Here is a 135,135-nt window from a genome sequence, read left to right as displayed (position 1 = left end):
TATCAGCAAGTACAGTAGATGAATGAAAAGATAACAAAATAACATTCACTGGCTATAAGTTACATATACAGCTCCGCTAAGATCATTATGGTTTTCAGGAAAAAAAAAATGCTCCGAATGGATTATTGCTTTAGGAACCTGTACTTTTAAAACATTATATTCCCATTTAAACCAGATATAACTGACACACAGTTAAAGAGCTAGCTATTGTTTCACTAAATATACAGTACTTGACTCTTTACTGCTAAGCTCACAGCTGTAAATTGAGGCCTGTATGTGTGATTCTTATTATCGTATGTCAGTTTCTGGTTTTCACACTTTGCAAGTAATTGCAGACTAGAAAAGTTGTGAAATGCATTTAATTAAAGGATTTTTAGTAGCCAACTATTTTAAACCAGCAGGTGTCTTTTCATATAAAAACCCTTGTAGTTTCCGAGCTTGATTGTGCTGGATGTGGTAGTTACAAAGAAGAGTTTGTTCCCTTGCCTCAAGTTACTTCAAGTTCAGTTTATCACAACTTGGATCTTATTTTTTATAACATTATTATACCAATAATTTATTTAAGATCTGAGAACATTGCTAAAAAAGACAATCATCCCATTCATAAACAAGCTTATTTTTAACTGTAGAATTGTTATTCAGCCGTTCTAAACAACAAAACTGCACTAAGGTTTACAGACTGCCTTCCTGGTTAAACTTTGACTCACAGTGGTTACCGTAATTTTTTAAATGATCACTTTTGGTTTTCCCTCCAAATGCAGCAGCTTAACTGTTTGTATACAACCTGTCTGTTCATCTTAATGCTTGACTTTTTTTTAACGATGTTGCCATGTTCCAAGATCTCAGCAATTAACGCTGTGATTACAATGTTTTCATAACAGATAGCAATGATGGCCAAACATGTTAAAAAAAATAAGATCTGAAAAGACATATTGTTAGTGGTAACAAAGTCAAACTAACTGCAGGATTGTGGTATGATGGCGGCTGCCAAAAAGCAAGATGACTGACACTGATTGCAGCATTAACAACAAACCAGCAGATAGAAATGTATGTATATGTATTTATATCTGACCAATCCATGGCATTTGGCTTGAGGCAGTTTTCAAATCAGCAGGCCATGAATATCAAATCATTCAAAATTACACAGAACAGAGCGACTGGTGGACATCTGGTCGACCAGTATCCGCTGCCTGCTGGTTAGCATATCAAAGACAGAAAGAGAACGAGGACAGTTGTGAGGGAGAGACTGAGAAACAGAAGCAATAATTTAGACTGCAATATTATTGTCTTGTCTGCTCTTTGGTCCGTCTAAAATCACATTCACCTTACATAATATCCAGGATAAGACATTACACAAGCGGTGGGCTAATGAATGTAAGCTGCCAGGATTTTCAAACAGAGTTGCTCTTTGTTTGTTTGCTGAGGTTGAAACCCCCCCTCTCTCCCACCACCACCACTATTATCCAACCTTGTTTATGAGTTCCCTGCGCTGTCAGGATACATAACACACACTGCAAAAGAAAGGGAAAGTTTGATGCAGAGGTAATTCGGCAGCAAAGATCGCCCCGGACCATTCCCCATTCTTTGAATTTATTTCAAATGGTCAGTTTCTACGTAATCTCTTCTCCCTGCGCTGTTAAGCAGGGACAAGCTCGCTCATTGTTGACATGCTGGCTCGCTTGCCTCTGGCTGGTTGTCCGTTTTCAGAAGGCTGTATTTTGTTCCAGAGGCCTGTCTCTCCAAGAGTCACTGCTCATTTACCATCCTTTGTATCATCAGAAAAGTACACAACTTGAATTCAAACTCATGATGGATCAGTGTTAAAGGTCTGTATACATAAGTAAAGAAGTTTGACCCCGACTATCTGTAACATTATAGTTCTGTACAATGCCTCTTTCAGGCGGATTAATACCCTCATTACATAAATCCAAAAATAACTCAGCTCAAACTTTCCATATGCAGGAAAAACACCGTCATTCATTTGAGAAAACAATCTCAACACAAGGTCCTTTTAGGAGCTTTCAATCATATCACATGATCTTAATCAGGAATTTGCCCCGTTGTCATGAACTTATAGATGTTGAAATTCCCGTCCATGTTAGATTAAAAAGCTGAGGTCCAGTCTTCATTCTTGACCTCGGAAACAGCATCTGCTGGTGAAAACCATGTGATATGATCGAAATCTCCAGGACAGCTACTAAACGGACCTTGTGTTGAGATTGTTTTTTGTTTCCAAGATCAAGAATCAGATTTGAAGCTCAACCATAATGTGATGCATGTTCAAACATACAGCTAGTGACAGCTAAGAAAAGCACAATTTCTGTCCAACACGCGAAATTACAAGCGAGCCTGTCCTCGTCCTGGCGGAGAGCTGCTGACTTAGAAGCAGTGATGTGGAAACCATTTTTCATTTTGAGTCTCAGGGCCTCCTCTTTCTGATTGTTCAGGCGAGTCTCTCTTCATCTCCTCGTGATGAGCAGAACGGACCAACACTGATCGCATTCAGATTATTTACCAACCAGCCAGTCAGAGAGTTCAGGTCTGATTATTAATGGGTCAAATGAATAAAACATGATTACAGTAGATAAAAAACAATAGTTTAGTGTGACAAATAAAGATAGAGCCTTTGCTTTTTTCCATCTACTGCAGTGTGAAGTGTTCAGACCTTATTCTAGCAAGTACCAGGAGAGCTGCAGCACACAAAGCACAGTTCACCGAGCAGGCGGGCTTATGATTTGGACTGAATGATTGTGGATAAAGTCGCCCTAATTCCACATTATTGCTTCTCTGACCAGGGAATTGTGGAGAGCTGCAATTTTAGATTTGACCCACTATAGAAAGGATTTAGGGTTTGTTTGCACGGAGACATTTGTACCTTTTTGTCAGTTTGTCAGTATTATGGTGATGTAATTTATATGCATGTATCTTCATCTCTTTTGAAAAAGCTGGACATAGTCTATCATGCTGTCCTGCGGTTTGTGTGCGTACATATCATTGTAACTTATATGAAACTTACACAATGGTTCAATGGTTTTTACTGTGTTTAAGGGGAAAACCCCATATGTTCATTTTTATTGCAAAAGCTTCACTGGGTAAAGCACCGCAGAATGTACAGTTTACTGAAATATTACTCCAGTAGTTATAACACTAGATCATCAGAAAAAATTCTCCTTATGGTCCAAGCTTGGAATGAGCTGCAAGGCATACTTAACTTGGAATCTTTACCATCTCTTGATATGTTTAAAAATATGTTTAAATCAGTTTTTACAGAACTGTGTTATTGCTTTCAACAAGTGCCATTATTTGCCATGGATCTATTTAGCTCCTGATTCCTGTATGTGTGATGTTTGTTTTGTTTTGGTATGTTTTTTGTGATTTTATTTGTCCTCGTATGTACTCTCATATGAAACCTTTTTCTGCAGCCATCTTGACCAGGAGTCCCTGCAGAAGACATAAATCATAAATAAACACGTAATAAAAGGGTGAAAATATCACCACATGTCTGAACCGATCAATACCTGTCACGGCTTACATATACCAGACCTACATGTTTACAGACAGCCAGTTCATAGTTTGTAAGGATAACAGAATCACACGTTAACAGGAACTTGGGATAATATAAATATTATAACATCTGAAGATATTTTGTTCCATTTTCTGACTGTTACGAATCAAATTAGTCATCAGTATACACACTACGCACCTACAGGAACTGATCATACCACAGATCTGCCACCAGCTCACTCCTCTGGGCCTCCAGTACTGAGCTCCACACCATGAGGGGATTGAGGCTTCTGCACTCGTAGAACAGTGTTCCTAACATCTGAGGGCAGCAGAGACCCTAGACTCTTAAAAAAGGCATAAAAACCTTTCTATTCAGGAAGGCTTTTTCACTGGTGCTGGTACAAATTAAATGTATTATTATTATTGTTATTATTAATTCCTGTTTCAGAAAAAATAAAATGAAACAGTTACTATTACCATCAATGTAGCCATATATCCACTATCTACTAGTGGCTGGTGTTTAACAGTTTTTAAAGGATCAGTTCACCCAAATTATATTAAAAAAAAAAAAAACACCTATTGTTTTATGTTTAGATGTATAGCGGCTCAACCTCTAATCTCACACTTACCCAATTGCTCCTGATGGGTAAGTCAAGCCGACAAGCTGTCATGCGCTTTGCTTAGTTACTTCTGGTGATTTCTAGCTGTGCAGATAGCTTTGGTTTTATTTGTCCAGGTTTTGAAATACCTGTCTTTGAGATTTCTGCTCACAGATCAATACAAAGGAAGTGTAAATATTTCTTTTGTGAAAAATTCAAGGAAAAAAGGTTTTTAAAAAATCTAACAGCAGTGTCTTTTTCCTGGTCACTTTGGATAATTGACATAATATACTGTTAACAGTTTTTCATTTTTTGTTTTAAAGCAATTTCAATGAAAAATGTTACTTCAAACTACTAGATTTTTTTTTCTAAATTGTTACTTACATAGACTGAGTTTAATGAGTCACTTAGGATGAGCTCAATACATGAAATTCCCCTCACCTCTGCTGTATTGATTTGGTGGCAGAAACTGAGATATTTATCTCAAAACTCAGAAAAATAAAATCAGACCCATCTGTACTGTCAGGTACTACTAGAGATAATCGGGGAAATACGTTTAAAAGTGGAGAATAAACATGGATTTTAAGCATCAAAAAATAATCTAACATTGATGTAAGGTGACTTCAAAGCAGTTAGGAAATTCCTGAAAGCCTGTCTTAAAGCACAAACAGTAATTAGCCGTCACTTAATTTAATGGGGGGAATGTTAAAACAGTGATTAGCTTGTCTTTGTTGTCTTGATTAATTCATTCGCTGGCGTGAAAGCAAGCAGCTGCAAGTCTGCTAATCAGTGGCAACAATCATCACAACACAATCTTCACGACTGTCTGGTGTGAGAAATAAGATATCATAGTGCACAAAACCATCGATCATGATTTCAGGGCTTTTCAAGATTTATTTCTATACGTACATATGCCAGTAAATTGTTATCATCTCTTTGTTGTATGCACATTTTAATCTTGGTGCCAAGAATCGTATTGTGCTTTATATACATTACATCTCCCACAGAGATGGACACTGGATCACACGTTCAGAATTCACATCCTATTCAACACTAAATTTATGTGAAAAAAAGGAAATGAAAATAGAAGATGTGAAAGTAGAATCAAATCCACGTATTCCCTGAAATCACTTGAAACACTTCAAAGCTTTAGATGGGAGATTTCCTCATACTATGACATCTCTCTTTGGTGTCTACTGAAAACAAAGAACCTGCTCATTTCACAGGCTATGAGAACTGTCTGAGGGTCCACACAACTGTTTTTAAGCATCACTGAAATAATGCACAAAATGTGGCTTCTTGAAGGTTATTTTGCACGTGGAATGTTTTCTGCAAACAGGTGTAATTGGTGGCGTCTGTAGACTCTTTATAGTGGCTGATTCAATTAACAATGCTGAGACAATAGGCACAGTCGCTCCCATCAGAATGAAAATATTGTGACAGAGAATCAATAAATGTAATCTCCATAAAATGATGTCATATAAATCACCCAAGACCATAAATATTTATTGAAAAATTCATAAAAAATCAGTCAAAAAACAGAGTATACCGGCTATTCTGTGGTTCATAATTTCATCATTTTATACAATTTGCATTTTCTGTGAATGTAGACATTTTACATGCCACTGCAGGGAGAGCACATGTGTGATTAATAACACTGATAATGACTACTTTCCCTTGAGGTTTATCAGTTCTAAGGTCCTGGTATTGTGCATTGAGACTCACTGTCATGGATTACTGAGGCACTAATATGGAACAGAGCTGTCGTTAATGTTATTAGCTACACCTGTGCTGGTGATGACAAATAAAAATGTCTGCTGTAAGTCAGATAACCACCAACCTTTAGAGGAATTATCTAAATTAATTTCTCATTAAAACTCATCATGTAACAAACCTCTATGATGGAACAAAACGTCTCCAGTCCCCCCATACAATATAATTCTTCTAGTCTTTGCTGTTGTTCTGTAAAATGTTGTGACTTGTTGTGAGGGTCTGTGCAGTTTCTACTGCAGTATGTTCAACACAGGTTTTTACAGGAAGTCAGTAGGAAATGTAAGTAGTGATTCTATTCATATTTAAAGGTTCAATTCAACAAAATAGCCCCCCGAAAAAGCAAAAACATTTACCAGTTTTAATTTGTGCTCAGTAAAGCATTGATAAATTACACTTAGAAAGCTTTAAAGCAAGTTGTTTTTCCATAATCAGTGTCCCACCTGCTCACAATAACCCACAGACCTCATAGTCAATAACTTTCTCTATTTTGTTCTTTTTGTTCTCAGTTGAAATGAAAAATAAAGTTTGACGTGAGCCCTCTATGGCTAAGTGGGAAAATACTTTATTTATTTATGTACTATTCACATCCCCCATGTGTTTCAAGTGTTTTAGGTGCATTTGTGATCGCTCTAATCATCAAAGATATAAATACTGTAAGTGTGATAAAGTGGAAAAATATATTTCATTGTGTTTTAGGTGACATGACACACCATGGTACATGGCATGTGAAGTCACACCATTGGTAGGTTGCTTATTATAGCAACAAATGATCAAATCATATCTGCAAAAACTGATTTTCTGAAAAGTACAGAACCCCCTATGGACACACAATGTTTCCATATCCACCACTGACAATACATTACTTATAAATAAATACATTTGATTATAGAAAAGGCCGGTGTTATTCTGTATTCTTCTTCTTGTCAACAAAAAGGCCAACGTAACAATGTGTTAGTCCTCTAAATTCTTTTTGATCCTGATCTCATTCCCAAGCCCATTATTTCTTTGAAAACTGGACACAAAAATTTAGTTTTATTTTTTAAAAAGGACGAATGATGTCCTAAAACAGTTGGGCACTATAAACAGTGGACGTTTATCATATGAAAACGCTGAAATCAAGACTATTCCTTGCACAGCTCAGTGCTGAGCTTCATAGCTTTGTCAACAGCTGGCACAGCAGCGCAGAGGAGTTTATACTGTCTCTGTAGGCCTGTCAGACACACAAGAACCTCGTTTCACCTCGATAATACAGTTTATGAGCATGAAGTAAGGCAGACTCTAATACAGGCAATAAAAGCAGTGACCTCACAGTCCCTGGTGTCATCTGATAAACCACAGTAATCACGCTCTCCTTCATGTGTGATGAGAAGTGCCCTCATTAGCTTGGCGCTGCTCTTAAACATTTGATAGTTAAATCCCGGGTTAGCAGCCTCTTCTGTAATCCCATTAACTTCATCAAGCTCAGCTCAGACTTAACTGTTGGAGAAATGGGAGTGAGGCCATGCAGGGGCTCACAGACACAGAACTAATTCTGTCAAATTGTGTGCATCTTGAACACATTTTCAAAGTACGCATAAGGATTTTTGAAATCCACACCAGGGCGACGCTGTTTTTAAACCCATTTAGTAGATTTATGGAAATCCCATTAAAGGGTGACTGACTTGAGATAGTGCTGAGAAACTGGAAGATACAGCTGTTGTGACGAAAATGGGCTTTTCAAAATGGTCATTTTTCATGTCTCACAGAGGCACAATCATAGACTTTGAGGGGAGAACGTATAGATAGATGTCTGTTCATCTGACTTATTATGGTTATTGATGAAAAGAAAAAGATTTATTAGCCTCAAAAATACAGTTCATTGAAAAATAAAAAAACAGAGGATGTCTTGATTGATATAACTCAGTGACAGAAGAAAATGGGCACTTTGCATACTGTATTTATTGAATGACGTGATATTCTCAATCCTACAAGGTCATTTCAGCGGAGGATTCTGAACAGCATTATGTTGAATCAAACCTGAGACGACTGCTTCATACATTTATGGAGCTTATAGCATCATTTAGAGCTCAATGGCTTTCTTTTTGCAGTAAATCACTATTTTTATTTTTGAAACATGCAAAGCAGAGAGGAAAACAGTTTGTCTTTCATTTAACCTTGAATTTCGAGTGCAGTGTGCTTTGATAATGAAAGATCGAATGAATAGAGCTGCAGCAGGCACAAGGTTATTTGCAGATGATTTTAAAGCTGCTTACTTTGCTCATCACATTAAAATTAGAAACTAAAACCATACCCCGCTCTATATGATGCCCAAACAATTAGTTAAATGAATATTGAGCAGGATTTATTAAACACCTCCTGAATAAAACCTTGATTTTTTATCCAAAATCCAACATATGCGAGAGCAATAGATACTCTATAATGTAATAAGGATAAAAATCTTCTTGCTTGAACTGATTTCACTTATTTTTGACAACAAAGCAAATAAAAACCAAAGATTACATGTGAGAAAAATAAGGAATCTATCATGATTACTGCAAGAATGTTCTTAGAGCTGGCTCAATAAAACTCATTGTACAATATGGCCCACCATGAAATGATCGACGGGGTAATGAAGAAGCTAATGAGGGGGATCAAGATGGCTGCAGAGCCAATAAATCAACACAACTGTGCCTACAATGATACAGGAGCAATCAGTAACACTGGTCAGTGCACGGGGGAGCAGAGGGAAGGAGGGGTGGGCTGAGGGACTGAAGTGGGGGGAGGGGGATAGACGAGGGGGTCAACACTGTATTGCAAGTCAATGTCAAGAGCATGTTGATGATGTTTTATGGCTTCTGAAAGAGCACATCTTCATTTTATATGCAGAATATGAAAAGAAGACTTTTCTTAAATACCATTATGGAATACTTTAATGAAAAACTTCATGAATGCACATAAATATGATAATTATTGCAATTAATAAGAATCCCTGTTGACAGCGCTCTAGATAAAATCAATCCTCAGATCCCTGCTGAAGTGTCTGACAATCAATAAGGCTTTGCACTGATCAGCAGTTAGTGAAGAGGATTCTCGCGTGTAAGCATGTTGAAGCGAAAGGTCAATCAACACTTCAGTTCAGAGACGCCTTAAGAGGCACTGTGACAGCACGTTCTGAAATAATTTCAAAAGAAATCGTCTTCACGCAGCGATCACAAGACAATTCCACTGCTGTTGTCGTCAGTGAATCAATGTTCATGCATTATGAAACAGAGACAAACATCAAGACAGTTTTACCTTCAAATACTCAACTGTCATGATCAAGAAAGTGAAAAGACAGCAGCTTTGGTATCTCATCTTGAGCAAAAGAATAAAAGCAAGAGTACTGTAGGGAAAAGCTAGTGATATTCTATATTGTTGTTATTGTCAATAAATCCTATGAAAAGCCCAAAATCAACAATATGTCAGTCTGTCTTTCAGAACTTTCTGAATTCATGACCCTGTCTGTGTCCCTCAGCCCAAACCCCCTTACTAAAACAAGATTAAACAGTGAAATTGTTTGGGACAATTTTCAGCCACAGATCAATACATATTTGGTGCTTTGATGCAGTGGTTCCCAACCTGATGGTCAATATACAAGGGATCACAAGGTGAATCGAAGGGGTTGCAAAATGATTTTCAGGGTAGAAAATACGAGATTACAAAATTCTGTGACACAAAATTATCTTTATTTTTCAGACTGTCTCTAATCTTTGCTTTCCTCTGGTGAAATATTTTATAGTGCGAGTTTGTTCATAAAGTGAGTCTATCGGCTCTCCAGTTTGGGACAAACTTGTAACGAACTTGTAAGTATGAAAGAGTCATTGCATGCATGTACAAAGTTAGACAAGGAAAGCTACAAAAACAACTATTTTTTAGTTTTTCCTCATTTACTAGCAAATCAGGTTCACAGGAGTCAGTCTTCTTAGAGAGATACATGCAGACAGTGCAAGGAGGAAGCAGTCCATCATTCAGAGATTTATGACATAGTGTCCATTAATTTCTCAGCCACTTCCAGTTTCATGATTAGGAGGGACAGGACGGGTAGGCCCATACTAGTTCTCCCTGCTGAACTCCTCACACTGCCTCTCACAGACTGGACTGTCATATGGTGTGGGTGCGGCTCTGTGACCCTCTCTTCACCTGGCTAGACAGAACTCTGAGGAAGGGCTACACACTCCAACTCTGTCACCATCCTCCTCCTTTCAGCAGCATACTTCAGACCTCTCTCTCCATCCCGCTGAGAGGGCGGCCTTGGAAGAGGAAATAGCTGCACTCCTCCAAAAAGACAATGCCCTTGTCGGAGGCAGGAGGGGCTTCTTTTCCCCGTATTTTCTGGTTCCCAAAAAATCAGGGGGCATGAGACCGATACTGGACCTGTGTGTCCTGAAAGGCCACATTGTACGGAGCCCATTCCACATGTTGATGATCAGACAGCTTTTGGAATACATCCAGCCAGGCAATTGGATGACATCCATAGTTCTGACCAATGCATATTTCCACGTTCCCACACTGCTGTGCCACAGGAGGTATGTGCATTTTGCGGTGGGAGGACAGATCTACCAGTATTGCCAACTCCCAGTATTCTCTGGCCCCATGCATATTCTCCGAGTGTGTGTAGACAGCGCTGGCGCCACTCAGGGAGATGGGGGTGAGAATCCCAACCCACATAGATGACTGGCTGACTCTCACTGCACTGCAGCCCACACAGCTCTGGTCATCCAGCATGTCACGCAGCTGGGCTTAACCATCAACCCCACCAAAAGCGCCCTACAGCCAAGCCAGCAAATGCCCTTCCTTGGTCTGCACTTAGACTCCTAAGCCATGACTGCATGCCTGTCAGTGGTGTGTGGAGGTGTTACTGTGGCTGATGCATGAGATCTGCAGCCTTGATGCTGGCTGGGAGCGTCATGTCACTCCTCAGGATGATGTCAGCAGCCCACATGGTGGTGTGCCTTGGGCTGCTGCAAATGAGAAACCTCCAACACTGGTTTGTGCAGCTTTGACTGCACCTGAGCTGGGACAAACAGCACAAGCTCCACATCCCCATAGTGGCGTGGGGGGATGTGACGTTTTGGGACTCAACCAGCCATCTCCATGAGGGGGTTTGACTGGGGTACATCCCTCATTATGTCCAGGTCTTCACAGATGCCTCCCTGGCCGTTTGGGACAGGACCTACGGCTAGGCCAATGTGTCAGGTATGTGGTCGAGTTCCCTCCGCCACATCAACCTGCTGGAGCTCACAGCGGTTCAGAAGATGCTTCACCACTTTGCCTAACTGAGTGAGAGGCACGTCATGGTGAGGTCAGACAACACCACAGTGTTGGCCTACCTGACAGGGGGGTGTCAGATGTCTCTTCATAGGGTAGCAGCATCCATCCTGACCTGGGCAGATTGCCACCTCCACTCCCTGAAAGCATGTTGCCACCTCCACTCCCTGAAAGCCTATCATGTTCCAGGGTCCCTCATTGTGGGGGGAGACAGGATATAATGAAGGGGTCAGCTCAAGCAAGAGTGGAGCATCTCCCCAGACATAGCCACACAGGTCTGGTGACCGGTGGCTAACCTGTTTGCAAGCAAGGAGAATACCTATTGTCTCTGCTGGTTCTCCCTGAGGTCAACTGACGACCTCCTGTTGGGGATGGACACATTGGCCCACCTGGTTGGCCCCCCAGCCTGCTGTATGCGTTTCCGCCCCCATGCACTCCTCGTAGCCCTGTTGTCAGCCGAGAGGGTGGGGAACCTATGCATCCCTCTTGTACGCCTATCAGTGACAACAAGGGGTTGGTGGAATTGCATCGGAATCCGTCCTTCTGGCCTAAGGTTATCACTTCCTCCTTCAGGTTGAGGGTCATTCACCTGAGGGCTTTCTTCCCCCCTCCTCATTCTGACAGGGAAGAGGAGTGCCTTCGCACTCTTTGCCTTGTGCATGCACTCTGCTGTTACATGGAGTGCACTGTAGTTTTCAGGAAGTCCGACTGGTTATTCGTCTGCCATGGTGGTCGGGCTAAGGGGGCTCCTCTGTCTGTGCAGTGGCTCGCTCATTGGATTTGTGATACAATCCACAGAAGTGATGAGGCAGTGTATCCCCCCTGGTCCTCCACTTCGACTTTTGTGGTTTGGTGTCCCTTTCAGTGCCTGGTTAACTGTCTGGGGGGCCTCGTCTGAAGCAGACTGAGGTGTTGGTAAGTGTCCAGCTTGTTCGCTGTTTTTCTGCAGTGCGGTGAAAGACCCTCAGGCAGGCGGTGCTCAACCAATGGACTACTGCTGGTTTTTGGTTGGCTGGTTTTGGACTAGTATTGGTTCTGGCCCAGCTGGGAGTACATCTCATCCCTAACGGCCTTCACCTTTAGTGATAACCAATAGCAAAGCCTGTTAGAGGAAATATAGAAATAGTAGTTACCTGGATGTAACTCCAGCTCTATGATTATGTGCGGAGCCCTCTAACTACAAGCCCAGCTGGGCCCAGTCATTTGTTGCTGAGTTTCAAGGGGAGACGAGCGTAGACACTGGGGTCTTATAGTGGGAGGATGCTGTGCAGTTGCTACTTCCTGATTGGCTGGTGAGTGCAAAGCTCTTTTTTCAGGTGCCAAGGTGGAGCCTCGCAGGGGTAAACCAATAGCGAAGCCCATTAGAGGGCTCTGCACGTACTCATAGAACTGGAGTTACATCTAGATAACAACATAGTTACAAATTTAAGCACTTTTAACGAAAGTTAATACATTTACCCAAGTACTGTACTTTCATCTTTCATCATTTTCATTATCATTTTAATTTTTTTGCTACTTATTACTTGTACTACGCTGCATTTCAGAGGGAAATATTTAATCTTTTACGCCACTTTATTAACTTGACAATTGCAGTTACTTGTTACTTTGCAGATTTTATACACAAAAAGATCAACTTAATAAGTATGATCCAGTAATATAGATGAGACTGTCCAGTACTATATAAAATTGTGTAAACTGTCTTCAGAATGCTGAAAAAAATTTAAATGCTGCTTACACCTTGATGCATTTGCAATGATAATCAAATAATATATGATACAATTCTGCAAACTGAGATCTTTTACTTTTGACAGTTTTATGAACATTGTAATGATATTCCTGCTTTAATTTTGACAGCAGGGCTTTCACTTGTAGGAGAGTATTTTTATGATGTGATATTGCTACTTTTACTTGATATTTTTTAATTAATAATAATCTTACCATTTTTGCCACCACCAGCAAACAGTAAATGCCTACTAGAGACTATTTTCAGCTTTTACCATCAAGTGTATCATCAGCAAAGAGAGAGGACCATGATATTAATATCAATAAAAGAAAATTCACATGGAAAACAGAATTGATCTGCACATACAGTAATAGGCGTACTACTCTGAATAGACCTTCATGAATACTAATGTCAGCAGGCACTAATGGAGGAGACGTCCTGCAGCCTCCAGACACAGCGGGGAGCGCTCAGGGGAGGGATTGGCAGAGTTGAGCTTGCTCGATGCACGTGCACATGCCCACTGGGGATTTGCCTCCACCAGTGCACTTGGTGATAGCTGAGCTGATACACCCCTATAATGCTATTAAATAGATGCACATCCCTGGTGGCTGGGCCAGATGCCATGCCCAGTCGCCCTCCAATCAAGAGCAAAAGCAAACAGACACAGTATGATAGTATGTGGAGGTTGCCAACTGAAAATAATTACTGCTTATCAGTATTTATAGGAAGAACATGTTATATCTCATCAAGAGTTCAACGAATGCCCAGACCATGTATGAAAGACATATTCTTTTCCCTTAAATTTGAATAACAATAGAGGCCATCTTTGCTGGGTGCTGCAGGCAGCTTGCATTGTGTCCTGTGTTTGGTTTGGGACACAACCAGTATATTTACATAATCTGAATTAAATGTAAATCAAGCTGTTTCATCTCCGTCTCCCTGGATTTGAGGGGTTAAAGCGTGTGCTCAAAAACAGCACCCCTCAGCAGGGGGAAAGAGTCTTCATTGTTGAAAAATCTGGAGTTAAAGGCCTGGAGCATCTTCTTTTCAGCAACCTCTGCGTTTTTCAAATTTACCCCTGATGCCCCCTGAAGGAAAAAGGGGGTAGCCAGTTTGTATTTATAATACAATTCACGTAAATGAGGCTGTTTGGCATTAATCCTTGCCTAATTAAATGCCAGTCTGCTGAGGCAGACTGCTAAGGGCCAAAGCGTAATACCTGTCGAATTATGGTAACAGCTGGAGCAGCCTGCCTGTCAGCAGATCAGCCGCACATTATTATCCTGCTCATTTATGGAGAGGCTAAAAGGAGACTCCCAACTATTACATTAACCATCTTTATTTCTGTTGCTATTCTTCCCCAATTAGACTCTGCCGTATGTGATGACTCCACATCCGTGTGTGGCTCATAATTTTGTGACATTTAAAGTCTGTTGCTGTGTGTTGTAATTGGAAACAGCAAGTTCACTGATGATGCTTGTCATTTCTTAAACAGAGTGTGTGGATCATGTTCACCATACAGGACACTGCAGCCTGTCTGAAAGCGTCTCTTCCTGCTGCAGCAGCCAGAAAATGGTGATACTTCTAAACGCCATGCATTCATTAAAGAAAACCTCATCAAATTAACATTAAAATCATTACGGAATGAATAATGAATAACGCAGAGCTGTATGCCAGGGGGAATTTAATTAATCAAACAATCAAAATTAAAAGCCTATATGTGGAGGTGAAAAAGAATGGAAAAATATCACTGTGATGCTTCGCTTTTTTTCTCCCCTTTGATTTAACTTCAAAGATGCAGAGCCATACTGTAGTATCATTTGGTTCCAGCTTTGTAAATACGCATCATCAAGCCAAAAGTGTTGTTATTGGTGAATGCTGTGACCTACATAGGAAACATTTACAATTCTCCCCTCTGTGATCAGCAGCTAATCAAGTCTGCCCTAGTTAGGCCCTGTTGGGGAGCGCCGGCGTGTTGGCAGGCAAAAATTCAGCCTCTGTAAGATAAAAAACACATCACTGAATGTTGGAGGGAGAAAATCATTGACGACGAGGGTAACTTCATATAGAAAACATCTCATCTCCAATTGAAACTACACAAGTTGAGGCTTGTGTTTCTTTGGGTAAATCTGAAAAGCTTATCTGTTTTCATCAATAAACCTTAAGCGCTTTCTTTTTGATTACTCTTAATTCAATTGATTTAAGTCAGTCACCTCCATTTTAGACTTAGGTTTGAATGTAACGCCACCTGCTGGATATTCAGAGCTGGTGCTGGTGGATTAATCGTTCAGCTGTGAGTCATATTTGCATTAAATGACTTTTGTACAAATACCAGGCTGATGTAATGATGCATCTTCTGTCAATCAGATATTTAAGCTGTGTTTATTTTGTTGTAAACTGAAGTCTTGGAGCAACTGATCCGCCTGGCTAAAAGAATTCTTGTTATAGTAAATGTCCTCTCAGATAACTTGTGTTTTTATATAACTTACTTGACAATAATCCACATAAACACAATTTCTACACTGTTATAACATGATATACAGTAAAAGCCACTGAGTGATAAACACTACTGGAACTAAAATGACAGAATAGAGGATCTTTCAGTCTGTTGCTACACTCTCATTACTGTCAGAAGGAGATCTTGAAGCATTTGCAGGCTTCATATTCAAATCAGTTAATTTGAATGAATGTACATGGGACTGAAACTTGAGACTAATGCACCAGGACACCTGCAGACTCAACAAGTTATGTCAACAAGTCAACGCAAGAGGCTTTCAGTCAGTGACTATAAAACACAGCAATTGTGACAATAACTGATAAACTAACATCTGACATAAACATCATGCAGACTGTGTGACGTTTTAGGGTCTTTTTATCTAACTACACGTCATCACGTGGTGAATTCAGTTACCAATGCAAACAATGACAGCTAAGAGACTTACAGACTGATATTTCACCAGCAGCATCAGAGCTGCTCCATTTCAGCTGTGCTTTTTGTGGATACTAAAAGACAAATGGCAGCTCAGAGAGTCATTCTAGAAATGATATGAAAGAAACACATGGTGTTACAGAAAGACACATAAAGATGTTTGACAGAAGAATAAAAATACATTACAGTTACAGTGCAAGATATGAATGCAGAGACCCAAATTTGATTTAATAAACAAAGTGGTCTTGGGTTTCATCCTTTTGAGCCTGCAGTGTGTTTGCCCTAATTTGTTCATACAGGCTTCTTCCAAGTGTTCTAGTTTGCTTTCACAATCAACAAACATGTAGCAGAGGAGGGCTGGAACTATTTCATCAGAAAAATGGATCAACTCTTCCACAAGGTGGCAGAATACACCGCAAGAAATGTTTTTGTTCACCAGCAGCAGCAAAGTGTCTTCAGTTGACACACATCATGGCTTCAGCACTTCACTTCATATATCAATATACAATGTTTTTAGGTGAAATCTTTCACATGGAAGCTACAATAAAGCACTGTCCTTTCTAACAGTTGGTAAAACGTGATGAAGACTGAGCTTGTTCACTCTTGAGCTCATTTAGGTAATTGTAATATAATGTAATTTTTGCATTTTTGTTTTCACTTACACTTTTCACAGATTTGTTTTCATATTCAGGTGAAGTCAGACTGGAGAATCAAATGGAAGCAAAGATGGATTTTAAAGAGATATTAAAAGGTTTATTACAACAACTTATCAATTCAAATTTTATACAGAACTTTCACAAGTTACAAGTACACATTCAACACAGTATCACACCCCTTTTTTTTTTTAGCAATTAAGCCAAGGTAAAACAAATAACCAAAGCTTTCATAAACTTAGAGCCACAAACCAAGTTGTAACAACTTGTTTAATGATATTTATCTGACTGAGACATTTTCGAATTAACAGTTAAATTCTCGCAGAGAATTATTATCTCATGCAGATAGCACATAACAGTAAATTTAAAAAAAAATCATATTTTAAGAAAACAATGTTAGCATCTTGTAAAACTACACAGTAGTAAGCCAGTACGGACTAAGAGAGAAAAGGCAAAATTGACTTCATGGAGTGATTTGCTTCCTACGATTATTTCAATGATGAAATGCTCACAATTCTTACAAGTAGTAGTGTTTACTCTAATATACAACCTCTTTAGGTTACTTGTCGAACAGCGGAGCAGCATGTGATTCCAGTTCACATCTGAATGCTTTAATTTTACATGACATGTCACTGAAAGGCCTATCCTAATGATTGAAAGATTCAGGTTTTAACTGCTAACAGAGTTCATGTGATCAACAGGGCTCAGCTACAGGATCCAGACTATCCTATAAAAAAAACAAAGTACATAACACCTAGAAAGATCACATACAATGTATCATTGATGTTATTTACAATGTTTTCTAAAAATGTCATCTAGAATTGCAATTGATGAAAACAGCATTATGTCCCTAAGTGTTCTGCATAAAGCCATAAACAGTCACTTATAAAAGCAAAGACAGTACACAAAGCAAGATATTTCCTCTACTGAGCAATTATGTTCATGAGACCCCTTAATCTGAGAGAACAGCCATCAAATCAAGCTAATCGGCATTAAAACTGTACGGAAATAATTCATAGAAAAACATTAATGGCACTGAATTAAGTCAACATCACCATGATTGAGTAATGGAAAAGGTACTGCAATCACCGCTTCAGGAACAATCAGACTACAGATGGAATGTTAATGAAATAACACGCATTTCTAAACAGCCAACCTCCTTAAGACTATTTTACAGGCAGAGGTAAGCTCAAACATTCAAACTGCACGATGCAACTACAGCTGATCTCACTCACAGAAAAGTTGTCAAATTTAAAATCAGATTCAGCCATTTACATTTGTGTAATGTGACAGTATTCAAATCTACGTCTAAAAAGCTGCCAGTACTTAACGTGTGGACTGTCGAACTCTAAAAAGGTAAACCTGTCATCTCTCAAAAAATGTGCAAAATGGAAAATGCAAATTATTTAAAAAAAAAAAAAAAAAAGTAACAGCTCTTTATGTGACATCATCATAAAGATAGTGCTTCTTAAAAATCATAAAAACAAACAAGCAAAACAAATTACAAATGAGCAACAACACACTTTGGTAAATTCTCTAACAATTCACGGATCAACCTGCAGGCTGATCGCTGTCAAATAAAAAAATATATAAGATTAATAAATAAGTCACACATAAATACAAAAAACATTTTGTGTTTTACATCTTCACGTTACACTTAAAGTGCCTATTCTTTTGTCTTCATCAATTCCAGAGAAAACATTTGCATTTTTAAAAAGCATTGCCTATGGAGGACAAAAATGGACCAAACAAATAAAGCAATAAAGAATAAATTAAAAACAGTACGGTCCAAAGTGAAGCTGCGAGAGAATCCCTTTCCTCTGTCTGTGAGAGAGATTGAAGAGGCAACAGCGCTCCAGTGATGAAACTCGGGCACGGTTTGGGATGAATCAACTCCCTGAAGGCTGGGTGGCGCCCCTCCGCGGCAGGCCCTCCTCTGTGCTCTCGTTTGACGTGGTGGTGGTGGCGGCGGCGGCGGGTGCGACGCTGGACGGGGCGGAGACGGCCGGGGTCGTGGAGGAGGAGCTGACCCCGTTGGAGGTGCTGACGGAGCTGTGCTGGATGGCCTCGTTCTGGGGGCTGCCGGGGACGGACATCTCCTCGCAGCTCTCCTCTTTGTCAGAAACTGTGTGAGGGGAAAAAAAGAGAAAATAGCCGCTATAATGTTTGGATTTGCTGCTTCCTGCTGTTGCTTTAATTAACAGCATTTACCTGCTATAATCCGGAAAGGCTCAGGAAAGGTTTGTCACGTAATCGAATGTAAAACAGCTATTTGCACATGGCGTGCGCAAACCATTTCATTAATCCCCATAATGCTACTTTTGCACCCCTTCCTTTAATTAAAGCTCCAATGTCAATTTAAACCCACATCATAAGGGTACATTACATTCTGGGGCATGTGGCAGTGTTTCCCATCCCTAACTGCATTCTCATTTGTTTTTTGTTACCTTGCCAACTACTGCAGCGACAGATGATTACAGCACCTGATTTTAATGATGCTCACACTGGAGAGTAGGGAAGACTTGGAGTCGAAATGCCACCAGCTGTTAGGCAGTTGCATTGAATTAATTGGATCCTGATGGAAAAAAAAAAGGCTCTACTCTCATGCTCTGTTTCATAAAGGAATAAGGAGCACAATGATAATTAATATTGCTAATGATATGAAGTCACTTGTTATGGCACTTTGTAATTAATGGCTGGGTTTTTGAGAATGTAAAATATGGATTCCATAGCAATAAGCTGCGACTGAAGTGTAATACAAATGTCTTCTTGACGAGACTTTGACCGTGTGATTTAATGTAAGTGAATGTCAAAGCGCTAAACTCTCTTGCTGTTTTACTATGCAGAAGGTCAACCTCTGAATAAATCAGCTTGGTGGTTTTGTTCCATGTTCAAGTAAGCATTATTACTCCTAACGACATTAGGGGCTGGCTGGCTAATACATCACAATACTCAAAAATTCTGCTTCCCCCCGAGCGGCCAGAGCTTCTTTCTGCTCTCTGCTCTCTTGGATTCTGAATTCGGGGGCTTGCTGTAAAGCAGATGGACAGCTCGGTGTGCCAAGTGAAAGCATGTCCTGGCTTGTTTGCGGGGCAGTCTGGATAATGTCCTCCCACCTGCCATGGGTACGCCCGGGCAGGACGATGAAGGGTATTACCAGGTCTGGAGGGCAGTGTAGCCTTGTGGGACGTGTAACAGTGAGAAGCTTGATGAGGCCGTTACAACAGAGAGGGTCGTGGATCAGTCAGAGTTAAATATTGTGCTTTACTAATTAGTGAAATAGATGATTTCATTCTCTGTTCACGCCCACATTATCCATACGTTTGCTTTTTCCTTCTTGGCTCGTCTAAAAATCCACCCCACCTGTCATCATGAGCTGAACTGATATACCTGCGTATTTGGATGAGGTTATATTTTTTTTCAAACAGGGTAAAAAAGTGCTCCAAATGTCATCTTTCACAAAAAAAAGGTCTCGAAACACCAGAACAGACATGAGAAAGATGACCCAATTCATCCGTGGATCCTGCTAAAAAAAAACAACAATCCAGACGACACCAAATGAGATTCGGCTCTGACAGCCCACTCTAGCCTGGAAACCATCAGTCCCATAGTGCACATGACGTGTGTCAGTGGGCTGGTTAGCTATAAGGGATGCATAATGAACAGCCAAGCTTGGTGGACACCCCACAATGAGAACGCTCTGCAGTCTTGTCAAGCTTGCTGCTTTAATGGACTCATTTCAGAGGCAATCATTGTCAATACAAGTCAGCGGAGGCGTTTAGGAATACAGTAGAGAAGCGGCTTGGAGCGAGTTCGTTCTCATTGCATACCGGCTCATCTGTGAGGGAAGGTGAGTTATGACCATAAAATCAAAATGACAGAACCCCTGGTCTTCGGAAACAAAGAAATATGGGTGGTATAATTCTAAATGAGATCATGTGAAGAACAAGCGCCGGCAGGGAGACGATACTGAACAGACAAGAGAAAATTTAAATGAAGTGGGTACAAATGGTTTCCTCTAACAGACTAAAATATTCATAAAGATGATTATTGTGTGTCGAGTAAAGACATTAGAAGTTATATTTTAATTAGCATATGTAGATGTTACAAATAACCCAAATATTTGGTTTCTGAGAATCCTTCCTGCAGCAAACAGATGACATTTAGCTTCATCTAACAAATGTTGATTTCGGTGTCAAATGAGGAGAAAACAATCGCTTGCTCGTAGATACCACCTGTGGCCTCTTGAAAGGATTCGGACATGACATCACACTGCCAGTGAGAATTTGTCTCAAACAAACACCTGCCCATAAATATCTGAACTTTTGCGAAGTTTTTCCAAAAACAAACCAAAAAAAAAAAAAGAAAGAAAGAAAGAGATCTAATATGTCAATAGCTCTTTTCTGTTTGGCCGTAAGTAAGACATGTGCTTCTAGTGGTTGGCTGGAGCTCATTTCCGACGCGTTTCACTGGAAGCCTCGGGCTGAGAATAATGGAGCATTACTCACTGTGATAGCCAGATTTCTTCTGCATGGCGGTTACAGGGCAATCTTTATGAGCCAGAAGAAGCTGCTTCAGCTGAGCCACTTCGTTTCTCAGCAGGGTGACTTCACTCTTTGGGAGAAAGGAGACATACAGCAGCACTTAATAAAATGGTCACTCTGGAGCATTACAGTGTGTCAGATATGAGGACAAAGAAGATAGCATGTGCATATGGTTCAAACCTTACAGAAGTCAAATTCCAGTTCATTACAATAGGATTTAGATTATATTAAAATTTTATTAAATGAGTTTGTGTTTAACCTAGAGCCTGACCGATACTTTTTAAAGGGGATATCGATATCAATATTTAAGAGTTAAAAGAATCCAATAATGATATAATTGCCGATATAATTTTTTAAAAATCAACATATACATATGCAAACATTTTTGTTAAGAATCCTTTAGTTTTTTTCTAAGAATTGTGACCAAGATATTACCTAAGTGAGACACTTTACAGTTAAAATGAAACACATCAGTGCTCTCTGGTGGACAAACTGTGTAAAGGCGATATCTCAAACATATCTTAAACATTTAAGCTAATATCTGCAAGTGTGTCAGCTTCCTGATTTATCGGTCTAGCTCTAGTTTGAAGCCACGATTCCAAACCACATGTTGACACAACTAAAAATCCACCAAAAACAATACAGTACATACACCAAAACGTGGTTGAATGTGGGTTTGTTCCCTCTCTAAATATACAGGTGTATCTTTTATCCAACATGGGATTTCAATGCCAATTATTAATGGTAAATTCTCAAGACCTCCTCTGTACAGTAATCCCACATGACCACAACATGACTGCAGAAATACTCATATTTTCTTGTGGAAAAGTAACAACATAATGGATGAATTCAGAATAGTATGATGCACTTCTTCATTTATGTTTTTCCTGCGCAATAATTATAAGCCTTCACCAGCTACTGACCAGCACATTTGTCATAGGTGAGCTGTTCGAATTGTCACTGCAACTTTGTAGATGCTGCTGAGATTTACACTCTCGTGCCGTTACAGCTCCCAGGGGAGCTGAAGATTTCTGCATGTCGTAAAAGAGAGCCACATTACGCTGAAGGTGACTTTAACTGGATTTAGAGCGGCCAGGGGCCCGCGGAACACCCAATGGCAGATTTAAGCTCCTTCTCTTCTCCTTTAAAGGACTATGGGCGGCTTAATCTATTAGTCTAAAAGCAGCCAATTTATTTGATTCCATCTGTTTAGTCTTGCTGCTGTTGGCAGGGTTGAGCTATTGTGAGACAGATTTAAACACAGCTGGAAGGAGCGTATGTATCATATGTAGCCAGTGCCATTTTCGCTGCGCTTCCACCATGGCTGCTGCCATTTAATGCCAATATAAACACAGGCGTTGTTTAAAACTGTCCTTCCAATTCGTTCCAAAGACAAAAGTCAGAGATGCCAAACATCCTTTACAAAATGCAATTTCACTAGTTGGATGTGAAAAACTGGTAACTATTACAGCTTAAAAGAGATAATACAAAGTGTTTGCTTGACTTCTAACCCTAAGGCACAGAGGGAGAAATACATGTCAGAGCTGTTAGTGACACAAAAAACATTTACTCACCGTTCAAGGAACAGTATCATTATACTGCATCATACCTGGAATTTTATACAGGACTAAAACTGGACTTTTCAGAGTTAAACTTGTTTCTAACTTTGCGAATTAATCGAAACTGAGCAAATGGGCCTAGGGTGATGCTGGGAGCCCTGTGAGCTGCTTGGTCTGACACCTCATTAAAAAGCCAGTTAAGGATATGATGTTAAAATAATTGTGCATCATTAGAAGCAGTTTCACTGATCAGCTGGCCCATGTCAGCATGGGGTTTTTTTAATTTTTTTTTTTTTTTTACAAAAACTGCACTGCTGATTAATGCCTTCATATAAAGCGCCTTTTTATTCTCTGCCACATGTTGTTCCCTTCTTTGTAGTTAACAGCAATGCTCTTCTTGTTTATAACCCAATTCACTCACCTATCCTTCCCCTTTCATCTACCTACATTTAAATAAAATCTCAGCTAGCGCACCCATGACAAGTGGTGATAACTTGTTTTTGAACCAGATATTAACGACATGAACCCATTTCCTTCCACCGCTGTCTATCCCCTCCTCCAGCCTCCACGTCTTACTCTGCTTTCATAGAAAAATAAGACAGTGAGCAAATAAACACCACATCTCATTTAATTGTCTGGAACACCGATGTGCCGCACCCCCGGCTCACACTTATCAACAGAGACAGCAGATACATGAACTGTTTCGAACTTGTCAGCATCAGATCCTAATTGCTTCCAGCTAAATGAAGGTTCAAAAAGACACCTTTCCCTAGGAGATTTTTGAGGCCATTCAGTAAACTGCTGAGACAGAAGCGAAGACACGCTTGTGTGCGGCTGACATCTGGAGGATACATCTTTATTGACAGGGACATATCGATGTAAGGGGCTCACACACCGCGGCTGTCACACGGCATCTCTTCTTAATGGGCTTTAATGACTTCATCACCACAGAAGGGAAAAGTCTGCGTACACACGCTTACACCCACAGCACACGATGATAAACAGACATAGTCATGCATACGTACACAGACTGACACATGTGAGCACAAACCCAGAGACAGATGAAGTTATGGTTTTCACATGCACTAGCTGAGGGGAAAGAAGTAAAAAAGTACCTGAAGCTGTCCATTCATGGAGTTGAGGTCCTCAGCCTTCTTCTCCAGGGACTGGACCCACACTTTCCTTTTTTGCCTGCAGCGAGAAGCAGCAGCCCTGTTACGCTCCAGGAACTTGCGCCGCTTCTCATCGGGGTCTTCACTTGTGGTTCTGCGCCGCCGACCCCCTGTGCTTGGAGGGTTTTGGGCAGGGGGCACAGGGGAAGCCTGTATGATAATAATAATACAGGAAAATAACTAGCAGAACGAAACCACCGCCGCATCTGTAATCTACTGCTGACATCACTGTGCAGCACTGCACACTGCACACAGAGAACTGAGCTGCTGTGGTTACAGGCTCACAATACTGCAGTTACAGTTACTAATCCTATTATTTTCTTATTTTAGTTGCATTTACATGCTGAGCAGGAAAATACTTTCACCTACTGACCCATTTTTAAGTGTTTGCTTACACATTACACTTAGTGTGAGGTCAACTTGATGTGTTAAAAACAACCCCCGCATTATGCTGCTGTGCTTACAAAATACTATAATACAGGCAGGAATTATTCTCAGAGCTAAAAGAGAGCTAACAAGCACATTGATGTATCTATTCTGATAGTGCTGATATGATACCTACTTTTTCATGATACCTTACTTTGAAACATGAAAACATGTTTTTCTACAAAATCCTTTTTTCATTTAAGAAAAAATAAATTTTGTCTAAACACAAGGAGCCAAACTATACTTTGTGTAAAATTGACAACATTTAAATTCAAATAAGGAACTATCTGATCAAAGAATTAGTAAACAATATCATATCACCATTTGATGAAAGCTTTTCATTAGTATGGCTACTAAAAGATTACCAACATTCAATAGTACTCATTTAACAGGACCCCTATCTGCACTTTCTGACACACTGAATGAACATGCCTAGTAAATGTGGTGCTTTGACCTTGATAACATGTTCTGATAAACAAAAAAAATTATTATTCTTCATGCACACATAGCCACAGATTACAGACTGACAAAGAAAAACATTTCTTCCAAAGAACACTGGTGAAATACTTGTCCGAACACTGCATGTCTGAATACTTACAGGTGTCTCTGTGGTGGAGGTGGCTGGCTGCTGGAGGGAATGGGGAGAAGGTTCCTCAGTTGTGGGCAGATGAGGAACTGGAGCTGGAGTCAGGGCCACGGCTGCGGCCGGGGCTGGAGTTGGGGTGGGGGTCGGGGCTGGAGAAGCAGGAGCAGCAGTGTGAGTTACAGCACTGCTCTGGACTTCACCACCATCTCCATTGGTTACCTGAGGAAGCTGCTGGCTTAGCGTGGCTTTCAGTTTCTGGGGAGAAAATCACCACAAGGGAAAAAAGTCAGGAAAATGTTCATGCAAACAAGTACTAATTAATACACAATGAAAAGTTGTTTATTCAGTAATGTAAATACTGTAAAAAGGAAGTCATAACCCTCATCATTCAACAAATTTAAAGTGTGAATTTAACAGCTAACATTTTTGAAGGAGGGTATCAAAATTAATTTTCACTGGCTGTCATAGCACATGTTTTACACTATATGACTGAATTTCAAATGTGATTATGATCTTGCAAGCAGTGGTTGTCATTAATTGACACTAAAATCATAAAAAGGAACCAGAATTGTAGGGCTGTAGTCTCCTGGTCGATTAGTTGGTCGATATGCTCTCGTCCGACCAAATTCTCATTGTATTCAAAACACCCCACCTTGTTTTCACAACTTTGAACTCACCCAACCTAATGGAGACTGCTAGGTCTAACTGTACTCAACGTTTACCGAATCAGTGTTTCTCCTATAATTATAACAACAAGAACTCCCGCCAGGCCAAAAATATAATTTTTAATGTCAAAAATAACGCCATCCATTAATTCGGAAATCAATAGCGTTTAGGAGTCTCTGTGCAGCGCCGTTCAGGTACGTGAGTCTACCTCTGTGCATGGATGTATAAAGAGAACTGGATACAGGAAGAGCGCCAGGCTTTGAAGCCAATTTGACATAGCGGCCAAACCGTGTAATTACAACGTCACGTGATGCACACTGGCCCAAAAAGACTTTCCCATAGACTTACATTGTGAAAGAGACATCTGTAAATCAGCGGATAAATTTTTCTGAGCGTCACAACCCCCACGAAATGACTTGTCTCACTATCGGAATTAAATCTATTCGGTCTGATCACATTTCAAAAGCCTAGAAGAGCCACATGATTGAATTGTTTTAACCCCATTCAAGTTAGCCGGAGGGCTAAACCGGAAGTAGTCGACTCGGCCAGTGAAAGTCACAAGTGCGCATGCTCTATGTTGATTTTTTTTTTTCTAAGTTGATTTTTTTTTTTCTTAATGCCATGGATGTATAAAGAGAACTGGATACAGCGTCGGAGGCGGGGCCCTGCTTATTCTTATGAAAGTTGCTCAGTGGCGCGTGAAGCCAAAAAAAAAAAAAAAAAAATCGACTTCCCATATAACTCCATTAAGGAATACGGCATTGCGTAGCATGTTGGCGTAGCGAGTGGGTAAAGAGTGAGCGGCAGGAAAGTGACGGAGGATGCGAGCGGAGCAGAGGTAAAGGTTAGTAGTAAGTTGTCAGTCTGGCAGTAAAAGTACAGTACAGACTCCAGTGTAACAGTTAATAAATGCTAAAAAAAAAGTCACGTCTGTTGTTTCCCCACGTGCTGGAAAAGTGAAGGGGTTAGCTCCAAAGTTAGCAACAATAGGTTAGCCTAACCTGAAGACACAAAACAGAGAAATAAAGAACGGAGAAATGTGTGACAGCTGAGTTCACTGTGCACTCTGTCCCATTACACCCCCCCGTAATTAATCGATTAGTTGAAGATTATGTATGATTTCAGTCGACCAAGATTTTCTTTGGTTGACTACAGCCATACAAAATTGTTTATTTACATCACTGAAAACTCTAACCTTTTTCTAAGAATACAAATAATCGAAAACTGAAATCAGGTCATCCAAAACTAACTTAAACAACACTTAAATTAGACACAGGCCTACTCAGCCTACCTCTAGCACATGCAACACATGTATCACAGGTTGTAAATGAGCAAGCAGTGTGTGGCATCATTTTAAAAACAAACCATCAAGTAACAGAAGTGCTTAGCATCTTTAAACAGCTGTGGGAACATTAAATGAAATGAGAAGCCCAACAGATTTCAAGACACAACTCTACTGTCTACAAGAATACAAAAGAAGTGGAGGAAAGACGTACCAAAAGATGGCTGACCACACCAGAACTACCATGAGTATTAAGCAGTTAGTGAGCAGACTGTAACATTTTGCTTCAATGAAACTACAGCACTGTGTACTAGAAGCAGTTCTACTAATGTTTACTAAGGAGATATCCACCCTCTACATGCACTGTAATGTTCCTTTTGTCCCCAATTTGAGATAAAACTCAAATAAAATAGGGTTCTAAAATAAAAAAAAAATGAACTAAACTGGAAAAAATAGTAAAAGGAAGTTAAACATTTTTTTACAAATAGGATTAAAATAATCTTGCAAAGTAACAAGGCAAAAAAGGAACCGTCAACACACTCCTCAGATTTATTTTGCATAAGTTCAGGCTGAAATCTTATCCGATACCAAAGCCGAAGGACATCCACAGCACATAATGTAACCTAAACCATCCAAAAATTACTGTTTTGAACACTATGGATGAATATGATACACAAACCCATTCACAGAAACTACTTCTTTACAGATTGGTGTCCATGATTCACAGGCCAATTCCTCTAGCATCAAACACTGAGCAAACAAGGTTAAAGTGAATGAGCCTTTCGAAGCAATAACAAAGTGACAGGGAATACATTTACATGAGAAAACTGAGGACCGTGTTATTCTAACAACTACCTTTGCCAGACCAATCTATCTACCAAATTAGTTTATCGTGTAATACCCTTCCAGAAGCTCTTCTGGCAGAAACAAGATATTATTCTCTTGGAATGGCCCATAGAAAGAGGGAAAAGCCAGTCAGATTCATATTTCATCTCTGCCATGGAAACCTCATCAGTGTAATAACCCTCCATCTCATGGGTGTTATTCAACCATCTGCTACTATATTACTTATCTTTATTTTGCAACTAATTAACAGCATAATCTTCTAAATTCAGCAAGTTAATTATCATTATTGTGGTCTTTGCAGCATCATCAGTCCTTGTAAAGTGCCGTCTCTGTGCCCCCTGAGATCTAAGTGGGGGCTGGGAGGAGGCAGGTTGAGCGGGGGTCTGTTTTCTTGACGCGGGCTCATTAGGTGTTTGCTGATGAGCTGAGTGTGGTGGGAGGCACCGGGAGTAAGGGGGGGGGGGGGGTGCAGGTCAGGCAGGATTCTGCTGAACAAAAGGTTCCATGCAGGGTGAGGCCGACTTAATGTGCCTCGCTGAGTGTGTGCCAGGATGCCCCCAGCTGGTTTTCACTGGTAGCCCCCCTCTGGTTGGCCCCGGTGACGGTGTGCTGAGCATGGCGCTGTCTCCGTGTTTGTCATCTCCATACCCCATGATCCCCGACAACCAACCCCCTCTCCCTCCTCCTCCTACTCCTCCTCCTCCTCCTCCTCCTCCTCCTCCTCCTCCTCGCCAGTCAGGATCAATCCTTCCCTCCCAACACACTCACACCTCCTGTCCGCAGTTTATCTGTTAATTTCCTCAGGCATAGCATGCTGCGAACACTTACAGGTTTTGTGGTTCGTGCTTCATCACGTTGCCACTGATCTTCCTCACAACACTTCATATCCCTGCCCTTTAACCATCGCTTTTTATACTGTAGGAATCGGTTACAAGACTGCTGTGATTGTGTTGTCGCCAAAGAGAATGTTTCGGTTTGTTTTGACCACACAGATGCAAAATACTGCCTTAAGAGTAGCAGGATTATTCTAAATCTGCAAGAATTAAAAGCTTTTTAATCTTTTATATGGCAAAATCCAGATGTAAAGTCCATTAATGAAAGGGTGATTAGTAATTAAAATCTAACAACATACTATATGTAACCCTACACATCCAGTCTTTCTGTAGCACCCTCATCTGGTCAAAGAAAGCAAATACTGTCAAACTCTCTCATCACTTTGGTTATTATCTCTCTCAGATGGGGAATAACACACTCAACATGGCAATAAAAGTTTATGAAAAAGAAGAGATAATAAATACCAGCTTTGCCTCTGATTGGGCGGGCTGTGGCTGTGGCGAGGGAGGTCCTGGGATCCCGGGGACATTAGGCACTACGGTGACAGGTCTGACAAGCTGACGGCAGAGACACAGGGACGGATTAGCACAGAGAAAATTAGTCGTCACCAGTAAAAAGGCAGGCAATACTCCCCACAACACAAACCCGCGGCAGGCTCTCAGAGTTTCCTCATATCTCAGTCTCATTAGGTTGGATGGCCTGTTATTTTGTGGAAGTTACGCCACATGGAGATGCAGTGTGCACACTAATGAACCTCTGCCTGCCTGCGTGAGAGCATATGGGAAGCTGAAGAGAGGATGGAGAGACACGAGTCTGAAGGCCGAAGCCAGGCCTCCTCTCACAGCCGCTGACAATGAGACAGAGGGAGGGTGAGGGAGGATGAGGGAGGGTGGGGGCTAGAGAGGGAGAAAAAGAAAGAAGGGGGGAGGAGATGATTGAGTGAAAGGGAGGCCCACTGGTGGCTTATGTTCTCATCTACTTTTGCCCTCCTTAACTTGTCAACAGCTTTCCCAGTCCCCACAGACCGGGAAGATAGGTTTTTTCCCTGCTGTGCCACTATCAGGAGATGATCATTGGCCGCTCAGTGTTCCATACAGACAATCAGGACTACAGTGAACAACAAGACAAGCTTCCACATGGGGGAGTTCAAAAGATATCAAAAAAACCTTTGCATATGTATTTCCAATATGAGACACTGTCATGGGTTGCAGTTATAATTGGACTGCAAAACACATCAGCAGTATCATCTGTCTGCTCTGCCAGAAATCAAGAGTGTTCATTCTGACTGTCCAAGGACAGAATTCTTTTTTCTTTTTTAAGATTTCTTTATTGTCATGTCTCAGCACACATACACTGAAACATAATTTATCCCCTGCGTTTGACTCATCCTATACACCTAGAACAGTAGGCAGCCGTGGTTCAGCATACAGGGACCAACTCTTTCAAAACTTTTTTTGCCAGTGGTCAGTGGCACTGACAGGAGTATTAACCCTAACACATATATGCCTTTGATAGTGGAAAGAACCCGGAGCAACTGATGGAAACCCACGCAAACATGGGGAGAACATGCAAACTCCATACAGATAGGACCTGGGACGGCTGAGGTTCGAACGCAGACAACAGTGCTAACTACTAAGCCTCCGTGATGCCCATGATAGCAGTGAAGTATCCTGGATCAGTGCCTGCTGTGCTTAAGCCAAGTCCTGTGTCTTTCCCACAGAGACGCACAGTTGTGCTCTAAAGTCTATTATTTCACTCAAGCGCTCCAGATTTGAACTGACTGCCAAATCTGCAGTGCCAACGTTGTAAATACTCCCTCTGTCCAAGTAGAGCAAAGAGAACATGTGGCATTAATGTATCACTATTGTCTGAATGTCATTTGAAAAGGACTTACTGATGTAAACCAATATCCGTGCACAATCTCAAATTTAAAACTTGGATAATGCAAGCAAAGAGTGAACTAAAGTCGCGTTCTTCCCATGGAAATGATGTGCTGTATGTTAAATCTGCATGATGCATCATCTGGATGCAAAGGGCCAATATTTCACACATAAATCACGTTGTTTTCTATACACTGGATTAAAATAGTCATCTAAAATTACTCGCCTTGAGAAAACAAATGCTTTCGTTCATTCTCGTCCTTGAAAATAGCAGCTGACAAAACAATTCCACCTCAAGGTCCATTTAGCAGTTGTTCTGGAGCTTTGTGACATGATTGAAAGCTCCAGAACAGCTACTAAATGGACCTTGAGATTATTTTGTCAAATGTTGTTTTCAAGGTTAAGAACAAACTCTGAAGCCAACATGAACAATAAATCCTTAAAATATTGAAATAAAAAGGAAATTTAAACATTCACATGAAGATCATGTGATATGATCAAAAGTTACAGAACAGCTACTAAATGGACCTTGGGGTGAGAAATAATTTGTTATTAATTTACTTGTTAATGACATCCCATATTTGTTAAGAGACTAAAATTGCATGTATCCATAATTCTCTGACTGTATCAATCAATTAGTCTCCAAAATAAAAAAGGCTGATTTCAAATTTCAAACAATGTATTAAAACTCAGCTTTAACACACTGAGATACACATTGGTAACAACATAAAACCAGCAGAACACTCACAGGGATTGTAGTTGGAATATGTACACTTGAGCTTGTAATAGACGCAGGTATAGCGACTGGCATGGTCTGACCGTTAGGCAGCTGTAAGAGCACAGGGAAGGTGCCAGACACTGGGCTGAAGGAGGACAGAAAGAAAACAAAGTAAGTAAAATACAAATCAATTTTATGATAAATACACAAAACAGAATCTGTAACAAACTGATGACAAAGGTGGCAACTAATAAACAATATTCTGTCATATTCAAGCAACAACTGATGGGCGGATAACATTGAAACAAAACAGAATGCAACTCAAACAGGACTTAAAGTAAATAATACAGCAACAGGTTCAAGCAACATTATTAAAAGAACATGTTTTATTGTCACATTAGACCCCATAAGTGACATCAGTCTTGTCAAGATATGGACATTTGCTTCTTAAGCGATTCCTTTATTGGTTAAACACACCAAATCATCTCTGTCAGGCTTCCTCAAACATTTATTTTACGTACAGTGTGTGAACCTCTTTTTCAAGTTGTTTTGGGTTCATAATTTCTTCTAATTGTATTATTACTACTACAAATTCGTTTTTTATAATACTTTTGGCTATAATTATCATTTAACCAGCTTAACTGCTGAGGTATGGGGCCACAAGGACTCCACAAAACACAGATTTATAATTATAATATTATACTGCATGTCCATGTGTCCCTGCATAGATGATTGTTCAGACAGATCTTAAACAAATCCAATTTAACTCACCTTTGACCTTACTTGAAACTTACTGTAGCTGTGACAAGCACTGAGGTGATCCTGATGTTTTTTTGTCAATGTTCTGAGCCTAAAATTATATCTACTAATCTACATGGCAGGTAAATCTGAGCATGTGATCATTTCACAATAATACAATTATTTAATTAGAGTTCAATAACTACAGTTTCCATGATGTTTGAATTTTGTGCCTCAATGGAAAATGTAGATGTTGAACCTTAAAATAATAATTGTTGTATCTTTGTTAAAATGACAAGGGCCTCAAAACAAAATACAATACAGTGTAAAGGCTCAATAAAACCTTTATACACACTGAACATACATTGTGACAGGGATGATTATGTGTAAAATTTCCACTCTTTATTTCACCACTCAGAAACTTATTAGGAGCTGTTTGAGCAATGCTGATGTCATTTTTGAAGACGGGACTTATGAGATCTACAGCCAGAAAATAAAAAATCCTGCAAATAAATCAAAAAACAAAACAAGCACATGCCTCACACAGACGAAACTCCACACAAATAATAATAAAAAGAAACTATGACTTGATAAAACTATGATTCTTAAAAATGGACATTTTGAGTTACTTACACTATAGGCCTATTAGTGGATGGGACTTGGGTAATAACAGAGCTAGATGTTGGCGATGGGAGAGCTTGCTGTATTACAACATTAGCCTCTGAGGTTGCTAGAAGTACATTGGGAACTTGGAGGGATGCAGGATGGACTATAGTGGATGCTGGCAGTGAGGCTGGCTGCAAAGATAAGTCCTGAAAACATCATACAAGATCTTAGCTGCACGAAGTGTTTAATGAACACCAGACTAGTAAATTGTAAATTAAGTAAATTACTTTAAATGACAAAATGTACCCAGATTTCACTATCTTTTTTTCCTAAATAGTAGAAACTCAAGAGCTACAGAAATGAATAAAATCATATTAGTTCAAATCTAATATCTCGCACAAATTTCTCTGGATAATCATTCTGTGCAGTACTATTAGTATTTTTCACAGAATAGGACACAAGTACCATCTTTGGAAGTTGAGACAAAGTCAAATTGAAACAACCAAAGTAATCCAATCGTTTATTAAATTAATATTAAAAGTAGAGGATCTGCATATTCAAGAGTAAATTACCAATCACAGAAGCAGAAGAAGACCATTTAATCACTTTTGATGACTACCTTGTGACCTCTTTGATAAGCACAAATACCAGAAACCAGCTTATTTCATAGAGTTTACCTTGTCGTCATTTGTAGTAGATTCGGGGTGAGGCAGAGGGCTATCTCGATGCGCCTCCAAAGCTGTGGGTGCCTCCGTTTTGTTGCGTATGATAGGTGTTGCGAGAGGTGACAAATCCAGTGGTAACTACAGAAAAATAAGAATCAATCACCTTGTTAGAACAATTCAGAGATGATGATCTGCTGAAGGTGAGTTTAACAACAGGAACAACCTTCTTAATGTCGTCTTCAGTTGCTTTTTTGAAGTCATGGTCGAACGGGCTTGCGAGTTCATTGAACAGTCCGACCTCTTCGCAGTTCTTCAAAAAGCGGGTGGGTGTAGGGGTTTGGTCTGCAATGGAGGAAAACCTCTAGTACACACACTGGTTGACAAGTATCAATTACATCAATATCTCTCAACTTCAAGAGCTCTTACCAGCAATAATGACACTGTCATTTCTCGCTGGGCCAAACTTCAGGGTCATCTCATGTTTGTGTTTGTGGACAGCCAAGTGGTCTTCATTTGTAAATCTCTATGTGAGGTCAAAAAAGAAGACAGGCAGGACAATGAGACAGGATCCAGAAGAATAAGGTCTGGAGCACACATTGCACATGTCCTCCATTACCTGGAGGCAGTCAGTTTAAACATCTATTATGCTTTTGTCCACCTCATTTATATCAATGAGAGTAAATATTAGAAATGATATAACACAATATACCAGCCCTCAAAATGACCTTTAACATTAATAAACACCTCTTTAAAACAGCTGTTATAAACAGAACATTATAATCTCATTGAAGATATGATGACCACCTTTAAATTCAACACTTTTTAGGGCCAGAAAAATGATGAACAACATAAATTAATAAATACAATTTGTCCCCACTAAAGTGCAATTCCTGGAAGAGTGGAGATAAAACTTTTAGACCACAATGTTGGGAAACTCTGGTCCATGCAACTGTTTTAAAATGAATTTATAGACAGGTGACAAATTAAAAGGAAAAACTGGTACAGGTCTGAATGCTTGAGCCCTACAGCGAGGGGATCTGGTGACTCCGTTATGCTGTGGGAGGCATTTTGCTGGCATGGTTTGGGTCCCCTTGAGGGAAGGGTCAATGCAAATCAATACAAAGTTGTTCTGAGTGATCACCTTTATCCTATGATGAAATATTTCTATCCTGATGGAAGTGGTCTCTTCCAGGATGACAATGCCCCCATCTATAGGGCACAAGGGGTCACTGAATGGTTTGATGAGTACGAGAATCATATGCTATGATCTTCGCAGTCACCAGATCTCGACCCAGTCGAACACATATTATAAATATATATGACATATATACATATAGTTGAATTAGTTAAAATGGTAAAATATGAAAATTTACACATTTCAGATTTCTTTAATGTCTCTTCAAAATTGTTGATGGGTTGAGGGGTGGCTGCTTAGACTTATGAATTCAGCATTTTGAAAATCTTGGTTTTAGGCCTGTCCAAGCCTGGGCGAGTGAAGCAAGCAACTCCTCAAAGTTCACTGTGTGTCACCTGCTTTATGGTAATTTGATAACTTGGGTATTTGTTTGGGAATCTGCACCACCAAAGTGCAACATCAACTGGGTATGACATTGTTACATAATCTCATGGCCTTATTTGTGTCCAAAATCTAGTTATAACATCCTTACAGTTTTAGTTTATATTGTGCTCACATGGTGCATTTTCCTAAATAAAGTTGTGTTTCATCACGTCATCAATTACAAACTATGACACACTGAAAACCTGGAGCCAGATAGTATTCTGGTAAAGGGGTACTGGCTGGTAAAATACAATGAAGTTGCCACCTATAGTGTGCACTGAACTTGATGGAGGACTTGGATGCAACAGGGGCCCCAAAACATGTTCATCCAGCCGTTGGCCTGTGTGTGCAGCTTTACATAATAATTTGAAGTAATGGCACAAAAAGTGACATTTTTGAGAGCAGAGTGGACTTACCTGTCCACACCCAGGAGCAGTGCATTGGAAAGGTTTATCATCACTCATATTAAGGAATTCCTGTAATGTCGCCCTGAAATGAAACAGGAAAAAAGCACAAGCGGGTTAACTGTTTACAAATAATGTCTTGGATCCTTTGAGATGTACAGTCAACATTGTGGCTGAAGCTAAAATACATTTAAGGAAATGGACAGAGGTGTTGTCGAGAAATGTGTGACTATCAATGACCGTTAAAATATTTCTGTGAAGGTGAAAGTCCTCAAAAATGACAACAAGAAACGTGGACAAAGCTGGTCGATGATGGGCGGTTGCTTTGGTTGTTTACACCTCAGTCTCCTAATAAAAGACGCTAAATTCTCTACTTATCTTTGTCCAAATACGCGACTGAGGCGGACATATCCTGAGCTGATAACTTCTACTGGCTCTCTATGTTGTCAAGATAACCTCTCATGAAGAAAAAAAGGCATCACACAAAACCTAATAACGTTATAATTGCAGGGGGAGCGATCATCTGTTCCAGTCGTTTCCATGAAATAGCCTTAGCCCTGCGCTAACATACAACCGTCGCCATGTTTGTACCTAAATATCACTGTCAACAGAGGACATGTCAACGTTTATTTCGAGTCCGTTAATAGTAAAGGAGGACAAGTCCCTCACAGTGTCACAAATTATGTATTTTGCAGAAGCTTTGTACCCGTTCGCACTCAGTTTAAGTGGACACTTACCCCTCAGCCACAACCCTTGATGTCCAAAATCCCACGTTCGTAGCGATGTATCGCGAGAGTAGCGTGGACTCTTCCGTAAACGTCTCATTCTGACGCGCTCTGATTTATCTTTTTTTTATTATTGAGAGTGATTCATTTCGAAACATCAAGGTATAAACCATAACAACAATAAACACCTCTGAACATCCAAGGCACAGATGAGAAAAGATAGAGAAGATAAAATAAGACTAAGATTTGATAAGAAAGATAACTTAAATTATATGAAATAATAGTATAACATAAATAATATTGGAAATACATTTACAAACAAATTAATGAAATACTACTACTACTACTACCACTAATAATAATAATAATAATAATAATAGTCTGCACTCATAGTTGCTCTAGACGTCATTAAATATTTTCAGTTCTTCATAAGCTCGGAGGAGAGACTTTCCTTTTTTCCCCATTAAATGTTATTTTCTGTTTTGCTAAATTTTACATACATAAATGTAAATTCAATAAGTCAAGGCCCGAGCTAAAGAGGTACTTTGACTTTGAAATGCATTAAAAGAGCTTAGAATTTGATTTACACTGACCAGGAGCCAGAATCTGTTATGTATTTATTCATCATGATTGTCCATAATCCAGTAGTACTACATAATAGTGATATGTTTGTGTTTAATTATCTTTGTTCGGCTTTGTTGTCCTTGTTTTGGCTGCATCTTCATGTGTACAGTATCTTCCTGAAGAGTGTTGTGTGTAAAAAATATTGAGAGCCACTAGAAACTAGAGCCAAACGCCTTGTATGTGTAAACATACTTGTCCAATAAAGCTGATTCTGATTCTAGTTCTTGAACAGATAGACAGGAATGTATTTTAAATAAATAAAAAATAAGCATTCTGTTGCAACTGTGTTTTAAATAACATTTACTCTTTGTGTTTTGTGGTAAATCTCATAACCTGAATGGTATTTCACATACACAAAGAAAATGTTTTCTAGTTCTTCCCCTAATATAAATGACTTTTTGAGTTTATTTAACTTTTAGACTCCTTAAAGGATAGGTTCACAATTTTTCCAGGTGTGTCTTAAAACAATGGTCAGGTGTCCATATGAACATGGGAAGAGGTTTTCCTCCTGTTCATACTGGCTGTTAAAAGATCCCCTTCCAATGTGCTTTGAGTGTAAGTGATGGAGGCCAAAGTCAACAGTGTGTCCACACAGTCATTTTGTGCAAAAGTGTATTACAAGTTTATCTGAAGCTTATATGAGGCTTCAGCAGTCTGAGTTAGTCATTTAAAGTGGATATCTGCCACATTTACAGTCTTTTTAGCATCAATTCCCTCTTTGTGTTTCCCTGTTGAGCTGCAGTGGAAGTATAGCAACAAAAAGAGGAATTTGTCACTAAAAACAGAATAGAGGGGTTTTCCTTTTATAATTCCACTAAACTACTAAACACGGCTCTTATAAATCTCACCAGTACATTAAGTGTTTGCTTTCAATTTTATGTGACATCCTCAACTGTGAGCGACAGGTTTTTGTTTGACAGTTACTAGTTCTGTAATTTCTTTTAAATCAGCAAGTTTAGGGCTGAAGCTAAGGATTCTCTTACATTTTTATGGAATAATCTGTAAATTATTTCATGAATCATTTTGTTTATAAAAAAAAACAGCAAAAAGCCAATCACAAGTTCCAAGGTGATTTGTACAAAATGGCTGGTTTTGTCTGAAAAAATAAAAACCTAAAGATAGTCGAATTGCTCAAAAGTGAGAAATACATTTAAAAAAAACAAAACACATCCAATCTATTTACTAATCATTGAATAGCTTAATTGATTATACCAAGTTCATTCCGATCCAAATAGCCAATGTTTTGATTCATGCAGGGACTTCGATTCATGACATTCAAAAAAGTCAAAACTCATTTCTTTTTAGCTCAATTAAATTGTCTAGATTTATTCAACGCCATTTACAAAAGCAAGAACTCACTTGCTGCCTAATTACAGTACTATTTAACTGCAACTGAACCAGAAATTCCTGAAGGTGGACCCCAAAAAGCTTGCATGTGATGCTCTGAGAAAACAAGGCTGATTCATGGCAAGTCTAAGCAGCTGCTTCACAGAAAAGATGACATTCATGAAAGCCGACTGCTTCCTGTTGAGCTAGCTATGATATTCCAGACATAAAAGTTGCTGCCATTGTTAAATAGTCAAATACATGTATTTTAATCACGTAATTTCTTACATTTGTACAATACATGCTTTGCTATTGACAAGTGTCTGAAAGACTTGAAAATGTACATTTCCATGACACCAAGACGGAACAATTTTGGTAGCCACAATAAAATATGTAGTCACATCTGTAATGAAAGTGGTGTATGACAGCAGAGTTTTACATAGCAAACAGGATAAGGAAAGCAACCATCAAACAGAACAGTCCCATGGCTTCAGACAGGGCAAATCCCAGGATGGCATAAGAGAACAGCTGCTGCTTCAGAGATGGGTTCCTGCAAACAAAAACAAACTGTCAGCATGTCTATTCAAGAAGCACACACCAGAAATATATTAATCCAAGTTTTATATTTTCAATATATATGTAGGTATCGTGGCAAAACTAAAGCGAACCTAGCATAGCCAATGATGAGACTGCCGAACACTGTCCCAATACCAGCACCGGATCCGGCCACTCCGACTGTAGCGGCTCCAGCGCCGATAAACTTGGCAGCAGTGTCAATGTCCCTGCTGACAGCACTGGTCTGGAAGCCCCTCAGTGCGACCTGGGTGAGGGGGCTCTGTGGCATCAGAGCAACAGTGCTCTGGAACAAGAAAAAAAAAAATTTCCCTTAAAATCACTCAACGTGACGATGCAATTAGCTCGCACACAAATAATTCATTCATTCATTTTCTTTACCGCTCATCCTCTAGATCTCAGCTGACAAATAGTGCTGAAATTAATTGTTTTAGTAACAGCCATCCTTAATTAGACGACATAATGACTAGACTCTAATTTTCATGATTATAATTACTATTATTGATAATTTTGTCAAGTATAAAAAAAAAAAATCATCAATTTCTCCATCATTTCAACCTTTAACAGCTACTGAGCTGAATTGGTTTGTCTTTCTTCTGTATTTAGACTGTCAGACTACGTAATTTGAAAATGTCAAACTGGACATTTGCCATTATATTTGACAGTTTATAGAGTAAATGGCTGGAGCCAATAATCCAATTTAGTTCTAAATAACCTGGAAACTAAACAGGACAATAACGTGCAGTCCCAGTAGAGAGCCAGCGCTGCTTCTTACCTCTGTTTTGACATCAGGCCTGGACAGCACAGAGGCAGACAAGGGTCTGTAAAGAGCCCGGGAACCAGCACGGACCTGCAGCAACAGAATAGACACATAAACGGTACAGATTTAGCTCCCTATGAGACACAAGCTCACTAAAAACATCAAACATATTGTTGGTAATTATTCCCAGCAAGAGGCGGCAGGCACAAGAGCAGGTGAAAGACACCTTTAATGTCACTTTGTCACAGTGTCATTCACTACAGTGTACACAGTGTATGACCTGTGGCGTGTACTATGAGTACTGTCAAAACACACTTGTGGTTAATTTAAAGATTTTATTTATTAATAAAGAGTGACAGCAAGCTATAGAAAACCTTAGCAACAAGATTACTACCAAGCAGACCTATAATACTTAAGAAATATGACCTTGGAGAATGACAGCTCAGACTGCATGTATTTAGGTACAACCAATGCCCTTAATTATAATTTCTAATTTAATTGTGCAGGTCTGTATGAGTGTAAGAACTGAACTGAGCGTTAACATCGGCTAGCAGCCACTTCAAATGACCTTAACTAATGGTTCTCATTGGAAATGTCCGCTATGAGCTTACAGCAATGACACACTGGCGGCTTTTTTGACACACCTTTAAATGCATCGTGTAAATTTTCAGTAGAGCTGCAACACTTGCGTATAAAAGCCTGTATGTTGATATGTGCTTTAGCATTAGCTAGCTTGGGTAGCCTGCAGGCCTAGGCTGCAGATACCCTTGCCTTGACTGTAGTCAAGTTCAACCAGAGGCCCACTCGGATTTAACGGTGATATTAAGGAAGCAGGACTAAAATTCACAGCACAGAAGCAGCAGTAAGAAAATTAACTCACCAGAGCCGGCGTGGAGACGAACTTTGCACAGGCGTACATTTTCTACTTTAGGTAGTTTTAACCGGTTCGGTCAATTCTGGTCGAAGCCCGGGTCTCTCTGCGGAGGGAAGACCGCACAGATTTAAGGTCAAACGGGTGTTAAAACGCTCCACAGAGAAAATAAAGCCACTCATATGTTCATTCACATCCACTCTGCATGCTGTCCTCACTTGTGCGATGCCAATGTGAAGTTTAACAGAGGATGAAAAAGGATTTGTAAAGAAAGACGCCTCATCGCATACTTACCGACTGCAGAGGTCGAACCACAGTGAACGAGTGCGCATGCGCGATGTGATGTATGTAGACAGGCCCGGATGATGACAACGGAAGGTCATTTCACAGAAACTTTATTTAAAAGGACAAAAAGAAATCAGGATTATTGCTAAGTAGGTTTGCACATACAAGAAATTTTCCTTGGGGTTGTTGTGGTGCATAGAACTAAAAAATATACATACAATTAAGTAACCTAAAGACTATAAAAAAGAAAGAATTTACAAAAAAAAATATGTTCAATACATTCTAAGTGAGAAGAGCAGCTACAGGTTTAAATTTTAAATATTAAATAGAAGAGAATGAGATGAAATATGCAAAATATTGACCAGGAGTAAACAGTATATGTAGTGTGCAATTAATAATAATAATAACAATAATGATAATAATAATACTATAAGACAAGTTGTATTCATGTAATGCGCCATGTTAGATAAAAAATCACAGATACTTCTGAAAATATGAGATCATGGGAGGTTATGTTTAGGGGTGGGCATCATTAGGATTTTATCGATACCAGTATCGATACTGCTTATTGATACTGATACATATCAATACATTTATTGATATTACTCTCCATAATTTGGTGCAAAACAGAGATGACATGAGAAGATGTGAAAAGATTCAACAGTTATTTGAATGTACTACAGTCTTGTTTTTATAACAATTAGAGCTGTAGTCAACAAAAGAAAATCCTGCTTCTGCCTCCGTCTCAGACTCACCCTGGTCAGCGGCTGTCTCCTCGGCCTATTGCTGGCTGTGCAGTGCTATCATCTTCTTTTTTCTGTTTTATGGCAAGTGGCAACCAGCATTAAGGTGCATTACCGCCACCCATGCCAGCTATGTTAGAATGAATTAATGTTACATAAATGTTGTCCAGGAGCTTATCAATATTTTAGTACAGACCAGTCAGGAACCGGTAACAATTTAGTACAGGTTCTCGATATCTCTAGTTACGTTAATATAAGGTGTAATGTCCATGGGAGGGATAGAGTCCATGTCAGTGGGGGTCCCGGGCCTTATTGATGAGGCCAGCTGCAGGTGGGAAATTATTATTGCGGCATGAGGTTTTGGTCTTGACAAACCTCAGTGTCTTGCCGGAGGGGAGTGTTTCAAAAAGTTAATGTCCAGGGCGGGAGGGGTTGGCTATGATCTTACCTGCTTGCCTCAGTGTCCTGGAGGCAGGGAGGTCCTGAAGGGACAGCAGATTGCAGCCGATCATCTTTTCAGCACAGCGGATGATACGCTGCAGTCTGCCCTTGTATTTGGTAGTTGCAGCAGTGTTCCGGATGGTGATGGAGGAGGTGAGGATCGACTCAATGATGGCGGTGTAGAACTGCACCATCATTGACTTTGAGGTTGAACTCCTTTAGCTGCTGCAGGAAGTACATCCTCTGTTCAGAAGGTCCATTGGGTGGCAGTGTCCCCGTGGTGCCACCCCATCCTAGTTTCCTGGCTGTGCAGTGCTGGAACAGCAGGTTGAAGGTACAGGGCATTGCTAGTTATGTGTCCCCACAGTGGTAGCACAGCTAACTGGAGTGACGCACCCAGTGTCTGGAGTGTTGTCGCTTCCAGTCTGGCTGAGCTGGTGATCACCATGTCTGACAGACAGTCCCTCCTGTGTCATCTGGCTCCTCATCACTAATTTCAGCTTGGTGTAACTGGTGTCTTAGTGGGCAACGCGGCGTCAGCACTGCCTCCACTCCCCCTGCCTCTTCCAAGGCCCTGTTGAAGGTCGTTGGGGCTATGGTGTGGAGATGCTCCTTCAGCCATTCTGGTGTGAGTTCCTGGATGTAAGCGTCCAGGGCTACTTCTGTACAGCTGGGTTGAGGGTGGGGTACCCACGTTGTGCGTAGCAGTGCCATCTACAGCGTAGGCTCCCAGGGCTTTTCCCTCTCTGCAGCGGCGGTGAATCACCTAGTCACACATGCTGCCTGTCAAGGTCCGCTGCCCAAAGTGTTGCTCCAGTGCTCCGGCCAGGGTCACGCAGTTTCACTGATGGGCTGGCATCAGGTCCAGTAAGACCTGGAGTGCCTTGCCTCCCAGGGCCAAGGCCATGTGGGCAGCCATCTTTGCAGTGCTCCAATCATTCTGCAGGGCTAACAACTGGACCTGGATGAGGAAGGGCCACAGTACACCATGCTGATGGGTTGGGGGGTAAAATCACCACAGTGGCAGGGGGTAGTGGCAATGCAGTGGCATGCTGGTGGTGTCGTCACCTTCTCGTTGCCTCCAAGCTCCGAGCTGGACCTCCATGCTGACAGTAGGTTGGGTGGCATGGGTGGCAAAAAGCCGCGGAGTGCTGCAGCCATCTGGGGGTGCTGTTCAGATCCCTGGAGTTGCTGCCTCCCTGTGGACTTGCATTTTAGATGCAGGGATGGTGCAGTGGTCACTGCAAGGTAAGTCTTCACAGACCTTTCTGATTAAGTCTTCCATCCACCCAAGCTTCTTCAATTTCTCTCTTTGTCACCATCTTGTTGTGTAGATTCTTTCTTTCTGGAACAGTCCCACTTCTGACACCAATGCTGCAAACAGTATAGAATGACACACAGGACACACCTCTTTATAGCATCAATACTTATTGACATTCACAACAGGGAACAAAAATGACAATGACCAACATAAACCACCATGTTCTGAACAAACACATTACAAACACTAACATAACGTAACATATGCATTTCGGAATGGTTATAAAACAGCAAACTTATCAAACTACTCAGTCGAGCACTAGGCATGATGGGAAATGAGGGCCATCATGACTATACTAATATTCTAATTTAAAAAGAAATGCAGAATGTACATTTCCTGAAGAAAATGCATGTGATTGTTGCTAGCTGATTAGACTGCCAGCAGCTGCCGCTGCTACATTTCTTTTAATATTGTAGCATCACCTACAGGTGAAGTTGTACAGAAGTCTCATGTGTAACAGTATGCAGCAAGTGAATAACTTGTATCTATTTTCATCGTGGTTTTAATTGTTTCAATGTTGATCAGAATGAAAACTCTGACATGTTTAAGAAGACACACAATGGCATCCATCTTGTCTCAGTCTCAATCAGGAGATTGGGAGCACCTGTATGCATCTGCATTTATGTCATCTTCAACTCTACTGAGTGCTGCCCTTAACTGGGATTGAACTCACAACTGTGGGATCTAAAAGTGGCACTAAAGTAGCAACATCTTTGAACACTGGACTATGTGGATACACTATTACCTGAAGACAAAATATGACTCTTTTTAATGTGCATATCTCTCTTCATCATTCAAATAAGTTAACAATGTTTCTAAACAATTTGAAGAGTGGAGGAGACAAAGGGTTAAGGAGGGGTGGTTGTGTATTTCTGCATGCTAGTATGTTGTGCTGTTTTTATATGTATTGTTTGTGTTTGTGAGACAGTGGCAGTTTTGAATTGTAAATGAAACCTGAAGGTTTGAGGTGACTAACAGTTAAAAACAGAGAGAGGGAGGGGGATCTTAAGAGAGGGATAGTGATCAATCAGGAGATGAGGAGCACCTGTATGTGTCTGTGTTTGTGTCATCTTCAACTCTACTGAGTGCTGCTCTTAACAGGGATCAAACTCACAACCTTGGGATCTAAAAGGGACACTGATAAGGCATCATCTTAAACCACTGGACTATGTGGGTAAACTACTACCTGAAGGCAAAAGATGATGATACTGTTTCTTTCAGGAGGACTCTGGCTCACTTCTATGATGGCTCCTATATGTCTAACATCTGACACAAACAGTAAGCAAGATCAGATTTTCATATTTAGACTTTTAATTGCATAAAAAATGAGGGTTGCAGCTCTGACATTCTTTTAAGATAAAAGGGTGCTGGAATTACCTTGCATGATGGTACATAATAATCATGTTAAGGAACTTTATAAGAGCACAGTTATGAGGAGCAGTAATCACACAATAATAAAGAATAAGAAGAACAAAGTGTGCTGCACCTGCAGTAATCACACAATAACTGGAAGAGCTAATGATAAAATAGATGGGTTTGTGACCAGAGTCACCCACTAGGGGCCCCGGGGAAAAATATGATGTTAGTGCCTATTGATCCCCGTTGGTAATTGTCTGCACTTTAATACAAACCTATTTTGACATTGATAAATGGAATGGAAATTAATTCACTGATATTGATGAACTAGAAACAGAAAGCAGGTGGGTGATCAAGAGAAAGGGAGCATTCATATGGAGAGAAAAGGTAAAACTGAAAGGAAATGTTTATCTGGTAATCATTAAATGTATTTCTGTGTAATTACAGACTAACAGTGACAGTGACAGCTAACAGTGAGACACAGCTGTAACCCTGCGTCCAACACAGGTTGAACACACATTGAGTACATCCGCATCATACACGCATTTGCTTTCTGAAAGGGGTTTTACAGTAATAAACAAAAGGACAGGTGCTCTGGGGGGCATATTTCACAACAAACCATGATGCACAATGAATCAGGGGCTTTTGGGGCCCTTAAGGTTCTGGGGCTCCGAGGGCAGTTGCTAACTTTGCCCAGTCTCTGTTCAAACCTGCAGAAATTCTAGTGGGGATCCCAAAGTTTGCAAAGATTTGAAATATGTCAAGTCTTGGGTTTAAATACTTCACTCAGTGTTAACATCACAGCTTCAATGAAGAGCTGGAACAACCCAATGCAGAATATATGATATTGTAGCAATATCAAGATTTTTCCAATCTTAAAATCACAAAAATGCATAATTTGATTTCCTAAAAGCTGCATTCTAAACAAAAACTGAGTTATGGCTTGGTCATGCTAAATATCTAAAATCTATTTAGCATGACCATGACATGGGAGTAATCTATTGTTTCGTGTCTCTTAAGCATTAGGGCACCTTTAGAGAAGTTTAAGATTTCAAATTATAATCAATTATTAGACATCTTTTTTTGTAAGAATTTTGAAAAGAAAGAAAGAATTGGTGAAATTTGATGGTAAAGTTGTCATCTCACCATTTATATTATGATATAGTGCTACTCAGCAACATCAGACCTTGGCCAACAGTAACTATGGAAAGAGGGGTCCCTTCCCATTTTATCTTCAAGGCTGGAAATTCTTGGCTGTTTCATTCCTGTGGATCATGGTAAACCAAGAAATAATGGCTTTTTAGATGAGAATTTTCCAAGTCTGTCTTAAAACAACAGTCAGGTGCCCAAATGAACAATGAAATAGGTTTTTCTTTTTGTAATCATTCCTCCTGTTCATACTTGCCATTAAAAGGTCCCTTCATAATGCACTTGTAAGTGATGGGGGCCAAAATCCACAGTCTTCCTTCTGTGCAAAATTTTTTTAAAGGTTTATCTGAGGCTAATATGAAGCTTCAGCCATCCAAATTAGTCAAATCAAGTAGAACTCATTCAACGTTACAGGCTGTTTAGTGCCAAAGTCCCTCTTTTTGTTACTGTACTTCCACCACAGCTCAACAGGGAAACACAAAGAGGGAATTTGATGCTTAAAAGACTGTAAATGTGACAGACTTCCACTTGATTTGACTAACTCAGACCGCTGAAGCCTCATATAAGCCTCAGATACATTTTTTAAATGCATTTTTGCAGAAAATGACTGTGTGGACACACTGTGGAGTTTGGCCCCCATCACTTACATTAAAAGCACATTTGAAAGGGATCTTTCTGTACCATTCATGTGGATCAGGAAATAATGGAAATTTAGATGAGATTTAACAAAAACAAGTTTATGAAAGACCAAATGCTTCCCTTCCCTTTATTTCCTATATTTGTGTACAGTGATACCATTTTCAGAAAATAGAAAACTTTTTTCTATACATCAGAAACATATGCCAAGTGGAAACAGATCTCATAGGAGAAATCCCTGTTTCAAAGGTTTTACATGACACTGCTATTAACATGTATGTACAAGTGCTTTCTTATTGGGTGAATTGTTCAACAGACAAATGATGATAACATTGCTTCAAAACATGAAATGCTAATAAGGACAGTACAGAAAGTGCACAGCATTTAAAAACGCCTATTTTTTATCCACTAGTTTAGATTTTATGGTTGCAGATAGAAGCAGAATTTCTATTTCAGCATTAGTTTTCTCCCTCATACAGTAACAAAGCTTCCTGCTGCTGTCCACTACTATCACCTGTTGTGGTGTGAATTTAACACTCTGCCCAGAGGGACTGATGGCTCAGGGCCCTGTCTGTGCATCTCACAGGCTGATGGTGGAGCTGTAGGCTACCGACACCGGGCGGATTTGTAATCGTGATGAATGACTCCACAGCAGCTGGTCTGTGATGGAAAGGTAATGAGCACGGGGAGTCTGTCTTTGCTGCATGCTGGCTTTAAGGGAGGAATTTCCCAGTGGCTCCTCAGGTATGATCTTTTCAGTTTTACAGCGAACACGAAGCCAGAGATGACCTGACCTCGTGAGCATTGAGTAGAATCAGCTGGTAGATCAGAAATGTCCCACAAATGCTGAAGGAGAGCTGCTCAGTTTTATTCTATTCTATCATGTTCCGTTCTATTCAATTATTTGCTGGTCTGTTCTATTTAATCATGTTCTGTTTTGTTCCATTCTATTCTGTTCTAATTCTATTCAAATTTGTTTGGACATGTTCTATCCTCTTCTGTTCTATTCTATTCTCTTATGTTTTATTGTATTCTGTTCTATTCTATCACATTATGTTCTATTCTTCTATTTTCTGTTCTGTTCTATTCTATTGTCATATTCTATCCTGTTCTGTTCTATTCTATTTATTCTATTCTGTTGTGTTATTCTATTCAATTCTATTCTATTCACATGCTCACATTTACTATCATGTGTTAACAATAACCTATGAAATGATTAAACCAAACATTTGCATCATAAAAAACTTAACATAATCTGGTTAAACTGTGTCCTGTGTCATGTAATTATTGTCTGATTGGGTCACAGATGTGTTATTGCAAAATTACAGAATGAGTCTTACAGTACCAGCCAAAAGTTTGGACACACCTTCCCATTCACTTGAATGAGAAAGTGTGTCCAAACTTTTGATTGGTACTGTAAATAGCTGGAACATCACTTGCAAACCCGTAGCAACCAATGAGGTAATTCCTGTAAAGCTCCAGTAGAGGGTGCAATAGGGTCTAATGTGATTGTTGCCTTTTGTTGAAGGGGTCACAGTAACTCCACAAAAGAGATGAGAAGCAGATATTGCATTACAACATTGTTTTAAAATTCACTGACATGGAACAAAATATATTCAAATATATTCAACAAAATACATTCTTCTTTATAAACACATAAATAATTATCCTATAGATGAAATACTTTTATCCCATTACTGCACCTCATTTGGTCTAAACCTCTTAATCCTCTTGTTAATTACGTACATGCAGAAGCATAAGCAAAGCAAAACTATCCTGTGACAGATAATTATCTTGAAATGCATGTGCTGATATTATGCTTCTGTTAATTCAAATCTACATTGTAGAAATGTAGTTTAGGCCAAGTGTAATGCAGCCACTTATAGGTCAGAGCTAACCATATGATAAAACATGAAGATTTACAATGAATTAATTGCAAGACAGCACATATCAAAGTGGCCGTTAACTACCTGGGGTCAATGTCATACTGTGCAATTAACCGGGCAGCGGCTGTGTGGTCCTACATGGCTGTGGAAGGTGGAGAGAGCAGCCGATCTCACGCACCCCCCATCCCTCCCCACCCTTTACCCACCTTTTACTTCCTCCCATTCAGAGGCACGCACGCACTCGCTGTCTGAGTTCTTGCATAGAACACTCTGAGACATTCCATTTGCATGCCCGCCCCATCAAGCTGGATGCACTCAGACTGGTAATAAAAGGCATTGACCCCCTTAACCTTTATGAATTACAATTTGTGCCTGCAGCACGTCCTGTCAGAGGCCTCAGAAAAGCAGGCACCTCAGCCGGGGTGTGTGCGTGTTGTTTTGCAGTTGTTAAGGAGAGGGGAAAAGGTTTTTACAGCTCCTCGTCGGAGCTCCTGACAAGCAGGGAGGAGGCGGTCTGACAGCAGAAGCAGGGTAGGGAGGGACTGCAGCGCTGCTGATGGCTCCATGCTAATCTCCATCCCTGGATGCTGCACGAAACTACTGAGGCTCTTTTCTTTGTCAAGACCAAGGATACACAGCCTGTAGGGCTGCAGTTCATCTGTGTTCTACCTCTGATTTCTTCCCCTCTCTCATCATTTAGAGGAGTCCCTTCTTTTTAAAGCATTAACTGAAGCCAATAATAGATTAAACTAGATAACCTCTAATGGAAACATCTGGCTGGGTTTACACTGAAAGTTGTCTGTATAACAGAAACCTGTCTGAATCTGTTAGCAGGGACACAAAGAAATCAAGAAAATAACTCTAACTACAAAGTTAAAACACTAGTTGATTGCTTTTGGTAGTATAAATGACTAGGACTGAACAACAGGACATTATTGTCACCCACATTAATTTTTCACTCAAACATTTTGTAGTTGCAGCGTCAATTTCAGCTAGGTATAGAAGTATTCTCTCTTTACATGCATGCCAGTAAAGACTGGCGATCTAGTGATCTTTCCACTTACTTATTAGTTAGTTCAGATTTATTTATTCAGGAAGTCTCAAATTAAATATATGCATCACCACAAGACAGTTCAGTGACACAAAGCAGTCACAGACACACCAATTAAACATTCACATATATTATTAAAATTATCAGCAAGTAGAATTTAAAATCCATCAAAGGAATGAGTATCACTAACTCCAGCTTGCTTTGCAGTTCGTTCCAGTGGTTTGATGCATAGTGCTGGAAACCAGTCTTTCCTACTTAAAAGACATATAGAAATTAGTCTGATATTAAACAATATTTTCTATAGCTCCAGTGGGTCCAGCTACATTTTCAGCTTCATGAATGAACAAATCACATAACCTTCCCATTACGAAAACCGGACTGTTGAAGCAGTGATAGTTGTGGTTCTGGTGGGAGTCAAAAGGTTTGAGCCCACACATGAATAAATATAATGGTTTACTTTAAGCTCCTTGTTGTTGTTATAAAGTTCCTAAATATATACAGTGGACTAAATACTTAGAAACTTGTGGGTATAATTTGCATCCTTTTCTAATATGGTAAAACCAAAGAAAATGGTCTTATGATGATGGTAGTGAGTTATGAAAGGAATGTTTTCTTTCTTTGCTAAAGTAAAATAAGTCATAATATTAACTAAAATTGAAACTGAATCCAGGTCATTTGTTTTACAGAGCCGTACACAAAGTAAAGCTCTGCAAAGATTCAGCTTTTACAATTCTTAAGAAAAATATGATTCTATAGTGCTCATGGGTCACACAGAGAACCTGAGAACCTTTTTCATTTAGAGCGTCGACAGCCTTCATGCAGCTGGTCCAATAATCCACACTAGGAGTAGACAGGCACTTCTCTCTTCCTTCATACTGCTGGAACTCATCCCACAGAAATGCACTGCGTGTTCTTCATCTCTGAAAGATTTAAAGGACATTAGCATTCACAAAATTGATTTTTCAACAAATCCATAATAACACTGATCTTTGTACTGCTGCTGAGCAGAGCAGCTGGAAGTGGAATAAGAAATGCTGAGAGTTGCAGTATCATTAGTCTTTATCCTGACTTTTTATCTAAATCTGTAACACCTCTATATCCACTGGATGCCCTATATACTTTCGAGTACTCAAGTGAACAGATTTTATTAAATAATTCCTTATCACGAGCACTATAATGTCAATGTTGTCTGTTTTTAAAAAAAAAACAAAACTGACATTGTGTTCTCACAAACACTGGCGTTAACTGAGCTTTATTCCTCTTTCCTTCCTCTGTTTAACATCAGGAAATTCAGGCAGTGACTGTGTGAACAGGAGCGTGGCTGACAGGGGCAGCCGTGCGATGATTGGTTTACGGATCTGTGCTTTCTCTAGTGACTTCAAGGTCACTAAGATTTACAATCAAATGGCTTATGACACTTTAGTAAAAGCCAGCGAAAAGCTGATGACAGAATAAGAAAACAAGCCGGGCCACTTTGGAGGAATCTGCTTGACCTCATACTGTGCTCCATTACTAGGATGTACTGTTGTCAATTTTTTTTTACAATACCTTACAAAGATATGCACGTTAGTTTTACCAGACAGAAGGTTGTTAAGGACGGCATATGGAGAATGGATTTGATAGACAGACAGTATATGGTGCACACAGTATAGTAGATTAGAAGAACAGTGCGTTTCAAGCTCCAGTCAAACTGCAGTTACAGTCTACTACACAAAAGAGCAATTAAATATGATTTAAAGGCCAATCTGTAATGGCAGTGTGCTGCCCCCTATTGAAATATTATTGCCCTATTACTTACTGTTTTAGATGGTGTTTAGTGTGGTGTTCTGTCTAGTTTAGCTTATTTCAGTCATAGGTATGAAATGTACTGCCTGAACTTTTTATTTAAAGAGTATTTAACAGCTAAATGAGTGTATACTTGAATTTGGAAGCTGTCAAAGCTTTGTTCTCTTGTACAAGTCAAATCTGTATTTTAAAATAATGATGATAACATTTCTGAGATTATTTTCCATCTACACTGTATGTCACTCTTCAATTAATGTAAATATCCCCAAAAAAATCAGTGTACGAGCAAAAAATACATGCAAGCTTTGTTTTCAATCATTAACAAAATTACACAACCAACACTGGATGTGAAATTTGTTACACATAAGCTGATATTCAAGCACCCATACGGAACGCTGTTGATTTTTTATGGGACGCATATGGCTGCATTTTATTGTGCTCAATTAAATCGCTTTAAACTAGAATTAACTTTTTTTGGAGAGGCAATCCATTATACAGCATCCCCTTACTTAGAGCTGTTCACTGCACGGCTGCTGCAATCCGCCTCCTGAGCACGGCTCACAGATCGGGGTGTCAAATATGAGGCTGTCACAACAATATTTAGTGAAAGAGCCCTTCCTGCTTTTAATGGCCTGACCTACATCCCAGTTCAGAGAGCTAATACAGGCAGTCTGGTGGAGGTCCTGGAGCTGCACAATGTCACTCACAGATGCCCAACTCAGCAAGATCCGGAATGCTCAATTAGTTGCTTTTATAGGCTCCATTAATATGCATTAACTCTCTTTCCAATACACGAGCACAGACAAACAGTTGCTGCTGGTGACTTATCAGACAGGTAACAGAGATTTTTTAAAAGAGAACATAATGAATTTTGACATCATAAAAACCTATTGAGGAAATAAACAAAGAGCAGAGCCAAAAAAAGAATGAAGTTTGAGCGAAAATGCAGTTACTTAAGTATCGTGACTGGTACTCTGCCACGTTTTAGAGGGAAATTTTGTACTTTTGACTCCTTTACATGTATCTGACAGGTTTAGTTAATAGTTTACTTTGCTGATTAAGGTTTTGCACACAAAACATGTAAAGATCATGTAACATTTTTACAGATTAAAGGACCTAACTGTGTATAAAAAATTAGCTCCACCTCAACCAACTACAACAGTAAACACACTAATGCATCAGCAGTAAAAATCCAATAATCTCATATTTAATACTTTAAAACTCACAGGGGCCATTTTTCTCCATTAAGTACTTTACTTTTGATAGCTTAAGTACATTTTGTTAGTAATACTGACCATTTTCAGTGGACTTTTTACAGTGTGGTATTGTATTGTTGCATTTACTTAAGTAACAGTATTGAATATTTCCTCCACCACTGTAAAAGTATAGCTTATAAAATATAAAATATAAATATATGAGTATGTAGACCTATAGAGCTAGTGAAAAAACAATACAAAAGCATCACACACAACAGTCACAAAGATCATAACATTTACATATAATAACTCAGCCAGTCTCAGCTCTGCTCTCTAACCAAGACAACAGATATCTCACCACAGAAACCTACACAATCTGGTACCACTCCTCCCACACAATAAACCAATCTGGCACACAGCAAGCTGAATCAATCATGGCACTTTATTATCCTGTCACTAGTCTGCTTCCTGCAAGTGTGTTTACCCTGTCCATGGCCCTGCGATTGTGGCTGTTCAGTGTACATTAAGACGGACATAATTGAGATTGTGGGCGGCCGAAAGTGCAGGGCTCAACCTGTTGTCGTTAATCTGTCATATTGTCAGGAGTCACGGCAGCGGTGACCTATAGGAGGCTCCACCTTGAAGGCATGGCTGATGGAGCTTTGTTGTTCGTGGCATAGGCCCTCACCTATTTTAAGTTTATTGGTTTGCCACCAACAGAGAACCCAAAGAAAGTGTGATCTGTTGCCCAACCTCTGACTTCAATTTCTCTGCTCTGGTTCTAATCCATGTTAGGTACTTTATGATTAGGAGTGACTCCCCTAAAACTCATCACCTCTATATTATTTGCTGGTATGCATGATGTGAGTGATTAAAGATCAGATTTCTTATGTGAAAGCGTTATCATGAAAAATAAGTTGGAAAAACTCAAAGGAGCTAACCGTCATGCCCAGCTTAATGAAAGCTTAATACTTCTCTTTGTAATATGCTAAATTATACAGGCAATCAATTTGAATTAATTGGTAACCCTTCAGATTGCAGCAGTCTCTCTTTAAATTAGATTACTGATGGTTGTGCTGAAAATTCGCCATCACTTTGTATAAATTAAAGCTCTGGAAAAGCATTTACAAAATAACAAGATATAAATGAATGCAATCGTACTGTTGGAAAAGGTGCTTTTTACAATCACACAACATATTAGAAATAATAGCTAAATCTTGCCTCAGCGGTCTGTTATTAATTACCTGGCAAATAGGACCTGTCTGTTTTCAAACTGAGTTATAGTGGTGGCGAGAGATCACCAAAGAAAATTAAATAGCAATCAAAGTACATTTCTATCATCATAATTCTGATTGTCAGGATCACCTTTCCCAGGATGGCTCACAGCAGAATAACAAATCCTAGTTTTTATTAAGTGGCTCAATTTGCTGCCGTTCATGTTTCATATTTATGTTCTATTACAATTGTGTCATACATGCATGCTACATTCTAGTTATTTCTGGTCTGCAAACGTGATTTATTACACGTGGAAATACGAGAATGCTGCCATGAAACTGAATTTAATTGATAGTTGGGGAACACATAGCTTCTAAAGAGTAATCTGTGGCATCCTCTGTGCAGAGCAGCATGCTATGTTTACGCCACACTAACACAGAAACAGCAGCAATAACACAGAGCCCCTGGAAGGTTTTTATCACATCATACACGCCTTTTTATCCAGCCTTGATGTTGCACTGCAAAAATTTCACAAAGCGATGACTTAAATCTAAAAGAGGATGTAAGTATCTGGCTCTGTGTCTTCAGAATGTGGCTTCTTTTATAGCAGAGGGGGGGTTATATCAGCCTGGAGACCCATAAGTTATGAAATGTCAGGATCCTATGCATTCTAATTGAGTGTGGAACAGTTAATGGCTGTGGAAATTCAGCCGCTTGACGTCTTATTCCCCCGTGTGCTGTTCCACAGCCAAGCCCATGAGCCTCAATTAAATGACAAAATGGGCCCATTCTTGAAAATAACAACAATAAAAACACAAGCCTGCATGGCAGTAATATCAGGTCTCACCTTGAATCAACAATGGTCACAGCTTGCAAATGGCTAAACAGAGAAATGATAAGGGGGAGAGGGGGGGGGGGGGCTATGTGAAATGCTTCTTAGTTGAGGTTGAATACTGAATATAGTAATATAATGTACATATATTATGTAAACAATGTCTTAAAATATGTTTTAGAATTTGTGAGAAATTGTTTAATTACTCAAACGTCAAACTGACAACAGCAGGTAAAACTTGGTTGGGTCCACTGTACCCACAGGACTTTCACGAGTTTTTTCTCAGACTCAGGCCTAGTTTTTCTACCAAACTAGATCATGTCCCAAAATATAGTATATCCAAAACTTAAAGTCACCTAGGTGTTACTGAGTAAAACTTTTAAAATCCAGAATCAATAACACCTAAACCTTTTTCCCATTTTCAGCAGATGTCTGCAATCTATAAATACACATGGAGCATGTCCTATTAAATCCTGTGATATGGTGAGGGGCTAAATATTGACCCAATCCTGATTGGAGTAGATTTTTTTCACATCCTTGCTTATTGTTTTTATGACTCTTTGACTTTAACCCCTTTACTGCTTCACTGATTTCATGCAACAAACAATAGCTTTTCAATAATTCAATTTATAGCACGCCATAAATGGAATTCAAAGGACAATGCTGTTGAAAATGAACACGGACGGTGCTTTTGGCTCCAGCAACACCCTGGTTGCCAGAGGAAAGAGAGAATATTTATTTTACGGTTGCCTCACATTCCCATTAAAACGAGGAAGCTACATTTCCAAGCGTGTGGTGTAAATGTAATATACAGAGTTGAAAGAGACAGATGGTGGAGTGAAACTCTCAGGTGGCAACACTGTGCAATGGTACCACTGCAGCCAGTGCCAATGAAGAAATCCTACCAACACCATCCAAGGCCAGATTACATCTATTAATACATGTTCATGTGCATCTATCAGGCGCCTGTTCACATACATGTTCATGAAGGCAGTCTGATTCTGATGCACACGTGGCTACATCTCGTTCATCATTTGTTGTTTACGCCAAAACACTGAGAGGTGATGTGTGGAATAGATCTAAGACACAAGCACAGGGATGAATTACCATCCTATTTATTTATCCAGGCCTTTCTGTCAATCACTGCAATAATCAGTATAACTCATTCAGATTTTGAGAAAATGAAGGACGCTTTCCCTCCAATTTTCAATTTGGAAGTGGCAACTATGGCCATGATGAATGTCTGAATAGTCCATCTTCTTCCTCTCATTTCTCCTAACCTTTCCTGACAGCTTAGATATTGCCTACCTGGTAATTTGCTCTACAATAATTGTTACTGTGAGATTTCCCCCAGCTTTTAACAAGGATTCTTAACACCCTCTGTAGGTGACAAAATGCAATTACAAACACAAGCGACCTATCGTGACTGGTCATCAGCAGCTGCCACCTCAATTCCCCGGCCCAAACGGGTTCCATTAATGAAAGAAAAACAAAAGACATGCAGACAGATTCAGCAAACATTCGTGGCAAATAAAACTTTAATTAGAATATATGAAGTTGTTTTATTGATTAACAACATCTGTGATTAAAGTGTACGGCTGACACTTTTTTCCAGGCTTGCCGTTTTGTTCCCTCTCAGAGATCGTTTATTGTTGCGCGGCCCTGTTTATTGATAAGTGTGTTTGATGAATGCAGATGCGGCTGTTTGGAGAGCAGGTTTGCTGATGGAGCGATCATATTGTGCGAAACACCAGGCTCAAGCAAGAACAGCTGTTGCGGCTCCATCCACTGGGACACCATGTTTCACCACCACCCAGAGTGCACATGCAGGCGTGCTGCTGTAAAGCTGCAACCAAACACATTCACACCTCCCTAACAACTCTATGAATTTTATGACACATCACGAGAGCTCTCTCATCTCTGTCCAGCCCTAAAACCTTAATTATTGGACTAATTGCTATGGCTATGTTCATCTCTCTAGTAATCCTTTGGTGATTACATTTTGTGTTCAATACCAGGCTTATCCTTTAATTAAAAGGATTATTAACCTTTAAAATGGAGCCATGAGGGATTAAACCCTCCAATTTTGGCGTCAAAAGCTATTTCTTTACAAAACAAGCTTAGAACAAGGTAAAACATGCATCATTTCAATCATAATCAGGAGACTCTTGGCTGGTCAGATGGCTCATACAGTAGCTGCGCTACATGTTAGCCTTTTCAAGGAGCCGACTTACAACAGCAATAAGCCATCATCCATATCTCCTCCCAATTAAAGTCTACAGAATGCTGACACATCACGCCTGGTGGGCTAACAATCAGTGCAAATAGATGGATAATGATACAGTTCGGACCAGAGAGAAACTAAACATGCTGAGAACAAGGTGAAAGGGCCAAAGAGTCAATGGTAAGAAACTAATTATAACACAGACAGTGAAATATTTGCCATGGCAAGCCTTCAAGGCCTTTCAACTCAGGAGCAGGTGAGTCCAAAGTTCAAAGTCAGCCTAAGTGAAGCGTGATTGAAAATCATTGGGAATCTTAGCCAAACAGGAGTGCGTTTCGGATGATGAAGGGGTAGGAGGTATGATGACACCTCATTGATCTATTATGAGGCCTCATCATGGACACCTGTGTGAGAACCAGTAAGGAGGAACACAGGCTCCGATTAGTACATGAATACATGAATATAAAAGATGGATACCATCAGTGTCGCGGGTGCTGCCGTTGTCATCCAATGCGGCCTCCTTTTGTCTGATCAATACCTGCCCTCATCAATAATGTAACTAAACTATTTGGCACCAACGAGGCAAACATAAAGCACAAGCAAGACACTGTGATGCTGAACCCCCTCAGCAGAGTCAAGCATTTAGAATCAAGAGCTGTTTGCCCATGCCAAAGCCACGCTGCATTATCCAGAGCAAGTCTTCATTTGAATGTCCTAATTAGTTAATTAGTTGGTGGTTAAGGATGATATGAGCATCTCATCAATCTCTCTATCTCTAAAAATAAACACCCTGGGATGGCGGCGGTGAGTCATTAGAATACTGATGACTGTGGGAAGTGTCTGTGAGGATGAGGGGTCTGGTTGTGACACTCCATATTTCCACAAACCACCCGGCTCCATAAAGAAGACCAAGAGCTACTGCTGTGAGTATTGTATGGATGGCAAACCAAGCATGACATAATGAGTTTACAGAAACTCTGAGGAGCTCAATTAATGTTTTTTCATGCGTAGCTTTTGGGATCCATTTACTTGTTTATCATTGATGAAGGGAAAATGAGAATTAGACATGAGAATGAAAGTTGTTTTCATAATGCACAGCTCTCATATTAATAAAACAAGTTTGTTTAAAGATGGTGTTTTGTTATGACTTTTACATTCTTAGCTATTGTTGAAATGGCTGTTTCAGCCTCCTTAGCTGTCATGTGAACTTTCAACAATTACTTTGGGCAAAGTAGCAACAGCAGCGAGGGCAGAGAGTTTGTTCTTCATTTCTGCAGTGGAGTATATGAAGGAAAGCGCAGAAGAGAGGGGAGAAGAAGAGGAAAGAATAGGTTAAAAATAGTTAGCATATGGCAGCATATGATTGAGTTTCCAGGGCTCTGAAAATTCACTCTAATTATTCAACGGTATCTCTCTGTCATCCTTCCCTATATGCATTCCTTTGCATGGAAGTACAAGTGACTCCAACTAATATACATAATTCTGCTACTTAATTGGCACGGATCGGGTGAAAGTGGGCTAGGAAAACTCCTTAGAGACTAATAGGGGCACATATCATTGGCTCCATCAGAACAGTAGTCCCATAGGTGATAGAAGTCAGCAAATATTTCATGAGCTGTACTATCAGAGTACCTCACCTCTGGAGTCCTGTGCACTATCCTACGAAGAACACTTCCGAAACAGTTCTGCTGTCAGGTGTATTTATAGCAGGCGGGCCGATGACTGATGCTAATGCTGTGGAAATTATGCAGTGCACTATTGCTGTCATAACAATATGTTAGACTTAAACAGGAAGGTTAACTAAACTAGTCATTTAAGTTATAAGTGGGCCACTGGTGTACGTCTGCACCCTCAAATATGGATTGAACCTGGTGCTGCGGTATCTCCAATTGGTTTTCATAGACATGGTCCTGGATTTAGCCTAGTGTTGATTTAAATAAGAGGGAGGGATCTAGTTCAGGGCTAAATGGGTGATTAAATTAAATCACCATTGAGAAGGAGTCATAGGTTACCCCTGTACAGAAGGTTGATAAAATAATTAAAAATGCCCCAAGCAAAGTAAATAGTCACAGAAATCATGATAAAATGTGTTAAAACAGCTTCAGCCAGGAGGAAAAATACACATTAAAGCTCACTGACAGGGATGTATATGCAATTATAAGAATGCTTAAACCTACAACCTTAAAAAAACAAATTAAATCAAGATCTCTGTGACACCTGGCTGCATCGGGTTTACTGAGATATTCAAAAGATGTTCGCACTGGCAAACACTTAAAAACATGGTGGTAGATATGTGATGGTGAGAGCAGCCTTTTTGTGGGAGTCATTAGCACTGATAATTAGCTCTGTATGGTCGGGGAATAGGAAGATATTTTTGTAGGACGAGGTGCACCCTGGGGTGTCAGCACTGTTCACTAAAGATGCTTCCGTATGTAATTACAGGAAGAAAATGCCACCATACATACTAAGAAAAATTTAAGAATGCTTTCAGAATCGGCAAGATGAGCTGTTCAGTAGCTCGCTACATAGTGCAGGTTGTATAACCACACCGTAAGACCAACTGTTCATAAAGAGCTTCATATTCTTATTTGATTAAGTGGTTCCATTATTTGTCTGCCTTACTGTGGTAACCCAGTATTTAAGATTGCGTTGGTGTTGTTGGTATAAGAAGGATCATTTTGCAGAATTGAATGAAGGTTGAGTGTAATTTGAGAATATGCTCATCTTTGTGCTGCCTTACTGTTTCACATCACTTATTTAGTTCTAAATTATTTAACAATTATCTTTGTTTTTGAAGTAATGTGTTTCAAATAAACACTCTAAACACTGCAGCATTAGTAGCTCTTTCAGAAGAGGGCAGTTTTTAGCTGTTTATCTGTGGGCTTGAATGAATTGAGGGGCAAAATTGAATGTATTGATTATTGAGATACCTCGAATGAAGTGCTTTTACTATCCACACGTTATGTTCACTGCAAGTGTGCACCTTAACTGTTATGACGAGAACATACTACAGACATCTGAATTGCTTCCAGTTTTGCTCTATGCTAATGCTTTAACACATATGTCTATGTTAAATGCTTCTATGTGCTGAACATGGCTGCCTCTTGCTGAATAAATGGTTCAGTATTTTAAAAGTTGTTTGTGTTTTTAATCTTATGGGGAAGACATTTCTATATTTTAAAAACTAAAAAAGCAAAGTCAGTAATGCTAATGAAACTATTTTAGGTGAGTTCATTCTGAATGTTTTTAGCTGTGTACAATTTCCTGTATGGGTAGCTAACCATATTCACTGTGAAAATAAACATGTTGCTCAAAAGATTATGTTATTTTGTGCGTTATTTGTTGTCCAATTTACGCAAAAGCTCTAAAAGTTGTGAAAAAAATTCATAAAACGAATTGATTATATTGCAAAGAAATAAAATAATCTCACTTTACTGGCAGATTTTTTCACTTATAAGGAAATTAAGATTGGTTATGACAATAATAGATCATAGAAAAATGACTTTTTAAGACTTTAACTGACAGACTTGTCTCATACGGTAAAAAATGTGATTATTTACAGTACTTTAGCTTTGTATCTGCACTTTGAGGTACAGTTTTGCTAGTCACTATCACTTAAGTGTTTGCTGCAGTGCTATCATGGAGCACAAGCATGCACGGATTGTTCTATCAACAACAACTTGGTGTATTCCTTTAGGAAACGGCCCTTTAACCTTTATAAAAATGACTTTAGACTGCCAAAAAATCTAAATGATTGGTCACCTCCTCTTCTCTGCTTGAACAATCTCATCAGTGAGGTCAGCAACGTTTTGAAACCAAAACCTTCAGAACACTAAATAGTAAAACAGCACCACAATAAAGCGTTCGTACTATATCAAAACAAATTGTGGCCACTAAAGGAATCAATTTTTGACATTTCACCTCTATCTATAGAGAGTTCAGTGACCCTGGCTTTTAAATTTACAGCTACGCACAGCCTCAATCAAAGTGTTTGTCAGCAACACATTTTGTTGAAAGTTTTAGTGTAACACATTGCAGATCATGACATATATGGATTTAATGGGCCCTTGAGCCACCCTTATATATCTCATGTCACTCACACAGGATAAACATCTTAGCTCTGAGTGTAATAACATGGGAGGAGATTTGTGGATCAGACCCCCCATTTCTAATCTTAGATCTATTAAAGTGCTTCTGAATGAATCATCAAAGCTATTGATGTCACTGTGGGCTTGTTAGCTGGATCCTGGAGTCAATAACAATTTCTGATGGGGTTTGTAGGAATGGTCACAAACACTAACTTTTTATGAACTGTTGTAATATTGTCTATTGAAAAATATATATTCAGTGAACACATGCTTTTTGTATTTACATTTTGCTTCTAAAAGATTGTGAAATGTTAGACTCAAGATGCTGACAATTTTAAATGGAGACTGATAGTCAAATTATATTTTAAGCTTTAATTCAGTGTTTTTTTTGTAGAGGCGAGCTTTTCGATGGCACGTCAGCAGTGAGGAAACATATAAGACCTCGACAAAGCTACAAAAGACAGCAAATATAATCCCAAGCTCGCTGTTTTTCTCTTTCCAGGAACAAACACAACCCTCTGGCCAGGTTTCATCTGAGAATCTGAAAGAAGAGAACTACTCAAGCTGAGGATTCCCTCTAAGCAGCAGAGATGACTTTCTCCATCGCAGTGAGAGGCTGTTCGGTTAGCCCGGGGAGAGGGATCATGAGTACAATATTGACTTTAAATTACAGCAATAGCTGCTGCTCATGCTGTCTCAGGACCATGCTGCGGATCAAACACAAAGATCAGGCCAGGATTAGGAGAAAGCCACTGACAAGCACTGAGCCGCCTCTCTGCTGCTGCAGCACGCACACTAAAACAGCACCTCCCAAATCTCATACTAAGCTCTCCACCGCCTCCCGACATGTAACACACAGACCTTACAGTCATCTCATTTGGATTTCAAAGCCAAAATTGATTACAAACAAAATTATCTTAACACGAGGGTTAAGGCAGCTGGTCGTGTGTGCAGACTTTGTCGGGACAGATCTATTCTGAGGAGTATGGCAGCATTTCCTCCCTGATGGTGAAGACGTTTGCTCACAGGATACAGCCGTGTTCTTGCAACGCCTTGTAACTGGGCTTTTATTTTCCTTTTCCTGGCAGTTAAACACAAATAACAGCATGGATGATGTGCTGGGATTCATTGTCTGTGCTCAGGGAGGAGTGCAGGATATGACTGGTGTGATAAATGATCATGCCTTGTGCCTGGCGTGACAAAGGAACTGCGGCACAATCTGCATGTGCTCCATCCTTTCGCCATCATTAGGTGTAATTGGGACTCATGGTGAGGCGTGTTCTTTTTCCGCTGTGGAAGTATCAGCGAATGAAGCTGCTACTCCTAATAGGACAAGCTACAGAAGGGAGACATGTCCAGGCCACTGCTACAGCGCTCATATGGTGTCCTAATATCACACCGCTGGCCTAAATGGAAGCTCAACAGATATGTGCATGTGTCAAACCTCAGCTACGCTAAACATTAATGTCAGACCAGCTCTATTGTCATGTCAAACCACCCTTTCTAATGCTGACCTTCAAGTGAGAGTTCACAGGGGTTCGTTATTGGCATCTGTCTGAGGAATGCCGGAGCATGTTCCATCACTGTAACGCAGCACAGAGGCAAAAGAACAAAACAAAAGATAAAAACATAACACCCAGTCAAGCGCTGATTACGGCGCTGCTCATTAGGTGTAATGGGGATGCATGTGGAATTCACAGCGTTGTGTAACGAGGTTAAAAACAGACTCATGAATCCTAGTATTCATGCAACCTTTTTTTTTCCTGCAGCACTATTATTCATCTTTAAGACAAGAATATCCAAACACAGCTGAGTATATACAGTAAGTTGGAACTAAACTGGTGGAGTAATAATGAATAGGGAGGGGTAAACGAGCCTGCAAGTTGCCTCTGTTTGTCAACCAAATACTCAAAAAATATCCTCCAGTATATGTACTCTTTAAACTCAGCAGAGTAAGTTCTAGCAGCAGTAGAAACACAAAGTCTTTGTTCATGACCTCAGTCTGTGTATCCTTTCCCCTCCTTTGAATCAAAGCCCCCGCACCATCTTTAGCATTTAGAATTAATTGCACAGTTATCCTCAAATTAATTCCTAACTGTTTTACAACACACAGAGAGAAAAGGGCAAACCAATTATTATTCTGTTTTCACCTTACAGAGGGGGATATTATGCAAATGATCTTCTCTACATGAGAAGGAAAAGGGGCTTTATTTTCCTCAGCAGATGCTGCCTAGACAGTCTAGCATTCTGTGGGGGGACAGGAAGTGGGGATGCTGTGAAGATCTGATCGCTCCACCTGGCTTCCTACTGACTCCATATCCAAGCAATAATAGAAAACACACTGATTAATTATTTATTTAAAAAAAATCACTTTTTTTTCTCTATTTTGTCCTCGACATCTAAGGTTAAAAGGAATGTTCCAAGTGCTGTCTGGAACTATTTTACAACTTCTGCACTTACGAGCTAGAGGTGTTTCTTGATGGAAGACAAAGTCCCTTGGCTATGCAGACCTGCAAAATGTTTTATTTGCTACTTTCCCAGGCAGAGAATGCATACTAAGACCGAGCAAGTGAGCCTGTGAGCCAGACATCAAGATGTGGCTGACAGGATGGCAACGGGCAATGCCGAGTTTCAGAGAGGACAGGGGGCATCTCACCTCCCTCGGCTGCTCCGCACTTCTGACCACAGCGAGTGTTTATTAATCTGGGACCTTGAGACCTCGGAGAAGTTACTAAATGAAAACTAAACCACAGATGCGCAGCCTTCCCAACTTCTTAACAGTCAAGAGCCATGATGCTTTGCAATGAGCTGATTCAAACCTTCCTCTTTCCAAGGTGGAACAAACAAACGCTTTAATGAGCTGTAATGATGAGTTAAGGTCAAAGCGCTTATCATCTTTACAAATCAGGAGTAGATGTGCTCATGGAAATAAGCTCCCATGAGTATCCATCATCACCTCAAAAAACTGCATGCAGCTCCAGGTGCTCGAGCAAATTGGGCTTTCGATGCGGGATGGATCAAACAGCGGCTCAATATTTATTATTCTCTCTGACTGTGATCTGCTGCAGTCCTGTGAGTGGGTGAGGGTAATTGTGTACCTCATTGTGAGCGTGTTTGGGCCAAACTTAATCATGATGTCAGGCTGTTAATAAAAGGTTATTAAAGGAACAAAGATCCAGGTTTTACATATGTTAGGCAGGGGAGGTCTCGGGAACTCCTGTCTCTGAGGTAAACACGGGCCTTCATGACAAATGATGCTCATGCTGAGATCAGATAGTTAACAAGAGATCCCCTTATTAACCAGGTCTGCATAGATAATTGGCACTTGAGCCTCACATTTTGAATCTGGCCTGAGCAGTGTCATTTATCAAGAGCCCAAGCACGCTGTCAGGGCTCCATAATAAGCTTCAGTAACTGATGAATCAAGATTAAGCAGATAGATGGAGGATGAAGGAGGAGAAAATGGGCCACAGCCACATTGCAGGGGGCTTAGCTTGACATTCATAACATTAAAGTGGCATTATTCCTTACAGGGAGGGATCTACCGTGCGTTAGAAGCTGTAGTTGTAAAATAGCTCCAACATTATGATGAAGAGTCTTACTGCAGATTGCAACACTTTGCTCTAATCTGCATACCGTGTGCAAGCTGTTCGATCTGGAGAAGGAGAATTTGTGATTTGTTGGCTTGGTAGAACATTTTGTTAGTCCTCTTCTGACATTTTTTTCTTTCTGTGCTTTTAAAATATGTTATAACGTTACCAAAAATAAATCAACACAAAGCTGTTGATATATAATAATCAAGTGTTTTAGTCCTTTTTCAAGCAAAAATGTCTCTGGATTCATATTTGTGTGAGGATTTTCTGCTTTTCTTCTTCATATATGATAGTAAGCTGAATATTCTGGGACTGTGTACTGTTGGTTGGACTGAACGAGCACTTTGAATACTTCACTTTGGGTTCTGGGAAGTTATAATGGACATTTTTCACTATCATCTGATATTTTTTTTTAGACAAAACGATTACCTGGTTAGTCAATTAATCAAGATAAAATAATAATCCTTAATGATAATCTTTAGTTGCAGCCCTAAATCAAGATTGCTTTCATTTGTCAAACATAAACATGATTCATAAGAGACAGTAATAGATCTCATGTTTGGCTTGGTCTCAGTAATAACTATTGTTCATAATTTGAGCAAATTGTTGCTGTTATACAATATAATTGGCATTAACTAAACAAGCTTATTATGTCTATTACTGCTATACAAGTATATCAATCAAAAGAATAACAGCAGATACCACTTCACATAATTAGGTGAATTATTTTCAAAGTCAATGAGAAACGGTTCCCACTGGTTGGTCACTGGTCGGGTTTTCGTAGCCTATTAATGTGATTATAATGTGTGTGTGCGTGTGTGTGTGTGTGTGTGTGTGTGTGTGTGTGTGTGTTCACCATCTTTCCTTCCATCTCACTGGTATAGAAGTGTAGATAATTACAGATGATGGGCCGGTGATCAGCTGCAGGTATGGGAGCCACCTCAGGCCTCGCCCAGCCTTGCACCTCCAGCACTCCCCTGCTCTGTCAGGCATGTTTGGCAGCGACTCCTTTCCCTAAGTCTCCAGCTGTCCAGTGGGGTGCGCCAAGTCACAGCAGGAGTGCCTGCCTCTCCATCTATGGCCCATCTCTTTCTAGGAGTGAGAGATTTGTGTGTGTGTGTGTGTTTGTGTGTGTGAGTGAGTGTGTGTGTGTGTGTTGGGGGGGTGGGGGTGGGGGTGGAGGGGGTCGTCTGTTCTCGCATTACTCACTAGCAGACGGAGCACGCTGCCAGCACCCAGCATGTCCGCCCACACGCCCCTGCCCTGCCGGTTAGACCTCACGGTTGGAGGAGATGATGGAGAGAATCTGGGATCCAGGAGGGGGGTGGATCCAGAGGAATCTGAGAGACAGAGAAAAGACAGAGAGAAGCCTAGAAGCTTACCTCCATCCCACAGGCCGATCCTCGGACAGCCCGACCTGATATGGTAGTCTGAAGTCTCCTTGTTGGGGTTCTTTGGGGGGAAGCAGGAGGGATGTTTCTGTGAAATGACAGCTAAATGATTTGTTTGCTTTTGTTTTATCACTTCCCCTTATTACCGACTGTCGTACTACGAATTCTACAGGCATATTTCTTTGCACAGTAGCTTTATGTTGATTTGGATGTTGACAGTAGTATTTCATTTACATTTAGCAGTCTGACTGACTTTTCAAGAGTAATTAATGCAACATATTTACAAAGCCTACTAAGAATTTGGACTAATAAAAATTGATTAATTATTGGATTAATAAAAAATTATGAGAAAACTGGATTGCTGGAAGAATCACTGTGTGCTAAATCTGTGTCTGCAGCATTAGCAGAATAAAGGACTTGCAAGATACAAAGAAAACAAGACTGAATTTATCTCCATATGTTTATGCAGAAAAAAAATGAGATAAATGCAGATAAGAATGCCGGTTGGGGCTGAATTGTGGCAGAATATTCCTAAAAAAGTACTCAGAAACAATAAAAATAAGCAATCAGATAATCAACATTTGGACAAATCTTCAACAACAAACCCTTGTCCAAATATAAATAAGCAAGGCTCATTACAACCAGCCAGCATTACCTTCATGTGCCCACAGGGGGCTCTAGTGTACCACAGATTTTACTGCCCGAGTCTGTTAGCTGCTGCTCAGAGACCAAGGCGCTGATTGTGTTGAGAGTAGACCTTTTGAACTGCCGTGCTGTACGATTGATATAAACATTAACCAAGCTTATGCACAAATCAGAACATAAGCGTGCTGTAATAGTGCAAATGAAACGCAAAACAGGGCAAAAACAGTTAAAACAAAGGAGGACTGTGATCACAATGTAATGCAGGACTGCATCAAAGTGGTACTAAAAACTGTGAAAACCTGAAAGCCTGAGTGAATACACACCTTATCTGGATCCTGATATTTCTGACTATATGTGTGTGTGTGTGTGTGTGTGTATGTGTATGTGTGAGTGAAATTCCAAGGTGGTGAACAGTACTTGATGAGCTAGCTCTGGAGACCTCTGAATTTTAATGATGTTGGAGATGATATTGTGTGTCCTTCAGCTTGTTATACTGACACAAGCACTCCATAAATCATCATACCTAGCTATCGTAAAATCAATACCAAACTGCTACCTCAGCGCTAACCCGTAATAAGTTTTTCAGCCATCTAACAGCTTAAACTTTGCTGTAATGCCGTTCGACCTATAGGTTAAGATCAGAGCATGCTTAATTTGTTTTGTAATAGAGACTTTCTAATCCTTAATGAAGCGCCTATTAGGGAGGCTTTTGTTGGCACATTGGTGATCAGTTGGTGGAACAGCCACTGCAATTAAGTTTGAATCTTTGTCCTGGAGCAAAAAAGGAAAAAAAAGAAAATAAAAAAGGGGGTGAAAAAAAGGAAAGCTTGAACGGTCAATAAATGTTAATCCAGTCAGAACTCGTCTGTGCCTTTGAACAGGACTCACGCTGGGTTTTTTTCACATGCACTTGTTTCATCCTTCCCTAAGAGAGGCCATCCCTTAAGGATACTGCCACTGATCCTGAGACCAGACTTCCACTCACTAATAAGAGCCCATGTGTAAGCAATATTGTCTACATTAAACACATTATTACCAGGCTTTGTGTAAAACACAAGCCATAAATACATTCACGGAAATTGCTCATTAAAAAAACTGGAAGACTGCAGTTCTTCCATAAAAATTGAGAAATAACTGGTAATAATTGTGATGAAGTTAAAATAAATCAAAAGTATCAGTGCATTTATTTTCACTTCACGACTTGTCTGATGTAAGAATTCAGTGCAAACTTAATTCTTGTCTTCTTTTTGCATCAGAAGTATCCTTTTCGCTTTATCCAACGATCAAACAAGATGCAAATAACAAAACATAAAATGACAAGCCTCATGTAACCTTGTAGGGTTGTTTTTTTTTTTTTTTTTTAGAATGATAGCTATAACTGGGGCAGCAATTCTGAGACACACAACATATGTAAAAGCCTTTGCACAAGAGAGAAGCCATTGCCACAATTTCTGAAGCGTAAACAGCTTATGAAAGTCAAATGGATATGTGGCATAATCTGACACGGAGGCTCGCAGCTTCAAAAACATCCCTAACAAACCGCGATGACAGACAACAGCGACAATAGTTGCATGTTTTTTTAATGCTCCACAGGTGATCGAGCTATAATATCAACCATTCGCAAGTCAAACTAATGAAATTAACTGAGTATTTAACGTGTTTATCACAGTTTCTCTTAAATAAAAAAGTACTAATGAACAGGATCAGACCAAATACTGTATATTTTATGAGTGCCGGCTTTCAGTTTTACATTCATGTGAACGTAATATTTACCAAAAAAGTAAAAAGCTGACATGAGTCACAACCCCAACATTTCAGATGCCAAAGATAAGGAATAAACTAATGTTTTTTGGCAAGGGGAACACCCACATACCCATGGTTTTGGGGGGACACTGACGTTGGCTGTGATTTAAACGCAGTAAGAGGTGGTGACCAATTGTCAGAGGTTTTGCTGGCTGACCCTGAAACATCTGTCTTTAGGGTCTGTTGCTTATTACACAGAAGAGCAGACAAGGCAGCTAAGAGGATGATATTACCTTGGCAATAGTGCAGTCTGAAAAATATTCAACATGACAATTAATGTGATTTTTTTTCCAAGTAACATTGTGGCAAATATTAAAACGATGTAATTTATACAAAAAGTCTTAAAACAGTTGGGAGTTACATTCTGCTGTCTCCTGCTAGTCAAATATCGTTTTTTAAATATGAATCATTACTGATAAATCTTTATGCCTGAAGGTGATCTTCCCTGTCCTTCGACTTTTTCTGATACTGATGTAAAGATATAGATCACTAAGCCAGCACCGCCACATGTAATTTCTCGACTAACGGGGAAAATTTGCTTTAAAGCAGAATTTTAAGTAACTTTCCATTTTTGTGTCTTACATGTGGATTTGTGGACAAGTATTTCTCAGATTTTGAAGTGAGAGACAAAGAAAAAAATAACTGATTTCATCAATTTAAGGCAACATTGTCCAGTTTTTCTCCAAGCAGCTGTAGTCAGTAGTGTTTACATACAGAATTTTTTGAGATTTGAGATAATGCAGTTTCCCCATTAATCTGCTTTTCCTATAAGTTTATTTACACATAATGTTCCTTGTCACTCAAAATCAAACATATAATGTCAAATTTCTAAAATATGTTCTTTTTTTCCTCCCATAAAATAATAATAAAATATTTCATTATTTCTCAAAAATGTGGATTCTTGCCACCGTCCACTATTGTTTCTAGTAAACACAAAACTGCTTGTAGCCACAGGTGCTCTGTGACAAAGTTTGAATTTTGATTTTTTTTATGTGAAAAAACAAAGGAAACTAAACCAAGATGTTTATATTCACCAATAAAACAAATAATTGGATGATTTTTTTTCTCAAAAGATCATAGTTGGTGTTTTTTTCAATCAGATTCTGACAAAATCATTGTATTTTGGTGAAATTTTATTCTTTTTATTCATGTTTTTAACTTGGTGATGACATTTTGATCTAAGATAAACAGCACAACATCAAAGGAATAACTATTGTACATGATCTCTATCTTAAGGTAAATTTTAAGGCTTGTTGTTTAGGCTTGTTTTTAGCTGACTGTGCAGACATAAAAATGAAGAGCATATGTTGCACCAATAAATCCTCAACATTGGTTTCTTAAAAGGAATCAATACAGCATGCGGATGATACATGTCTTTGGTGCAATTCAGATTTGGCAACATCAGTGTTATGTGTACTCGTGGTTATGGCAACAGATATTGAACTTACAAAAGATGTTGACATGGTGACTTTGCAGAGAAGTCTTTTATTTATTTTTTTATTGGAGCAGCCTGGTATCTTGCATGTCTGTCACAGGCCTCCCATGTGGCTCTGATGGGGCTGTTAGGGACTGGCGAGGCCAAACTGGGGCAGGGAATGAGGGGGAGGGGAGGATTTACTGTGAAGGCCAGAGCTGGGAACCGTCAGTGTGGGCGGGTCGGGTCGTCTTCAGCGTGACCTGCCACCTCTGACGGAGCTCTGAAAAGTGCAATCTGACCCTAATGCTGAGCAGTCGTCCCTCACTGTCACAAGCCTTCGTCATCTGAATGAAGCTTGCATACTGTAGCAATACTCCTCTATTTATACTATCTATTTTGTACGATATGTCAATTATAATCTTGAAAATGCAGATTTTGCATGAAATTAAAGAAAATTAAACAATAATGCAAATAAAGAAAATTATGGATCAATTTTAAAATACAAAATCCTACTTATAAAAACTAAAAGCAAAAATAAAACCACTCCCTTATTTGCATGAAAAACATAGCAATTAAACCCACACCGCAGCAGCCACCATGTTACAGCACATAGATGTAGTTTTTCACAATTGTATGATCTGACAAAAAGTCCAGTCTCGCCCTTTGTTGAGCATCTACAGAGGAAGAAACACGGATAATAAAGGTCTCTTTATGATGAGGCTCCTGCACACAGAGCCACAAAAAAACTTAAGAAAAAAGATCTATCAAGAGGTGGGAATTACATTGCCCTGTGCCGGGGAGGGAAAAATGAAGCAGGCATTTCTGAGCTAGCTGGCAACATAACCTTCAGAAACATCCTATTTTTCATTAGAGTTGTGTCAGACAGCTATGCCTTTAATAACATTCATCCCCGTACCAAGGAGAGGATAACTCAAGCTTTAGGCACATAATGAATGGGAGAATGGGCCCTGGCGCTGTTAAGAACAGGAGGGCTTGCCAAACAGGCAGAGCTGCACTGCTGCACTCATGGCAAGCCTTTCACTGCACGGCGTCCTCCTGTATTAACGCCATGCAAATGAACAGCCAGACGCTTCCTGAGGTGGCTCTCTAATGTGGCACTGTTAATTACCGTCATTAGAGCGGGGGACAACGAGAGAGGACTAACAAGCCACCGTCCTCATGATCTTCTGCATTTGAAAGTCATCTTCGGCGATAAAAACATGTCAGAACCCCAGTAAGAAAATTGCAAATTGCCAAATTTGCTGACAGAGTGGAAAAATTTCTGCTGACTCTGAGCAGCCCGCCGGTGATGGATGCATTCTTGACACAGTCTTGGTGTTTAGACTTAAGAAATAATGAGTATCAATGTCCCAGCCGTGGAATATGCAAAGATGAAAGAGCGCTGTGTGGGTTTAATTAAGGGAAGCAGAGGCAGGAGCTGCTTTCAAACAGAGTGACCCAACATGATCAGGTTCTTATTGCTGTCATTTCTGTGCTGAAATATGGCCAATGAGGTACAGGCGGTGCTTTAATAAGACCGACGTAATGTCATATCAAGTGAGCCCGAGGCTTGCTCGTGCATTATAAATGTAGTCCGGAGATATTTCTGTGCGGCACGTCTCGGTTTCAGAAACACAGGTTGTAGAACAAAACGTGTAGAACATCGTATTCAAATAAGGCGAGAGTGAGTGAATGTACTGAATCAGTGCAGTTTTGTTTTAAGAACAGTTGAATTGGTTTTCACTGCATCATTACAACCACGGGGGGTGTGGGCACTCATTGTTTCCACAGTCAAGTAAAGTATTTTGTTTTACAAATGCCCTCCGGCAGTTCACACTCCCTACATCGGGAGGGGGGGGGGGAGCAAAAAAAAAAAAAAGTTTCTCATACTTCAGAGAGCAAACGAAAATATCCCCTATTATGTCTGTGATGCATCAAATCCCTGTTGTGGCCTTGAATCTAGTTTCTCCCCAAAAAACTGGAGGGTACACGGTCAATATATTCAACACACGAGGCCACGTCGAGGCTAATATACAGTAGAGGACTTTGCTCCCCTTTTCTTTGTTTTTTCTCTTTCTCTCTCTCCTTCACTTTCTCACCCTCATTCCCTTCTCTGTTTTTCAAATGTCTGTGCTGTTGAGGACAAATCAAAGGCTCTATTTTACTAATGTAACACTGAGCAGACTGTGAGGTGGCTGTGGGGATAATGAGGGACTGCAGAGATGTGAAACAGACAGGCTGAAATGGATAATTAGGACAGAAAGTTTCTGCGATGCCAATGACACTCTACAGGAAATAGGATCATTAAGTTCTATATAAAATCTCTCTATGTACAGCGTATCTATACGAAATAGCTCGTCCTCTTCATCCTTTTAATTACAACTTTTCATTTCATTACAACTGAGCTCTGTTTAAGGTGCAGCCCTTACCTCTGTTTTAAAGAAATGTCAGAATGTGGCCACTTTAACTATCTTTATACCTGCGAATATATTTAGCATAATTATTTCTTTGACCTGCTGCAGAAACACATGAATACGTCTTTTCCTGAGGCACGGCTGCCCACTTTTAGTTACTCTGCAAATGCAATAGTCTTATGTAGTGTTTGATTGTTAGGACAATGTGTGAATGGAAAGGACACACTGACAGTGCTCAGGAGTATTTCACACTGTACCAGAGGGTCTGGTGCAGGCAAACCGGATAATGAGCTGCAATAGCTGTTAAAAGGCATTTGAGGGAGATATCATGCTATGTTGCTCTATTATGATTAGATTTCTCCTTGACAATATGAAAAGATCAAATCAATATCTACTGAGATTTTGATGATCCACAAGCCATCCCCATCCGGTTCCCCCCTCCCCAAGCTCTATTGAGAGAGCATGATCTGACATCACTGCAGAAACATCAGGCTTTTCTCTGCTACTGTGAAAATATGTAACTTCGATTAGTGAAATGCTGTACAAAATGACCTGTGTTTTGGACTCTATCCCAAATGTTGCTGTTTGGGTACTGATGACTGGAGCTATTGTGTTTCACTTTAGAGCAATTCAATTAGGAGTCATTAGTCCTCTGAGTGATTACCAGTGGCCTATCGATAGAGAGGAAGGACACACTAATTAAAGGGCATTTAAATGTTTCTCAGTGCAGGATGGGGAGAAACACAGCATTTAAAATGCAGTTTGGAGGAAAATATCCTTGCACAGCAAATGACCGACATAACATGCTCACATTGCTCTCCGCAAATTCCCTTTATAGACGCATATACGGGAATGGATCCCAGAGGAATACTAAAATGTGGTCATACAACAGTCACCAAGAAGCTAGCAGCCCTGCTGAAATGCAGGTAAATATTCAGATGTGATGTTTTTCCATTTTAGAGAAACATAAAAGAAGACAGATAAATGGCAAAACTGATGTAAAATCATGGCAGGTATTTATAGAGCATATGTGAAATTGAATATAAGCATTCCACTAAAAGCAGGGGGTGGATTATCTTTCATTTTTAATTGACTGTCTTTGTTGTGCAGCTTTGAATTCATTGTATCAGAGATGGATTGGTAATTTCACTGTCTATCATGAAGTTATTTCCATTCTTAGATGAGTGGTAGTGATTATGCTGAAGGAAGGTGACTTAGTCTAAATCCGCTTCTCTTTTCTATAATAGGTTGCTGCTTTTTTGAGCGTAATCACATACATATATATATATATGTATATATACTGGAGGAATCATCAGAGGTGATACAAAAAATATTCTGTATATCAACAAGATGAATATGGAAAGGCTTATTGTGTAAATACAGACTGAATGTAATTATACATTATTCACTGTATATAGAATAATACTGCACTTCCACAGGTCACAAAATCATATTTCATTACCATTTCATGTATTTGCCGACGCTCATCATCCATAGCACAAGGACACTACACCTCAGTGAAGAGACGGCTGCTTTGTGTTAACATAGCGAGAGAGATATTGATTAAAGTATGATAAGAAGAAGCTCCAGTCCCAGGGCTGATCCTCTACAGCTATGATTAAATACGCTGCACAGAGGTAGGACCTATATCACAAAGCGAAACAAACTCTATGCATCTACTGTATGTGCAACAATTATCTTTACCACTAATACAGAATCAAAGAGTACGAGAGCTCTAAAATCCTCATTATTGCTCTTTTGATGTCAAAGTACATACAAGCCATGACTGCACCCTGCTTTTGAGAATCCCTGTTTGTCCCAAATAATTCAAACTTAATCGCAACTGTCATTGCTTCTTATTATTCGATCAACATATGTCAAAGGCATAAGATGACTTTAAATACTGCAAAACAAACCCTGTAAGTGAACGAATGATAGCAAATATAGTCTCAAATACAGTATAATACTTTTTTGAGAAGTGAACAGTGGCTTCTTTCCAGAGTGTGATTATTGTAGAAGCCATGTGCTTAAGTACAGTATATTAAGAATCCCCTTCAGACATGTTTTAAGAGATATAAAAATATTCAGCTATGAATAAATCTAATTTGAGTGGTTTTTCCACAGAAATGTTAAACTACCTCATTAAAAGTTCTTAAAATTACATCTTCTCCCTGTTTAAAAAAATCTGAATCTATGAATATGTAAATATTGTCCATTCTAGTCCATCCTCAGTGTTTGTGCACTGGAGGGTTCAAGTTTCCACATCACAGTTGCATATTAGACCAGGACTGGCTTCCAAACAAGTTCTGATGTCACAAAATCATCTTGTACATCCACATGTGAAACTTAAGGTGAACACAGAGAAACTTTCCCCATCAGCAGATGAATGTGAAAACAGCCTTCTAGTGTCAAATAATTCTGCACAGTGAAAGTCAAACAACAATAAGCAAAATATTTGGACTGGAGGGGACTTTAAGTTCATTAAATTATGATGTAAACAAAGTTAGAAGGGAAAGGGAAACACTATTTCAATGGGGGGGCGCAGTAAAAAATGATAATAATAATAACAATAATAATAATAATAATAATAATATCCACCCAGAATCTAATTCAGTGTTTTGATCTATGACATTTTAAAATAAAATAAAGTTTTTCTATGAATAAAATCTAAATAAGTAATGTTAGTGGAACAGGAACGAGGTTTATTTTAGCAAAATCTCCAAAGTGGTTTTGTTGTCCAAGAATAAACTCCAACATAATATATGATACTGTCTTAGCTAGATTTTTAAAAACTTCACAGGTGACAAAGCCCGATTGTGAGAAGTGGTGAATTATTTCTATTTTTATCCCCTAAAAGTGATTAAAGAATTTTTCCCATATTAATAAAAAATAATATTGTGGTACAGTGGTTTAAAGAATCAGACATAATTATGTACAGAGGTAAACAATGTAAAGCTAACAGCAGTACAGTTTAGCCTAAAAAAACTGTATATATATATCACATTGCACTGATAATTCACTTATGTTTTTTTTTTTTGTTTGTTTATTTTTTGTATCACCAAAATTTGGTAGCACCTCCAGAGATGCTTTAAGGAACATTTCCACATTTAGAGATAAATATTTTAAAAAATGTCAGTGATGATTCACATATGCTGGCTGAAATGTTGGTGGGATCATGTCGGACTTACAGGTGGATGGACTTCTATTGTTCAATGAAACTTGATAAGGAGGAGTGTAGTGTATAATGCATGCCACCACAAGCCCCACTGTGTTATGCTGCTTTGTACTTGTATCTTCTCAGCTCACTGTTCTTTCCATAATCACAATAAAGTATTTGCCCCTGAACACAAGTGCCATTTTTCTGAGCTAAAAACCTGCTGGGATCCTAATACAGTTAGAATGTCAATAGGTGAGTCAAACAGAGCAGGGACAAGTTTCTTGATTTTTGCATCAAGGTAGGAAGCCTTGTTTTTATGTAAAACTCATTAGTTATGATACTTTTCTTTATAAACTGAATGATCCAATTTTGCATGCCGACTGCATTCCTCGGTTTTAGCTACGCAGCCGAAATAACAGTGAGAAATGTCCCCTTGGTCTGACTTTTATTCCTCACCTTATTCCCAATGTCATTCATTTGCGACTGAAGGTAACAAGCCTTTTCCACTCGGTGCTCTGTAACGGCAGACCTTTAATAGCCATTTCCCGGTGTGGCGAGGGGAGAGAGGGGGAACATGTTTATTTGTGTGTCTGCACGTGCCTCTCCAGCGATTCTCTCTGCTCCACTCACCCAGCTGCTGGCTGGAGGAGTGATTCATGGGCCTGACAGATGCCTGGTGCAGCTGGATCTGTCCTTGATCATCCCAAAAGCCTGGACAGCACTGTCATTCACCATTGCCCAAATTATCTCTGTATTGACTGCAGAACCCTCTGTGACAGCGCCGTAATGGCTAATTACCCAGGATGCTTTGGGTACTTTTAAACCCCAGAGTGTTCTCTCTTGCTGTCTTGCCATGCGGCTGCTGCTGCTACCGCGTGTCGGTGTGAGGGCCACTGTTTTCTCTAACCCCACCTGAGCACCACAGCCTAAGGATCCCGGAGCAAAATGTCCATGAAACAGAAAAAGAAGGTATATTCCCCTCTTTTCCAGAAATTATACAGAGATGCCAAAGTAACAAAACACTTTTCGTGTGGTCTCAGTGGTGTTTGGTGGGGAGTCGCTTGTGACATTTCGTAGGAATGAAGTGTGCACATAAATTACTATTTACGCTCTGTCTGTTCCTCTGTCTTTCTCTGGATGTCTGGGGAATTATTCTTTGAAACTCACACAGGCATAGACACAGTTAATTATCAAAATCAGTCTAATCATATTAGAAAAAACTGCTAATTGAAAAACTGTTTTTTTTTTTCATTAAAACATTAAAAAAAGATCAACACAAATAGCTGTTGAAAGTTTTCAATTACTGTCAAAAAGTCCGCCATAAGCATACTCGTCTACAATTCTAATGATGAAATGTTGCTTTAAACTTTGAGATGCATTTCAGGAGGAGGGTGACAGAGGGAAGTGAAAGGAAATGAGAAGAGAGACAGAAAGAGAGAAGAAGAAGGTGAGGGAATAGAGGGTACAAAATCCCATCCTGACTGTTAGAGAAGATGATGAGGTCCCCTGAGAACGGACAGAGCAGAGAGAGAGCAGCTTTTCCTCACAAAGACTCCAGTAATTTGCCACATCCTGTCCGCACACCCGGTGTGGAAGCCACTCTGTCCTTAATTACCAGGATAACAAACCCATCCCCTCCCTGCTCCTTCGGTCCTGTTCCCCTCATGTTACTTTCCCCTCATCCAACGTCGCCACCACCACCCAGGCTTCCTGTGCTCCTCCTTCCCATCAGTGTCGGGCTAGAAATGGATGGCCTCTAGTGCTGTCTGCAGACAGTGGAAGGATGGACACCAAATAAAGTGATAAAAGCTGAGAGAATGGCCCTGCCTTGGTTAGCGGCTCTGATCTTGATGGACAGGGGCACTATAATGACACAGAGGCCTCACCTGGATAAACTAGACGTTCTGACAGCCCTGTTAGCCATATACACAAGGGAGACCCTTTCGACAAGCCCACCACCAATGACGGTCTCCAGCTAATGACACAATTACTGGTAAAATATGTTTATATTTCCCTGATAACAATTACATATTTTATCATTGTTATATTTTCATAGGATAAGATTAGGCTGTCTAATCTATAAATTACTTTCTAGAAATTCAGTTTAGTAAACATATAAATACAAATCATCAGAATTAGCAAACCCTATAGCGTGTAATGTCATTACTGTTATGACACAAGCATAGTATAGGGGCCATGGCCTTTTTGTCTGGCCGTCGTCTGTCATCTCCAAGATGGCGCCAAGTCTGCCTCAGATTTATTTGCATTGGCTTTTGCATACGTTGCTACACACAACTTGACTCCACAGAATCAAAACAAAAGGGGGAGAGCCAGTAGTGACACCACAGTCCTGCCTTACTACAGTTCATACAGATACACTCAGCTCGGAGGGAATGACGAGGCTGAATTAGTGCAGTGTTTGTATGCCTTATTCACTGAGCAGCCAGTGGGAGGTGTCTGATATTCCTGGGGGTGAAGGGGTTAGAGGGGTGTGTGTGAGTGTGTGTGTGTGTTACCAGTCACCTGCTGCTAAATCCTATTAGCAAGGCCTGGGGGTTAAACCAACCATCACCATTAAAGGCCTGTCAGGGGAAAGCCCACAAAGGGCTGATCGCTACAACTCACAAATAATAAGGTGCTTTGATAGAGGATAATCAATTAGTGATAATAGGAAGAGGCTTGACATTCTGGAGATGTATCTGAATGGGGGAGGAGTGAGATAATAACCACAACAAAATGTTTGACAGAAATAAGAATTTAGACGTTCATTAAGATCTTAAACCTTATTTTTATAGGACCAACATCTAAACTGTACATTTTTGTGTTTAAAAACAATACCATGATCCATAAAACAAATTATATTTGCTGTGATCTGTGCATTTAATTCTACAGCCATTAATGATTGCAGAATCAATTTGTCATTGATGAAGTGAAACAATAAGGACCGGGTTTTAGAGGTAAAATGAGGTCACATGTTAGACAACTGAAACCTAAATGGCCAGATTTAGTATCTAATATCAACTCTGTAGTGTTGCATACTTTCATATTAAATAAGGAAAGTTATTTACAGAATGGTTGTGAGTGTAACTGATCACAACTGTATCCAGACTGCATGTCATTGAACAGACAGTAGAAGTGACTGGATTGACTTTTCAACTAAACCAAGGACAAAAATCGCGTAGTTCTTCAACCTGATCGCCTCTAGGAGAGAACAACTGCAGCTAAGTCACAAAGCAGATATTGTTAAGTCAAGGATTAGAGTGTAAGCCTAAACATTTCCATATGTTTTCTAAAGCGAGGAAAATGAGGTGAGAAAAAATTGGCAAAGCAAGTGTTAAATGAGATGAGAAGTGACAGTTTACATCTCCAGCCACAATTAACACATTGATGGCGTTTTTCGCCGGGCCCCTCACAGTGATAATGCCTGTTGTCAAATCTGTTTAGCACGCCAAATCTCCTGGAGCCTTCAGCTAGGCAGCAAGCTTTTGACAGATTGAAGGTTCAGAGATAGGCTATCATGACAGATGGAAGCTGGCATCGATGTTCAGCTCTCGCCAATCACAGGGGACCTGCCCCCCTTATTCTGCGGGGCGCAGCTCCGCAACCTTCCCCCCTCTGATGGGAGCAGGGGATGGCATTGTTAAGCAGTGCATCTGTGAGACTCACTCTCCTCTGATGGAAGCATAAGGCAAAGAGCTCTCAAGCAAAAGACGGCCACTGCTGTAAGCGCATTTCAGATATGATGGGAGGCTAGCTCAAGGGAATTGTGGAAGAGAAAAAGTTTGAAACATTTTGAAGAGCAGAGGAAGACCCAGGAGAGAAAAGAGCGATTGCAGCAAGCCTCAGCTATTCAGTAATGCCATCATTAAATTTGATTACCACCTAAATGCTAGCAAATGCTCTGTACAGTCACAGCACAGTGGAGTCTGACAGAAACATTTACTTGATCACTCTTTATATCTGATTAGCAGAATGACATTTTTCCTCTGACCAACAGAATCTCACCTGTTAAATACTCAATACTGAGAGGAAAAATCAATTTAGATAGCCTTGGCTTGTGCATAAAGTCCTCCTTAGAACTCATACTACAGTATGATTACCCTTAATGAGATTCATCTGAAACAGTGGCACAGGAGAAACTCATTAAACTGAGCTTGTTCTAATCAGACAGGATTATATGGATTTTGTAGACATCAGAAATTGTTATGAAAAAGAAAAATACACCAGGGCCTCTGAAACAGAAGAAGGGATCCGATAATTAAGTATCTGCCATGTGCTGATGATATCACAAGTGTTAATGATCACTATAATGACAGTTCACGCAGCACCCAGTTGATTTACAATACACCTACTGTGAGGCACCACTGCGACAAACACTGCAGCAAACATACTCAAGCGAAAACAGTTTAGTATAGATTAAAAAGCAATAAGTTAGACCCAATAGGCACTTTTAGGGAAAGGAATTAAATGCTTACTTGCACTATAAAATTTCTGCAGGTAGATAACTTTGAGATGCAGCGTTGTTGGTTTACTTGCTGGCAGGCAGCCCTCTAAGTTGTTTGGTCTCTCCCTCCCTGTTTAGGCGAACACATTGTTGATTCAGACCCATCATGTTGAGGTTTGAGGTCACCCTGTCTCAGGCTTGGCTAGTTAGCAGCAGCCCACCTGATGGCCCAGAGGAAATCACAGCAGCCGCACTCACAGGAGAGGGCCTGACAGCCAGGCCCCGCACCAGAGAGAGGGGTCCAGCCAGGGGGGTGGAGAGAGGAGGGTCAGTATGGGGGGAGGGAGGAGAGAAAGGGAGAAGGATTTAGAGAGAGAGGAGTGGGGGGGGGGGGGGGGGGGGGGGGGTTGTTCAAATGCAGGGAGTGGAGATGGCTAAAGAGGACGCTATGGAGAGTTGTGTAATGGTCACGGCTGCATTAAGTGAGAAAGAGTCAAGTAAAGAAAAGCAAGACAGGCTTCAGTGATGAAAGGAGGAGGTAAGATAAGAAACAGAGTTGAGGAAGTGAGTGATGCTAACTTACTGGGTGGTATGCCAGAGAGCAAAAAGAGAGATAAGGAATGATCAAAACAGTTCCTGTGTTATGTCATGGAAAAACAGGGAGAATGGGAAGGTTCAGACAGTATCAGAGAGTGATGAGGACCTTCATTCAGACACATGGAGGCTTGAAATTTGGGGGTTTCTATACGGATCTATACAGGGGGCTGGTCTAGTGGTCCAGTTGTCTAGTTTTTCCAACACCTTACAGCAGTTTCTGTTCAAGCAGAAGCAAAACTGCACTGTGTAAATGAAGTGAGGCATCAGTGTAAGTTATCCTGGAGCAGTGATGCTGCTCTTGCCGGGAAAACGTTGGCTGTAAAGTGCTGTGATGAACAGCAGACATTTCCAGTTCACAAGTCTCCCAGTCTCTCCTGAGAGTCTGCTTCATCCCTATTATAGCCAATAATAGCCCATTGTAGTCAAATGCTCTTTCTCTTCACTGTGACTGAATGAGGACACATTATTTACCGAGAGGAGACAATGCTAATACAGCGCCGCAGAAAACTGCTGACAGGAAGAGGGCAAAAATCATAGGTTTCCCCTCCTAGAGGACGTTACACTTCTTTATATTTATAGTTATGTTTAATAACATCCCAAAATCTGCCAATACACCTCGAGACAACCTCCACAGTCGCTCTCACGGCAGGTTCAACTACAGAGTGGTGGACAGAAGAGACAGAAATCAATGTTTTATTTCCACTTTCCCCACTAAGCGTGTATTGACGCTGATAAGGTCACTTACGTGTTAAATGAAATGAAAGACACTTCTTCAAAATGGTCAGTAGCATAATAGGATTGTTGACAAAAAAAAACTACATACTGTTTATAATCAGATATTCAGAAATTAAGAAATGTTCATTTTGCAGTTGAATGTCAAATTTCACATTTCACAATATGTACTATATGGGAACACTGTTAATTTATGATTACATTTTGTACAGATCATGAGCAAACGCACAAATTAAAATGTAAAAAAGTAACTAATTAAATGAGTGCTTTAATACTCGTTAATCTCGATAGATAAAGGTCCTCTCCTCTGGAGCATTTCAACAGGGCATTAACTGCAAAATGCAGATCAAAACCCCACTTTGCCCACGTGCCACTGAACACAGTTTCTTTAGGTTTCCGTGTTGTGTTTATGTCCAAAGGCATCCAGAGACAAATGCCTCACCACAAAGTCATACACCATTAATGCAGTCAGTGGTGCTGCAGCCTCAGAATCTTATTATCTTAGTTGGTTCAGCCTCATTAGCTGTTCTATGCATATTAATGGATGGGAAATGGAAAACTATACCCCATTTAAGAACAAAACATGCTCAAAGTACTCGCTGCTTCGAGGTTATAGGACATAACTCACTCTGCAAATTGCTATCATCGGGCTCCTGGCAGAACCCTGCTGTTTTCTTTACCCAAAAGCCCCTGGTTCCCTCGCAGACACAGAGTTTCATTAACCCGGACTGCATTCAGATGCCATTATGGCTCTAATTATGGCACATGCTCTTGTGAGGAACTGCCTGGGTTCTCAAAGACTTTTATGTCCAGCTGTCCTGTCGCCACGGCCGGGGTCGTCCCCGCTGCTGCCGGAGTTCCAGATAGAGGAGATGTGCTAATCTCAGATGCATTGAAGCTGGCTTTGTAGACTTATGCAGGCTTATCTATCATGGTCACGACTGCATTAGATATAAGACCTTAAGTTTGCAGGCACTGAAGTAGAAAGGAGAGCAAATTAAATTCTTCTCATCTACGTCCTCAGCTGTGTCCAGATTGCATCAGTCAAAAAAAAAAAAAAAAAAAAAACTTGTACTCTGGAGGATATTACTAGCAGCTAGCAGTGCAGAGGTAAGTCTTTATGTTCCACTTGTTCTCCACAATAGAAAGACAATGCTGTTATATACAGTACCAGCAGTTACTGATTAGAAAAGCAAGATAATGACGGTATGTTTGCCATTCTAGGCTCATAGCACATCTGCCAACAGACCAATGGAGACCTTAGCTTGGGAAACAAATAAAACCTCTGTCCAGTGTCTCATTATCCATGAAAGTATCTCCTTGGCTTCTTCTGTCTAATCAAAGAGAAGGGAAACATAGGAACAAGCTGAAAAATTCCAAGATGAGGGAGACTGAAACAGTTCCCTCAGCGTTGAGCGCTGCTCACTCACAGCAGATAGTGAAGGTAAGAAGATCTTTTGGCAGGTGCTGCGGGCTGTCAGAGCTGTAGATGAGCTCTGCTGCTGGATAACATCTTGCCAAATGCTCGAAGCTTGTCAGTTAACAGTCTGCCAGAAAAAGGTGGACAGCTACTAACCTCTCTGAGAAAAGACAAAGACCAACAGTAAGTTCCAAGCCATAAAAAGAAAAGTTTAGAGTTCCCTGAGTGCAATTACCAGTATTGTCACCCTAATGAAGGTAAGTCATTTTGAAATGCAATTTGTTTTGATGCATTTTATGCAAATGCTGCATGGAGGGTGCACTTCAGATGTTGCCTGTCAGATACTTGAAAAAAACGCAAGAGTGTACAAGTGGACTAACAATTAATACACTTTGGATTTATCAATCTTAATTCTGTTCTTATTTCTTTACTGTTAAGACTACATCTTTTATACATTAACCTCTGTCAGACTGCATGTACTGTTCATGTGTGTTGGACTTTGGTTTCATGCTGCCAAGAGCAAGTAGAAGGTGGACTCTGATCTGAGATAAGCTGCATGACTGAACTCTGAGTGTGTGGCCTGAGGTGCCATGCTGGGATAGTCTGGTAGCTTGGGCAGACAATATCAGACTATCTTTGACAAGCAATCTTTGTAAAGAAGTGTCTGTCTTGCTATAAAGCATAAATAGTGGATGGATCTGTAACTAAGAGCTCTCTCTCCAAATGTAATGTACATTGCATTTTGTAATTATGCTTCACTCTTGTCAAAATGCTCTGAGTGTGTTTGTGTGTGTTTTTTTTCCTGAGAATCCACAGAGCTTACAGGCAAATTTACACAACAAGACAACATTAGACAAACATATTCTGGGCAGTTTGGAAAAGACAGTTTATCTTAAGTTTCCAAACGATGCTTTTAACAGTCAGAAGATTCATTTAACTGATGAAAATTATCAATAATCATTCATCATTTGATCAAGTAACACATAACATCTATTGTACCTCTACGGGTCTGCTAAGATATTCATTCATTAACATATTCTTTGGTTTAACTTGTGCTTTCTGTTTGTTAATGACTTAAATCATTCACAGTCATTCTCTAAACACTGAATGTTATGAATTACAATTGAAAACTGACTAGTCAAATGTAGAATTGCTCCAACATCTATACTGATCAACATCAGTGCAAATGTTGGAGACTGTTAGATCAGTGATTTTCTTTGTTTGTTGAAAAGATAAGGTTTGTTTACCACTACAGTATACGCTGTTTTCAACTATACTAGTGCACTATACTCATGTAATGTATTTGTGTAGTGACTCCTGCCCCTTCTTTTCTATTTCTGCTCTCTGTCTGTCTCACCCCATCTTCATACAATTTCTGCACTGCCACAACAGTTCCACAACATTGAGAGTTTCTATGAGCTTGTCAGTTATTCGTCGACCTGCTTGGCAGTCTGATAATTACAAGAAAAGTGCTGGTTAATGAAGCTGCATGAAGCCATATTTTTTATATTAAAAGCACACTCCACAAGCCAAATGTAAACGAAATGTAGCCCCACCACCAAAACTCAAACCACAAGGCTGCTTTCCCTGCTGAAAAGACTGACAGGTCTTTAATTAAATGGATGGACACTCTACAACAGCAAATTTTAAGTCTTTAAAGAGTAACTTGGGATGCTGATGCTGACTAGATTTCATATATTACTGAAAATACACACGCAATCAGACCAATATGATTTGACTGATTTAAGATTCTTTAATTGTTAGAAACTTTGCTGTTTTCTGATATCAGCAGGACAACATAAATTGTTTGTGCTTTCCAAAACCGTTACAAATCACTGTTAAACTTTGGAGAACTTTGTCGTCATGGTTACAATTATAAACACGTGATTAAAATTATGGGATGATTGTGGCCATGATTTTAAAAAACATTGTTGACTCATGGTTGTAAATAGGAAATGAACAGTGATCTCCTGTCTTAAAGTCTGAGTTTTGTTGACACATCAATCCACCCACCACCTCCTTGCTACATTGAGTTTGTCGCTTTATAATAGTAATAATAATAATAATAATAATAATGATAATAATAATAATGACATGATTTCCTCCTTTTCTACAGCCGCTAGAGGGCTTCTGTCATTTGAACATAAAAATATGTATGTCGTTTGAGGGAATTTACATTAACGTCATAATCATTTTTCATGGCAAGACTGTCTCGTTTTTATTCAGTGTATTTTGATTTTTTTGGCTTCAAAATCTGATAGCTGCTATTCACGTGTTATAGCATCCAAGAAACGGATCATTTTAACACAAAACAAGTTGTATGAAGGTGAAAGAAAACATATAAGACAGAAAATTTTGTGATCTGTTGTGATACACGAGCCACTCGAGTTATAATATCACTTAAGCCTAAAAGGGTGTCCCAACTTTTCTAGTAGTGGAGGATGTTAAAAGATTTTGAAGAAACTTCTCAAATATGTGTATCGGGAGAAAAAAAACCCTGCATGACACTTGTAGACAGGTAGAGGAAAAGAAAGAAAGAACAGAAAGACATGAAGGCTATGGAGTTCCTGATTCAATTATAGTATAGGAGGAGGTATGTTTGAAAACTATCCTAGTGACTATAGCAGTGATTATAGGTTCTTTTTCTGTGTTTTCAAGTTTGGAGGTGCAATGACTGAGAAATTGTACCTTTTAAAGAAGTTAAAGAGGGTTTTAGTTAAATATGAAAGAAATGTTTCACTCTCAGCAGAAACCATCATTATTTTCATTAAGCTGTTAAATGGGCCTCTGTTTAACACATTTGTCATTCACATGGTACAAAACTAGTTAATGAAAAGTTTATATACATGTGCTCACATGTTTACAGCCTTGTTAGTATTGTGTCTCTATAATACAGCACAATCTAGTACAAGGTAAAAAACTGCGCATGGACTCTGACAAAAAGTTCTGCGTTGCACCTGCAGTATACAAATTCTCCTGGGACAAGCTAAACAACCCTTAAAAGGCATTAAACAGCACTTTTTATTTAGAGTGTACAGGTGGGTTTAGTTTTTTTTCTCATTGTCTCTAACACCCAGCTGATCTTGTCACATGCGATTCAAAAGGTGACCTCATCTGTAAAGGAGTGTGATCACTAATTCCTCTCAGGTGAGACCAACTCTCTCTCCCCCACTCTTACTTTTAGCATTGAACCAATTAGTCAATTAATCAATCATATCTATTGTAATTAATTCATTGCTCAAGGTTTTTATTTAAGATAAAATACAAAATGTTACTGTAGGTGGTTTTAAGTTCTAAACTTGCTGGCTTTTCGTTGTGTCATACTGTTACCTGATTAATCTTTGGGGTTTTTAATGTGTTCTTCAGACAATATAAGGAAACCTAAACTGTAATTTTGAGCTCTGTTAACTAATTATGGGAATGTGTCATTATTTTTGTCATTTTAGAGACAAAATAATAAATAATGGATAGATTGATATGGAAATTATATTTATTGACATCCAAACCTAAAGCCTGCACCACCACACAAATTGTATCTGACTAATTCACCATGTTTCCAGTGACTACAGCAATGAATCCGACTTATTGAACTATTCTAATATGGCCACGAGTGAATAGACCTCAAAGGCATTTCATATAGAATATGGCGGGTATTATTGATCATTCAGTATGAGCAGGATGAGCCATCTGTAAATCACTCCAGCTGTTCATCTTTGATGACATGCAACACTTTGAACAGTTTAACATATCAGGTATAGTAAGCGGATGCATTTCCTTTTCTAACAGAACCAAACCATTTGAATTAATGGAACCTCATGATGAAAACACAGCTGAAGTGTACACACTTGCAATGTGCAACACTAATTCTAATAAGCCCTTTTCCTATCTAAATAATTTTGCTTTAATTATAACAGCCATAACAATGAGTCACAGTGAGATAAATAAATAACTTCACTGTCCTCCCTGGAATTGTGCTGATGCGGAGGCCTGCCTAGGCATTATAAACCTAATTAGCAGAAGATTACTATGCAGTGTGCAAGGCTGTGGTCCAGAAAGACATCATTAGGTCTTCTGATGGGGATATGCCTTCAGCACATTGATTCTTTTTCGCTCCAAGAACAATGCAGATTGCAGACTTTATAATTGGGCTTTCAGGTCACTTGTGACTTCACTACCACTGTGTGTGGCTGGCGATCTCCATTTAAACAAAAGAAGCCAATAACAACAAAAAAAAAGACATTCCTGCTGAGCTCAAGAAATGAAGAGGATGTTTGTAGATTATGAGACACATCAATAAGACTTGAATAAATAAAAATCATTTGAGCAATATGAACTGTAGGACTACATATTCTTCAGAAAAAGATGATGGTTTTAGAATTTATATCATCTGATCAGATATTCTCAAAAAAAGAAAGAACAGAAGCACTGTTTGACCTAATTTAGAAAAACAGATCTTAGGATAATGGATCTTATGACTTTTAGATGTAAATAATGATCTCAGTGAAACCTGTCCACAAAAACCTTCTAATGCATTTCACATTTGATAACAATACTAATATGTACTAACATAAATACTATTATTTGTCTAAAACTACCATTTCATTCTGACTATCAACTTTCACCATGATCAAAAAAAGTGCTATTTAGTACTGCTAATAACTACTACACCCAGCTATTTTATTTAAATTATTTAGCTTTTTTAAATATTATAGTATATGTGTATATGGTCAATGATATTATCAGAAATCATGTTTTTATGTCATATAGGTCTTCTACCTGTATTTCTACACACTTGTGAAGTTTAAACAAAAACACAAACAAACAAGAAAGTTTTACGATATATTTGTAAAGACAAGGTCAGTAACAAATGAAATGCATCATTAAATAATAATTAATTTTAAAAAATAAGCATTTAAATTAATTGACAGCTAGAATATTAATGCTTCTCAGATGTAAACTGATCCAGCAAAAACACAACTAGCATATGACGACAGCGGAGAAAAAAAAAAACTGTATGTCACCCGCAACGCTCCTCACTGCTTATGTGTCCAGTGAACATTGATGACATATGACATCATGCCTTATGGTATGAATGCGCTATTTTAACACCAAGATTACATACAATAACTATTAACCATCCACTACTAACCCCAAATATTAAATTAATTTACCATCCATCAATGAATCACTTTTCAGCACTGATTTCCTTCTCCCCAGCTACGTCCTCCAGCTCTTCCTCAGGAATCCCAAGATGTCCCCATGCCAGGTCTCCAGTGTGTTCAGGGTCTGCCCAGATGTCCAACCTCCTCACCCTTTCCCAAAGAGTGAGCCCAGAGACACTGTGAAGGAAAATAATTTTGGTCACATGTATCCAGGATCTCATTCTTTCTGACACTACAAAGAGCATGTGACCATAGCTGTTTGAACGTATATTGAATGGCAAAACAAGAGCTATACCGTAAGGCTTGGCTCGTTTTTCACCAAAATAGACAGGCACAATGTCTGCATCACTCAATTTAACACTCCATGTACAGGACCAGATAGAACTCGAACACCTTTGCGATGTGCAGCAACTCCCAACTCAAACTGAGGAAATCCACTGTTGAATAACATGGCTTCAGACTTGTGACTCTCATTCCAACTGCAGTTGAACGCCAGAGGTCACAGTTGTAATGAAGCCAACAAAACAACATTGGAGAAAAGATGAGATGTAGTCTTGAAGTCACCACACCCAATAGTCTCTATTGCTTGCAAGAGATTCTTTCCATGAAAATCACAAAGAGATTTTGACTTAGTTTGACTTATGCAAACAGCTAAACTCCGGTTATACAAGGATATTGTTTGTGCCACCCTGTATTCTGACTGTGCCCCCCCCCCCCCAAAAGACATACAGAAGGTGATGGTCATAAGCCTTCTCTAAGTCCACAAAGAACATAGATTTGATGGGCAAACTCACATGGTCCTTGCAAAAGTAAAGAGGTTCCTCGTTCCACAACCTGGACAAAACCACAATATTCCTCTTAAATCAAAGGCTTGATGATCAGCCAGAGCCTGCTTTGTGGCACCCTGGTATAAACTTTCCTGAGAGAAGTTGAAAGGTGTGATATGTCATTGACTGGAGTGCACCCTTTGGTTCCCCTTTATAAAAATGTGAAATACCACCCCTTTCCCTGACATTCATGGCTTGTCAAAATTCAGAGCATCATGCAGCATCTTGGGGTGAATCTCATCCACTCCTGGTGTCCTGTCACTGCAGAGCAATGTGTGGTTGGATTCAGGCGTGGCTTAAAGTGTTTGTTCCATCACCTAACAATATCCCCAGTCAAAGCAGTCAGCAGTTCTTGCTGAGAATAGCCTGGGCAAGGCCCTGCCCAGTTTGCCAGAATCTCTTTGAGCCCATTTATTAAGCCCATTAGCCCAGTCATTAAAAGTCCTTTTCCTTGGCCTCCCTAAACACTTCCCACATCCAAGTTTTTGCAAACCATAGTCCATAAGGTCTCTTTCTTCGGCTTGAGAGCAGTTGGTTCTCGTTTTGCCAAGATGACAGGTACCAACAATCTTTTGGCCACAATTTAAAGCAGCTGCACCTGCAATGGAGTCTTAATGTAGAATGTGGCACATTCGGATTACAAGTTCCCAAATGTTCCCAACTGTTGCAAGAGAAATTCCTCCAGTTTGCATTTACCAGTTTTGTACGTTTTCCTATTGGCTCATCCAACTCACTACCAGGTGGTACTAATTTCACAGCTCTATTACTCTCTTTACTGAGTGTCCAAGACATAAAGTAGATGATACGACTATAAAGTCAACTATCAGTCTTTGGCGCAAGTTGTTCTGGCTCCAGCTACACTTGAACTTGGCGTTGATTATGGACAGTCCTTGACTAACACATACGTCTAATACCAAAACACCACTAGATTTCAGCTTAGGCAGTCAGTTCCAATCACTCCCCTCAAGGTCTCTCCATTCTTACACATTTGAGAATTGAAGTCTTCCAGAAGAGCTATGGGGTCTCCATGTGGCGCCCTCTCCAGGTGGCAATAAAAACCAAAGTTTTGAGATAATCCTCTTCATGTTGTGATTTATGCCTCACTGATACTGGATTTTTAAGTATGATATTGATATCAATGTTTGAGAGTTAAAAGAAAAGTATATATATGATAGTATATTTTCAAAATTTTAAAGATGTAAAGTTTTGATATAGATTCCATAAATGATTTTTTTTAAGATTTGTGAAAAAAATATGCATGAAGCGAGACATTTTACAGTTGAAAAATAGACCTGACAGTGCTTTCTGGTGGACAAACTATGCAATGGCAATTGTCCTTTCTGTACTACACTTTGGAGCCCGGGAAAATAAATAATCAAGAAAATCAAAAATATCACCACAGCTGTCTAATTTCCTACAGACAAACCTTTACACTGTAATGAATTGTGGAATAAATTTACACTTTTCAGCTCTATATGAGTTAAAAACTATGATAACCATAAAAATTCCAATGCGCTCATGTTTGTCCTGCTAGGGTTGTGCTTTATTTGCTTACTTTGCATTCCTCTATGTACTGTATGTTCATGAGAGAGCTTGTTTAATCAGCTTTGCTCGCTTCCTGCCTATCTGGACACGCCGGTCATATGCCTGTCTCCTGCACCAAGTTCTCCCTGGCTGGCGTTTGTAACACAGCACTACAGCCCCATTTGAGGTATGATAATCAGCTGATTAGCCAGCGAAGTCCTTTTCCCAGAGGCTCCTTTGTGTGCAAAATCCTCACACTCAATTGACATGTGGACATCATCAAGCTGATGAAATGCAATTGTAATGAACAAGTGAGGCAGAGCATCTGCAGTGGGACCCTGAACGAAAAGGACCCTTCCCTCCTGACATGCTAATGCTGAAAGCTGCTCTCTGCCTGTACTCCCCGTGGGTCTCTCATGGAAATGTGAAGAGATGCATATTCAAACCAGCGCCTTCTGAGGGGGCTAGCTGTACAGAGCAGAGATGGGAGAAAAAAATCTGTGTGGACTTGGCCAAATGCTAATTCTGAGACAGATTATATTGCATCACGTGCAGTAATGATCTGACAGTTCATTTGTGAGGAGAGTTCAGGATCTGAGGTTTAATGCTTGGGTGGACGCAGGTGCTGAGCCCCAGCTCCTCAGAGCTGTCAGAGGAAGGCAGGGGGCTGCTGTCAAATTATCCCAGTTAAAAAGGCTGAGGCGCCTGCAAATATGAAAGACATTTAAGAAATTAATGCATTCGTATTCAACACATATTGCAACAGTGTTTCATTAGAGGTGCTCTAGTCATATTAAAACTGACATCTGACCTTTCACATTTCTCGGAGGCACTCAGAAACATTCTTATTACATACATGCTAAAGTCAAAGAGAAGGTAATTATGATAACTAGCAATAATTAAACAAACTGACATCTTAGCACCATAATTTTCCCTATTATTTCTGTTCTTTTGGCATTGCACGACAGAAAGATTATAGAAGCCGTATTTGTGTGAGTGAGTTTATTTTAAAGGAAAAGATTAATTTTGAAAAGCCTAGAAACGGTGTGCATATCACATGCTGCCTAAGTATACCATCATTTCATCTCTCGCTTGTTTTGTGTTATCAAGTAGACTTATTGTATTACCATTGCTACTTTGTTACTGCATAATCTTGCTGTGATTATGATAAGCATACATAATGGAGACAAATTCCATACAATTTCCCTGATCAACATTTTCTGCTTTCATGCATAAAACATTCATCATTAACAGACACAAAGAGGAAAGTCATGGAGACTATCAAAGTCAGGATTTCATGAATTACAGCACAAGAGTTTCTCAGCACCATCCTTCCAGCTGTGGTATCAAGCAGCAGCTTGTAAAGTTTATCTCAGTGAGCAAGACTTTTTAAAAATAGACTGAATCTTTTGTATTCACACGAACACAACGTAGATTTGAGCTTTGAAATGCAAGTGCAGTTGGTAGAGGTCAAGCAAGACAAACAGACTGATGATGCCATACATATTGTTCTATATGGATAGATGTAGGTCATTACACCTATGGCCTCCAGCTGAGCTGCTTTGTGATGACAGGACCTCTGGGTTTGGACCTCAGAGACAGAGCAAATGGGCAGTCAGCAGGCCCCCTGCTTTCTGAGCCTTTTGGGTCGCTAAGGTGTCAGGGGCTGAGAGGGTCAAATCTAGCCTCACACACCTCAACACTATCCCTAACCCGGTGTAAGCACGACTAGACCCTAGGCTCTGAGGTGGGCTCCCTCCCACCAGGTGTTCGGGATGGCATACATGTCTTCAGGGTATGGAGTGCCGCTGGCTGCCCAGGACTACACATGGTGCTGAGGGTCAAACATGGAGCCATGCTGGACCAGCTGTCGCTTTGCTGTTCACCCCAGCTCTGAGCCAGGCCCGCTGGAGAGGGCCAGATGCGCACACTCAGTCACTCGTCTATAGCGCCCTGCAACACGGGTCTCACTATCTGACCTCAGTACTTATCTTATCTTGCCAAGATCATTGTGGTAAAGTAAGCAGACATGTTGTGATCATGGAAAAAAAATCCAACTTTGGTTCTCTGCACAACAGCATAGAAAGTGTGCACACAGATTCTTAGTATTCCCTAAATAATTGGAGGGTCACTGTTCTTTGTTCACATTCAGCATACAAGGGTATCCATTAATTTGAAAAGGCTAAGCTACCATGCTCACACATGTACGCACACAGATCACAGACTTGGTGCTGCTTTGGAAGCAGCAGCACTCCATCTTCTGTCTAACTGCAGCTAAAAGCATGAAAGCAGCAGTGAGATTCCATTTGGCTAACTGACTGAAGGCACTGAGGGAGTAAAGCTCGCTGGAGAGATTTATACACCCAGCCTGATGCCTCCTGCTCCCTATAATAGAACAAAAGCTTGTTGTCTCTTCCAATTACAGATGTCAAAATGCTTATTTTGAGGGTTGTGATCTTTTCCCTTTTAATCTGCAAAGATAAAAGGTCTCAGCTTCATTAGCATGTGTTCTCTCCCCCCAGACTCAGATTCCCTGCAAGCAGCCAGCTCAGCCTTACTGCCTATTACCCACTCCTGGGGCCATTAAGGTCTAACATTAATGATGTGTAATTAGCATATGATGACAAATAATAACAATGCACTCCCACTCGATGTAATGGGGGGTAGGATAATAACATGGAATCCCACTGTTTCAGCCCTACATAAAGCTCACAGTATCTATGTTTTATTACCTGCGCTGTTGTTCAAAAGTATAATAGAGTGGGATGTAGTATGTGTGCATAAATTATTCAAATTAATTTGTTTATCAAGAAATATCACAATTACAATACATCAATAAGTTAAAGTGCTTAATCTGCACAAAGCCTGACTGCAGTTTAATCATATTCAAGGACAAGAGAGGTACATTTTCATATATTTCTGAGTGCTGGAGCTTTGCTATGCTTGTGTAAAAAAATATGGGAATATTGTTAACTACCACTATTATGTTGTAACCTTAAAGTCTAACTGTACACACAAAAATCTTTATATCCACTCAGTTAAGCAAATGGGCGAATAATGGGGCTTCTTCAGCCCCCTCCAGATCTTACCTATATCCCTAATTTATAAATTATCTACTAAAGTTAATGGCTGCGAGAACTTGAGTTGAATGGAGGGGTATTAGTAGACAAGTGATCAATTACGCTATAGAACAGAGGCAAAGCAATCAGAAGTGACAGACCGTCTTCAAACGGCTCTTCTCATCCATTAAACAGGCTGCCTGTTTATGTCAGCTGTGGGTCTGGAAGAAAACCATACAATTAAAGAGACCCAGCATGTTTACACACACATTCATATGCAGCTCCAACATGGAGCATCTTGTATTGTGTTTTGTGTAATGCAGCACACACTACTGTTTTTTTTGTTTTTTTTTTATTTTTCACATCTGTCACAAAACAACCCATCACCAATTATACTGAAGCACAAACACGGTCGGTTTCAAATTTGTTGGTTACCTCCTGTAAAGAACATGGTGGGGCATCTCGGAATCAAACTAATCAAAGCACCTCAAAAGTAGAAAGTGAATGAATATATTGACAAACACAAAAGTGAGGTGCTGTTGAAATAAACAAGTCTGAGATGTGTGAGTAGTAAAATTGTGTTTATCATTAAAAAAAAAGAAAAAAATGGTGTCCTTTTGTTAAACATTTAATAATTCTGCATTACTTTTGCTTTACTAGTTCATCCTGCATATACTAGAAAACCCATATTACAAAGATAATGACAAGTGTTTGAAATGTTATGTATTTAGACAAAATATAAAAATGTAGTAATACATGAATGGAAAAGCGCAAATAAAAAACCACAAATCTCAGCTGTTTCAAATTGAATTTGCTCTCTGGAAACACAGACATTTTCTTTTTTCAGGCAAGCAAAGCAGGGCTACTCGAAACCCTGTTTACAGCACCCAGATCTCAAATTGACTTGCTAATGTTAACTTTTATTCCGTTGCCATGGGTTACCATGTCGTGTGATTTGACACCGAGCTACAGACACTGCTGATTAGTAGCATCCAGTTCTGTCCATCTCTGTGCATCACTGAACCATCTGGTCATTTATTCACTAATAAGCCCCTAATGGCCCAAATATTCAGCGGCCTGTCATTGTGACATGGCAGAAAATGCCTACATCTTTCAACTCGCCTTGACACGTTGCTTGTTTCACATCAAAACTCGTCATTTACAGGAGAGAAGCTCAGAGGGGTAAAAAACTTGACCTAATCTGCAGTGTTAACACTGAGGCAAGGAGCTTTGTTATCTGCTAGACTGACTGAGAGGATGTTAATGCATTCATCCTTCTCCACTTCAAGATCTTCTTTTCTGCCACAGGGAGAGGGATATGAGTGCTGTCAATAGGAATTTGATTATGCACACATTGATTCAACGCTCAAAAAGGAGAGATTATGCACAGCCCAGACTGTGAGATGCTGTGAGAGAATGCAACATGCGCCTCATGGTTCTGCAATGTGTTCACGTCCGACCTATCATTTGTCGCCAAAACATTGACTTTTTGCCATAAATATTTCCAGATGAACAAAGCCAGCTGGGATTGTAATTGCTGACATGCAACCATAAATTTAACCTTTCCTGGGACACGGGTGGCAACCAATTAAGTAGCCACTGAATTAAAAATATCCTCAATTATCTGTCTCATTATGGCTTTGTTGGCCTGCATGTACAAAGAGCAAAGAGCAAAGACGATGAGCTACATAAGCAAGCCTCCACTGATATTCATGTTTAAATTTTTACATTTAAGAGCTTACAGTTGATAGAAATAAATCTAGTTTATTAATCATGATAAGATACATAAATATGTGACAAAGGCAATATATGCCTTTATCACTGTGCTGATCATTTATCTGATGTTTGAGAAAACACGAAGACGCCCAAAATTGTTGTAAACGAATACACACTTAAATACGAAATTCCAAATGAAATCCTGAAAACAGCCCTATTCTCTATCATTGGTCTGACTGGAATGACTGTGAATGAGCTTCATGTTGACCGACTGGTTGCAGAACCTCTCTGTCAACTTAACTAGCAGCCCAGGATGGTGTGAATGTATACTTAACTCCCTGTCACTTAGCAAGGCATGCACCCTGAGTCTCCATCAAGACGAGCTAAGTAAGATGGAAGACGAGCAGGCTTTGGCTGGAAAGGAGACGGGAAATGCCACCTTTGGTGAACTCGCCAGGGACCAGAATCTCTCAGACTTATTTGAATGTTGTGCTAAGGGTGAGAGGGTACAGAGCGTGTGTCTTTCACACAGTTAATATAATTTCTATTGTAGAAATGTTAGGGTATGGCTGTTTGAGGGATTTGCTTCATACTTGAAGCATTCACAGGAAAATCCCTATTCTACTTCATCTTTTCCCCGTTTAAATCTCCTGCCATGCATTGGCATTGCAAACTACAGCGCAAGCAGAGGAAATCAAATCATCTATGTCTTAAACCATCAGCCTTCATACAAAAATAAAGTTGAAACCAAAGGCATTGATACAGGAAAGCGAGGGGAAAATGTTTTATGTATGCAGTGTAGATTCAGGACTGAATACGAAGCAGACTATATATTTTGAGTCCACTTTTATAGCACTTCTAATTAGCCAAAGTATTCAAATACAAACAGTCTAGCCTGTCTGATGCCACTGCAGCTCTGCGGTCTAATTTATGTAAACTTGTTCCATTATATAGGCTGCTAAGAGTATCATTAAGGTTTGGCTTGGTTTTGGGACTCTTTTAAAGCAAACCTACAATAAAGCAAAGCCAGCTCATCTCATTTGCTCCGTGTGTTGGATGTGTATTCTAATGAACAGCTTACAACAATGCGACCTGCCAGTGCAAATAATTAACCTTAAGTGAAACCAATTACATACTTTTCTGCCATCGCGGAAGCCTCCAAAAGCAATCATGTATAGCTTTCTCCAGGAATGTTTTGCTGATAAAGAATCTAAGTAGGGGATTCTGGGCTATTCTGTAGCAACAAATGAACACTGAGAAGTCTCTTTATGCTCAGATAGATATCTAAAGAGGAAGAAGATAAACAACAATTATACTGCTCTCCCTGTCAGCACAGCATGCCTCGGGTCAGTCCATTAGAGATCACTGTTTGGTGCACTCTTGTGCTGGAATAAGAAGTGCACCCGTTTGCGGCCAGGCTTTTGACTGGCAGTTGGGACCTGGAGACTGTGTGTGTTGTGAGCTGCCTGTGAATGCAGAAGGGGGGGGGGGGCAGGGGGGTGGATATCCAGACATAAACTTCCGCTGTCAGCATGGGCAATCATGGCACTTCATTGTCCAGCAGCATCATTACAATATGGTTATCATCTGAGCTTGAGTCTGACACCTTCTCCAGGACCTCTCCAATCACCCCCATAGTAGGCTTCAGTACCAGGCAGTCAGGGCAAATCTCTGCTTTGTGCTTGTCTGCCTTAATAGACTGGATGTCACTTCTGCCTGTGGAATGTGCCCGGTCTTCAGCTGTCAGTCAGAGGCGCGGGTGTCAGGCCGGAGCGTGGCTGGAGCCGTCTGGATTAGAGGGTAGTTACCATAGCTGTCAGATTACTGACAGCCTGACACCCCCTCTCCCAACTTCCTCTTATTGTTTCTTTGTTTCTCTCAAACATCCTCCAGATGGGAGAATTACCAACCAGAAGAGAGAGAGAGAGAGAGAGAGAGACAGAGAGAGAGAGAGAGGAGAGAGGTAGAGAGGAGAGAGATGGAGAGAGGGAAAAAGAGGGGGGAGATACAAAAGCCGAGGCGGGTTTTAAAAGTTCTATGCCACGTTAGCTTTGTGATGAAGTAAAGCGTGCTCGGTAGATTCCCATAGAGAGAGAAGTAAGAGAAGAGAGAGGATGAAAGAGAGAGAATTACACCTATTCCCACCTCTCCTTGTTATCTTTGGTATTCATGTCAAGATAGGTGATTGTGTTGGTCATTAGTGTTTCTATACCCAACAGAGTGTCTTAGTTAGTACCTTTGAGGAAAGCTTCATCTTCATTGAATATTCACCTCTATGACTGCACCTGTCTCATTCATCTGGAGAAATGTTGGAAATGTTCTTTAATTTCTCGTTCTTTTCAAGACAAATGAAGTGGCTTAATGTGGAGATGTAGGCAGGCATGATAAAAATCACTTAGATCCTATAACCTATAATGAATTATGGAATCATCCGTGGTTTCTAGAAGTATTTTAATGATTGAAGAAACTGTGGGTAGGCTACGGGTCAGCACTTGTCTTTACATTTTTCATCTCTCAAATTTCAGTGACCCAGGATGGGTGACACTGTCATTCTGCTGTTTTAAATGAGCACCGGACTGCAGCAGACTACATTAGAGAGCGAGACGACCACATCTCAGTGTCTGCTCGGCTTTCCTTTTAAAAAAGGACAGCATGAAAGGGAGATGTATTTTAATATCAAATACCATTTCATTTCAAATATTTTTTTTAAAAATCCATGGCAAAACTTACAGAAAGCAATCTTGAATTTAAAATAATAACATTCTTCACCTGCTCCAACTTCCAACGGCCCCAAGCATTGAACTTCAGAAACAATTGCATGGATGTAAAATGAAAGGAAATGAGGTGTTATGTTTGTAAAATACAGTGATACACCACTTCAGCCCCTGGCCGTCGGATTCTACCATAAAAATAACCGAAGGCAGATTACAGTTTGCCCTGACCTCCAATCTCCTCTAACAAGCCCGACTACTAAAATCAGCTGCGCCGTCATGTACGGGTAAAGATAATGAGGGCGGCTGCCTGAGGAGAGACCGAATGCAAAACAATTATAGTTAGTTACAGGAGCACAGGTTAATATTCTCTCATGTCCCTCTTCTTACGCATTCCCTTTTGTCCAACATCAATCTTAATGAAAGTTATGAGACCTGTCCGCAATGATAAGCAGCCACTCAGGCGTACTCTGTGTCAAGGCTCCCACATTATGCCTCCCATTCAGCCTATGTTTTGCATAGCCTAAAGCATCTATTAAAATCCCCTTGTAAAATTCATAAAACAAAAATGTAGTGGGTCAAGTCTAGAGGGAGCCAAAGTAAGCTGCTTATTAGCAGGGAGTCGAAAACACAGATCCAATTACAGATCCTGAACAAGGAGCACTAAGAATCAGCATTGGGGAATAAGTATTTTCCTTTTCTCTCCCCTTCAATTGGCCTAGGTGCAGAGGAGAGAGAGAGAGAGAGGTATCAGAGAGCAGGATCCACGAATGGTAATTACAGTGGGAGTGTTTAGTGCATGAAGCTAGAGTTGGAGCCATTCAAGTACAAACTCATGTAAATCTTCACTTTGCCTCAGATAGTAAATTGGTCGGGTTTAAGAGGAATCCCAGAAGGAGAGGAGGAGAGAGGCTGCGCCGAGAGGAGCCATGAGCTCCAGAGATATGTAAAGAATCTCTGTCTGGAATTTAAAGGGCTACAAATTAGACCAGACATTAGCCTTTTTCTTTTACAGAGCCAGCAGAATGTGAATGAAACAGAATAAATAACTATAAGACGGCTTTTCCCCCCTTCTTATAAGATGACATTAATCCTTTCATGTGCAATGACAGCTTACAGGGTTTGACCCTCTCCCCAGACAGCCATATAAAGCCAGGAGATTTCTTAAGATCCCACCAAGAACAAGCTTCTGTTAATAAGAGGTCCTGATAGAGGTCTCCACCCCACATTTAATACTCCGGTTTACACCAACGTACCCTATTCAACACGTTCAACAGATGGCTCTTATTAAACCGATCGACAACATTGTGAAATTTAATTCCATTTACGCGTTTATTTTTAATTTGAACCGTTCCATATCTGTAACAAGCGGGCAGCACTTTTACATTTTTTTCATCCTGGGTAGTGAAGGCTGAAGTGTCTCTCAAGCGTACAATAGTGTGAGCATTTGAGCCCTTTGAAAGAAAAAGATCAAAGGCGGCAAGTCCTCCTGCTGCTGCTGGGTTTAAGCTGTAACCAGCACAGACCCTGCTCTCCACATCTCGGATAGCGCATAGTGGTGGGTGGCGAGCTGACTGATTGCCAGGAGTGTACTGTCAGCATCACTCTCACCACAGAGGACCATGATGGGGGACAGTGTGCGGGCAGTCCATGTGGACCCCCCACACCAATGCTATCAACTCTGCAGAAAGACGGTGGCAGCCTGCAACTCCCATGATGACCTCGGTGGGTAATGTGTTACACTAATATCTAGACGGGGTAATTCATTTGCACAAATGGACAATCCATCACATTTTTTTTTTCAAACAATAAATTCTGCACCGAGCTAAATGGATTCCGTATTTAGTTTTCAATACATTCCTGCAAAAATAATTGGGTATTTTCAAAAAGAAATCAATAGGAAAACACTGTCATTTCTATAAGTGATATTTAGCAAGATGCCAAGTAAATACATTTTCTGCTTGTGATAGATTTTTGAGACGGGAAAGCTTTTCAGGTAAGTAATACGTAATTAACTAGAAACACTAGCGATCAGTTGAGTAATTCTTTTATTAATGTCGCTATAATATTTGTAGTCACCACAGAGGTTTGTAGAAATACCCAAGGTTAAGGTTGTAAATGCATGGCTCAGTGGACTACTAGGAGACACACCATGTGCTTGTGATGTTGTGGTTTCAGGTCTTGCTTGTGGCCTCTGTTGTGTGTCATCCCTCCTTTCTCTCTCTCTCTCTATCCCTGCTATCCTGTGATTCTCTGCTATGCTCTCTGATAAAATGACATGAATGTTGTTATTTCAGTTTCCCTAACGTATTATATACGTTACAAGTGGACACATTGGAGTTATGTCAGGGGCTAAACTAAGTGCAAGGTCTTCACACTCTTAAATAAATGTTAACACAGTGGTAAGAGTTAACAGACATTCCTGTACAATTACCAGCCAGTGTTACACCGCTGACATTATCAGGAGGGAACCCACGTTACAAATGGTCCTCCTTTTGAAAACAGCAGCAAAGTGGCCACTTTATATTCCATCACCTTAGATTTTTTTCCCTCCACCGCCCCTTATTTCGCCTCTTTCCAATCAATTTCATCTGCTGCCAATGGACTGATACAAACACAATTTCTATTTGCGCAACAGGACCAGACACAAAGCAAATAAAATCTGCAAGATATGCAATCCACAACAACATCTGCTAGTCAGCATATGCAGATTAATTGGAAGTCTTTGTGCTGTGATTTCAGTTGAGTGCAGTTTGACTAACATCTTAACCTACTTAGTGCAATTAGTGCTTCATTAGAGAGGCTAACTAACTATTGCTTCTCTCCATAATGATGTGCAAGAGTGTAGACATAAAAGTACATAATCAATGGTTTCCAATTACTCCACAAGTGCAACCACTATTTCAAATAAACTGGATAATAATATAGAGCCATTACAAAGTCTAAGGTAGCAGAACCATTTAATTGCAGTGCAGTTCTTCTCAGCTTCAAGATTTTTTCACACTAATGAAGTGTCATACAAAAAAAGGCTGTATTGATTTTTTCACCACACAGCCTCCACCACAAATATGTAATTATCCTTTTTATATCTGGCAGGGGATTAAAGTAATCTATAGTATCTAGCCTTTGCGCTTCCCTGACAGGGTTGTGTGGGGCTTTTACCCTTTTCAAAATATGCAGCTTTTTGATGAATGAACTTTAGACAAAATGCTGTTCTGTTCTATATTGTTTTGTCTAAAAACCTGTATTCTGAAGACATCATGCAGCATGTACAGCTGCCTGAGCTTTCAGTACACAATCATGGCATTTCAAGCCCTGTCATCTATGAGCCAGGCAGTTAGAGCTAACCATCAGCTAACACACACATACACACACACACACACACACACACAGATGGGCTCCGCAATCAAACACAAACACACAGAGATAGAAACAGCCGCACACTTTTACACACTCACACAATTTCTTTGGAGATCTCTGTGAAGCTGTAAGCTCAATAGAATTCATCACAGCTGGTTAATAAGGTTAATTTAATCCAATAATGTGTCCATGAAAATCACTACTTCCTCTGGAGCACCACACAAAAGCTCCCTGCTGTTCACTGTCAAACACACAACACATTCACACTCATCCTCAAGCTTCACATAATAACAGCCCAGTCCATTTAAACTTTAGGCCAGCTACTCTTCTCCCCTCTCTCTCTCTCTCTCTCTCTCTCTCTCTCTCTCCCTCTCTGTCTGTCTTTGCGTCTCCAGACCTGAGATGGACGAGCAACCTTAAGACTACCCCACGCTGGGCTGCCCTTCACGATAATAAAAAGCCATTACCTTGACCGCTGACACGAGGCCAAGTGTGAGGGTCAGAGTGATATTTATTGATGAAACTCTGAGCTCCCAATCTGCTGCACTCAGTGCGCATCATACAGCTGTCAGCACAGACAGGGATCAGGCAGCATGATGGCCCTCGACATGGCCCATCTATAATTTATGAACTACACAGAAAACAACCAGGAGACAACAGAGAAGCCCCGGCTGCCCAGGGATTACCCTCCAGCCCAGCTAAAGAGATCTGAACGAGAACCATCTAAGGGCCACTGTGGGCCACGCTGATATGGGGCAGCAGGTAAGCACAATAGCTGGTGTTCCATATTCAGAGGGGTCTCACCGGGATCCATCTCTCTGGAGGACACTGTTGTGAATAATATAATAGACAGTGTTTACAGTGGGGATGTAAAGTGAGTGCGCTGGTGCATCACACACCCCAGCACACTTCAGCTGAGCCCTGTAAATGAGCTAACAGAGGGGCAGAAGATGTAAAGTTTCACACTTTATTCTACAAAAAAGCTCTGGGACAGCCCAGTGGAAAAGACAGTGAAAGATGACCATCACAGGGTGAAGGCAGCTTTTTTATTTTAGGTTTTATTATCATCAATATTATTAGTAGTAGTCGTAGTAGGGTCAAATGTAGGGCTACAACTAACAATTTATCTGCCAATTATTTTCTCGATTAATCGTTTGGTCTATATGAAAGTGTGATGCTTTCACTTGAGAAAGAAATTGTCCTGTTTATCTGAATTAACGAGATAATTATCTCAGAATTCTGAGAAAAGTTTTCATGGAAAAAAATCTGCTCTGTTTTTCTGAATTAACGAGATAGGCTACCTCAAAATCCAGACTGTGGTAACATGAGCCGCCGAGTGCCAAACTGTGGTCAAGCCAGCCGCCGTCTGAACTTCGTTGCACCTAAAGTAGTGTAATTACGGTAAGGACGGCCTCTGAGCAAGGCGAAGGTCCTGAAAGATAGATACATGCATTTTCTTTCATGTTCTTTCTGTTTTCTTTTATGAACATTGTGCATTGTGCTTTTTTCCTCATGTTTGACCTGTAGTAAGTTTTATTTTGCCAATAGGTTATCAGATAAATCCTAAAGATCACTGGTCCAGATGTTCTCTCTAACAGTACTAAAGTCGAGTCATCCCACTGTACCCGTTTGTGGAAAATGCAAACAAAAACAACCTCTTACTGTAGCTCTGTGGGCAGTCTGGTGTGTTTGTTCTATTTTTGGGCTTTAATGAAACATTTTTGTCTGTCCTGAGGTGCCTGCACAAAGTCAAATAATAACAATACCATCTATATTACTTAAAGACACGAGTATCTCCCAATGTTTCAAACCAAAACCAAAATAAAACTGGATTAAACTAAACAAGCGGGGCATGTTTGCTTCCATGAAATCAAGCTCTCAAGTAGAAATGAGAGCTTCTCTTGGGATTTTGAGGTATCTCATTAATTCAGAAAAACAGAGCAGAATTTTTTTTTCATGAAAACTTTTCTCAGAATTCTGAGATAATTAACTCGTTAACTCAGAAAAACAGGGAAAAATTTTTCTCAAGTGAATGCATTACGCTTCTGTAGGTCTATTAAATTTCTGAAAATAGTGAAATACTGTCACAATTTCCTAAAACACAAGAAGAAGAAGAGAATTTCTTGTTCTGTCTGACCAACAGTCCAAAATCCAAAGATATTCAGTAAACAATGATACAAAACACAGAATATCCTCACAACTGAGAAGCTGGGACCAGATAATGATGCACTTTTGCTGGACACTTAAACAATTAATTGATATCAAAATAGTTGCTGATTAAATTTCTGCTGAGATTGTTTCAATTCTGGTCAAAAGTTGGCTAACGTGTTTGCGGAGTTTAGTGACAGGAGGTTTTTGGCTATTAGCAAAACAGCTGTAGTCACGCTAACAGTAGTTAGTGATAAAACAATTGTCACACCAATGCATAAAAAATAACCTAAACCCAACCCAAAATAGCATTTTTGCTTCAGTTACATCAACTTTTTTTGTTCTTGTTAATTATTACTTCTGTTATTAACAAGAAAAACATGGGTGACAATCGATAGGATTTTTTTTCCAACTCATTTCAGAAACTTATTTTTTTCACAAGTGTATTTCAGTATTTTTTCTTTCTTATTTTAAATCCCACTTGACAGTTCTTTGTGGAAAACTTTAATTGCAAATACACTTCTGGCCCATTTTTTTAACACTGGGGTATTCTGTCTCCATTCTTGAATTCCCACCCAGATCAAATGCAATCCTTCATCGGCCAATTTCCCTGACACTTTATTTTTATCCTCTGAATTCATCTTTACATGCTGCAGACAGACATATATTGTTTCTGATCAATAAATAACCATATAATTGAATACTGCTGCATCCCAAATGAAGCCCTCATTTACCAAGCTTCAGTAAACAGGCTAGATTCTTTGCCTATCTAACGCTGACATTTCAGAATTCAAACACATTCAGGGCAGTGTCAGTGCACAGAGCTTCTGTATCCCACTTAGGCTCTCTTTTCAATATGGAACTATCTCCACCCAATAAATTATTCTGGGCATCTCCAAAGCCATTACACATTTATTTTGATCTCGCATCATAATTCACAGCTTGGCGCACAATGCATTTTCTCAAAATGCATGGTAATTCCTTGGTGCAGAGCAAAGTTATGATTCATTTATACTGGAGTGACAGCATAATGCAGAGACGTCAAAATCCATTAAACTGTTCAATGTCTTGGGGTTTATTTTTAGATCCAATTGAGATTTAACTGATGGTGAAAAATATACAGTCAGGTGTGTTTACCTCACCTTTAGAGAGAATGTGTTATGGTTCCAATTAATTTGTTATTCCTGTCACTAAAGGCATTGTCTATGTCAAAACTGTCACAGCGCTCTGGGCTTTGTTTTCTGGAGAATGGCATTTAATTTCACCGTATACTTTCATAACTATGCTCATTTAAAAGGCGTGCATTTTATTTAGAGCCACTTAAACTAAATACATGTTGATTTGATTGCTCATCACAATGGCAGATTGCAAAATTGCTGGCTGTTGCCTTGACCACTGAGCTAGTTAAATGATCATCCGCAGTTTAAAAGACATTCAATTATCTTATGGGCGCCTCCAGAGATAGGTGTTGAGAGGAGGGTTCTGCAGTCTGAGTGGATGCTAAATTGCATTACTGTGGACATAATGCTACCATTTAACACTGTTACCTTTGTGAATACTTTCCAATGTAAAAAAAAACGTGCATGAGCCTTTACTGTGCCATGTCAATGTAAACCCACAGTTTCCATTCATTATATATGGGCATCATGCTCAAAGGAACCATCTGGGCAATACAAAGTCATCAAAATGTTCAGTAAAGGTGTAGATTATTTATTAGTGTAGTTCATTATTTATTGTTTGACTATATACAGTAATTCACTGTATTTTAAAGGACATTTTTTATAATCATGAAAGAGTATAAATAAGACATTACATGTAATTCTGTTGCCTACCTGTGTGTACCTGTCGGCAAATTACATTGTGCAGTAATTGTAAACCCCACAGTGCTGTGGTTTCTTTGTATGAAAGCCTAGATGTGCACTGAGTATGGCTAGCTGCTCACTGTCTGAGATGGGGGAAAGGCAGGCAGGAGGGATTTTTTTTCTTTCTTCTACAAGGATTTTTTTGTGTGCAGTTATGGTCCATCATTATTAAATGTCTCTTGTTGGATGGGAGAGGCGCTTTATCAAAAACAGCCATTCATCAGGCGCTGTGCAAGACAGCTCACATCTGACCTCTGCGGCAATAATGCCGCATCAAGTAGGCCAACTACCTAGTTTAGCGGCAGAGCAGGGAGCAGGGGCCGACTCCAAGATTAAGTGCGCTGTTTCAGGTTTTCATTCCCTGGGGCTCTGCTGGCTGATGTTGTATTGATTGCAAAAGTTTACCAGTAAGTATCACAAACAACAATAGCCAGGTCAACGATCGGTGATGCCTGAACCGCTATTCCCCCGGCGGGGGGCTACACGTTCAGGGCTAAAGCACTGCCATCATCATGGCTGTGTGCAGGGTGCAGAGAGGGCTCTCCTGAGCTGGGGAAAGAGAAGTGCACTGGCTGTTCCTACTGACATTTAGGAAAGCGATATGTCAGTGTGAAATGAGCGAGCGTGAGATAATTATAAGCCTTTGCATTATAAAAGGCTGCATCGACAAACTGTCGGATTGGCCTTCCACAGAGGCACCCAGCGCTGTTAGGTACTCCTACATAGGCTACCCCTTATCCCATTTAATGGTTTGGTAATTTTTTTTAACACCCAATGTAAAGATTCCTGTCTTTCTACACACATCTGTGAAAGATCCAAGCTTGGCATAAGACAAATGATTCACAATATCGCCTATTTCCAAATGACTCACTTCCCATGTTTATGATAGCCTGTCCAAGAAAAGAACTGATACCAATAAGCAATATTTTCTAGAAGGAAACTGCAGTGCTACACTCAAACATACAGTAAGTGAGAGGGCTGAGCAGTAAAGAACACGATTCACCCTGAGGCCATCTCCGGCAGGCTGAATGATGGTGCATCCTTGGCCCTGCATGGAGGACAACACACAACCCTCCATCACAGTGCCACCGGACCATTACCCGGGGACTGCAACAGCCAGCCGCACCAAGCAGGCCTCCTCCACTGCCCCATGAAGCTAATCATGTGATTTGATGCAATGACAGAGTAATGACACAGATTGGTGGTGTGTTCAGCTTTTCCCTGCTGGAGGCTACAGAGGAGGTGGTAAACACATGAGACTGCCAGAGCCAGAGATACCACATTACAGAGCAAGTTACACAAGATATCCAAGTACTCTCACAAGTGAAATCAAGATTAATGGCGCTGCTGAGGGATTCTTTTATGTCCTTGAGTAACTATATTTCACTTAATGAGGGACATTAGCCGTAATAAAACTACTCAGAAGTACAAGCCGTTAATTAATGCCTCCGTATTACCAGCGAATGAGAATAACAGAGTTGTTGGACCCATTGGACCAAATATTAAAGGTGCAATCTGTGGGCTCATAATTTCCACTGCTCTGTGCCAATTCATCACTTCAGCCACCACGATATACCCCCCCCCTACTAAATTTCTAAACCAGTATTGTGAAACTTTGATTACTGTACTGCACATCATTCCTGATTAGACTCATGCTGTCTTCAGCTGGGTTTTAAATGACTGTATTTGTTTACCTCTTATTATTATGTATGGTATCAGTGAATGTAATTACTGCAAGGCTGTTTTTTTAAGATACTGTGTATAAACTTGATGGTAAATAATCTAAACAGTCGAAATAAATACGAGCCTTGTTTAGTTCTTTGTTCTTAAAACGGTCTTATTTTGTATGTTCCTGCATCAGGCGTTCTAGAAATGGTTTCCAGATTTTCACCTACCTCAACACCACAGAAATACATCTCACTAACCTCCTGCTAAGAGCACCTTTATCTGGGCTATAATCCTGGCTGTAATGTGCCCTCGTTAGGAAAGCACTGCTGGCCCACACCAGTAGCAACACAGGGAAGGCCTCAGGCACCACTGGAATTAATTACAGACAAAAGCGATGGTGTTTGCAATTGTCATGCCAAATTTATCACTAGCCACTTAATGTGCCTCATCTGAACTGATCCACACTAGCTGAATTGCCCCAGGGCATCTATTCTTCCACTTCCAGGGGTGGGGTAGCAGTGTTAGGGGAGCATGTATGTGTGTCTGTGTGTGTCTTTGTGTGTGTGTGTGTGTGTGTGTGTGTGTGTGTACAGGGCAGTCTGCATCTGCTGGGGGCCTGCCTAAATCCTGGGCTGGAGGCGGTGTGTGCTAACAATGCCCCCAGCAAATACAGCATGTAGAAGTCTATAACAAATGTTAACACCCCTCCCCACCCCCTCGTTCTCTACCCACCCAGCTACGTCTCCAGAGGGAGGTTCAAAGCCAATCTTGACATCTTTAATTCTGTCATTTTTGTGATGATAATCCTTGATGTGCTTGGATGTGGTGTCAGTAGTCATTTGCTCCATACCAAAGTACATCTTTACACTGACTGAATCAATGAAGAAATCTTACTATATTTTGTCAACAAATGCATATGAACAGAACATACACAGAAGTAAAAGTGAAACTAACTAATTATTTAATTCTCAATTAATCTGCTGATTATTTTCTTAATTAATTTTAGTCTAAATGTTCATCTGCCCTAGTTGTCTTCAACTACTTGTTTTATCTGACTAACAAGCTAAAACCCAAAGATATTCAGTTTGCTGACTAAGACTAAAGAAAACCAGGAAATATTTACATTTGAGAAGTTGGACCCAATGAAAACCCCTAATTGATGAATCATTTAGGTCATTATTATTTTCAACTACAGAAGATTAATCAACTAATCGACTGCTTTTCTATCTATTAATCCATTAACAATGTCACCTCTACATGGAAGTTTATATATAATGTCTGTCACTTAAGTAAGCTGACATATACTTTTATCACTCTGTAAAGTACTGCTTATTAGTTTTTTTTATTATATCATAATAAGTATTATAACAGTCTCAGCAAAGGTGAAATACTGTTCGCATCATTTAGCTATTTTCTTTAATCCTGTCATTTATATGGCTGTTTATATCAAAAGGACAAAGGCTGTCCCAAATGCACACTTACACATAAGCCACCATTATCTTTCTGCTTGTGCAGCTGAAAACATAATACCTTAGTTCAATAATAATGCAGAGGGGACAGCTCATTGGTAGCCCAGTGGTACAACAGAATAATAGCTCCATAGGACTCCTGCCTCTCTAAAACAAATATGCAGGTGCTTCAGTTCAACTTAGGAAAAATGCTGCAAAACACTGTATCCACAAGTGCATAATGTCTCATCAACACCGATCGGTTATCAATTAAAGAAAAACCATCTCATTATATTAATGAATGGCTTTAGCTAGTAATAGCCTGTCTCATTGATGTTTGAACAAGGTAAGCACAAACCCTCTTACACGGCACAGAGATCCACAGCATCAGCAGCTGAGAACAGATTTACAAAGGATGAAGAAAACAAAACAAAAAAAAAGGAAAAGCAAAGAGAAACTGAAGGACACACCAGGCTACTCTCAGAGGGACTGCATTTATTCCAGCAATTGTCATGCAAGCCTTGTTGTAAGTAATAATGTGGCCTTTAATGACGGAATGATGGACCTGCCAAACACTGCCTCTGCCATATACTGTCTGCATGTCCCCGCCGTCCGCTTCTCACATACCCATCTGGGACATATTAGCATATCCTCGTCAATTCACAGCCCACTTTAACATAATCCATATTTGTTGGGTAAAGTCCAACAGCAAGCCTCTCGTACAGCGGTCATATGATGCTATGACACACTTCAAGAGCCCGGCCCACATAACGCATGCTTGGGCAGCTAAGCAATTCAGAAATGCAAAATAGCAGGGCATACCGTTCCCTACCTTGTACCTAGAGGGACAAATCCCTTTTGGCCAGACATCTCCAGACTGTTACCTTGGTATTCCTCCACAACAGTACTTGTGATTTTTATTCTAAGTGTTCAGGAAAGAGGAGAAAAAGAACAAAAAGGAGTCTGCTGTCATGGCTGGCAGTGAGTGTGTAGAATACATTGAGTTGCTGAGGCATGTCAAAGTATGTATGCTTCACCTATCAGGGAATAATGCCATATTTTGATACACATTTGCTTCGTAAATATTCTTATTCTTACTCTTTAAAAAATGGGTGGACTGCAGGAAGAGCAAGCTTAAACAAATCCTCAGCTAGTACATTTAAACTGTTATTTTAAATTAATTGTAAATAATGGGAATTATTTTTACTATATTGACCTTTGGCTTCTCTGTAAAGGCAATATGACTCATTACTGTGTTATGTAATATATACATATTTATGTAAGCTTACACCAGCACCTACATAATGTAAATGACAAGCTAAATATAGTCATGGTAAATAAGGTCACAGTGATATCCTTTTTACTCCTGTATGCACTTGGATAACAGCTGATTTTGTGAGTCATTCTTTTAGAGCTAAACAATCATTATTTCAGAGAGGACAAATGCATCTTGAATGTCCTGACATTTATTGCTACTGTAATGTAAGTGGAGATTTTATTGAGTATAGTCTGAAAACAGTTTAAGAAAAAATAAACCTCAATTTCACTCAACAAATGCAATCAGAGCGTGTAGAAATAAAAACAACTATTGTCTTTAGTTATGAATTCATATTTGTATGTTACATTGATGCAATTCTTTGAAGTTTTCTGCAGTAACGGCATTCAGCAGAATTCCTTCACCCACTTGAAAGCAATACCTGTCATGAACCATCATCACAAAAGCCTTCTGAGATATAATCTCAAAGAACTTTTAACCCAAGAATTTCAAACCCTCCTGTCAAAGAGAAAGCAGAGATCTTGGGATCATGACACTCAGTCAGCAGCAGTCACACAGCTCTGGGCCGGGTGCTTCTCAAGTGCTGGACTTGTCTGGCAGCCAGCAGGGCCAGAGGCTGAATTTCACATGCCTTAGTTAAATATTAGTCCAATTGAAATCCACTTACTGTACTGCAGCGTTCATGGAAGTGTGTATGAATACATCAAAGCTTACTGCATGGTATTTTTCCATCAAATCCTTAAAAAAAAATCCACTACACTGTTGGGAGTGGAGCAAATCGTAAACATCAAGAAGGCTATAAATATTTCAGCCGTATCAGTTGTCAGACCCACCTAGTGTTCAGGCCAGAGACATCCAGTTATGGATGAATTCTAACTGAGGTTGACTTATGATAATGATATTCCTTCACAGCACGATCCTCTGTATGTATACAAGAAACCCTCTTCATTTCACTAAGTTGAGGAAGTTTCTGGTTTAGTTCCTTCCTGCCTTCACAAGTCAAGCATTTAAAGGATATGTGCTACGTGTTGTTTTAATATCATGAAAAATTACACAAAACAAACACACTCCTCCTGAATCACGCAGTGAAAACAGACCAATTTGAGCGGTGCTCCACGAGGTCAGCGAGGGATCCTGCAGTTCACACATCCCCCCCTCTGACCAAACCCCCCCCCAATAAGGCTGCGAGTAGGACGCTTCTCCAAGGGATGTCATGCTGCATGTCATCAGCCTGGTTAAATTGCACTGCCAGTGGGTAAGCAGCAGGGGTCACATGAGGCTCAGTGTGGATGGCAACATGTAATGCATGGCAGACCACAGTCTGAAGGCTGGCCAGTAATGACTCCCAAACATCCCGATAAAGATTGAGGGGCAGCTGTTTTCATCTAAAACAAGTTGTCCCAGACACACATGTGCACACACAATGGATAAAACGCCAAGTAAAGCTCTGTGGCAAAACCTTCCAAAACCTTAAAAAGGGCTGTAAGGTTTTGGTTGTTTGCACTACAGAAATCAATAAATCACTACAGTGTCGATATGTTCCATCTATAATAGGGCAATTGTTGGGGGGGTGGTCTTCAAGTGTAGATCATTCTCATTTTAGGAACGATTAAACAAGCTAGCATTTCAAGTTAAAAGGAAAATGTCTGTTTTGGGAGCGAGTCCAAGCATTTGCCCTTGTAAACACAAAGCCCACATGTGAGTGGGAGAGGCCTCAGTTGGGCAGACAGCAGAGGGAGTTAACAAAGCTAATTAGGAGCGGCTGACATGTTAAAGTGAGCTGCGGCTCGAGAGTCAGCTCTATCACATATGTTTCCTTTGTGGCGGGTGAAGTGGCTCCTTTGTTTGTGAATTGATGGCGTTTCGCTCCGCCGTCCCTTTGGGTAGAGGCACTGACCTGCGGAGGCCCCGACAGTGAGGAGGCTCTTTCTCTGTCTCCCCAATGCCTGCTGCTCCAGCTGTCCTACTCCCTCCCAAACCTAAACCTTCCCAGAGCCGTGGATGCACAGTGAGATGGGCAACACCTGTAAAAGAGCGAACACCCCCTCCGCCCAGGCACCTCAAAGCAGCCTGCCCACCTGCTACTGAGCTCTCTGGGCCCTGCAGCTTAAACGCTCATTTTGTGCCTCTCAGCACGGGACTTATTGATATAAATAGCTGTGCACAAAGTGCACACTCTGTTTTCTCTTGGTCTGATGCAGTAGGTGTGTATGTGATTATATTCAATGGCAGTCTCTTTCAGGTGGGGATGAAATATGAGCAGTTTGGACACTGGGTAAATGACAATCTCTGCTAGATTCACTGAAAATGATTATAGTACAATTGACATATATCGAAATGGACAACATGATTCTGGCACCCATCTTAAACAACGATTCAATATCTAATATGTAGACACAATATACTCTATATTAAGCATTACAGATACTACAATAGATTTAATGATGACCTTACCATTTGTCTTGATATAGCATGTCCTTCCTCTGTGGTGAAACGTAAGGTTTGTCCTTGAACAAGATACTCTATGGTTATAAGGAAAAGGGGAAAGTGTGAAGTCCATATAGTGCAAGCCTTTCACTCATTATTAGGTGTTAATTATAATTTAATACATAAAAGCCTGTTTATGTTTAATTACATTAAGTTTAATTTGTATTTATCACATAGAAACAAGAAAAACAGTGAAAATCTCACTGTATAGCATCTCAAAGCACGGACATTAAAGCGTTAACTTGCCCTACAGGGCCACAAAGTTTGGCAAAAAAGTCGATCTCTTTCATTCACCTAAGCCTGCATGGCAACAGATTAATCCTCACCCATTAAGATGACAAGACAATTTGTGGAGTAGTTGAGTGTAAATAAATACGTTGAGGAGGAGATAATACATTAGGCTGCTGACCGGGCTATTCCATTACAGCAGCACATTTGTTTCCATACACGGAGAAAGCCATTCAGCGGATGGCATCTTTCCTTCATGAGGTGAAAGTGGAATCTTGTCTCTGAGAGGAAAATAAGGACATCAGGACTCCCCGACATTAACTTTCATCACAAAAGTCATCTCACCCACCAGGAATAGAGGCTCTCTCCAGCTCGCTCATAAAAAGGAAAAAGATATAATACGCAGCCTTCAGTTTAAGAGGTAACAATAGTTTTGTCTCCATTAGGTGTTATAAAACAACAGCAACGAGATGTGCATCTGGTGCCTCGCTATTTCAGAAACATGACTGTAAAACACTACCCTGCCATGATTCTCCAGCAAAACAAAACAATCCTAAAAAAACCCTCATATTTTAGATGTTTTTTTTTTTTGTTTTTTTTTATGCATCTTCAGATTTACGAGCTGTTTTATCATTCCAGGTGTAGTTCTGCTGAAAGAAAGGAGCCAGCGCAAGCCAAGTGGCTGCATTGATTTTGCAGTAATTGATCTGATGGTTCCTTGTGATAATTGACAATTATCCCTGATTACCAGACAGGGGCTTAAAATCAGTCTAAGAAAATGACCGGCATTATGGGATGTTGTACAATGGCTGAACAAAGATAAATCAATACACCTCAGAAAACTGCTTAGAAAACAAGACAAAAGAGTGTCAAACTAGACCACATGCTGCTCTGCCTCTAACAATCCCTGACATACAGTATACTACTACGTATACTACTCCAGACTAAGCATATACTAATACAACAAGGGGCTGAAATGAACACAATAATCATTTAAGAGCAGAAAATAAGCGAACATAATTAGCTGCAAATTGGAAGACAACAGTTTCTCTATGTGCTGCGAACCTGCAGACGTCTGCATCTGTGGGTGTGTGCGCGCCCACATTAAGCATGTGTTTGTGTGTAGCTTACATGTCTATATATCTCTGTTACTATGTGTCTGACCTCAGCTGATTGGTCCTCTTGATTCAACCAGACAGATGCAACTCATTGCAGCTTAATAAATATAGGGGCCCTGGGGGATCTGCGCTAAACAGTTCTATTAAGTTGGAAACATGTCAGCCAATATAAAAGCAGCCTGACCCCGGGAAAGGTCAACTGTGACACGGATGTTTACTCAGGAAAACAACCCGAGGCTGGAAGGTCTTGTTTTATCGGATGTCTTCAAAAGAGAGAGAGAGAGTGTGTCTGGGTGCCAAATTGTTGGTTTTTTACGTGATTTTGGGTCCACAGAGGAAAACGCTGTGCTGCGACTGAGCTTTTTTTATTTTTTTCTGAGCAACAACCGATACACAGAGTTACAATAGAGATAGATAGATAGATAGATAGATAGATAGATAGATAGATAGATAGATAGATAGATAGATAGATAGATAGAGTGAAAAACAATAGTAAAGACTTGGAGATGTTGAGGGTGGGGGTGGGCGGGGGGGGAGTTGTAGGAGTTGGCAGCCAGTCACGCTACCTGTGACATGAGTGTAGAATGGACTTGGCTGCACTGGAACAACCTTCCTCGTCATTTTTGGCGCTTGAAGAGGCGCTGAGTGTAGACACTCCCCCCCCCCCCCCCCCCCCCCCACACACACACACACACACACACACATACCCACCCCCCACCCCCGCTGCGACAACACACTGAACCCTGCCGCTCAGGAACAGCAGAGGTGAGAAGGCCCTGCTTCCTTTCTTCACTAATCTGCCTCTACAATGTTTAATCAGCACATCAAAACATTGAGGGAGAGGAATTTCCGTGCTTGGTGAGCATATTAGGGATGCAGTCACAGCATTAACTAGCATTGATGAACTGTTTGCTTATGCAGTAATAATTAACTTCCATTACATTACTTTGTGTGATTACTTTCTTAATTGCCTGAATTATGCATCAATTTAATATCTAATAACCAGTCTCAGACATTAGACACTGTTCAGACACAAATTGCATGTAGTTTCCTGGCTTTAATTAAACACACTAGAATAAATGAAACGATGTAGGATGGATGTCTCGCAATGATTTCCTGGGTGCTTAAATATGCTATTTATTATAAAAGCATATAAAATTCACTTTCTCCTCAGGAAAGCAAACCACAAGATGCCAATTATAGTATGCAAGTTGCTTTGCCATGGCTTTTTCAGAATCTAGACTAATAAATTTGTTGAGTGGGACTCATTGTTATATTATGCAAATACATTACTATGCCATTTTTTAAGTTTCAAATTTTGTGCGGCGCAAAACATGTCCCCAAAGATGATTTAATTATATAGCAGAATGGGCTCTTGTTTTGCATTGTTATTGTGTTCTACTGAGGAACCAGTGAGCTGACACAATAAATGAGAGTCTATGCAGATATTCAAATTATTTTTCATATCACTTAAATGCAACATATCACATACATATTGTCCACATGAAATATGGTCATGTGCCTAGTGGATGAAGTTCAAAATGAATGACATAATAATAAATATAAAAACACTATAAAGGTATTATAGCCATGGAGCAATTATAGGAATGTTATTTTAGAGATGTCGTGGGTCGGTGCATCAGTGTGAAGAAAAACCTTCTGTCCAAACTAAATGACTTTGCTCATCTCTTGCCATGCAATGCAAAAATAAACATTTTAGAATTAGGCCCATCTTTCTTAATTGTGCCCTTCGTAGTACCTGATTTAAATTTGATTTACAAGTAGAGGCCCTACTGTATGTCATATGAGCAGAATATAATTAAAAAGCACCAGGTCATTCAATGAATTGATATTAACTTTTAGTCCTCTTGTATCATCATTTTACCCTCACTCAAAATGTGACATATCCACTTAAAGAGAAAAATGAACCCTATTTACCTCATCAGCAGTAGTTTTGCGAACATACATGTAACAGAAAAGCAACACACTCCTCTTTAAAACAGCACAAGAAAAGCCTTATAAAAATGATGTGATTAAAAACTATATCTTAAATGAATTATTGAAAATTATATATGAATTTAAATGATGGCAAATCAATGCTAAAGGGGGTGTGGGAGGAATCACCTATGGCTGAAATAAAAATCTATTTAGCTGATCTAAACTCATGCAAATCCTTGTGACTGGTGTTAGGTCTGGCAGCATCGTTAGTCTGTTTTTTAAATGATCTCCAGAGCTGGTGAGCTGCTGGCAATGCAAGGTTAGACAGAAAATGATGGCAGCACGCGGATGCTTCACAGACCTCATGATAGTTTCCGTCTGTCATTATTTACGTCTGACTAGTCGCGTCATGTCAGCTACCTAGAGAGACACTTTTAATGTGAACCCCCCTCCGTTCTCCTATTGCTTTTCACAAGCAGTGTAGTATACCATTATTTCTTTGCTTCAGTACCTTTAGGTGAAGCTCGCCCTCCCATCAGCCAGAATCAAAGACAGATCCTCTGCTTGATATTATACATGCCCGTGTTCTTACAGAGCTGCCACAGAAGCTACATACCACAATGAGAAAAGCAATTCTGTATCTCATTTGACTAATTAAATAAAAAAGGGGGAAAAAAAACATTGGGAGATGTGGTGCTTGGGGATTTAAAATCTGGATCTCAAAAGATTTTGGAGGGCACAGCTGCAGCTTCCATAATGAATATCTGAAATGTTTCATAGTTACCTTTACACTGCAAACTGCTGTATAATCTGTTGTCATTAGCTAAAACATTATGTTCTCCTGAACAGCAAAGTGCACTAATGGATGTTAAACAACTAATGAAACTACTGAAAGCAAAGCCAAATGGCCTATCTTATGAGTTCTCTTTCACAACATACAAATTTATTTCACAACAGTTACTCTCAAGCTCGATAAGACGGCCATTTATCACAGCACTACCCATGAATCAAGTCACGTTGTAAAATCGATCATTGATTCACCTTATTCCCTTGTTTTTCCATCTGAGCCACATAATGATCATTAAACTGACCACAGCATGTCCAAAAAATGGATTTATAATACACTGAGCTCAGCCCGAAACATCACAAGAATGGTATCCTGAGAAAAAGATGACACAGATATAGCATTTTGAAAAAGAACATTAATTTAGTGTATCTTACGACTACAACACCACTTCCTGCAGCTTAAAGTACAGTACACTTGGGCTGTCGAACAAGAAACCAAGTGCTCGGGACCTCTTGGCTAGAGTCCATCTTTACGCTTTGTGCACGTGATCCCAGCCTAGATGAGCATGCTTTAATGGGGCTGCTTAGCCCCATCATGACCCAATGAGTGCTGGCTGTGGAGTGGATGTGCTTGGTGTGTGTGTGTGTTCCCAGCAGGGAGACAGTGCCTTATGAAGGTCACAACTGCAGCAGTCTGGGGCTCTCTAAGTGAACCCTGGAGAGGATAACAAGCCATATCTAACGCTCTCTCTTTGTGCTCTCACAGCCGCTGATCCACCTGAGAATAGGACAAGCTAAAAAACACAGCACAAAAGCAATGTGGATTTTGGATTGGTGCAAAAACATTCAGTTCCTCATGAAAATGCTGCTTCCAATTACAACGGAGAATTATAATCGCTGTATGAGTCTAAAACGCATCAGTCTTGACCCAAAATGAGAAATGTGGTGTTTTGCAAAGCAATACTTGTATAGCCTGTATACAAAAATGGAAAAATGAAGAATACCATTTGCCTCAAGGGAATTTCAGTCCAACCACAGTGTGTGACAGTATTGCCCTGTGTTATGGCCGCCTAATGGACAATGTAGCATTAATTCAGCTTCAGATGAACAGGCAGGACAGCAGAATCAAAAATGAGGAGGGGGCCCTAGGTGTATGAATTATGCATATTACATTACCATAACCCTACAATACACTATGCGACAAAACAATGCAGTGAAAATTGGCCTTCGACAAAGATATTGAACAATTTCCTACATGGTTCTTGCCTACCTTAGAAGTGAAATTGTATTTAGCTTCCTCAACAACAGCAGAACCCATATGAGATTTGTATGTTCACATCTAGTCCAGTGCACAAAACACTATGTAAACAAGTCAGGGATAATTGAAAAGAAAGTCTCCTGACTGCTTTCCCAGGGACCTATCATTCAGGTGGATGGGAATTTGGTTAAATGGCAGGAGAGAAATTACTTTTTACATTGATTTTCCTTTAGACATCAAAGGCAGATAAATGAAATGGAGCAATCTACTTCGTCGAGCTCTGAAATTGTATTCAAGAAAAACATGTCAGAAACTATTATTTGCAATCATGCTGCTCTTATTAACCCTGAGGAAAAATGGATAAATGAAAACGCACAAAGGGATTTACTGGGCTACAACACATTTTCAGTTTGTATTAGGACACAAACAGAGTGCAGAGAGACACATTAAGTCACACAGAGTAAATAAAATGAAAAAATAAACAGTAACTTTTAAACAAGTTTTTACACAACAATAATTTGAGAATTGGTTTCTTTGATCATTGTAAGTGATTCAAAAAATGAGTTGCATCTAATATAGACTTTTACACACTACAAAACAAAAGCATTTTCTACTGGCATCAGGGATTGAAGTGTTTTTGGAAGAACAAACAGAACGACATTCACACAATGTTCAAGATTTTAAACCATATAAATTTCTTTTTTTATGTCATTTAAATCACAGTCTACAAAAAAGAAATCTTTGCTTTTCATTTCCGATAATTTAAGGCTGAGAGTACATCTCTGTTTTGTAGATGACTCCTGTAAAGACAGCCTTTAGCTGAAGCACACACTTGCAGTGTGCTGTGTAAAACAGTATGTGGTATTGGTAACTGCTTCTGTTCAAGCCTTGTAATCATTACCTGGCATCTTATTGCCTCTGTGGCTTTTAAAGCTCTTGTCTCACCCCCTGAAAACAGGGAGTTATAGCAGATCTTTTATTAAAACTTTAGGAGAGTGTCCCCCTCCGGAGGGGGCGGAGGAGGAGTGGGACAAATTAGTGTTGACAGTAGACACTTAAAGCAGGAAAATCACAGGCCCACTGGGAGGCAGGAGCCACATGGGGCTCCCCGCCTGTGTAAAGAACACTCCAGATTTCACTTGAGATGCAGTCGCCTTTTAACAGGGCAGGGGGAATGTCAACAGACCCTCTTGAATGAACCAATAAAGCCACTAAAAGGAGAGGATTAACCAGCTGATATCAAGGACAGCGGTTTGTTTTGAATGCAGTCCCCCCCTCTCTGGAACATGGCCTGAAACACACTGGGCGGAACATTTCCTTTGCTAAGCATGCTGCCTCACTGTCAAAATTGTGTTTAATTATCTTAATACTTGATTGAGGTCACAGCAGTGTCACCCATATAATTCTATTTTGACGTTACTACTGAATCGGACTGAGTATTAAAATATTACTTTGTATTAATTTCTAACCGACGCTAATTGAATTGCTTCCTCTTAACCGCAACTTCTGACGTGAAAGGAGCCGTTTCCCTCTTAACTCTTTTGTATGGTAGTCGCTATATTATTGCTTTTATTGCCCATTTATCAGAGAGCGCTGCTGCTCGTAAGTGAGGCTACACAACATGAAACAGTAATTACAAGACATCAGGGGCTTTCAATCTCCTCTTAATTTCCCAACAGCTGTGATGAACAACCCTTAGTCCAATTAATGTGTCAAAATATGACCCAACAATGTCATGGCCTCCTCGCAACCCCATAAACATCAAATAAAAAGACAAGACTTAAAGTAGATGTATTTGAACTGCAATGACAGCGTTTGATGTCTATAAACTACCAAACAAGCCAAAGTTGGCCAGTTAGTTTGTTTTTGCTCAGGTGTTGAACTTCTTTTAACAACTGCAGCTAAATGAGGCAGGTTAAGCAGGGAAGATATGCTAGTGACATTTGACATGAGGATAAAAATAGCACAGAGAGGTGCGAGGCTTTAAAGTTAAGGTCTGTAAAGGGAGAGTCTGATGTATAGGCTGCAACATGAGAGGGCTGCGATATATATAGGTCGGGCTCTGTTGAAAAAGGGCCAGAACCTTTCGCAACAAGGCTTCAGTGTTCATAATGTTCAACATAATGCAAAAAATATCAAAAGCAAAGCCACATCTTTATGTTTTAATGTCACTACAATAAAACCTAAAATATTATGCGTGAAAACTGATTAGATCAGTCTATCTCGTTTGTATCTCTTTACAAGCAATCCTCATGAGGTAAATGATCTGTGATTTTTTTTCATTAATGAAACTTGATGCTATCATTAGCAGTTAATTCACTGGTTAATATCCAAGCTGAAGAACTTTCTGTCATGCACCAAGAGCTTGTAAACACACGACCCTGTGCATGTCAGCAATGGAGAATTTGCTTGTTCTTCTTTTCAAGTGTGCTCGCAACTTAACTTGAATTTATTTTACAGTAGTTTACTGCTTGTGTCTTAACCTTGGACCCCATGCACTTCAGGAAATGATTTATTTAAATACTTACTACCATGATCTATAATTTAAGTCTTACAGTATACTTCACACTGTATGGTCTTTTTTTTTTTAAGCACTGGTAGGCAATGTGGCGATTTGAATATGCACACTAAATAAACACTTTAATAATGCTCCATTTAAAAAAAAAAAACATTTTCAATTTGATGTTTCTAAAATTACTATTTTTTTCATATGTAACAAAGACACAATATTCAGACCTGGACTGCATTTATATATAAAACATCAGCTGAACAATTATCAAATGTTATAAAGGCTGGCCATAGAGTGCTATCTGTATGCTCAAGTAAAACCTCATATATTTTAAGTTATGGGAAAAAAAGTTATGCATGATAAATCTGAAAAAGGGCAATGTACAATTAGTATTTATAAGAATCCATCCCCTTTACTGGAAGCTTGATTTTTTCCTATGTCAAGCTGGGCAATGCGAGATGAATTTTGGCATTTGCAATGTGCCTCTGATTTATTATGGAGAAGGTGAGGGTAAAACATTGAAGGATTTCCCTTTAATCAGATCTCTTAGGAGTCCATGTAGTGGACCAATACCCCAATGAGTTCCCTTTTAAAAAGCCAGGGATATTAGATTGGCTGCACGCTGCCTCAGTTTTAGCCTCAATCAGAGGAAATCGGGGAAGATTTTGTTAAATCTAAGAGCCTTTTACATCTCTAAAAAGTTCATTTCTCTTCATCTATTAACTCTGAATAAGAACCCGCCACCATTTATGCATTTGTCCATTTAGAAATCCTCAAGCTCGTGAGCTGTAGATCTGAGCCCAAATTTTGAACTTACGGATGACCAATCACAGAGGTGCATGCCTCAGAGCTGAACCACAAATGGATCCTTCACAGCATTGTAAATCAGGACCTCAAAGAGTATTATTTAGCCTCAAGCAAAGAGTGCTTGTTTATCAAATGGTGCCTGAGTCTAGGATAAAAACTCCCCCATAAATCTGGGTACCTTTTATGTGCTCATGGAGACTGGCTGGCTCATTGTGAGAATGCAGCGGTAAGCATGCCATTCATGTCAAAGAGCACACATTGTACGATGAGTACCCCAAGACTACTTCTAATGGATGTGGTTTATGAGACGTTCAAACATATTTTAATTGGTCTTAATGCACTCTCAACGAGACTCATGTTCCAGCATAGCTCTACCGTAACTTGAGTGCAGACAAACAAACCATATACCACAAATCAGTGACAAATCATAACACTAAAAGGGTGAATTCAAGGTGAATTGCTGGTTTGGCTAAAGGCTTTGCATTCATGATTTAGTGTGTGTTGTCACTATACAAGTTCAATAAGCAATGTCAGTTTTTCACATGCAGTGTCAGTAGGTGTCACACTACATCCGACAGTGTGCTAGATGTAAGTTATCACGACTGCAGCACTGCAGCAGGTAATTTTCTGAACATTTTATTTTGTTGTCTGATATATAGCCCCTCAGATATGGCAATGCTAAACCCCAGGTGATAAATCAAACGTGCAGTGGCTGCCTCTGATAACTCAATAAGCACCTGGACTCCTCCTAACATGTCACACCTGCACTTCTTCGTATACCATTCTCATTCTCGAGCCTCACTGGGGGGCTCAATACACCTGCCTCGTGCGTTTCAGAAGCCTAGCAGCTGGGAGAGAAACATTATGCATGCTTAATTAGCAGGATCAAGAACCATGGGAAGTGGTTGGCAATTTTTAAGGCACACTATATATTCCTGGCTGTATAAAAATCCATCCATTCATGCAGCATCAGTAAATAAAAACAGTGTGACTGCATTTATGTAAATGATAAATAAACAAAGTAGACATATTTTCCACAATTTATGATTAACATTTTTTAAACGGCCACTTATACAAATAATTAAAATGCCTCTGTGAGACATACAACATGCTTTTCTCAAACAGCACTGAGTCTATTTCAATGGAAAAAGACATGAAAACATGAGAAACAGAGGCATATTCACTTTTTGGTGCATTTTACTTTATTCACACTGCAGCGGATTAAACAGACTTGATTTAATGAGCATATTTAACAAGAGAATACCAAGGGGAAACTTTGTTGATCAATATTATTGTATACTTTCCATCCAATCAATTTAGTGTCCACTTAGGAGCCATTACCAAGTGTAATAAATAGGGGGTTGTTTAAGAAAATAATAATATACTGATTCTCAAAACCCAAAGGCATTTATTAAATGGTACGGAGAAATGTTCGATGTCATATGTGAACAACACACAAAAAGACCATTCAATGGATAGATTGTGTGCTCTCAGATTGTCAACAAGTATTTAAGCCAAACATTGACTTTCAAACCTTCCAGTCGAATCTATAGGGCTGCTCAGTGAATGTATGATCATGTATGAAAACTGTTTATGGTCAAATCAACTCCTCATGTTAAAAAATTCTGGACATATTTTTGCACCTCTTCACTAAAGTAGGTGGTTTATAATGGAAAAAATAATCTATTAGTAATGAACTCATAATTTAGTCTACAGTCAAACAAACAAATCAATAAGCTTGTGGGCAGCAAAAAATATTCTGAAATCAAAGAGATAAATGTTTCTATAGAAAACAACTTTCTACAGTTGTGTTACAGCCATGGTAGTGGGGTCTAAGAAGGCATTTCAGACAGGAGGTTAAATTTCCAATGAATTTTTTTTGTGTGTTTTACAGGGCCAATCTTCCATCCAGTGTGAGAATATTGCTTATAGGGTGAGACTCTTATCAACACTACACAAGCTATATGTTCATCACAGACTGTGAGTCATACGCCCAAGTCTGATATGGGGTCCAGCATTGCAAGAGAGGCTATAAACCCTATAAGGGAGTGACGAGGGGAGAAGCAGTATGATAACTCAGAGCGTCCTGCTGTAATTATGGTATTCATGAAAAGATGAAATTGAGTGCAGACTAAATCTGTAGCTCCAGGCAAAATCAACAGCTTGGCATTACGCCGTGACCCCTGCCTATCTGGAGGACACGGCAAACATACCAAAACTTTGCTGCTTTTTTTTTTTCATCAGTCAAGAGTGAGGGAATGAAGTGCATCGATTGCTTGTGATTATTAACTAGACTGAGATAAGCCCTCTCCTTATTATGCAGATTACTGAGGCTCCCCGCTCCAGCATATTGTACAGATGCAAGGGAGCAGCTGCTCTTACAGATGGTGGGTACACGGATCTATCATTATGCCTCCATTGTCTCCACTTCAATTGTTTGGGGGACAACAGAACTGCATCAAAGAGGAATCCGACTGCAATGAATTAAGAAAGGGAAACGAAAACAATCAACTAAATTTATACACCGGAGGCCATGGAATGGAGAGGAGCGTAAAACTGAAGCTATTTCATATATACAACCATGGAGTCGCCCAGTCATGTATACTGTGCCCAAATCTGTCGGATGCAGCACTGTGCACCAGACATATGTTGCTTTTTATTAACAAACAGATATTAATTCAGGACACAGATATTAATTCAAATATGAAAAAAATACTTTTGGCAAGTCTGCAAAGAGCACAACCAAATAAAATCTACAACCAAATAAATTAATAGATAAATAAGTAAATTTAAATGCTCAAAGAAACATTGCAGCCAATGTTTTGAGAGTTTACAAAATTTTTCTGCCAAACACAAACTTAAATTTTGATTTCATGTAGACGCCACCTCATAACTGTAAATTAAAGAATCAGTCATATCATCAGGACTTTTATTTGCTTCCAAATACCACACAGTAATAACGATAACTGATGACGGCTCAAGCTTAGTTAATATTTAAATACATTACAAGCACAACCACAGGGAGGGAAGAATATGCAGACAACGACAGTTTTGCCCTTAAGAGGAACCTCTGGTTGTCCATTTGACTCACCACACCTCCCGCTGTGCACTCCTGAGATCAGGACACTGGTAGCTCCTCTGATCAAACATGACATTACACTAGAGGGAATTACATGCTCAGATTATAACAGAGAAGGTCACACCGAGTTGTAAGTCATGACAGCAGTCTCACACTTATTTCGCAGATACAAAGGGTAATATTACTTTAAATTGAGCACAGTACAAGTTTCCGACCCTCATCAGCCAAGCTAAGGGTTTAAGGTTAGATGGAAATATCATCCAGGTATAAGTATTTAAACATAAAATTATTAGTCATTTTCCTTCCAAATGTAGCCACAGTTGGTGATGAAGACAAAAAATGTGATAAAACACATATTTTAGGGTAGAATTAGATTCTGCTGAATATCAAAATAGAAGCAATTAAGTTATAGAATAAACTGGCTAATTATGAAGTTCCTATAGAGAACAATTGTTGGTTTAGAACTAGTTTTTTACTTTTTGATTCATTATTATTTATTGGGGACAAAGGGTGTGGATGGAGTAAGTGATATTGGTGATAAATATTGCATTAAGCAGTGTATACATTGTAATATAACATTAAAAATGTTTTAGATGTGTTAAAAATATTCAAAAACTTAACAATGCTACTGAATTGTATTGCTGAGGAAGCAGACTGAAGAATAAGGGCCATGATAATGTCCTGCCCTTGTTTTTCCCATTATTTTTTCTGTATACCAGTGTCAGTATGGAAGGCTACGCTAAATCCTACAGCTGTTAAAAGGCAACTCAGTAGTGTCCGCAAGATAACTGGATTTCATTTTTATTTATTTTATGGCAATGTATATAAACATTAAGGATGGATCTTCTTGTCTTCTGGTGCATTTATTTAGTGTAACATCAACCATTGATTACAAAGAGAGCACTCCCTCAACAACAAACACAAGATGCCTATAGCATCCAAAATATGCATTAATTCCCATCAGGTAAAGAGAACTAACATTATTTGCTCCAAATAGAAAATTGATTCCTTAGCAGAATATTTTCTGTTTTCAATATCCTAAAGAAGCGCCTGCCTTCAGATGACCTCCGTATGAATTCAGAAATCCCTGTTTACCATTTTCTTTAATATTACTGTACACATTTATTTAGTATTGAGGTAGAATTTGCTGTATAAATAGAGCTTGCAAACAATTCAATGCCTCAAAAAAAAAAAAAAAAAACAGTCTCTGCATATGGGTAAACACACAATGGAGCACAAGAAAATAAGTATGTGTCCCAGCAGGTTAGAAACCTATATTTCAGCATTAATTCCTTAACTTGTATCTGCTGTATTCAAATAAATAACAGTTTTCCTTTCTTCAGTCATGTGTCATGGTTGGATAGACTGAGCTCCTGTCAGAGCACAAAGCTCCCCTCTGAAGTCCACATTGCCTCGTCTGTTGTTAGGACCTGGTCCACATGGGGCCAAATTTGATTGGAAATCCCAAAGGGAGGAGTTCCACCAGTCACAGGGGCATTGTTAGTGCCTCCAAAATGGCCAGAGAAGAATGACTGATTATGCAACCACAGCCAGGGTTACTAATAGGAATTCTATTTGAATTTCTAACATAACAGATGTTTGCTGGGCACCTCCATGGAGTGCGCATACACAGTTATGCTAATTCGCCAGTGTTTCCCTTCAAGTTAGCTCAGAGTCATTAGAGCACACAGCTAGCTTGGATCCCTCTGTCAAACTAATAATTGGCCATTATTGATATTAATTAACATTTTTGCTCTCTATGTCCTGTTTGACCCACTATCTGTTAGTAAATCCAGTTACTGAGTCCTATTAGGGCAATAAAATCCACAGGACTCTATAGTAGTTGTGAGCCATTTATCAGAAAGAGAACATAAAGCCAATTAGGAATTGGTGCAGACAGTTGTCTTCATTCTCCACTGACTACTTCTTGATCTCCATTATAAATTGCTAATAGGGCAGATACTGGTTAGCAAAGGAGGAGGACTGGGGGGTTACCATTGCTCACTCCCACCCGTGATGACAGGTGAATGGGACAAGTAATAGTATTCTTGCTTGATGAGGCCAAACCATCATCAGCTGCTGTTTCTTTTTTTCTTCAGTCTTTTTGTTGAGGGGCATCATTGTGAACCTTCCTTTCTGCTGCTGGTCAATCATGTTAATTGTCCTAAAACTACAATATTCCAGAAAGCCATTAAATAACTGATGGTTCATCTTCCAAAAGTAATAGCCTTTGGTCTCCCTGCTATTATGATGCAATGAGCATCGGAAACACTGTGCACCATAGGTTTATGGGCTCAGATCAAGAAATCCTAATAGGTGTATATTGACTGGTTTATTTTCTACAAAACTCCAAAGGGACTGGTGGTTGCAAGAAAATATATCAAAAAGGCTATCAACAATGGTTGGGTCTTCGGTGTAAAATCAATAGTGAGCCATAGATGGCTTGAGTTTTCACAGTTCTCTCTCGTCATTTAAAAAGACTGTAGGCTATATGATGCCTGGAAGGACCCATGAGATTTCTGTAACACAGCAACCACGATTTATGTTTGGAAACACACAGATTAGTAATAACCTAATCTGTTTTGCCATTGGTGAAAACACAGTATAAGCTTTTGTTTTGAACTTGATAACAGGTTATTTCTGCTCTAACTTGACACTTTGGGAATGAATGGTTTAGTTTTCTAGAACAAAAGGGCTCAGTACAATGAAGGATCATGAGGTGTTGTTGAAGCAGGTAGCCTAACATAACCTATGCGAATTACAACTTATGTTACTGCTCCATGAATCCAGATGCTACCATGGCAGCCCAGGTTTATGACAAGAGGTATAGCGGTCCCTTAAATGAGCAGTATTTAATAGCCTGGATTCAAGTGTAAAGGCTTTCTCCCCTGTGCATTACTCCAAGAACCTAATTACAAGTTTCATCATCAATCATGAGCATTATTTATTCAGTGAAATGAATTTCTAATTAATAACTGATGAGCATTATGGCCTCAAAGACTGTAAAGCAATTAATTATGGTTGGCAACAGGGAAGAATATCCCTGTAAAGGACTATCTGGCGCACAGTCACAGCACAGTGGTGCCAACAGGCTAATGTCCACAAAGAGGAGGCTCTGGATTGTTTTTGTACCTAGGCTTTATTGAGATAATTACTTTCATGAATGTTGTCTGGGGGATGTCATACAGTTGGCGATGTAATAAACACTGAAAAACTGTATTTAAATTTTGTTAAATGTTGTTTTGAAACGCTATCCTCTATGCTCTGCACTGCCACCCTCCATCCTCACAGATGTTTTGTTTTTGTTTTTTGATAATCTCAGACTCCAAGAGGCCTCAGTGAGCATTTTAAAGCAAGATACTCTATAAATACATCATATTGTACAGACTCAGACTTTTTTATGGCCACCATCACATTTTAAAACATCAAGGACACAACCAATAGTGCCATTTCTTTGGTTTCTGCAGAGATTTCTCCTTGAAGATTGAAAAAAGTGGAATGTGTGGATTGGCTGCGACATGTTCAGGGTTACAGTCTTATCCTACAGCTAAAATCAAAACTTAATGATCAATTTAATGTCAATTATTGACTTACATTATAATATACACAATTAGAAATGATCTGTTACAGTGATTCATAAATTAACAAATCATAATGAAATCATTTGCGAATATTAATATGTACTAATATCTACAGTTAGATGATGATATAATGATGACTTCTTTAAAACAACTTTTTGCCATGCCTAATCTTGCCATGCATCCCAAAAACAAGTCTATAGACTTTTACAAAGTCTATAGACTTGTTGGATGGCATGTGCTGCCATCCAAATTGAGATCATACCTTTTGTAATTTCTGTAATTACTCTACATGTATTGTTAATAGTTTATAACAAAAAAACAGTGTTATGTATAATTTATTTTTTTCACTTTGACAAATTGTGAGCTTAAAAATCTTGGGCTGAAGCTTTTGGGTTTTTTTCTCCAAATCAAGTTATCAATATATTCATAATCTATGAAGGTTATATGACGCTTACTTAAAAGTTTGGATGTTAAAATGATTATAAATTAATGCATAACAGTTTTGCCCACTGAGATATATTAAACACAGGCAGAACTAAGTAATTCTACACTCGCACAAATGTGAGACACAAATGTCAAATTAGTTTTTTGTGGTGTGATGGTTTGCTGTAAAATCTGTTAAAACCCATGTTAAATCCACCATTAATTCATGCAATTAAGACTTATATTTTTGGGTGGATGTGCTTTTTTTAGTGTTAAAAGTATTTAGCAGTTTCAAAAGGTTACACAAGGTTACATTGGTGGAAAGAGAGACACAATTACATAATATAAGAGCATGTCTGTAAAGATACTGAGGACTGCAAGAGGAGAATGGGTCACCTAATGGCAAATGTCCACTCTCCGTTTAGATTACAGTTTGCTATTGCTTTGCAATTTTGTCACGGAAGCAAGTGTGTGATTATTTTTCTATGGGGCATTATGTACACAGGAAATAAACATTGTGTAATGTTATTGTCATTGATGAATCTTTTGGTGATACTGTTAATACAGAGTATCACATTTCTCACAGCTATAAAACCCATGAACAAAGCATTTGTTACTTTCTCCATCGCTGCAATTTTGCCTAATTTATTTATATACAGTATGTAGAAGCACATGCTTACATCTTCACATTACTGTAATTGTGCTGTGTTAAACTAATTCTTTTCAAGGCTCATTTCAGTCAGAGTATCTTTTCAATAACCATGGGTCAAACATTGATTGGTTCAAATGAACGTAGATTATTGTACATCTTCATCCAGACACGCATTATGGAGGAGAGACAAAGAATTCAAAATGATGATAAAGAACCATGAGAGGCTGTAATTCTTTCATTTAGAAAATGGAAATCAGTGAAGCAGCTCTTTAATTTAACTGTTGTTACAATTCAGCACAAATTTTTTGCACATTTGTGGCAGTTTTTTGCATATATTCATCTCACATACAACTCCATCTGCACAAAACAGAGATGGATCGAGTCATGCATGGTTGTTTGAGCCATCCAGAGTAAACGTAATAAATGTGCATGACTATAATGCTGAATTGTAGCGGTGTCTTAATGTGTGTGACTGCTTCCTTATGGGTTGAAAGACACTACTGGATTTGTGCTGGTCTCTTAATTAAGTATAATGTTACTTGTTGTGACATGTGCCCATGCGTCAGGTTACATGTCAGTTTCTATTCAGACTGAAGACAATTCGGCATGTGTACAGAGGATTGTGGGCATGTCTCTGCATGCACATTGGTTTATTTACACCTATGTTTTATTTTTTCTTTCTGTTTTGCACTTAACAGCAGACTAAAACTAAACTGACTGAATGGAGGGTCACAAGTCTATGTCAGAATGCACATAGGCCTTTTTTCCAACATCCAAACTAAAATACTATAAAGCATGCAATACTATTAAGCATACCCAAAATACAAGGTGATGTACTGTACTGTGCTCTGTAGTGGAGCGAGCGGGGGGGGCAGAGGGGGCGGCTTCCCCGGGCCCACGGTTCTCTCCAGTTACAAAGGGGCCCACCTTGGGCCCAATCTGTCTGACCTAACAGGCATTTTTCTTGTTTAGTTGAATATTTTTATAAAGTTTGTGTGTCTTGATTGCGTCAAGAAATAAAAAGTCAAAAATCAATCAGACTCAGACCATGTCTGTGCGTATGCAACCTTTCTGCAGAGCGGAGACAAGCCCCCGTCACTGCCAAGGGGGTTCTTGTCTTATCGCCAGCGGAGGCACTGTGTTCTGTTTGTATTACCGTTGATTCATCCTTCTTAGTACCCCTTTAATCGGGCCCCCGTCACGCTGAGTCGATTTGGCTGCTGGGACCGCGAGTTTTAAAAGCTAATAGCCTGTCTGCTGTATTTCTGTTTCCCTCGCTGTTTTTCGTAACAATAAAAGTGTAAAAAAAAAAAAAAGTCCAGATCAGAGTTTTTCTGAAATCAGTTTAAAATGGTGATGTGACATCATCATTACCGATGTCAAGCTCTCTCTCTCTCTATCTGTGCATGTGTGTGTATGTGCCTGATCTGACTTTGAAGTACAGGTGCATGCATGTTGTCTCTCTGACTTAGGCCAATTTAGCCAACTTCTATGCTGGAGTTGTGTCCACAGCTGAGCGGGTGCTGGATGAATTTCTTTCTTTCCGTGCTATGTGTAGCGAATTAGAAATAAAGCTCAACACCACAGAAGCTGTTCTACCATTCATTAACTGTAACGATATGGAAAGGGCATTTCCCAACATCAGTATTTTGTATCGTAAAACGCTACCAGTCACCAGTGCAAATGCGGAACGCAGTTTCAGCCGCCTGAAGTTAATTAAAAACTATCTCCGCGCATGCATGAGGGAGGCCAGACTCTCAAACCTCACCTTACTGTCCATAGAGAGGGATATTGTCATTGATAAGAACAAGGTGGCTGAAAGGTTTGCAAGGATGAAGGAGAGGAGGATGGTGCTATAGGATTAGTTCACATTACTATATATAGTTCGGGAGTACGTTCGAGTTCGGCATGTTCAAACGTGGAGTTTTTGGATATTGGACATTGGACATTTCATGTCAGCTTCAATGGATTACATGTGATTTTTTGCTGGATTGAATTCAAACTGACAGCTGCTGGATGAAAACATCATTTGTAAGTTGTTTCACATTCATTATTTGTGATGACATAGGCTTGTCATAGATGCTGGCTATCTGGCCTTTTTCAAAAATAGCATTGTTAGTTGCTGCTTGTGTTGTAGACCGCTGTGTCTGCTTGGTTATTGTATTAACAGCAGGCCACACATTGCTTGCACACTTGTAGTTAGTTATCCTGTGTTGCTTGATTGTGTAGACTATATGGTTGCGTGACTGTATGGGCATCAAATATCACTGAATGCCAAACTGTGTATTCATTTGCCGGGTTTGACCAAATTATTGGTAAAATCTTCTGAAATAGCCTATCAGCAGTTGTGCTGTTTAAATATCAGCACTGTTTAATGATCAATCTATGGCGCTGTCCATGCCACTACAGGTCCTCGCCCGTTTGAATAGGCCGTGTATAATGTTATATGCCGCTATGTCTATTTTATGTTTATTTTATTCCCGTGTAAGAAAGACATGTTACTGAGACAGTGCACCTGGCCTGTCTATGTTCAGCACCACCGGGCGATAGACAGCGACAGTCTGTGTGTTCCCCTGTCTATCAACGATGGAGCGGATCCGTTCATCGATCGATGTATGTAGAGCACCGTGTGCTGTCCTCGGTGCAGAAACATTTGAACGCGACTGGTAACCTGTTTTTTTTTTATTCTTCAGAACAAGCTTGTCTAACAAAGTGGCTTCACTGTATGTTTTCTTAGACATAGGCTTGCTTGGCTCAATAAGTGACAACTTGTGTTTTTGAATAGGATATATCAGCTATTTGCCAGTTGTGAATTTTAAAATGACTTTTTCAGAAGAGCCCATTGAGAATGCTCCACCCCCCCGTGTTGAGAGTCTAGCTCCGCCCCTGACTGTGCTATTTTTACTAACATGATATCATATGAGACGACAGATCAAACTGGCTTTGGAAAAATTTTGCCAATTTTGAATTTGAATCTATCACATGAATCCAGTAAAAATTAGTACGTGGCTTTATTTCCTCATAACTATATACAGTATATAACTACACATTCTCTTGTAGCTACTCAACAGTGTGAACTCAACTTTATGATACATTTTTTCATATGATATCAGTATAATATTTAAGGGACTATCTATCTTTTGGCTCAGCAGATGACAGGGAAGTGTAGCCAGAATATTCAAAACATATCAGGACCACACACCCATCACAGCAGCGTGAACCAGCACAAACAGGAGATTCCGGTAAGTCCAGAGTGAACACACCCCAACAATTACCACCAGTTTAGCGCCATTAAACCAGACGCCTAAAGCGGCCAGTATACTCCATCTGAAGTGCTTGTTGTATGGTGGAGCTTCGTCAACGCCCTCCCAACACACCTTTCCTATGTTGGATTATGGGGGGCTGTGTAGGGCCATTTCTGTAACTTTCCAAAAACTGACAATCATGACTTTCACACCCACTATACACAGTGACTGGCCAGCTGTGTGGAGGTGAGAAAGTTGTCAGGGTTTTAACTTCTCTCTCTAGCTCTCTTTTTACATTTCCGATATAACCATTTCAGTCACTTTTAAGTGCAACACTATGAATGCCTTCCAGGAGAGACAATGTGAAAATATGCGCCATTATCCCCGCATTTAAACGATGTCTCCCCCTCTCCCCGTTCAGAACAATAAACATTTTTTATTTACCAACCAGTTCTTATCAGCCATAAACCGACCCTAAATCATCCTATTACCGTGCGCCTAATGTGTCCACTGTGTGTTAAGTTATGCGAGCACAATTTGCAGTCAATGTGAATTACGCCATTCTAACAATAGTCAGAGAAACAACAGCTCAAATTGCAGAGCATCAGTTATTCTTTCACACCAGAACATAACACACTGGAAAATAAGTTAAAGACACACAACGGCCCATTATGCAGTTTGTGTTTGCAGGTACATGTAACAAAAATCAATTTGGCTCAAGCACAATCTCTAAAAATGAAAAAATGAGGAATGTGTCTAATATTGTCTGTATGTGAAACAAATAAGAGCAAGTTTGGTGACGCCAATAGACTTGATAAATGAACTGTCACTTTTTGACGTGTCTTTGTAGTATTGGACACTGTAAGTCAGCTATGGATTGACCAAAGCACTTAACTCTTTTGTCTATTAACTGTTTTTCTAATCTTCATTTTAATTATACTTTTAATGTGTGTGAATGAATAGTTTGGTCTCGTTTTTGCCTCTAACAGCCCCTCGAGAGATAAAAAAAAGTATTTAAATTAAACTGATTTGGGAGCAGAAGGGAGTGCAGAACAGAAAGTACGAAGACGTAACTAGAAATTAGCTGTGCATGGTTAAAAAACACAGATTAAACTAGCAGCAACACTTAGTTAGTAGGCAGGATTAGATTTCATCTGCAGTACTCTGCCAAAATGTTATTGTATAAAATGACACAATCAGCAACACACATCATCAAGCATGTTTGATATTGAGGGGACTCGCACCATACATAATTGCAGTTCTCAGGAATAGGGGGGTATTTGGCCAAATGTGTACTCATATTTAACTGCACCTATTAGACAGTTCTTAGGTAGTTTTAGTGAGGATTCAAACCAATCTCAGCGGTGCATTAAAAATCACAAAAAAGTGGGCCTTTTGCTTCCATTACTGAAGATTATTAAATATTATATTATTATTAAATACAATCAAGGAAATCTTGTGAATAATCAATCCATGAGTTTGAAGATTAATCAAACACCAAAACACTTTTTACACAGTGCTGATGTCTGTCTGAACACAGCCTTAAGCTGTATTCACCGAAAAATTGCTTTTGCGCGCATTTGTTCCTCCATTATTGTGTATGTGGTGTGTTGCAATGGTGCACAGATCATTCTCATTTGTTGAACTTTGACATGAGATGCGCTGCAATTTGGCTAATACTTGTGCTTCAAAAGATGGAGGACAAATTAACAAGGAATGTTTCTGAATGTATCTCTGAAAGTGTTTTCTGGGCAAAATATCAGCCTTCGGTTACAGTTACAAGGTTTGTTAGAAGAACTGAGTCTGTATAGAGGCTGTAACATTCATAATGTAACCTGCAGACGTCATTTCACTTGGTAATCAGACCAGATTAGGAGAAATTACTAAACATTTACATAAATATACCAATTTTTTTTTTTAAATTGCTGTATCAATAAGCTGGCTCCCACACAACATGAAGTTAGCTTCCGATTAGGGGTTATGGGAAAAGTTAAGGGGGAAAGTTATGAGAAACATAAATAATATTTAGTGGCTGATTCTCAGTTGATGACTGATTTACAGCAAAAGCCAAGAGAAAAAAGAGCGATTTCACTGATATTTATCCATCCAGACCAAATTAAACTAAATCCATATATATAAAAAAAAAACACTATACTTAGACTTGTCAAATCTTAATAATAATAATCTAGTCCAGATATGACAGGTCTGGGTGTAGTGGTTTTTGATCTGGGCCTGGTCTGATGGAGAAACATCAGGGAAATCGACTTGGTAATCTAGTCCAGATCATAGACTGTGGTCCAGATTTGACAGGTCTAGGTAGTGGTTTTTAATCTGGATCTGGTCTAATGTGGTCTGGGTAGAGAAATATCAGTGAAGTCTCCTTTTTTTCTGCTTTCATGGGCAAAATAAAGGTTTCACAAATCTGACTGTGGGTCTAACCAGCGTTAAGGCTTTTGCTACGACATCTAACACTCTTTCACACGTGTAATTGTTGAAAAAACAGCGAATCAGCCGCTAAATATCATTGTTTCCCTTAACTTTTCCCTTAACCCAGAATCAGAAGCTAACTCTACTGTTTGACAAGCTTTACATGTACATTGCTTACAAGACGACATCAACAAGTAACACAACATAGTGAACGTCTTCATAGATAACATAAACAAATGGTAACAACTTTGACAACAAACAAATAGCTTTGACAAATCACTACTTACTTCTGCTTTTGCCGTCGACCGATGTAAGTTACAGCACGAACACTGTGGCTGCCTGCTGCACCTTTAGTGAAAAAGAGTCAAATATAAAGGATAAATTTACCCAAAGTAAGTATAGTTTAAATCAGCTCCACTAAAATGATCTCACCGTTTAATTTGCGCCAAGGTAAAACACACTGCAGCATCTCTGCTTCACCTGTTGGGCTAGCCAGGTAACATTAGCTACCGTTAGCCATTTTTTTTCCTAGGATGGCAAATTCACGCCCCGCCCTACTCCGCATCACCTTCGTTGGTTGGGTTGGTTAGGTCAGACACAGTTCAGGGTTATAATCATCACATTCATAAACAAAATTATGTTTATGATAGAAATGGCAACTAAAATCTGACCAAAATTTGTCAACAAAATTAGAATTGGATTTTTTTTTTTTTTTTTTTTTTTTACTGATAAGAGAATGATGAGAGGACAAAGTGGTACCATCTGACATGGATGTAGACTTGGAATTCAGCAATCCTATTGGCTAATTGTAAATGTTGATGTGGATGTGATCCATTGGTCAGTTAATGTACAATACATTCAGATAAGCATATCAAGCATTAACTTTTGAACATTATACCCTATATACATAAGCTTATGTATATGCATAATTCATGTATATTACAGTCAAGTCATATTTCCACCTGTCATGCTGTGTTGTAATATGATCAAAATACATTTTTTAGACTTTCTTCCTATTTTTTTTGTTGTCCTATCAATTGCAGCAATTGTAACCTTCAACTTGAGTATTTTGATTCAAGCAGATTCAGATTCAGGCTGCAAAAAAGGAGGGAAGAGATCTTCATGTGGCATTCCTCGACCTGGCCAGTGCTTTTGGATCTATCCTGCATACTATCCCCTGGACAACCTTTGAGTTCTTCTGTGTTTCAGTGATCATCACAAAACTAGTCATAAACTATTTTCAAGATCTGCAGTTTTGCCTCACAACATACACCATGGCTTGGCAATCCCTAGACATAAGAATGATGGCAGAATGCACCATCTCCCCACTAGCCTTTACCAAGGCCATGGAACTGATCATCAGAGGATCCAAATGGATGGTAGGAGAGGAGCGCCTCCAGGCCTATATGGATGACATGACCACTCTGACCACAACCATTGCATGTACAAAGCGACTCCTGGAAAAACTTCACTCCAATATAAGATGGGCACGGATGAAGTTTAAGCCTAGCAAGTCCAGCACAATCTCCATTATAAAAGAAAAGCTCAAAGACCAGAGATCCCATATTGACGGAGCACCCATACCAATGGTATCAGAGATGTCAGTCAAGAGCTTAGGATGGTGGTAAAATGCAAGCCTTAAGGACTCAGACCAGAGTAAGCAATTGAAGGAAGAGACCATCAAAGGCCTTGCTAACATAGATAAAACCTTACTTCCAGGTAAGTTGAAACTTTAGTGCCTGCAGTTTGGATTGCTCCCCCATCTGATGTGGCCTCTGATGATCTATGAAGTTCCCATAACCAAAGTCGAGAAACTGGAGAAAACAGTATATACATCGAGAAATGGCTTGGACTCCCTTGATGCCTCAGCAATATCGGCTTGTATGGGAATGGTGCTCTGGAACTGCCTATCACTAGCCTAACTGAAGAATACAAATGCTTCAAGGTAAGGCTGGCCATGACCCTGACCGAAACTCAGGGAAGATCCATTAGGTCCCCAAACAACAGCAACCATATGGCACATACGCACTCACCAGCTGCAAGACCAGCCTCACCCAAGGACAATACACCTGGAGGCACAACCAGGTCCTTCTGCAACTGGCACTAGTGCTGGAAGGAGGACTAACATCAATGCCTTCTTTCCCCTAACCCCCAGCTTCTCAAGCACCATTGCCTTTGTACGAGC

General features: G+C 39.7%; 2 protein-coding genes and 1 long non-coding RNA gene across 9 annotated transcripts; all 3 read right to left on the bottom strand.

Annotated features, from left to right (window-relative positions):
* Positions 1-16,541: 16,541 nt before the first annotated feature.
* On the bottom strand, positions 16,542-35,878 carry atf2 (activating transcription factor 2). 5 transcript variants are annotated; one of them, XM_044366808.1, is made up of 12 exons: positions 35,689-35,874; positions 34,964-35,036; positions 33,416-33,512; positions 33,213-33,331; positions 33,002-33,127; positions 32,352-32,530; positions 31,011-31,125; positions 28,847-28,939; positions 24,767-25,009; positions 23,686-23,892; positions 20,976-21,081; positions 16,542-18,592 (listed from the first exon to the last, which is right to left on the bottom strand). In XM_044366808.1, the coding sequence occupies exons 2-12, from the start codon at positions 35,009-35,011 to the stop codon at positions 18,357-18,359; spliced, it is 1,569 nt and encodes a 522-aa protein (XP_044222743.1). In that variant the 5' UTR covers positions 35,012-35,036; positions 35,689-35,874; the 3' UTR covers positions 16,542-18,356. The 5 variants fall into 5 exon arrangements, with proteins under 5 accessions (XP_044222743.1, XP_044222745.1, XP_044222746.1 ...); XM_044366810.1 differs by lacking the exon at positions 35,689-35,874 and adding an exon at positions 35,543-35,682; XM_044366811.1 differs by lacking the exon at positions 28,847-28,939 and having other exon boundaries at positions 35,689-35,878.
* A 1,728-nt stretch (positions 35,879-37,606) lies between these two features.
* atp5mc3a (ATP synthase membrane subunit c locus 3a) lies at positions 37,607-40,223 on the bottom strand. Of its 2 annotated transcripts, none has more exons than XM_044366805.1 (5): positions 40,125-40,223; positions 39,840-39,936; positions 38,975-39,049; positions 38,295-38,485; positions 37,607-38,176 (listed from the first exon to the last, which is right to left on the bottom strand). In XM_044366805.1, the coding sequence occupies exons 2-5, from the start codon at positions 39,876-39,878 to the stop codon at positions 38,062-38,064; spliced, it is 420 nt and encodes a 139-aa protein (XP_044222740.1). In that variant the 5' UTR covers positions 39,879-39,936; positions 40,125-40,223; the 3' UTR covers positions 37,607-38,061. The 2 variants fall into 2 exon arrangements, with proteins under 2 accessions (XP_044222740.1, XP_044222742.1); XM_044366807.1 differs by lacking the exon at positions 40,125-40,223 and adding an exon at positions 40,049-40,068.
* Positions 40,224-40,790: 567 nt separating this feature from the next.
* On the bottom strand, positions 40,791-133,705 carry LOC122992839. Of its 2 annotated transcripts, XR_006406152.1 has the most exons (9): positions 133,383-133,705; positions 133,238-133,298; positions 110,867-110,934; positions 86,823-86,990; positions 64,841-65,110; positions 64,488-64,723; positions 49,486-49,618; positions 43,807-43,886; positions 40,791-42,673 (listed from the first exon to the last, which is right to left on the bottom strand). It is a non-coding gene; the product is annotated as an uncharacterized LOC122992839 (long non-coding RNA). The 2 variants fall into 2 exon arrangements; XR_006406151.1 differs by lacking the exons at positions 40,791-42,673; positions 43,807-43,886 and having other exon boundaries at positions 47,329-49,618; positions 133,383-133,701.
* Positions 133,706-135,135: the final 1,430 nt, after the last annotated feature.

Source organism: Thunnus albacares, chromosome 11 (assembly GCF_914725855.1).
Source record: "Thunnus albacares chromosome 11, fThuAlb1.1, whole genome shotgun sequence".
NCBI lineage: Eukaryota > Metazoa > Chordata > Actinopteri > Scombriformes > Scombridae > Thunnus > Thunnus albacares.
Note: the sequence above shows the minus strand (reverse complement) of the source record. Positions and strands in the feature narration are given on the sequence as shown.

Bases quoted from the DNA above. Each gene is read 5' to 3' on its own strand.
- atf2 (XM_044366808.1), bottom strand. From the start codon at position 35,011: ATGAGTGATGATAAACCTTTCCAATGCACTGCTCCTGGGTGTGGACAG. The intron at 32,531-33,001 runs GTAAACTCTATG...TGATGTTTTCAG, and splicing joins CTACTACAAATGACGACAAG to GACTTATCTTTGCAGCCAGC. The intron at 18,593-20,975 runs GTGAGTAATGCT...CCCCTCACACAG, and splicing joins GAAGAAATCTGGCTATCACA to TTTCTGACAAAGAGGAGAGC.
- atp5mc3a (XM_044366805.1), bottom strand. From the start codon at position 39,878: ATGTACGCCTGTGCAAAGTTCGTCTCCACGCCGGCTCTG. The intron at 39,050-39,839 runs GTGAGTTAATTT...CTGTTGCTGCAG, and splicing joins TCGTCTCCACGCCGGCTCTG to GTCCGTGCTGGTTCCCGGGC. The intron at 38,177-38,294 runs GTTCGCTTTAGT...TTTTGTTTGCAG, and splicing joins CTCATCATTGGCTATGCTAG to GAACCCATCTCTGAAGCAGC.